This window comes from Patagioenas fasciata, chromosome 2 (assembly GCF_037038585.1).
Source record: "Patagioenas fasciata isolate bPatFas1 chromosome 2, bPatFas1.hap1, whole genome shotgun sequence".
Lineage (NCBI taxonomy): Eukaryota > Metazoa > Chordata > Aves > Columbiformes > Columbidae > Patagioenas > Patagioenas fasciata.
This window is the reverse complement of record NC_092521.1, coordinates 48,972,624-49,114,258: the sequence shown is the minus strand read 5'-3', so window position 1 is coordinate 49,114,258 and position 141,635 is coordinate 48,972,624. Positions and strand designations below refer to the sequence as shown.

Below are 141,635 nucleotides of genomic sequence, written 5' to 3'. Positions count from 1 at the left end.
ACTTTTTGCAGTCCTGCAGTGTCTGACTGTAGCTTGGACCGGGGAAGACGAGGTGACCCTGGGGAAGCGTCCCTCAAGGGAGAAAGGCAGGTAGGCACAGCCCAGCCATTGCAGGGTGGCAGAGGGTAGGGTGCTGCCTCTTTTTGCGATTTCTTTTCCCCCAGAATGTTTGAGAAAGGATTTAAGCCTTGTATAGCTGTCACCTGCCTTGGGTGGCACTTTGACATGTGAAAGTCGAAACGGCGCAGGGTTTGGGCAGGGTGGGTGACACAGGGGCAATGGGTGGCGGGAGCCAGCAGCAACTTGCCCGCAGCTCCTGCCCAGGGACCCCAGTGCCGGGAGGGGCGGTGGGGCTGCGCTGGCGGAGCTGCCCTTGGGAAAGACGCCTGCTTGGCGGAGGGCCCGGAGGAGCCAGCACCGCCCTGCCGCCCCAGGGCCACCAGGCATGCCTGGCCCGGCCCAGCCTGCCGGGGGCCGCAGAGCTGCTGCGGGACTGCCCTGCCCCCCAGCTGTGCCAGACTGGGGTCTGGTGGCTCTCAGCCAGAGGATGAGAAGGGAGGGAGATGGGAGGGAGGCCTGGCTGTGGGGGCTTTGAGCCCTCGTTGTGCCCACCAGTCCCACTGGGTGCTCCTTGATCTGTCATGGCACTGTATGTTCAGCCTCCACAGACATGCCTCATGCTGAGGAGGTGTCCTTGACACAGGGAGGCTCCATGAGTCTCCATCATGGGCAGTAAGCCATACGAAAGGGGCTCCAGCTCCTGACATCAAGATATGGCACAAGCACTCCCTGGCTCTTTGAACAAAGATCCCCAGACGTGCCTGGCTGAGGAGCAGTGGCCCAGCTCATCTTTCCCACTCTTGCCTTTCATCTCCTCCACCTGGTGCTGTTGCATCTCCTTCCCACCTCCCCTCTCCCACCACAGCTGCCTTAGTTTTGCATTTTGCCCCCATGCTCATGCCTTACAGCACAAACCTGCTGTAGCACTGCCCACCTTTGCTTGCTGGTCTCCCTGGCTGCTGCCCTGTCGCAGTGTTTTAATGATGGGAATCATTTCTAAACATGGAATGAACTGTCTGCTTTGTCTGGGCACCCTCCAGCCTGGCTTTAACTTCTGTTCTCAGGTGAAACCCAAGTGAAATGGTCATGACCAAGCAAAGACCAAACTGAGTGCTTCCACCTTTGCACAGCCTTTTGGGCACTTCTGCTCTTCCCAGAAGCTTGCCTTCCTCTTCAGCTTCCATGGCTATGCCAATTCTCTTCCCCATCTCCCAAATAATCTGTTTCCCTTGGATGACTACCATCCCTTCTTAGCTTTCTTCAGGCTCACTGCTTTGGTTGTCTTCCATAGGAAGACGTGCACAAGCAGCTCCTCAGCTACTGCTTGTCAGGGCTAATGGCTCACAGATCTCTATAGCAGACCAATTGTCTTCTGAGCACCTGGAGACCCTCCATCATGCTGAGATGTTAAATCAAATTGAATAGGGCTAAAATAGGGCTCAGTTACTCTCTCTGCCTATGACCTTCGTTAATTACTAACCAATGTCGCTTCCATTGCACTAGCCCTCTCAAGAGCTTCCAAATCTTGGATGTGACTTCTGGAGAGCCTTGAGGAGTGCTGGCTGCAAAGATCTCCACTGTCATCTCCAGCCTCCCAAGGTGCTGGGGAAGCAGGTTGCCTTTTCCAATGGGGAGGACAGCTGGGAGGGAGAGCAGTTTTTCTTTCCTAGACCCCTGTGTGCACTTACAGCAGAAAGGAGGTGGGCTGTCCCACACAGCTGCAGTGCTTTTAGACTATTAAGCTGTTCTCTTTCAGATGTCTCCTTCAAATTGTCCTTTGCTGTGATGCCAACAAAAACTTGCTGCTATTAGGCTTCTGTGGCACCACAGTGAACACTGCAAGAAGGAAGCGCTCCCTTCTCAGCAGCTAAAGCCCTTAGTCGGGGTTTTCCCTCCATCTAGTTTTAGGTAGTTCCCCTTCCTGATGTGGTATCTTCTGGGGATCTCCTTGGCATGTCTCTTGCAGCAGTGGACTCTTAGAGTGGCAGGGGCTGTTTTTAGCTCCCTAATATTTACCATGACAAAGGCCTTTCCTGAAATCAGCCATGAGTCCCAAACCTACCAACAAGAACACACCTCGTAGCACCTCCCATGCCTGTCCCTGTGCACTCAGAACCTGCTGCTGCCCAGTTTGAGGCTGGCACCCTGCAAACCCTCTCCCTCACAGCGGGGATCCCTTTTTCTCCCTCACTGCTGCCCTGTCTTCAAGTGGGCAGGGATCCCTCGCGGGGAATGGAAAACAGTCTCCACTCCCATGGGTGTGGGATTTTGTCTTCTATTGTGGCAGCAGCAGTCTGTGGGAATACAAATGGTGCTTAGCACAGGCTATGGGGAATTAGTACTATTTTATTGAGCTCAGGTAGCACTTGTGCCCCTGATTGGTATGTACGGTGATACACAGTCACTGCCATGACTGGATGAAAAAAACGTTTGAGAGAAAAAAACAATTTTTTTTTGGTAATCTGATTGAATACGGGTCCAAAAGTCTTAAACTTAATCTCCTGAAACAAACCCCTCCTCTTTTTGTGACCACAGGAGAGGCACTTAAATGCTCTCCTAGGGTCTTGTGTGCCCGCATGCACTCAAGACCTCCATCCCCAGAGCAGCCGATGGGGGCAGGAGCTCAGTTTTCCCACAGAACACGTGGGTACAGACAGGTCACATCTACCACAGAGGTCCAGGGCTTGTCCGCTGCCCCAAGCATGGTGCAGTTGAGGGGCAGCTTTTCTCCGCTGCTCTTTGGGGAAAGGAGCCCTTCCCCAGTCTATCCAGCCCGAAGGCAAAGCAGGAGCGGGAAGGAGTTGCTCCAACCCGCCATGGTTATTTTAGACTATAAAGTTGCGGGGGATTTTTTTTGTTGTTGTTGTTTAGTGAGCAGCTCACTGTGAATTTAATAGATGAGTTTTGCTATCGGTAACAACTCCCCTAACCCCCAAGCAGTTTATTTTATATACACAAGAGCAAAAAAAGGGAAAAAAGAACACCTCTGGGGAAAATAAAGGGTTGGGAAATGTCTCTAAGTGCAAGCACAGTATTGCCAAACCCACACGTTCAAAAAGCATGAATCAGATCTCCAGGAATCACAAGACTGGTGGTCTGAATTTCAAATACAAAATCTGGGCAGTTTCTGAAGGGTATTTCCCTCCCTGTTTTCAATGCTCTAGGGGAAGCTGCATTCCCTCCGCTGGGAAGAGAGTGCTGACAGGCTGGAGTTGAGGCTTACAAGTGCTTATAGGAACCCATACTCCCTGTGCTGCAGCCCGATATGGTCAACCCACCCTCCCAGTCCCTTAAGGCTGCCTCATTCCAGTGCTGTCCCTCACCATGGCACATCACTGCTGCTCCCTCACATCCCTGCTGAGCTGCCTGGAGGGACGGACGATCCTCAGTGCCCATCTCCCCACAGGGGGTAAAAACAGCCACTTGCACCAGTGCTGGCCTTCTCCCCCTGGACAAGTGGTGAGGAAGCAGCACCTCCATTTTGTCCCACAGACTTTAGTGAGACAGAGTCACTACGTTGAACAGTTCAAAGCCGTACGTAGCCTGGACCGTAAAACCAAAGCAGTGCTGCCCGAGGTAGGGACATTTGCCCACAATGCCTCTTTTGGAGGGGCATTATTTGCTTTTCACACTATGCAAGAGCATGCTACAGGACAGAGCTGAAGATATTTAATCTGGGGGTACAAATGAGTATCTCCTACTTCAAAGTCACCCAAAAAGCCCCCAACTTGAAAAGAGGAGCGCAGCAGCAAATTTCCCCAGTGCTAGGCTAAGTTGCCCCATTTTTTGGCGCCTGAGCCCCTGGGCAGTGAGCAGCCTTCACCCACAGCTCCAAATATGGATGTGCTGGCAGGAGAGGGAAGCTTCCTCCGACTCCTGCCTCACTTGAGGGCCTCTAGATCTATAGCTGATCTAAACTGCTGTTGCCCAACTCAGCCTTGCGGAGTCAGCTTTGCAGCAAGTCCTTTCTTGTCCCTCCCTCTGGAGTCCCTCAGCCACTGCCAGCACCGTGATGTCGGTCCTTGCAAACTCTCTGGTCATGCTTCAGCTGCTCAGCTACAGCTGTCCACACCAGAGGACCAGCAAGGTGACCTCCATGGGAGAGGACTCCCAAGACTGATTTACTACACAGCATTATGAGATGGTCTTCCCAATCCCACGCACATTACTGTTGTCCCCCTTCACTGAACCAGCATCTCTTTTGCTTCAGCAGAAGCCACTCTCATCCTTGCATGTTGCCTCCTTGTTGCTCTTATGTCCCAGCTCACAGTTACAGGAGTATACCCATCAGGACTCATTGGTGTGAAATTTGGGGAAATCCCAGGCTGCGTGGCTCTTCTTGAGCTCCTGTAAGGTAGGCAAATTACCCGTTTGAGGGAGAGGATTCAGGAATTAGAGGGAATTGCATGCAAATGGGAAGAGCAACCAAAGGGCCCCAATTCTCCCAGACCTGCTGAGACTGAAGTCTGCAGTTGGCAGTGCACCTGCTTCAGTGAGGGGTGGAGCTGCAGCCGTGCAATGGGTAAAAGCCTGTTATCTTCAAAGCTGAGCATTGTATTTTTCTCCAAAGCACTTGTACCCATGTAAGAAGAATCCAGGTGACTTCCAACCCAGTGGGCAGAGAGCACTACCAGTGGGCAGCGAAACCACTCATGTCTAACAGGAGCAGCAGCTCTTGCAATGGTACCTCATGAGCAGGACCTGGTTGGCTTTCAGGGTAGGAGTGACTCACAACAGGTTTATGGTTACCTGTGAGCTGTCATGCCCAGCTCCAGGCTCCCTGGGGCTTGGTGCAGCAATGTCTGTTTCCTGAGTTCCCTGAAAGGGAAAAGGTGCCTTGTTCTCTATTGATGAGTGTGAATTAGTCCACCCCTGCCCTAGGCTGGAGACAATATCAATAGTACCAAGCACTCCCTCCTGCTGCATAAAAAGCAAGTGTGGGAGTATCCTGGCCTGAAGGACCAGGTGTATTAGCCTGACCCTTTTGCTAAGTGGAGTGTCTACTTCAAAGAAGAGGTGAGAATAACACATACATACACAGCCAGTGGCAACAACACCTCCTAAACATGCCTGCTTGCCTTGTTAGAGGCTCTTTATCTAGTAGATGGTCTCATTTGCCAGTGTAAATACACGCTTGCCAGTGTGAAACAAATATGGCACGTGTAGTGTAGGCAAGCCGAAAGGGCAAAGTGTGCCCAGCATATGCAGAGATCCCAGGAAACAAGCACTGTCAGAACCTGGGGAACAGACCCAGACATACCCCAGTGTAGTTCTTGCTTCAATTCCTCTTCTTCCAGTCACTGTTCAACCACAGCTAGCTGAGACGGGGGGCGAAGACCAGGAAAAGTTCCTCCTCATGCTCACTGAGGTCACACATTGTACATCACCTTACACTTGTAGGTTGGATCAAGGTGATGAGACCTTTGGCTGCTCCCAGGCCAAGTCTCTGCAGTATAGTGTCTCCAAAGGAGAAAAGTTAGCTCTCTCTTCACTCTTAGTCCATAGTTGGCCCTTATGACCCTCTCTTGCTGCTACAACAGGAGCAGCCTATGTGGGCTATGCTTCCTAGGAGATCTGCCAAGACAGTATGTGGCCTCCTGGGTGCTCTACACAGGACTGGCTCCAGGGATACAGAACATGGAGCTCCATGGCAAAGCCATCTCTGGCTTCTCCCTGCCACCAAGAGCTGTGCTACACCTACATCTACATCTGAATGCTCCTCTAGGTCAACACAGTGAGCACCCTTCCAGATCTCTATGTGGTTCCCATTTTTCGTTCACGACCAAGAGTGCACAATGCGAAGTGCAAGGCTTAGTCTCACAAGCCTCTTGTCCACATTGAAAGCCTATTGAGTGAATCCTACTTGCTTAGTTTCCTGATACGCCTTTCCATGCCCAGATTCTACCTGTATTCTACCTAGTGAGCCACTCCCCGCAGCCCCCTTGCACACTTCTCTCAATTGCCTCTCCCATGGTACATGCACAGTGGTTATTTTGAGACTCATATCATCAGCCCATGAGTGGGGAGTGAGTGATTTTACTGATCCCAAACTCACTATCATGTTCTTCAATGTGTGCAGACTCTGGAAGTGCTCTCAGGCTGTTTCTATGAAGCGGTACCTGTCTGGTTTTAGCCACGTGTGCTTTTGATCTGCTGGACTCTCCTTGGCCTTTGAAAAAGAGGGATGTCCCACCCTTCACTGTGAAATTTCACTGGTCACAAGGGTACTTTGGTCTGGGCAAGACAGCCTTGAAGGGGACGGCACCATTCTTGATTTCTGAATACCGCTGACTCTTTGAAAGACTGGGTTTCCTGCTGGGTCTTTGCCCTCAGAACAGCAGCCCTTACCCAGCTAAATTCAACTGGGGGAATTCCACCTGTAAGACCTGCAAGTAAGGGCAAAGACATCCTCTGCCCTGTCCCTGTCAAGTTTCTGCTCCCCAAGGCCTTGCTTTCTCTGTTGGTAGTTCCTGCATGCAGCAGCAAGTCTGCTCCCCATGTGTTTCGCTGAAGCCAAGATGCCTACACATTTTTTCCATTGTGAACCTGGCTACATCCCTGCCAGCTCACGCAACCAGCTATTGTTAAGTAATTGTTTGAGTCATCCACTGAGCCCACACCCAAGCAGGCTTTTCAGATTTGACACATGGGAGATTCACTACTGTTGGCATGGCTTTGGGGTACTCTGCCGCCTGCCTCTGCCCCGGAGGATGACAGCAACGGAGACACTCCAGACAGGCTAAATGTGACCATTTTCATGCTCATCCTTGGGTTCCTGGCTCCCAACCACCAGTAACTGAAACTTAATGCGGTACAGAAGAGCCACCAGCTTGTCCCTGTGCAGGAGCTTGCATTTGCCTCCTGATGTTGGTAGAGATCAGAGATCTCTGTTTCTCTCCCTATCTTCACTGTCATTACCACGTAATACAGACTAAATATCAGAGCCTCTTCCCCAGCTGGTGGTGATGCCTCCTCCTGATCCCTACTTGATGTGTGGGATTTATAGTTCAATTTAATTTTGGCACGGTTGCTACTCCCCAACTCCAGCAATTAGAGGATTTGAGAAGTGCATTATGGGGCCCTGATTTTTCATATGGTCACTCTGTCTGACACCACCCTTTTTACCGCCTTTACACATATACAGCCAAAATGCTCGGCACATTTTCAGAAGAGGGAAGATTAAAAACCCAACAATAAAAAACCCAGAAAAAAAAAGCAAACCAAAGTGTATTACTAAAGTTTATAAGGCTAATGCTTTATAGGGCTAGTATGCACAAGCCTGGGGCCTTCAAGATAATATAATCTAATACTTGGAGATCCCCTGATGAAAGGCACTATATATGCAAAGTTCTTTATAAACATTAATTAGTTAATGTTGAAAATTTTGCTCAAGGCAAAAAAAAAAAAAAGGAAAAAAACCTACCAAAAATCCCCCTTCCCTCCCTCCCTCTAGTCCCTAACTATACAAAGTTAATGATTCTGTGTGTGGAAACTTAGAGCATATTTTAATTTCTGTTTACTTCTGGGGAGATGGAAGCACTGGAGGTACTTTCATATACATTATGCTACTGCGAGCATTGGTAACATGACTGCATCTCCTATTGTGTGATTTAAGCTTCATGAATGAGGCCACCTCAACATCTACAGCATAATCTTGACCACATTGTTTGCAATAAAACTACTCAAGCTCTACTATCTCATTCCTTCATACTCTGTAATCACCAACCAACTCAAGTGTGAAGGTCTTTGTGATGATAACTAACTTTCATTCCAAACCTTGGGGAATCTTGAGTACAGGGCAGCTGGTTTCAGTGTTGTCACCACATCATATGTCACCACATAACATATGCACAGAGACCAGTGGACAAAGTAATACACTTGTTAGTTATTGCAAAAGGAGGGAAACTAGGGAGTCTACAGGCTAAAGCAGACCTTGCTTTTGCAGCTGGTTGCATGCAGGATGAGGTTGTGTTTCAAAGCAGCTGGTGTAAAAGGCAGCAAGTTGCACATTCAATAATGTTTTCAGTAAGAAGCATATTTCATTACTCCTTTGTGATCCTTGCAGAGGAAGCATTCAGCTTTTACACAACGCTACAGGGCCTGCTTTCCCCTGAAGCCTGCACCTGCTCTGATCTGTTGGATGCTGTGCAGACCCGCTGGCAGAGAGGGCAGAGCCCACCTTCTGCCACAGTCCTTCCCACTGCTTACCTGCGTGCTTTGTGAAGTTTAGAGTCCCTCACAGGCAACACTTTTCCCAAAAAAAAGAACCTTTGCATCCCCAACAAGGCCCTTTCAAACTCTACTCAGGCCAAGCAAGCCTGCACCATGCACACTGTTAGCATGACACAAACCACTCCACAAGCTTGCCTGGCTCTGGCTACTCAATACCATGTCCATCAGCAAAAGACCAGCAGGCTGCTTGACCCATGGCCAGTTTGGATGACCATGTCCCATTGCTCTCTCCCCAGCTGTGAAGGCAATGGACACCCCAAGGGAAGCAGAGGCACAGGTAAACCACCTCCCTGAAAAGCTGTTGTTATCTTCTGGAGCCCCTTTGCCCCATTCATACTGTTTGAACCTCAAGCTCAAATTCATATGTGTCAGCCTGGACATTGGAGTAACTGTGCTTGATGGGGCAAGAGAAAATGTAACAGTGGAGCGGCACAACACAACCCATTTGCAGCAGTGCAATCTGGCCCTGCAGTGTTTTTCATGGCTGGGTCACCTGGGTGCCCATGGCAGTGCCTGGATGTGGGTCCTGATTCACTCTGCATCACATACCTTCCCTGCCAGCCATGTTTCTGCATGTGCCTGTTCCTTCCCCAGCACCCAAAGCAGCCAGCAGTGCCTCCGTGGCAGTGGACCTGCTTTTCCTCCCCTCTCCTGGATCTTGTGTATCTCCAGGGCTGCTCTCAGCATTTTGGCTTTCCATGATGTCACCCTGTGAGGTGTTGCTGTGCGCCAGCAGCAGGACATCCAGCCAGACATTTCCCATTTGCCTGGACCATCTCCAAGTAGGAAACATGACCAAAGGATGAGACCCCGGTAAGGTACCATTATAGCCCTTAGCCTGAGCCTTGGTAACTACTGTGAGCAAATTCTTAATGTGAAGTAGAGTGGGCAAGTGACCACTGTCTGTGCTGCCAGCAGCTGCCTTCCCTGGCATTCCCTTGCTTCCCCAAGCTGCCGTGCAAAATCTGCATGTGCTGAAGCACCATCCCTGGCCCAGTGCACCCTTAAGGGGTCTTTGAATGTAAACCTGCATCAAGCTTTGCTTCAGTGCTACTACAACTTAAGATCTCCCACCATGCTGCAGTCACTTGTGGACATGCATCTTGCGTGGCCAGACTCTTCCAGCACTGGTGTCCCCTGGGCCACTCATACCACTGGAGAGCAGCGCTCAGTGGCCAGGTAGGTGCATGACTGGAGAACACAACTTCCTCTTCATCAGCCCACAAAGAGGTGAGTTATTGAGCTTTAAGGCTTGTTGGCACAGCACTATGCTCAGCAGGTAAAATGATGAGGCCATGAATTTAATGCATTCACAAGGACCTTAGCCTTAATGACAGCTCCCCTTAGTATCAGTGACAACTATTGATGGCGTCTTTGAAGAATCAAAGGCTGCAAATGTTTGCCCTGGCCTGGTCCAATCATTACCACCTCCGGAAATAGTTACAGTTCTTCTGAACATCTGACTTGGGCGAGCTGTCTCAGGGGACTTTTGCCTGTACACAAACACAAAATCAAGCTACTAGAGAGCAGTCACTTACACACATATCTAATACAGACGTACCTGAATGAGCTAAGCTATAATTTCATCTTGTGCAGTTAAGGATGTTTAATTTTAATCCTGTGTCGATGGGGAGAAAAAAAATGGTATGAAGTTCTAATAAATAAATCATGCCACTGAGTGCTCAGATCAGCACATCCTTGCTAGAAGCGGCACAGAAAAAGCCGCCTTCCAGCACTGCAGACTGCTTTAAAACATCCCTTCAAATAGATTTTGTTGCAAGCCGGTGATATACACTAGTGCTGTTGTGTTGACTTCAGATCATGAAACGTTTGCCATTCTGAGGGCATGCAACACTGAGGAAGGAGAAAAATGTGAAATATTTAGTAGTTTTTAATGTTCAACTTCAGAACTCTTGAAGACCTCTGATTTTCCAAAACCATTGCGGATCCATTCTCAGACAATCTGGCTGCTTTCAGGTGCATCATGCTGGGCACCTGCCAAGGCAGCTGCTGAAATCACAACTCCGCTCAGAAAATCTAGATGGGAGATTGCGATGGAGGAAACTGTCTACGTTGTTATTGCTGAAGTTACTGATTTTTACCTCCTTTGGTTTTAAATTACTTTGTGGCTTTGTTTTCGCTCAAGGAGACAACTGGAAATTTAAAACACGGGAGACATGTTTTGTAATGCAACAGGCAAAAAACTTGATTTTCCTGGGATTTCTTGAGTGCTCAGACCCTGGTTAGGCTCCCACGATAGCAACTAACATAGAGAACTGTTGCATCTCAGTCAGATGCTACCAATTTCACCAAAGCCGTCAGTCTACACCGCAGCAGAATATTTGCAATATGTATTAGGACAAAAGCTGTTTACCACCCACTGATGAGCTTTTATGTGTAAAATGGCCCTTTCACTCTGTGCTGAAGCAGACACTTGCTTTGATAGTTATATGAAAAAAACCTTAACTTTGCTTCGGGATATTTATAACCAAAACATGCAGGATCATTGCAACATAAAGTCTGCTTCACTGGGTCTTGCTGATATAAAAAGGATTAAAAAAAAAAAAAAAGAAGGTTAATATAATAAAGAAAAAACAACAGCTGAGTACACAGAACGTAGTTCAGATGTACAGCACTATATTGTCTCAGCAACGCTACCAATTCAATTTAAATCCTAAGGAAAAATGTTATTGAAGCACTGCAAATTAACAACCCTGGCCTTCTCCACAACAACCAGTGCATCCAACACCTTTGCTGCTCTGTGCTGAGAAAGAGTGGAGGAAAAGTAGCATGGAAGTGAAATGGTTTCTCATCTTTTGCCCTGCCAGAGGCAAATGCCAACTCTTGCTGTTGTAAACTGTAAGGCAAGGCAATCTACAGTGTTATGGAAAGAAAACAAATACCATACTAGCAGGCAGGCAGGCAGAATGAGACAGAGATATTTTTAATTGATGCTAGACGAACATAAATAGATGAAGCTGGCATTAAGCAGCACAGCCCTTTTTCTCTCTCTGCCAGGTACCCATTTACCCGGGCTCATAGCCAAAGGCCAACATGACATCAGAAGCCCTATGGTGTTTTGCCTTTGGGCAACAGCCGGTAAAACTGGTTTCATCTGGCAGATGAGCGTGTGAGCTGAGGTAATTGATGTGTTCTTCACTGCCTCAGATTCCTTATCTCATCCTGAATATTCCCATAACCTCCCTTTTTCCAGCTCTTTTGTTTCTCAACAAAAAAAATATTTACATTGAAATAAACAGTGGGAGCCTCCAGATCGCATCTGAGGGAGACACAGGTGTCGGTAACTTCACAAACAATGAGCAGCGCAATGACAGCTACAGGAAAGATAACTGGAAATGGGGGACTTTTTCTAGTGGGACATCTCCCACTGAACAGAAGGGGTTTGAACAGACACCATTTGATGAAGGATCCCTACTCAAAAACAGCTGCCGCTCCATTTTTCTTTCACTCCTGAGATCATTTTGGATTATTTTTCTGAGGTGTTTTGCAACTGAAGAATTAAAACCATCTGAATACGATGGGAGCACAATGTGGGAGTCTTTCTACAAGGCTGGAAGCAACAAGAGCTGCCTATTTTCACGACTGCATTAGAAAAGCTTTGCCAGGGCTGCCACCCCAGGTTATGCAGAGGTTGAGTGAGCCTCCTGCAGGCATCCCTCCTATCAGTCCCTCCTTTGCTTGCTGAGGAAAGCAACATCATGGTGTAAGTCCTGCCAGCAAAAGCATATTTTCTGGCATATCGCTGAACGTATGTTATGGGTTTTTGTTAGATTAGCTATGTGGATGAATGGCATCACCCATCATAGCTGTTGGTTTGGGATGGCCAGAGCATGTCTCGAGGATACACACACTCAGAAAACTACCGTGGGGCAGCTCCACAGTCATGCAATGCGTGAGTGTGTAAACTGGGTGATGGAACAGATATGTCTGGCTTGCTTGAAAGATGTGAAATTCTATGAGCTGCCCCTGGAAACAAGCTGGAAGGCAAAAAAGATTTTCTCCTTCCTTCCAAATGTACTACTGATAAATATAAATGTAGCAGAAGGACTGGGCATGATGCCTAGCAGAGACTTGCAGGAGATAAGGTCCCTGCTCTGACATGTTGGATCAAACCAGGTATGATGCTGCCTCCATCATCTGTAACCTAAAGAAACATGACATGCTTTTCAGAAATGTTTTTTCTGCCTACAGGTCCCTCTGGAGCTGAGGGTGCTGGAAATGTGGATTACCTTGAGAAATCTGGCCATAGACAAACCCAGATAGTTATAGACTCTTACACTGGAATATTTTGAATGTTTTCCCCCTGCTCCTACGGAGATCACTGGTGAAGCTTCCCACTGAAGCTGAGCTGGATCCCAAGTCTGTCAGCCCTGGACTTTATTAAGAGGGAGAAGAGAATGCAGAACATAAGATAGAAAAGGGAGCCTTCAACCTGCCAAACAAGGCTAAAACACAAATCTAGTGGTTATGTTAAGCAGTTAAAATGAAAATTATCCTAATGTGCAGGATTATAGGAGAAATAAAAAAACAGATGACTCGAAAGAGATGATGAAAAATGGGTTAAGGGAGAAGGAAGATACAGAAGATGGGAAAACGAATGGAAAAATCCGCTCCGGGATGAGGGAGAGGCCAAAGAAGATGTGAAAGCAGGTGACAAATGGAGGAACATCTGTGTGAAACACAGGAGGTGTTGGGTATAGGGATGGACACAGGGACTTTGACATCAAGGTCTGAGCTCCACTAGTGACATGAAGAGACTTCTCTAAAGAACACTTACACCTCCAGAGAGGCGGGAAACTATCTGAGCTGTCTGTGATCTCTGGGAAAAGACATAAGGGTAATGGGGCATGGAAGGAACAGAGTAAGGTCCCCTTGTCCTGCCCACCCTGCTTGGTGTGTCCCAGGGTCCAAGACTGGGCAGGTGCTGCAGGACCCTCTGTTTTTTCCTGAGGGGCTGCAGGGCTTCCCACAGGACCAAGGAACACAGGGCAGAGGCATGTGGCATGCCAGACAGGGCAGACTCAGTTCACTCCTCCACCACAACCCCCGCTACCCTAACAGACACAAGTGCAGCCTTCTTTGCAGCACCCTGCTGCTCCCAGCCTCTCAACCAGCAGCAAGGGTTTCCCCATGTCCTGCTGGGGGCACCTCAAGCACCAAAGGGTACTTCAGGTGGCCAAGGGAATATATGACTGCTGTGGTGTGCCCCTGCTACACGTCAGAGTGCTTTTAAAAAAAAGTCAATCCATGGGTCTGTAGATAAAAGAGTGCTGAAAATTGTTCAGCCTGGAGAGAGAAGAGCCTGGGGAGACTTTATTTCAGCCTTTTAGTACTTAAAAGGGGCCCATACGAGAGATAAGGACAAACTTTTTAGTATTGTCATAGGACTGTTGTGAGAGGACAAAGGGTAATGGTTTTAAACTAAAGGTAAGGAAATTCAGGAGATTCATGAGGAAGAAATTTTTTACACTGAGGGTGGTGAAACACTGGCCCGGGTTGCCCAGCAAAGTGGTAGATGCCCCATCCATGGAGACATTCAAGGCCAGGCTGGACAGGGCTCTGAGCAACCTGATCTAGTTGAAGATGTCCCTGCTCATTACAGTAGATTGGACTAGATGACCTTTGAAGATCCCTTCCAACCCAAACTATTCTGTGATTCTACAGTAGATATCTGGGAGCCAGAGAGCTTGAGAGGTTGCTGAGTTAACTCAGGATGGTGGCTCTCTCCACAGACCCAACCCTGCAACTGCTGGGCAGCTCAGAGATGGCTCTTTGGCCACCAGGTTTTAAAACAGGCCTGTGACTAAGAAGTTTTGACCTCTACTCCTGTTCCTGTCCTTCCCCCTGTGCATGGAAATTTTTGGCCACAGCTTGGCCAGGGTCTCAGCAGCAGAGCAACATGTGCCCCCCACTCCCTGCTTCTCCCTCTCTTTGGTGAAATAGTTGCCAGCACACCATATCATTGAGGAGATGAGTGCCTCAGGTTCAGCAAACACATTTTGGACTTTTAAGAAGAATGAAATGAGGCAGCTCCCCATTGTGGGCAATTTAGCTTTATATGATACTGAATTCAGCTGTTTAATACACCCAGATGCTCCAGCAGTGAGTGTATTAAAAAAATCTTCAATAAATAATGGAGATGTGAATAGGGTTTCTTTTGTTTGTTTCCTTTTTTAATGAAAATGGCAAAACCAGTAATTTGCTACTGTACATCTGCACCAGTTATTTAATGTGACATCTTGCTGTAGTAATAATCCATCAACATCCAGTATTACATATAGATTTGTAAAATGTTTGTGCTTGCGTTGGTGCATTTGCTGTCTGCCAAACCCAATTATGTACATTTTACAATAAATTGTACATATTGAACTGAGAACCTGCTGTGTTAATTGCTCATATTTTTATAGGGGAAAAATGCGGTCATGGAGTGATTTTTTTTAAGCATATTGAGAACATGGCAGAACAAGATGCTATGTCTTCAGGTTTTTTTAGAGCTTGAAAATCAATATCTGTCCCTATAATCAGTAAAACAAATCAAAAAATCAGGAAGAATGAGCTTTGAGGAAGCTTTCTCTGGTGTCTTCTGGCCCTTCTTTCCTTTAGGCATCTGTGTCTTAGCTTAGTGAGGTATGGCAATGTATGTACAATATATGCACAAATACTGTGAGTGTCCCATTGAAATGAAGACTGAAATTCCACTGCACTGATGGCTAAGGACACCCTGAAATGTCTTCCCAAATGGGGGCCCCACAATGGAGCTCTGAGCAGCACTGGTTTTACCTTTCTCGAAGCACTGCTGTTCGTTCTTTTGCTCTTCAGCAACAATGTCATGTAATTATGAGCTGCAGTTTCACTGTTCACAGACTTTCTATGAGTAATACTTTAAATATAGTTTATTACATCAAGCTCAGCCCTGGCATCCGATGGCTTTCAACCCCCATTAGGACTGAATCCCCATTCCATTCCCTACTGGAAAAAAATAAAAGTTGCAAAAGCTCTGTCTTGATTGAAAAAAATGAGAGGACAGAATGAAAACTCCAGATAATACATCAATGGAAGGAAAGTGGAATGAAGTGATGTCTCACTTCTAAGAAAATGCAAGACAATTGTGATGCTTAGAAATAAACAATGCTTCTTAAGAGTGACACTTGGAGGAAGAAATGCATTTGTGGCCTCTCTGGTTCTCTGAGAAGAGCCAGGAAGCATGAAAGCCCTTTCCCTGCTGTTTTTTTTGATTTTTGAGGCAACACATGCAGACTATTCTGTTTCTGATGCTGCTCAAAAGGCTCTGGTTTTATTTACGCTTGTTTAATAAGAGTTCTCAGTTGTTGCTTGGGAGAAGAGCTCTTTCTGCAAGCAAGCATCAACTTTATCCCACTGTGTGGAGTGGAGGAGTTCTCCTTTTCTGCTCTTACCAAAGCGAAACTTTACTCAGTCTCTGCCCTGCCCAGTTAAATGCCAAGGTGGGGGAATGGACAGACACAGAGTGTACATTCATTTTTAAGAAAAACAGTCATGTGTTAGTGTAAATAATGATTGTTTCTGGAAAAAAAAAAAATTACACATTGTTTCTATTTCTTTCGATGAACTTTCTTACAGTCCACAACACAGGTTGAGTGAGACAGAATGAACTGATGCCCAGGCAGAAAGTTGACTTTGTAATTCATGTACAGATGGTGAAAGGAGAAAGTAGTAAGAACATCATCTGTAACAGAACAGGCTTTTTCAGTGTGTCTCTTCTTTTTTGCACAGCATAAGGTAGCTGGCCTGCCTTTTTTGATGCAGTAACAGGTGTAACTGTAGGTTTTCTTCTTTAAAGAATGGAAGTGATCAGGATCACTTTCTACTCTATGTGTTTTCACTGAAATTACCGTCCTTCTCTCACTCTGGCATGCTGAAGAAAAGGTATGTGCTAATCACTTCCTCATGTGCATGTTTTACTTGCCCTCACCGTTTATCATTCCCAAGTTTTGCCATCACTAGCATGAATTAACAAGCAGCATACAAAATACAGACCTAATGCCAGAGTTGCCAGTGATCCTAAATGTTTCTTCTGTGACATTGCTGTTAACGATTTTTGATGACTTACAGCTTTGTTTTCCCACATTAAGACCCTTTCTTGTTTACATAGCGTTCTTCCTTTCATACACTACTTCCCACCGTGCAGAGCTGAGCTGCAGAGCTGCTCTTCCCACAGCAGAGCAGTAGGACTGAGACCCAGGATGCTGAGCTCTTCATCCAGTTAACTACTCAAGCATGCACTAATTGTCACCCAGGGACACAGCTGGCCTGTCCCAGGAATGCCTTGCTCATACCCTTACATGCTTTGCCAGGACCCTCAGCCCCCAGGAGCCCCCAGTGCCTTCCCATATTCCTGGGAACAACAGAAAAACAGAGCAGTCGAGGTTGGAAGGGACCTCTGGAGGTCATCTTGTCCATCCCCCCTGCTCAAGCAGGGCCACCTAGAGCTGGTTGCGGAGAAATGTGTCCAGATGGCTTTTGAGTATCTCCAGGGGACGTGGAGGATCTGTGCCTGGAGGATCTGCGTGGAGGGTGGAGCAGGGAGTGGGCCACCCAGGACACTCTGCTGCCAGCAGCATCCTTCCCACCCCTGCAGCCTGGACAGTCCCCAACAGTGGGTACAGTATCTGCCCCTTACTGCAGCCACTGCAACTTTTGGGTGGTTTCTCGTCACTGGTGCTGCTCTTGCAGCACTCACTCACACAGCAAGGCCCAGAGAGCCAGGGAGGCACCGTTAAAAGGGAGTCCTTGGTTATCTATGTCCATCACTCACCACATCTGCTGCACAGAGCATCAGATGAGATTGGAGCAGCTGAGATTGCTGCAACAAAAACAAAGCCAAGTCAAACACCGAGGACAAGTAAATGCCCTAATTTTTAATGACATGCATCAAAAGAGGTGGTTCATCTTGTGTTGCAGCTGTTATCAGGTCAATGAGAAAGACAGTAACAAAAAGTAACAACCAAGGATGTGGCTAAATCTCTCCAGCTGATAAATAGCTGTATATTTTAAGTGAAGGCATACTAGCTAAAAGATGCTAGAGAAAGACAAAGAGTAGCATTTACTACAAATATACGCAGAAACATCTTTCTTCTCAGCTCCTCATCACAATACGGCCCTACATCATGTCTCTGATAGCTCTCATGGACAAGATTAGAAAAACACCTATACCATGCACAACAGGGCACAGGAAAGAGACATTTCATAAACACTTTGAGAAATGTGGTTTTTTTCCGTACCAAAACAAACTATATGGTACTCTGATTGATTTATTATCTCAGCAGTGCCCTTTGGGCTCAGTGGCTATATTAATATTAAGCAGGTAAAAAGAATAATATAACACAGAGCTTGCAGCAGCATCACAGATTAGACTGATTTCTGCTGTTGTATGGTGGAAACAAACAAACAAACAAACAAAAAACATGCTCTATTAAATTTAGGGGAAAAGACAGTTGTGTTTAAGGGTGTCATTGAGAAGGTGGTGGGACTGTATGTGGCAATTAGCTCACTGTCAAGCCAGAGTACAACCAACATGGTGCAATTGGTTTGGTCTCACAGAGAATGTTCTTCCTCTGAGCCCGATGTTCATTCACTTTCCAAAGAGCTACTGGAGGATTTTTTGCTTTCAGAAAGTGGCAGATCAATCAGGAACAGACTTGAATGCATGAAACATATTAAGCACACCAAGTTACATGCACTGTATTTGATTTTTCTTAAACATTGTTTCTTTGTACTTCCTCGCTAGCCTTCAAAGTACTCCAAGTACTCTGCTCATGCAATATCTGGTTTCAGGCAACCAGCATGGCAGTTTGCCTGAGCTGAGAAAATATGCTTGAAGTCTGCATTCACAGGCGGTTTCAACATCCTAAGGAAAATGCTTTGTTTTTGTAGCCTGAAAGTATGTCACAAACATGGATAGAATTATACGCTCGCTCTCCCTCGCCCTCAATGCTTTCTACCTTAGGAAAAAATTATACACTTCCAATTACAGGGCCAGTTAAAATCAATACAAAGGTGGGAGAAAACAGATCATTTCTCTTATGGAAGTAACTGTTTTCATTAATTTTTCATTAGTCCTGCTTTTGTTGTGCTATCCATCACTGAAGGAGCTGGTATGCAGTAGATTACATTTAGGTTATCTTACATGCTTCCAGGATTTAGTAGATATTGCCTGATAAAGCTGCAAGCTTTATGGCTTTAACTTACATCTATCAATAATGCATCAGAAGAGAATTTTTTCTGTGGAACAGCTGTCCCTGAGCCAAGCAGCTTTCTCCTGGAATAGCAGCATTGGTTATGGTTGAGGCGATAGCACAGCTTTTAAACTACTCATCTAAAGGCTACAACTGCGAGAAAAAGGAGCAGATGCTTAAGGAGGAAGATAATCTGTGAGGCTTTAAGACCTCGTTTCCCACTGTTGTCATTTTTATTTTGGAGGGTTTGAAGCTGGGACCCAGCTGTGCCTTGCCCCATCTCAGCTACCACACCTGAAAAATGTTCCTGCTGTCGACCCTCCTGGAGTGCTTCAGGATTTTGTTGTGACTGCTATATGAATGACCAAAGCTCGTTCACAAATTTCAATGAAGCTTTTTGTTGTGATTTCTCCCCCCGCCACCTCCTGTGATGCCTGAGTTCTATGGTAAGGAACTGAAATATCATAAACTGAAAATTATAGTCTCTACTGAAATTCTGAACCAGACGAAGGAGATGAAGACATTAGCAGATCCTACTTAAAACATGAAAGGTGAAGGGAATTTGATTTCATTTTTCTCTCAGTTGAGAAGGAGTTGAAAGAAAAAAATATCCCCAAAGTATATCAAGCCTAACAGGGTTGTAGCATTCCTTTTTAAGCTTATTCAGATATCTTAGGGGTACCCTGTGTTTGCTTGAATAGCTTGCAAGTCTCACCTTTAAACAACCATGTGTCATAGCACCTGACTGACTCCAGCCTCTTTCTATTCTGCAAGAGGGGTTGTGAAAGATGGTGGCAGCTGAGCATGACTCTTGAAGCGCAGTTTGCCACCCGGGTGGGTGGAAGCCAAACCTCTCCAGCCTCCCCAGTTGCAAGATGAGCTTATTGCTACCTTCTTCCCCTTACAGGTAGAGAGATGTTTAATTGAAGGTTTGTACAATGCTTTGAAGAGACCAAGTACTATGTTAGGGCCAAAACTATTACTCTTGAGCTGCCCAGGCACAGCCCCAAGCAGGAGAAAAACAAGCCTCCTGAACCGGAGAAAGCAAGGGAAAGAAATGCAGAGCTACTTTTGTTACTTATCTGGCAATAAATGTGAGCCACCTGGAGCTGAAGTATTTATTCAGAAGCAGTGGGGATTAGTGAAATCACAGCTACAGAGCTTCAGAACTAGTGTTCATGCTCTGGTTGTTTTATCTTTTGTTTTTGCATTGAGCGTAATTGCTTGCAGGTTAATCAAATGAAGTATCAACCATCCATTGGCGATTCCCGCTAAGCCCCCTGGATTGAACTAAAGCCAGAATGAGTGCAGTAGATGAGATTTGGGGACTTCAGCATGTGTAGTTTTTGTTTCAAGTCAATGCCCAAAATGAGGTACACACTCGAGAGGTCACTGCCCTGCGCTTCAGACTGCATCCTAATGGAGAGCAGGCAAGGCCAGCCAGCCCACACTATACGCTTTCCTCAGGAAAATTAATAACAACACTGACAAGCTACATAATAGAACAGAAGCTAGAAGACAATTTGGAGCTATAGATGAGATCATTTATCAGTCCAGACTCTGGAATACAGAGACAAATCTCTCCCTGGACCAGCAAGCCAGAGCTGTGCTCCAAGGACCAGGGCTTGCTGGGCTGGGTGAGGACACCAACACCCAATGCTCCCCAAGGAGCACAAACCCAGCCTGTTCACCCCAGCAATGGGTTCTCTGGAGAGAATAGCTCATGGACATACAGTTTCAATAGGGCTGTGAGAGAAAAGTCTGATCAAACCACGTTTCCTCTGACCTGCAATGGAAAAAAATGTATTTTTTAGAAGCAACATGCAAGAGACAACGTACAATTGCTGTCAATGCAACAATAACAACAGCCAATCACCATGCTGTGTATTACATTCCGCAAACTACACCAATCTGTAATCAGAATACAGAGGGCAGAAGATAGGATCTGGCCCATAAAATCTGACATCAGTTGCAAAATAGTACACTCTTGATTATTTTAGGGGACTCAGTAACATACTAAGCCTCTAGGCCAACACATATGTGGAAAAATCCACACACTCAAGGAAAAGTGGACTTCTCCCAAACTATTAGAGGCCACCTTCATTTCTGGAGTTTATCCTTGTACAAAGAGAGGATGCTTCGGCAGGTTGGCACGAGGGTTTCCCCCCAGCATGGATGGTAGAAGCCTGGTTTCCAGCTATCAGGGCTAACCCAGTTTAAAAAAGGATGAACTTTTGTGCTATGGGCCTGCATCTTTTTTTCAAAGAGGGATAGGGATGTGATTTTAGAAGTTTCAGTCTGAAATAAAGGATCCCAAATACTATGTGAATTTTGAGGTCTAAAATAACCAGATCAATGAGGTGGCAGCCAAATCCAACACAGGGACCTGATGCAACGTATTGATTTTTGGTGGTGACGATCCCTCCAGACCCTCAAGAAATAATAAACCACTCAAACTGAAGTCTGAGAAAAAGCAACTGGTCTGCAGGCCCTGAGGATGTCTTGGTTTCATTTCCACTGTAAATAAACCTCAGGGAGGAAGAATGCCTACATACAAATACCAGTTGTCCCTAGAAATTATTCATAATATAGAATTCCACAGTCAAGCAATGACAGATGGAAATAAATGTTTTTATTTCTCTGAAAAACTGATCATTGGTCAACAAAATTGATTTTCTCACCCACCAAAATCAAACCCTTCCTCCCCCAAGTCCTCAAAAATGTGAACATTAAAGAAAAACACACTTGACAAGTCATTTGGGTGACAGTAAAAACCCTGTAATTAGTGTAGCAATCAATTTTTAAAGGTTGCTGCAAAAAATTATGCTCATGAACAAAACATTTCTCTTCAAACTCAGTGCCTATTCAGCATTAAAAAAAAATACCTGAATGGGTGGCCCAGCTTTCATATTTTCAAACAGTAGTAGGTTGGCCCCATTGGATTTTGTTATGGATCATATTTGGTGTAAAAAAAAAAAAAAAAAGCCTCAACTATACCTGCTTGTGCCAGTCAAGCACTGAAATGATCAGCTTGCTTCTAGACATGTGGCAACAGAGAGGAAAAACATTTGCCCAATCAGGCTACCTGGCCAATAAGTACTTAAAGAGAGAATAAATTAGCAGCATCTATTTACAAGTAGTGCTTCTGGAAAGAGAGATTAACTTAGTGACTAAGTGGGACTTCACTTTCTTTGGAGCAGAGTAAATTGACTTGGTCTTCAATGGGACACTCACAGTCTAAAGGTTCATCCAAGATCACCAGGACCCATAATTCACATTATGTAGCTGTTTGGTATGTTAAGGAGGCAATAGGGGAAGAACTAAACCCTGGGATCATGGTTATCACAGAAATCCAGCATTTATGTTGCTGAAAAAAAGGGTGAAGACCCTGTTCCTCTGCCTGTGTCTCATGGGAAGGGGTGTTAGGTAGCATCTGCAGTCTCTGCAGTCCGACAGCAGTTCTCCTGGCAGCTGCTGAAGTACAACGTTGGTAGCTACTCTTCACTGCAGCTCTTCCTCTTGTTATTAAATACAGCACCACTGATAGCATGGAGTCATACTTTTAAATAAAAAATTAGATAAATTTAAACTACTGTACATGTCAAAATTACTAACCTCCAGAAGACAGCTGACCATAATCTGGTCCTTCTTGGTTCCCCATACTCTGCCCTTCCTGGATATATTGCTCATTTGTCTGTTGATTAGTTTCTCTAAAGAACCTTCTAAATATATGTGGTTACAAGCCTCAACTGCAAACAGGACTCATCTCATTTGCTCTCTAAAAATCTACATCTAGCTTACTCCTGCATACATTTTTCATTAGTCATCACTTTGTTTATTCATGACCGCATCATAATTACAGCAACAGTTACATTCAGGGTCTCAGACTGGTTTTTGACTCCATCAACAATGAATGTGGGCTTGGTGGGAGGGTGACCAGGTGGATGGGGATTGGGGAGGAGCACAAAGGTATCCTTGCTGTCGTTGAGTTGGACAGGGATGAGCTGAGCAAGCAAAACCACTGGCTGAGCACAACCTGTAGGCTTTGGGAGCAACACAGTGAAAAGCATCAGCGGCAAAGCTCCTCGCCTTCCGCACCCGGCCTGGGAAAAGGCTGTAGGCAATGTGGATGCTGCCATAGCTGGAGCACGCCCTGGGGGACCAACTTCAGGGCTGCTGATGCTCCTGGCCAGGCAGGCTTGGGATACCTCCTTCACCAAGCAGCAGAGGAAGGAGCTACAGCCCACCTGGCTCCAACCTGCACAGGAACATATGCCTGTATGTAAACACAGCAGCCAGCAGGACAGGTCTAGATTTGACAGTACCTTTGGGCTTAGCAGACAGTGTAAACATGTCCCTGGGTACACTACGGAGGCCCCAGAAAGTGATGCTCCACCTGGAGCACAGGGACGGTTTCTGCAGCACGCAGTCTCTGAAACACCACATCATCTTGTACTGGTACCCGTGTACACTCAGCCCATGGGGACTGGCATTTTTTTCAACATCACAAATTTCATACCACCTCCAACAGTTTGAAGATCTGTTAAAAATATTTATTTCCCAGGGTTTTAGCCTTCCAACTTCTATGCAAACTAACAACCAAATTGTGGGCAGTAAGAGCAAGCATTTGTTTATTTTGTAAGAGGACTACTTGCTGCTAATTGAAAACAAACATTTTCAATGAGGCAGCTGTTTCAGTACTGTGAATAGACAAATAAGCATCACATTGAAGATCTAATAACTCATTAAAGAACCTTAATTTTTGGAGTCCCTCCTACCCACCCCCTCCCCCAATTCCACATTTCAATAATTTCAAAACCATTGATATGTGCTGCCAGAGAGTTATTTAAGTGCACCCTCTGACATTTTTTAATAAAAACCAGAAAAATGGTGGCTTTTGAGTTATCAGACTATATTAAAAACCTTGTTACATGTATTTAACAAGCTCTTTTTTTCTTTTCTTAAATAAATAGGAAAGTGTCACCAAAATGAATGGAATGCCGGCAGCATTGCATCAATAGAAACTTCCGTACTAGGATGAATACACAGTCATATTCTGGAATATTGCATAAAAAGATACTTTGGAGGAAAGGTGGTGGTTGCTGGTGCATCTTAGGTGGTGAAAGCATCAACTCATGAACGGTCTTGTGCAGTGGTATCGTGACGTGGCACCTTTGCAAAAATCTCACCGGCCTGAACCAGGTAGCTGCAGAGGTGGCCTCGGTGAGACTCTGCTAGAGAACAACTTGCAGGACATCTAATGCAGGACACGGACTTACCGATGCCATCAAGAGCAATGTAGCCGATGGCATAACATGAGGGACTGACTGTCTCACTCCCTAGGCAGAAGAACACTAGCTTTAAACGAGGGAAATGAACAACATTAAAAAGAAACAGGCTGACTAACACTCAGCAGGGCAAGGGCTTGGAGAGCTGAAGCTGCCAACTCCTTAGTCAAGGGGGAATGATGTAGCTATTCACTGTTATATTGAAGGTTTACAGAACCAGGTATCATTTTTTGACAGTCATTTCTCGGCTGAGCTGGTGTTATTAAATCTGACCAAAAGCCTCTCTTCAAACCAGGACAAAGCTCAAAAGACAGCGCTGATGGAAGACCAGCAGCCCGCAACAGCATCTGCTGCCTTTAGCTCACTCCACCATACACAGGCAGTGCTGCCTGCCCCAGCGGCCACCACTCCACGTGCTAGAGTACAGTGAGCTAAATCCCACCTCTCTGCTTCTGTTGGCTTAAACCAGACCCTTGTTATTTTAAACAGAGTTTATTGTATTTAATACATTATAAAATTTGAAAAAATTGTAGGAAAGCAGCAGATTCAAACCAGAGCATCTCTACCAAATATTAATTATTCTGGCCCCCTTTGGAAAAAACAAAACAAAAACAAAAAAACCACAAAACAAAAACAACAAAAAAACCCCTCATTCAAAAGAAAAGTTAACCTTTCACATCTGTGAGGGCAGACAAAAAGTGTGCGACTTCTGTACAAACTACATTTAAAATTTCAGTCAGCTAGCTTTCCAATGCAATGGATGGTCATCTCCTGAACAACTGCCCATCCACCTCTAAAAAAGACAGACATAAACTTCCATATGCAAATAAAGTTGAGTCAAGGTGTGTACACATGAAAAAGTTGATGGCCGTTTGGCAATGGAAAGTGGGTGCAGAGTAGTCTCTGTATCCCCCAATGGTAATGGCTTGTACACCGTTAAGTGGGCCCGAGTGAGGCCTAGGACACTTAATGGCAGTCACAGCACCAACCTCAGCTACCACTTTTTTTGTTGTTGCATTTCCTACCCTTTAACATATACATACATATATATATGTACATACATACATATACATACATATTTTATATATGTGTGTGTGTTTTCTTTTACACTTTGAGGTTATTATTATTACTACTATTCCAAATGTTCCCATATGAATTCAGGTGTGGTCTCTATATTTGATATAAATGTGTCTTTTATTCAATTTTAGTTCCAGGACTTGTTTGGAGTCCAAACTGCACATGAAACGTCCCCCTTTTTTTTTTTTCTCTCTTTGTCTTTTTCCTTTTTTTTTTTTTTTTTTTTTTGCATAAAGAAACATGTCCATTTTAGTCCAGAGGCTCTTGCTTTATTCGAATGACGGAGGGTGCACGAGATGTCCTTCTGAGTTCTCGTCTCAGTACGTATTCACTGAATTGGGAAGAGTCCACCCCACCTCCACATGAGCCAACAATCTCAAACCCTCTTTGCTGTAACCTCTCAAGTACCTGCAAAAAAAGAGGAAACAAACACTGATATATAAGTAAATAAATAGATTATTTGTTGTCTGAGGATGATAACTGCTGTTTTTAAATGGATCCAGCTAGGAAACAAAAGTGGTTACACAGACCCACTAACTGGTTCCCTAAGCTTCATTGTACTGGATTAATTTCTACTGACTTTGGCCATTGAGCAATAAGAAGAAAAATGAAGAAAAATACATTTTCTAGTACTGTCAACAAATCCAGTATTCTTCTAGCCACAGAAACACATCTGGGAAATCACATTCTCTGCTTAACAAAACTTACACTGCAAAAGGGCAAATACAGGATTTTACAGCAGACACTGGGGGATGCTGAGCAAACATCTCAATTAAGTGGTGACAACACAGATACTGCAGTCATAACTTCAGAAAAGTTACCATCGTATTTTCTGGACACTTAAAAACCAACCATGATCACAAAGATCTGTGGCTACAGTTACCTGTGGTAAAACTTGGGACTTTTTAACTTTAATTATGGGACCAAGGAGTTCTGCCTGTTCACCTTCTTTTCTCCCTTTTCACAACCTGAACGTTGTTTCCAGTGGGAAATACAATGGCAGAAAGAAAAGAAAAAAATGGGAAGAGTCAGGCAGGGCTCCTGGAGCAGCAGAGGGATGTACTCAACGAGCAATGGTGCAAAGACCTCAGCTCCCAGCACCAGCCCCAGGCTGCTACAAGCATGGCCTGCTTCCACATCACTATTCCACTATTTTTTTAAATTGCCCATGTTCCCGATGTTTTACAGTAACTGCAGGGCTGAGGTGTGCTTTCCCTCATTCACACTCTTTGCTACTTTTACCATCTTCTCTATCTGTGCTGCTGCTTGAGCTTCCTTCACCTGACCTGTGAAGACCACCCTTCCAGGGTTTCACCACAGGGTCAGCTGTGATGGCCACCAGTGCCACGAGGGGACTGATGCTCCTGCACCTCACAGGATGTGGCACCTTCTGTCCAGCACGAATGGACTTCACTGGGGCTGTGCTGGCAGCAGATGCCTACCAAGTCTTTCCCAGCTATTTCACTAGTTAGCAAATTGGCTTGAATGTGTGCTGGGACAGCAAAGGCAAGCAGAGCAGCAGAAGGTTGTAGAAGATGAGGATGGGGGGAGAAGTGAGCTGTGGTTTAAAACCACCTACAAGACATGCCGCATCTTTACGTTGGCAAATGTCTTTCCAAAATACCTGAGCATGGCTAATCACACAGCAGACAAATCTCAAAAAGGAGGAGGTGGGAGAAGAGACTCTGAAGCAACCATCAAAATATCTGTGCAATTTTTGTTTATCCTGATCTTTAGCTTGTAACAACATAAGTCAAAATATCTCAGTATGTCTCAGTACAACAGAGAAGGAGAATTTAGGTCCTGAGAAACAATGCGACGGTAGCAACTGGTCAGGAAACTCACCCAGTCCTGGGCAAATCATTAAGTCTCCCCTTCACTCTCTAGGTCTATTGGTTGTCCGTGTCCCACTCCACATGGTTATTAGGACTGGGAGATGCTTATGTCCCCCAAAAATAGAAGATGCAGCATTATCAACACGGGGTCATAATCTCTCTTGAAGCCTGTGCATCTTTTGTCACTCTGACTTGGGCTTTTCACACCAATAAATATGCTTGGTAATTATTATTTGTGTGACAAAAAAAGTAAACATCAGGATAAGAGATTATTATTATTTGTGTGACAAGAAAAGTAAACATCAGGATAAGAGATAAACTGCTAAAGGATACAACTACTTTGACAGCTATCATATAACATGTGGCTAAATAACCGTCCCTGAAATTTCTATCCATTTTCAGTTATAATCTTACATGTAGGGCTGTTCTAAATTTGCATTAGTCATTATGACAAAACAACTTTGATGTTTCAGCATGACGTAAAGGCCAAAAAGACACACAACTGTCCAAGCATAACATGGGTTAATCATATCTTGATGGGTCTAGAAAGGTCTATCTATTCAGACTCCCGTGTGAAGCGCTGGCATATCTGCTCAGCTCCTTTCCTCCAGGGAAGGAGCAGAGCAGAACTTCTCTACCTGGACAGCAGAACCTGGCAGATGGAAAAATGTCAAGCTCAGCGTGCCAGTTTCTGCTGTGTAAGAACTCACTCATGAGTCTGCAGCATTTGGGAGGTGTATCTTAACAGAACAGTATCAATTGTGGTAGTGACAACTCCAGATGTGAAGAAGTGCTCTTGCTCCGAAGTGCTGGCTGAGCGGGACGTGCTAACTAGGTGGAAAAAGGTGTATGAGGTTGTTTTTAAGCCACAAAGGATTAAAAAATTGACACCATAACTTCTAAGTTCATCATGATTCTTTCACAAATTACCTGCATTTGTCTCCCACATTTTTTCTTATCCATTTCATAGCAGCTACTGATTTTAGATATTGCTACATGATTTACTATGCCATAATAAATTAGGAGAAACTGCTGAAAGTTAAAGAGGATGGTCTTCCCTGAGACCACAGAAACAGATGGTTCCCTATTTGCAATAAGTAGGCATGCTTTTTTGTTACCTCAGCAAGGAGGAAGACTGAACACGTCTTCATCCAAAGTATATGGTTATTTATTCTTGAAGTATTAGGGAGGTCTTTATCAAATGCAAGAGACCTCGGTAACACTAGAAAAATGACATGCTACCTTTTAACCACACCTATAACTTCCCCCTACTGCACCCTTCACATTGAGGGTGTCAAAGCCCCTCTAGGACATCCCAGTTTGAGGGACTGCAGAGGAAGCCCAGCCAGAGTTCCCTCTATGAAGGCAAGACTCAACAGATGCCTTCTCCTGTGGCTGCAGGCTGCTCCCTTCCCCAGAAATACCTGGTCTTGTTTCAGCAGGAAGAAGGAGGCAGCTGGCTGTGTTCTGCCTCAGTGCAAGTGTGGCTCTCCTTTCAGCAGCTGGCCAATGCTACTGCCCACTCATCTCACATCAACTCCCCTTTCCCATCAATTCCCCACAATAAGAGACTGGGGCTTCACCTTTTTTCTCCTCTGTTCTTATTTAGTTTCAGAGCTCCTGTAGACTCCGGTAAAAGAGAGCATCTCCACTATCTTTCTCAGGTGAAGCGACAGCCCAATAACCTCAAAACAGTTCTGTGAGGATGTGGCACCTTCCCTCCCTGGCTTGAGATGTCACTGTGCCCTCTCATCAATCCAGAAAAAAATTTATAACAAGCAGTGCAAGGGACTGGAAGCAACCTTGAATGGTTGCTTTACAATTCAAAAGTCAAAAAAATGTTTCTCCAAATATACAATGTCTTTATATTGAGGCAAACATATACCTCCTAAAGCAGGTTTTTAACACTACTGTAGCTTGTTTTGCAAAGAGATTTAGTGATTGTATGTGTGAATTGAGAAAGCAGCCCTCACCCACAGAAGTAAGTAACTAGCTCAAAGTCTCTATCTGATTTTGTTCATCAAAATACTCCAGGGATCAGGGTCAACCCAGTGGTACCTGGCCAGCAGGGTGCCTTCCAAAAAATGCATTTGTGACTTCCTACCTGAACTGAGTTGAGGTGACAGTATCCATTCAGTGGAAATCGGATGACATGCGTCGAGTCGTGATTCCAGCCGGCATTGACAGAATTACACATCACGTCACCGATTTCTGGAAACACTTCTTCTATCAATGACTTATCGCCACTCAGTGTAATCCTCTCTCCAAGATCTGGGGCAACTCGTACCACCAGGCACTCACAAGACTTCGAGAAGCGGCCACTCTCCCGGTCCTGTTTCCACCTTTCCATCTCTCCAAGCATGGGCTGAAGCTGGAAATACTTTGCTTCTTCATATAACAAACTGTAGTCCTGAAAGACACATATATTACTGTGCACAATTAAGAAAGAGGCATTGCTAATGTACTGCTTCATGTATATGGTTATTCAGGCTAACGTTGCTCTAGATCTGGAACCCTTTGGACACAGTTCATAATTACTGTGTAGGAAGGTGTAATAAAATAACAGTGCAAATGAAAAATAACCATCAGCCACTTGAAACAGACTGGGTACAGCACCGTTTGGGAGGGGAGAGTGAAGCTATACTTGCTCAACTCCCTCCTGCTATGGAATAATCCAGGCAAAAATCCCACATTTTCCTGTATTTTACCCCCACAGTGATGTCACAGAATAATGACTTCATTGAACAGATGGAACAGAATTCAATCAGGATTCAGAAAATTCATCACTAGGATCCATCGCGTCTTACAGCAATACTAGCAGGCATTGTAACAGGTATAAGAATGTAAATGAGGGAGCCTGCGATGGTTCTAAGTGTAAAATGATTCAGATATTTGCATAATGAATTGCACATATTACTGCATTTTAAAAATTAAGTATTTTTTAATACCTCCCCATTTTGCTAACAGTATTGTTTACTACAATGCCTCAAATGCCAGAGCAGAGAGAATGCATTTCTAAGTACAGCCAATACAGAAGTAATTTAAAACTGATGATCTGGAGTCTGTCTACTGCCATTTTTTAAATAAAAAAATTTAAAAAAAATTTAAAAAATTTGTTTTTCTAGGTTTAATAGTGTAAGACCATTTTGAAAACATTTATACAGAGAAAAGCAATACATGAGAATCAGGAACAGGATGACAACAAAGGAAGACTGTTAACAGTCAACATGGCCCTGAATTTGAGCTATGGACAGAAAGCTTTATGAGAATGGGACACCTAAATCAGGCTCAAAATACTGCTTACATTTATTATGTAACAAAAAAAGCCACCTAATCTATATATTTCTAAAAAACAAGCACCTCTGTTCATTTTAAGTACCTATCTTTTGGACGCCTTAAAGCATAACTGGAAAAGACAGCCCCTTTGAACATCATGTGGGTTGGGTGAACTTGCCAGGAGTTACATTTTTAATTTCAGCACAGTTACAGTATATTTATGTATTTAAAAGGCTCTGCATATATAACTTCTTAATACTGCATGGAAGGTGGCTTTTCCTTTTTTTCTGTATTTCCGATTACCCTCAGGACAAGTGCCGAGAGCAGCACAAAGCCACGCTAAGGCTTCAAAAGAGGGATGTGATGCTTATCGGCTAGTTTCAAACCCCCACATTACTCAGGTAGGGCTAAACCTTGTCACGCCTGGGAGAAGTAAGGATGCGTCTATGGCATATGATTCAATGGTTGCTGCAATACGGCTCCTGAACTCAACCTCATGCCTATTATGCCCCAAACAGCTGAAAATCTGTCCCACATGTGAGGGATAATATAGATTGCACAGTGCGAACTGCTCCAGCCCTCCCCTCATCACCTCTCCTGCTCAATCTGAGTTGCTCTGTTTCCTATGGCGAACTAATGGCACAGCCAGCTACGCAGCTCTGCATTCATTAGGTAACGATAAAGATCTGTTCTGTTTGCAGCCGCGGTCTCCAGCGCTCTCTTTGCTGACACCACATATAAGCCTACATATCTACAAGTGGATAAACACAGAACATCACAGGGAATCTGAAGCTCTGCCTCTGGAGGCTAGTGTCTAACATGGTGAACTAACACAAATTTAATTTGCTATTAAAAAGAAAAAAAAAAAAGGGCTCTTTATTCAAGTTTAAATAATAAACATAGAACTGTTCATCCCTGACTTCTCTAAAACTCCAAAATTAAACTTTCAGTGTGCATACAAGAGTCTGAGGAAGAAAATATTTTATGACTTAATTCTCAAATATTACCATGTGTGCAGTTTATTTGGTCAATACTGTGATTCCTACACCATTCTCTGAATTTCAGCATGGGAGTGGAAGCTGGAGCTGCTGCAATCAGAGGGGAAGCATAAGAGTGGATAAGGGGACAAGTAATCAGCAAAGCTCATGAGCAGTCAGCTCCAGATAGAAACATCCTTTCTGCTTCTCTCAGCATCCCACCAGACCTAATTTCCCTAGGTCTAACATGGCAAGGTTGCTCCATACCGTTAGAGCCAGGAGGTGAAAATGTAGTTTTGATGCCACTCTAAGAAAGGCTGACAGATGCCGCTTTGGCAAGCCCATGCTTACTTTTGCCACGCACCTGAAATGAAGCAACATGCTCTACAAGCCCCCTTTGTCTAGGGCTCTGTTTTGACTACAGACCAGATACTTACTTTACCAATGTAAAAGAAAAATACCTTGAAATCTCACCTTGAAATCATCAGGAATGAGGAGTTTTGATGTCCTTAAAAAATTCAAGATATATCTGAACATCTGCCCATCTCTGTCGATGAAATAATGCTGCTTGAGACTGTCCAGGACAATGGGCTCCGTGCCATCAAAAAGCCGGCCGATTCTGAAGAGGAAACAAGAGGTGAGTGGCAGGGTCACACCAAGCTCAGCTCAAACAGCCCAAAGCTGCAAAATCACCTCAATGACTTCACCGAAGCAGCTCGGTGGCTTCACTTTGTAAGAAAAGGGCTGGTTTCAAACCACAATTTAAGCTACATGTTTTCCAGCACAGCCTCAGAAACTTCTAAGTAGCACAACTGGGGAGGTGGTGGGGAAGCAGCCAGGGAAGGAGCCCCTCACAGCAGGCCTGCTGCCCAAATCCATGTCTCATGGGATGACAGCCCCTCGATTATTTTGGACATCTCTCTTGATAGTCCACATCAGCAGACGCCATCCCACCAGATGCACCAACCCTCTTCATTGATTTCATTCTGCTTTCCCAGGGACTGCATGATGAACCTGATTAGATTGGAAGTTGCTCTTAGGAAATCGTTGTTGTTTGCTTGTTTTCTGCTTGTTTTCCAAGTCAGCTCATTTTTTGGATGCCATTTACTGCAACCAACACTTGGACAGGCACGGCTCAGGGGGCAGCACATTGTGGGAATAAATAGCTGGGGATACAAAGGTTATAACATTTCAACACAAGATAGCAATTTCATAGTAAAAATTAACTGTTTGTGGCAGGTATTAATTAGCATACTCTAAAATAATCAGGAAAAGTGCCTCAGTTTTTAGAGTCGACCCGTCAGAACCACGCAGACACTGAGCATCTGCTTGCCAACAGTTCTTGTAACATTAACGCTCTGCGCACACAAGTTTTCTAGACATGTGCCCCACAAACCAGCTTTAGTTAGAGCAGTAGGAAGGGCTGAAAACTCCAAACAAAACCCTGGTCAGAGTAACATGAAATATACTTCATGCTTCTGCACTGGGTTTGCAAAATGTTCCTGAGTCACCGGTGGTTTCCCAGTGAAATCAGCAGGAGGGACTGATTTGGTGTATGTGTTTATACTGTAGGTGCAATGTGGAAGTACTTTTTGATTCTTTCCAACATCTGAACTGTAAACAAAATGGTCTGGAAATAGCTCGCTTGCAATACGTCACATGGACACTATGTGAAATACTACCGACAATTTCAGAGCCTTGTCACAACCTGTTACATTCTGCAATATTCTGCAGGCACTGTGTTTTCATTATTTTAATGAAAAGGCTCATTCGTGTGTAGCATTTGCTCCAAAAGAACCAATGTATTTTGGGAACCAGCACAGTAAAGCCTCTGCAGGTTACTAAAGAGTGTATAGTAGTATCGCTGGACATCAGCATGGAGCTAGGGGACTAATAGGCACTTTTATTCTCTGATGAAGGTAAGGTACAAGTCTGTCTTCTCATGAACAGGATAGAATGAACAGTCAAAGGTACATTATTTTTGTTTTAAAAGAAGTGACGAAACGACCATTCATCACCACCAGTAGAAAAATAAAAAGCCCTCAGAGGTGACAAGACCTCTTGGCTGCATGAAGCATCCCAGGCTGAGACACCCCCATCCATCAGCCAGCAGACAGGGATCTACAGAAAAGGTTCAAGAAGCAAATGGCAGAAGCGGTTCCCAAAGAGGGAAAGAGGGCACGGCCTGCAGTGGGGTCTTGGGGAACTGCAAAGAGATGGGGCTCTGGCTGCTCACACATCACAGCCAGACACCCTCTCTTTGAAAAAGGCATGGCCAACCCAAATGGGGTTTGGAGTGATGTCTGTCAGGGACCTCGGTAGCACACCCAGTAACAAGCTGTGAACAGAACCCAAGTCTCACCAGCGGGAAGAGAGGAAGACCAGGAAAGAAATAAAACCCCATTAACCTCAGCTGGTCATTTACAATTCTGTAGGAAATGCCTGAATCAATTCAAGTCACACGATATCTGTAACATGTAAGGAACTAAATATATTTTGCTGCATGATGAGGTACAAAATACTTTTTTTCAAAAACATCCCTTAGAACTACCCAAGCTTTTTTCCTCAGATGCTTGTTACTGCCTGCCCTGCTGCTCCAAATATACGCTGTGACAGGCCATACAATAGAGGTTCCTGTTCACTAGGTGGATGAGCAACACTTACGTCTAATAGGGATGCACTCAGCATTTAGAATTAATTTACCCCTATATTCAAGCATGTCCTCTTGGAATCTATTGTGGAATTCACACACAAAACATATATATTTGGCCAAGTCAGTCATTACTGAAATGTATAATTGTAATTGGTTTCTGCAGCATTTTCCTAGTTCTAAATTACTACTATAATTACATATTTTAAACCTCTAGGCCTTTTGTCTTCATTTTATTAATTGTTTAGGAGAAAAACAAGATAGTATCAGAGGATGGAGCCTTCTGACAAAACCATAATGCTGACAAGAGCACACAACCATCGAGGGGGGCTACCTGGGACCTGAAACTCTTTGGGTCTGGGCTGCAGGAGTTAACAGAAAGCACTGCCTTCATGCAATGCTGCTTTGCAGCAGCAGAAAGAAAGCCTAAACCAAACCAAATAAAACCCCATAAAAATAAAAAAAAAAAAAAAGAAAAAGAAAAAAGCAAACCACCAAACAAACAACAACCAAGGAATTGCAAAGTCCAAATTCCCTTCCCAGGATCACTTTGAAATACACAACTGCACTTTCACATGTTAAAACAGCTTTGGAAGGGTAGACCCCCAGCAGAGAGACTTCTGTAAACAGCATTAAAGCCTTTTTGCCTTTTCATATGGCAAAATGTAGATACCAGCTTCCTTCACACGGCCTCCAGGGAAAGACCTGAAATAATATGTGACCCAAATCCAGCGGCATGGTCCTTCTCCTAAGTTGCATTTGCTACACCCATCGGGAGAGGAGCCTGGGCCATGCCAGGATCTGGGGAGCGACCAACGCCTTCACCCTCCAGCCTTCCCCTGTTCTCTCAGGTTCCTGGAAACACAGCGGCAAGCTCTCTGCCGTGCCTCGCTTGGCAACTTTTCTGTACAATAATATTTGGGTAACCACCCTCCCTATCACCCACAGGTCCACTGTACGTCCCGCTTGGTCTCACACTGTAATTATAAACGCTTAAGAGGCATCAATCCGCTGGCGAGGGAAGGGATGGTTAAGCAATGTTTATTATAGTTTCACTTCCCAAGAAAACCTGAAAGATGTTTTTCTCCATCTCCCTCTTGACAACGTTGGCCGATGATTGGCAAAGACAACTTCTTTTCTTGTTTCTTTTTTGTGGTTTTTTTTTTTTTTTTTAAATCACAAATACATAACAACTGAACGGATTTCCAAACAGGAAAGTGCTTTGAAGGAGGCTTGTGAAATAAGCTGATAATTATATGCAGAATTAGCCAAATACCAAGGGTAAAGAATAAGTAACTGTAGTCCATTTACAAGAAAATGTATGTCTGAAATATTTAATTAAAACTAACAGGCTGGAATTTTCTGTATATCAGGAAAATTAATGTCCCATGGGTTGAAAGTGCAACCTCCAGTGGGTAATAATTAATGTCTATGGCTTTAAGTATCATATTCCACTGTCAGAAATTGAATGCTTCAAGGGTTGAAAATATAACCAGTGGAAAACTCAGCTTCTGTCAGAGAATTTGGTTTTACTTTAAAGACACAAAACAGGTACAGCCACAAGCCTGATTTTAGCAGGGAAAAAACAACAGGACATGGAACAGATCAGTGTTTTAACTCCAAAAAATACTACAGGGATGGACTCTTCTCCCCACAGACGAGCACTCCCACAGCAGCATTTCTAGAACACAAATCTAGCACAGGAAGATGATGTTACTTACAGGATTTTGCAAACTTTTCTAAAACAAGTCCTGTTTGTATAAAAATATACTCAGTCTGCAGCAAAACTGTATATATGGAGGAAGCAGTTATGACCTCGCTCTCTCAGTGTATAAGTATTTATACATATTACTATACACATAAAGAAAAATACTTCCCTTTAATATTTTCTGCCTCAGTTGAGAATTTTGGAAAGCAGCAATAATTAAGAACAAGATGGTCAATATTAATAAGTCAACTATTGCACGACTTAACAGTAAGAAAAAAGACACGGTTCTGTGGATTGTTTTAGCAGATTCAGCAAACAGAACTAAAATTCTTCCCTTTTGTAATCAAAGGTATACAAGGAACACGGAAAAGCCGCAAGCCTTGATGTCTGCAAGCATGCAGAATATTGCAGTACTTTCAATCTAAAGTAGAAACACAACATTTTTCCTGAGGAAACACAGATTCCTTATTATTGCATTTATTCAGTATATTATTTCTCATATTATTATAATTATCAGAGGACAAAAACTCAAAACTGTTTTTTGTTTGTTTTTTTTTCAATATACTATTTTCAAGAGTTGTAAGCTGCCAGCTTTCCCAAAAAGGGAGAACTCTTGGTGTTCAGTAACCCAGCAGAGGGAACTGTGCAGCAGGAGGAGCGCTGGTGATGCCCTGGCACCCGCAATCCCCTGCTAATGCCAGGGCAAGTAACTGCCTGGGACTCCACTGAGGTCAGATATCCAGTGGCTGGCAAAGGGGCAAAGCACTCATGGAAACACATCTCTCTCTCTCCCTCCCTCCAGTAATGAATGACATGGCAAAGTATTTTTGCTGAAATCTTACTCACCTGGTTGCAGCCGCTGTGGCAAAGTGAGTAGGGGGTTGACCCTTAGAAGGACAAGCGAATGCAAGTTTTATTATAACATCATTATATTTTTGTGGCTAATGGGATTGCTTATTTAACACTCTGGGGTGTGCAGAGAGCGAGCTGGAATAAGCTTTTACTTTTTTTTTTTTTTCCTCTGTGACTTTTTAGTCCACGTTGTCCTTATTAATTTCTTTTCATTTTCTTTTACTGAGTGCTCAAAGGCAATTTGCATAAGAGCCCATTATAAATTAGATCTGTTTAATGGTATGCTCATCTCATGGCTATTTAATTTTACTTCCTCGTATGTCTAAATTATATAATTTTGTATTGTCCCCTAGAACGTTTTGAAGAGGTATCCATGTCAGGGAGAAATGCTGTCCTGCCCAAGTGGAGAATGATGAGGTTTCTATTCTGTTTTCAGAGGACCAATCTGCAGTAACAACCTACTCTTCTCTTTTGAATATCTCACATCATTTGAATCCACAGTGACTGAATACATAGCAACCTTTGTAACTCTAAATAACAAAAGTTGGCTCATAAACATGATAGAATACATTTGCAACTTTCAGGAACATATATTATGAAAACCGCATTTTAACCAAATACCCTGTTGTAATCTCTTGCTCTCAGTCCTATTATAATTTGTTCTTATCTCTTCCTCCTTCCATTTAATTTAAGGTTTCATGTCTATGAGTCTCAGGAATTCCTTGGCAGAGACAGTTTCTACATTATCAGAAGAGGCACGAATACAGTGATTATAAAGCTAAGGTAACAGGGGAAAAATGCATTAAAACCTAAAATCTCATTAAACCTTCTACAGAAAAAAGTATTTATATAGAAGTCAAGACGATACAGCAAGAAAGATGTATGGGAGGAGATATTAAAACACTTGTTCTTATGAGATTTAAAAGAAAATGTTATATGGCATTTTAAAGAACAGATAAATCCCAGATACTGAGTAGAAGGATGTCAAACCTTTGTGGAAATATTTGCTAAAGATTAAAGAAGTGAATCACTTACATGGAGATCATTTCAAACATCTTAAGATTGTTATTCAAGCACAGAAGCAAAAGTAAAGGTTTGGGCAAGCTCAGAGGGCTAATAAAACATTTAGAAGAAATCGAGACAGACAAGAAGTGGTGAATAGTCTTAAATGCAGAGTAAACCATGTGAGGAGCAGATGGGAAGGATCTGAAACGATGAGTGAGGTGGTATCAAAAAGGATTTGCTATAACCTGCCTGATCAGAGGCAGCACCAGTAGCAGAGATAAAAGCAAATCAGACATATTACAAAATGAACTCATAGTTGTTGGATCTAACCCATATGGACAAATGGACACATTAACTGGAAAAGAATAAACTGTGCAACAGCACGTAGTCATGTTGTAGGAATGCTACTTACACGAGCGCAAGCTATGGCTTTCTACATTGCGGATGAGCACGGAGATGATGAGACATGTAACTAAATGACAGCTGAACAAAAGAGCAAACATTGGGGTGAACTGAAAAATGGATGGCTACAGCTTCCGATGTCAATAGCAGCATCCTAATCTCTGTTTGCCTGAAAAGGAAGTTTTTCCAAGAAAAGTTATAACTCGTATTCTCCTGCTAAACAGGTGAACTAAAATCCAAGAGATTCACATCAGAAGTAATAATTACACTATGAAATACAGCCAATTCAGGAACTCCCCCATTGTATCTAACATACTGGTTGACAGCCTTATGGTGGGTGTCTGGTGCTTGAATGCCCAACAGAAACAGGCCAAAACCCACAGGCTCTATCACAGCCTTCTCCTGGAATGTCCAAATGCCCATTCCCAAATTCAAGACCATCATTCACCCAGACCCAAATGACACTTGTAGAAACGCTGACATTTTAAAAAAGAAAGGAATAAGTAGTTGGGATGGAATGTCAAGAGCTGGTGACTCATGGCTAGAAAGCCATCTATGTGGGCAGATGGAAACCATTTCCCTCATCGCACGACAGCAACGAGGGTGAGGCCAGGAAAGCACTGTCCCCAAACTGCAGATGATGGGCCAGGGAGTTTCTGCTTACCAGACACCTTCTCCCTCTGCTCTGGTGTACCGAAGAGATGCAGACAGATAAGAAGAACAGGCTGCAACTCAAATCCACATATTTTCACACAATGCTAGGCAGGTAAGCATTTTAAAAGCAATTTCAATATCATGGCAGCCAAACCTCTTGAATGTCTTAAGTCGTTACAGGCGTCAGATGAGGCTGAGAGGGGTCTATCCTCTGCTCTTCAGCTGTTTCCCCACCCCAAACCAGGATCCACCCCTCCACAATCCACATAATTTTTGGCAAAGTGAAGTTCCTCTACCTGACATACACTGAAGATGCTGACACTCCCCAAGACGTCCTGTCTGTCCTTGACCCTCACAGTTTTGCTTGTCTCCAGATACCAAACACTCCCCCCTTAAGCCCTTTTTCTACCATATAGACCCATTTCCACAAAATTTAAGTCTTGCAATCCCAAATCAGGCTGTCCCACCAGCCAAAGCACTATCTACAGAGCACTACCACAGCCCCTAGGGCCCTGAGATACCTTCCTGAGCAGTCACTGTTCCGACTGACCCACCTCACGTGCCAAGTCAATGAGACCCGGAGCAGGGGCTGCAGATACCTGCCACCATCCCTCTCTCATCATGAGAGGTGTTTTGCTTCAGCCAGTTGTCAGGACATCAGGCAAAGAGCAGCGACATGCAGCGTCTCACCTGCACACCCACTGCTCCATAGCCACAGCCTGACCACCAATGTCTTATGCTTTACAATGCCATCTCTCCTTACTATTTTCAGGATCACTCGTGCAATGGATCCACTGAACAGCCTTCTGCAAGCCTTTAAGCCCCACACCTCCTACGGTGTTTGGTATCTTGCAAAATAGGTTCTTAAAAACTCTTTGTTTTCCAGCGCATTTCAAAAGCAGTTTTCCTAAAATCACTTAAACCAATGAAATGTTAAATCAATTTTTCATGGAAATACTTTTGCCATCTCTGTTTTTTGTAACCAACTTTTCTTGGCAATGATAACATTTCACAGAAAAATTAACAAATATTCTCTTTGCTTGCCAAGATAATTTTACTAAGCTCGAATCCGATTTCATTGAGGTACGTTATTTATGTTTTATCTCGAGGGAAGCTGCCTATTAAGTTAGTAGGAACCGTGTCCTTTTGCTTATGATACGGTTATTACTAAGTTATCAGGAGTACCTTTAAGTTATTAGGGTGCAATGGCAAATTAAGTACTTTGCGTCATAATTACCTAATAACTTTTGGATTATATTTTAATCATGTTTAAGATGGTCAGGTTTGCTGTGAGTACAGATAATGGAGGATAGGAGCAGAACTGGAGTGTTTATCTTTCAATACCAAAAGCTGGAAAGTAGCTAAACCAGTGAATGCACAACATCCCAAAGGCCATGATAATCTGTATATTCAGAACACTGAACCCCTTTGCAGGCAGCAACATAATGAAGTAGAACTTGTGTCTTGGGATCATGTTTAAGTAAAAAGCAAAAATATATCAGCTCCTACCCACTCTCCTTTAAGCCTTTCAATTTTTCTTATAAAAGACATGTTAGCAAAACTCATCTTCAAATCCCAATTGATAAACCTGCAAATGCAGATTCCACAATGGCAGAAGCCTGCTAAAGTCACTTTTAAAAGGCTACTAGAGCCATTTCCCTTTCAAAAATCTGGATGCTGAAACAAACAACAACAACAAAAAACCCAATCAACAACAAAAACTTCTCAGAATGGTGGAAATTCTTTGATGTAGTCCTTTGTACAATTTGCCTCTCAGCTTTCATGAATTTCATTCAAGCCAATGTCAGCCCTCAGAATTTTTTCTGTACCCTTGACAAGGCTCAGCATCAAAATTCCACATACAAATCACTGGAAACTAGGAAGCACTCACATTCTCCAGGAAATCCCTTAGAAAAATATGAGCAAAACAAGCTCTGGATCCCAAACCAACAGATATTCCAGTTAAGCACATATATACTGTGTAAGCAGTGCTATGATACCACTAATTCTACCCCGTTCCAGGGTGTTACCATGTGAACCAGGCACCATGCTTCATGTGCCCCTGTAAACAACAATCGCTGCAATGGAACCATGACAAACCAAGCTTTCCAACATCTTCACAACTCTGCCTACTCAGCCAGAAATCCTGCCTATGTTGTTTTGTTAACTGCTGCCTCTTCTAAGAGAAAGGACAACAGGTTTCCATACACAGGACAAGAACACATTTGCCGTTCCCTTCGCAAGAGCTGCACGAACGCCTCCTGCGTTGCAGCCCATAAAGGCAAGAGATTGTATAGCCAACTTCTGCATGCTGTATGGGGGATCCTTCTCAAGAGAGAAAGAGGCCACTTCTACATTGCAGCCTAAGAAAAACCTTCTCATTAATGAATACAATTCCGAGAGAGGAATTTCTTCTAAAACCTTTAGCTGTTACCTATGGTGAGCCTGTATCTCCAGGAAGCACTGTCCTCCAGAGCCCAGAGTGGGATAAAGTATTCCCAAACATCCTCACTCCTCTACTCTCAATAAATATCCATGAAAGTCACTTGCAAAGTTCATAACATCCTTCTCAAGTGCAGTTCACACAGAGGACAACAATGTGCTGCTGCTAGCTTGTGTGGCAGAAACGTGTAACAGATTAACAGGTTTCAGCCCTGCTGCTGAACTTGGGCTCAAACTGCCACAAGACAAGTGTGCCAGGGAAGGTGGAAAGGATGTTCAGCCTGCTTTTCTAAAGCCCTGCGAGAACAGAAAAAAGGAATAAAATACCCACACAAAGAATGTTATTACAGGTAGTCAAAACCAGCTTCAAAAGTTAAGATATGTCAGATATTAGAGATGCTTCTGAAACTTTTCATTTGCAAACTTCCCTCTGAACTTTAGACTTGGTTTTCAATGACCTACTGTTTTCCCACAGCACCCTCCATCCACATGACCTGGGGTGAAGCCAGGGTTGTAAAGCGTATCAGACTGTTGCCCATGGGACCCCAGTTTCACCTGTTGGAGGAGTAAGAGAAGGTCTAATGGATAAGGAAGGAGCTTCAGAAAAGGAACACAGGTAAGGCTGGGGCTGCCCTGGAGAAACAAACTATGCCAAGCATGTGCCAGACTTCCTTCATGATGCTCCCACTAAGCACGCCTGTCTGACTTTTTGAGTTCCTTTCAGTGAAGCAAGAAGGTACTGGACTAAAGAATTCTGCAAAGAAACAATGCAAGAATAACTCTTCAGAACAGAACTTGAATAATGTGCAGAAAATACAGCCCAAGGACACATGCTGAACTGTGTGGAGGAACAGGAGCTGGTGCTGACCTGTTTATTAATTAAGTACCACATTTCTCTGTGCACAGCAGCAGGCAATCATGTATTGGAGATGGTACTACTATAAGATACACCATGAAAATGACAAACTAAGGTTGTCCTAGCTGCCCCAAAGACTTTTTTTCCCCATAAAGCTGACTTCAGTCATAACAAGAAAAGCTGCATGGTCAGCTTATTTATTATTTATTATACTTTCCTTGAACACTTGTGTTTTGCTTTACCACTTAGCTCAACTGGTCCTATGTTCCTCTACCTAGACTGAAAATGGTAATTCCAGGTTAACATCATAGTTTATAAATGCTTTGAGAAAAGCAATCTGGATAACATGAGAGCATATACAACAGAGGCAAACAAGATACAGGTGTCATCATCACAGAATTTAGTATGAGAAACACAAGACCGTACACTGCCCTTGTTTTGATTAACTCTAAATTTTATGCATTACAATTACATCGCTGTGATTCCTAGTGTGGACACAGACATGTGCCTACATAGAGAGACATGTTTATACCTGAATAACTCACTCCCATACATTTACATGTTTAACTGCTTCCATGCTAGAGGTTGAAATGATTAAAGCAGTTCAGTAACTAGGAAAATCACACTATTAGCCAAATCAGTTCATACAAAATCTGTGTGCTAATCAGTTAAGAGGACAGGAAAGTCCACCTAAAACAGCTTAGACAGTGGCTCTGAGCAATAAATAATGCTTAATGCATAGGTTAGAAATGCCGAACCCACACCTGAACATTCTGCTGGTGGTGGAGGTGATAAAAAACACACAGATAACATTATTTCCATTGACAAACTTTACATATACAAAGCAGCGGCTTTATTGTTTATTAAATTAGATGCTGTCATGGTGTAATCATCCCTGCAGCCATACCAAACCCAACAGTGTGTCAGATGTATTTTTGTGGAGGAGGTAGAGAAAGAAGAAAGGAAGAGAACTGAGATAGAGCACAGAAGCAATACAGCCCCATAAATAGTGGCGTAAGCAATAATTAATCCACATACGTGAAAACAGACACTATAATCACCGTCAGTGAAATCCTCAAAAATACCACATGATAAAACTGTTACATCACGGTGCCTTTAATACAACATGGCCAGGATGCAACCCAGTTGCCAAAACACAGGTGTCTGGTGCCACTCGAGATGCTCTACTCCTACATTTATACAGTCCTAAAATTATATTAGTCACTTTTAAGGCAACCACGAGGTTGATGTGGCCCCTGGTGAAAATGAGTTTGACGCCCCTGCTCTAGGGCATCTCTGGGACTTCCAAAGGGCTGGGAGATGGCAGGGGGACACTCTTGTGCCCTCCTGGAGCAGCCACAGGAGTCCAGGCAGGAATCCTGCACAGGCGCTACCTGCCCATGTTAAGGCAAGCATATCCCACTCACAAAATGACCAGAAACTGACTGTACTGAAATCCACATATTAAACACAGTATAAAACTATTCTGCCTAGATACTAATTTCAATAGAAAACCAGGCCTTATTAAATAAAAAATAACTCATTTATATGATATGAAGTTGCGAGCAACAGTTTGCAGTGCTCCTAAAATATGTAGGAATTTGTAACCTTTTAAATCTAAGCACTATTTTACCCTGCAATTCAAGCTACACAGCGGAGTTGACTGTTTTCCAGCTTCATCCAGCTTTACCAGAGGAAACTCGTCTGTAGAGTGCCATCTGAAGTCATATCATACCGCAAGTGTGTTAGGATCCTCATTTCCTAAATGCAGGCAGTCTGACGAGCTCAAGTATTTCGGCAGAGCATTGCAGTGAGCTGACTCTAGGATGGAGCTACAGCTGGCGGACAGACAGACAGACACAGACCGTCCAGCCCAGCCCACCTTCACAGGACTGCGTCTCATTCCATGTACACCTCATGCACCGCTTCACTGGTGATCACACAGCTGAAAAATTATGACAGCTCTGTCACGTAGCAACTAAAATTCTGAATGCAGGCAAACAAGTGGGAAACGAGCTGTGGAGAGACAGTCAAATAAGCATAACTCCATCAGTCTGCAGGATTTACAATAGTGAGGATACAGATCTTACATCTTTTGTGATCTTCCTGGTAGAAACCAGCACAGCCCAACAGCCGAGATTTCCCTGTGGCAATTCCAGGCTGCTAATCAACAAGGTTGCCTACCAAGCTGACCACTGCATTTACACTAGCAGAAAGACGTTGATCAATGAGCAGCCTACTGCTTGAGTTCGTACCTTTTCATTACTTTGTTGACTTAATTTTGAAGCCTTTCTCTAAAAAGACAGAACAAAATTTAACTGCAGTTGGATTAAAAAAAAAAAAAAGAAGAAAAAAAAAGCCATTGCCTAAATATCTTTCTATACTGCATCTGCACCTGTCCTCAGACAACGGTACCACCGCACAACTCTTGTATCAACAGATTTAAATTGCAGCTTGCTCTAACTAATGGCTGATATTGAAAAAATCCCATCAAAAACACAGGTATGTATGCCAAAAGGCTATGACTCCCTTACCAAACAGAAAAAAAACCCAAAACTCTACCAATTCAGTGAGAAAAATCCTGAATTTCAAACCTGTGTTTTTTTCAGAATAATGCAAGTTCCAATACAGGTATGCTCAGGGGGGAAAAAATGTTTCCAACAATTCCCTTCCTCTTTGTGCTTGCTGAAAATGAAATACATTACAACAACCATGCATTATCCCCTCCACTTGTGTAGCTACTTAATGCGAATACTTTTTGCTCTATCTCTGAACGTAATAAAATTTTAATTTAGCAGAAATCCAAGTGTTTTGGTAGATTTCTGATTTTTTTTCTCTTGCATCACCAAAAGGCATATCTATAACTGTTTTCTACTATCTTTACAGGAGATCTACAGAACATCACTGAAAGGTGCAGAAGCCCGAAAAATAGTTTCGGGGTAATCAAGAGCTGCACTGTTTCATCAAAGCCCTCCACCCCCACCTCTCCACAAGCCACCACTGTTGCAATAAACAGTCTGGGGCTATGGGGAGTTGAAGATTATTTTCCATTATCTTCCTAAAAAACCTACTTTTTGAGAGTTTACTGGCAGGTAGAAGCCAATTAACACAATGAAAGGAAGGGATATGGGAAAAGATAATGTCTTAAAACAACCTACCCTGACTATGGCGCCAGACCGTGAAACTATATTCTCTTGCTAACCATCACATGCATGAAAGTCTGTGTTCATTTGCATTAACCAAGCAGTCCTGTGATGGAGATCTATGGTGTGGACCTCAGCCACCCACTTTTGCATAGCTTTTCTTCCCCCAATGTATACCACAAGATGCCTATCAAAAATATCACAGGGGGCAAAATGACCCCGGATGCCTGGTTGTGAAGCAGAAGGCAGAACCTGCTGTTGGGCACCAGCTTCGTGATGGGTTTTAACAGGAGGGAGAAGGTACCTGATGTCAGATCCAGCTCTGTGGTATTACCACTGATACTGCAGCGATGCAGTCAATAGAAAAGCATCAAGAGGACTGAGATTTGCTTGCAGCTGCCCCTGTCAGATCCTTGCCCTGAGCCCGACTGCTCCATCCCTGCATCCAGCAGCCCAAGCAGAGCTCCAGCTGCAGTGGGCAGCAATGGTGCAAGCACACAAGTGATCTGTGCCACCTCTAATTGCCACCAGCCCCTACCCACCTGCTTTGATGTTAAAAGACCTCTGGCAGGGATATGCCCCAAGGATTTACACTGTTGTAAGGAAGGAAGGAGTCTGCCACATCTGCACCGGTAATGCAAAGGCAATTAGCGACAGCTCTGCAGGGATCAGTGAGAGCTGTTGACTAAGACTCGAACCTCGTAACAGGCTGTCAAAAGGAAGGGGTGCTGTGCTTCAAGGGCTGGTTGATCTTTGTGGAAAATCCTCTGCCAAACAATACAAGTACAGAAACAGCTACTCTATGACTGTAAAGAGCAGCTCAGGCTTCTTTGCAGGATCAGAGTCAGACAAGACATGTTTGCTCCTCAGAGTCTGTGAACACGAGCAAAATTCAATTCCACATGTACTCTTGGGAGCACATCACTAGCTTATTATTTATTATCAATGTACACTTAGACAAGACAAAGAAGGGTGTTCATCTCACCCTGTGAAGCAGGGAAAGCCAACAGGAACACATTCCCGCCAGCTGAACCATGCGGAGTCACTTCTTACCAGGAACACCGATTCTGCCCTACCCGCCCTCCCACCCCGCTCCCTTGCCACCCTGCTCCCTCGCCACCCTGCTGGCAAGTGTTTTGTTACTACGGCACAATAATATTAGGACAGTGATGAGGAAAACAAACTCTCTCTGCTATGATGGATGTGCCCTCATTTCAGATGTACATTTAGTCGGCAACATGCCACAACAAACTTGACCTTTATCGGGATTAGATTTCACTGACCCTGTTTTGGTTTTTCGGTTTCGTGTGTGGTTGTTTGGTTTGGTTTGTTGTTTTTGTTTTTGTTTTTTTTTTTTTTATCTTGGGAGGGACACACACATACTTCACCCCATTTATTTTGTTCTGTCTGAAGACTCTGCAGTTTTCAGTTGATAAAGCTTTCACCTTTCCCAGTGGAAGCATGCTGCAAGAAAAATATTCAGGTATGCAAAGCGAAGGGATGGAGTGGTGCTTCATAGCAGCAGAAAGGGCCCTTGAAGAGATGCTCCCAGAGGAGCTGCAGCCAAGCTCTCCTGCTTGGGAATGGCCCAGCATGCCCTAGCAGAGCTTCTGCAGGCTCGAGGACAGGTTTGGAGAACAGCACGACTAATTTTTTCCTCTTTGAATGAGAACTGCGATACCAGTTTTACACTTTTTGTGTGGTACAGAAGCCTGGTATAGGCTCCTCATCACTCCCAGGGCCCTTCACATTTGTTATATTCTCAGGACTTCATTAATAAAGAGAAGGAAGAAGGATTCACACCTCTGATTTAACTACTTAGCATTTTAATAGGAAATAAAGTTACTCACATGGAAGCTAAATGCAACTGAAAGTTGCAGCCATACCACCTGTTTCTATTTTTAAACCAATGCTTTGTGCCTTGTAATGATACCAGACAAGTAGCGACTTTCAATAGCATCCTTTTCACCCTTCCTTTTGTTGAGCCTACCAAAGAGAGGAGCATGAAACGTACTTGATTAGGGCTTTTATTTCTGCTTCACAAGCAGCGAATTAAACGCTCACCTGGAACCAGACCTCTGTGGTCCAGAGAGCAGCATCCATTCAGTTTTGGAGAGCTATGCCATTAATCCAAAGCAGAAGTGGGAAAGTACAATTGTAGCTCTGCTGATGAGTTTATCGGGGTTAGCTACCAAGCAAGAAAAGGCCGATATGAAAGGCATGGCCCAAGGCCCAGCTTTATGAGACAACAATATTAGAAGCCAGGAAAACGAGAATGCCTGATAAAAAGCAGAGCCTCTAAACAGCTACAAAAAAGCAGTAGTTTTTCTCCTCTCCCTTTCTCTATGAGTTAGGTCTTCCATGGGGGAAATATAAGCAGCGAGGCATCTTTCCTGCCACCATTCCCCCAGCTTACACCTTCCAAGAATAACATTTACCACCACTTCCCTCCTGGTGCATATCCTTTGTGCTGAAAAGATGGGCACTGTGACAGGGCTTTCCTCTGCAGCAGCATGCTGGGGCCGACATGACTCCCTGCAGCGGGGCTGGACCCTGCTGTGAGCAGGGGTATGGCAGAACATCTTCATCAGATTTTGGAAGGCCAGAGGAAAGACTGATGTTCAGGGGAGCTTATTCACAAAGTAAAGTCAAATTAAATGTTAATATTCTGCAAAAGATGAGGACACTGTTTTTGAGAACTTAAGCAAGACATGACAAAAATCCATTTAAAAAGACACTGGGATATTGAGAGCCAATCATGATAGGCAGCAGAATGTTTTGAAAACACTGAAGAGGAAAATAAATACAGTCTACATGTTTGAAAAATATACATGCTAGCTGTCCGTTTTACATATGCTTCATGGTGACTTCAGTCATATGTGGCTGTACTCACAGCACTAGGAGAACAAACAAATCATCTCATGGTTTCAAACAGAACATGAGCAGTTTCATGTGACAAGCTCCAAGCACAAAAACCCCCCAAAAATTCTAAACTCTGAAATTATACTGCTAGTAAACCAGAATTTAATAGCAAAAGTGAATAAACAATAGCTTTTGAGGCTGGAGAAATTACCATCGTGCTGTTATCTAATCTCTCCCCAGAAGTCAAGAATTATGACTAAACCCTTCCAACACAGATATAGCCTGGAATTCTATGTCAGAAGTATGTCCAATTGCATTTGGCAACCCTTAGTCAAGAGAGAGGCTGATTATAATGGGATGAATATTTGATGTGCTTCATTATTCATGTAGGAAGGCTAGGTAAAAAGTGTTTTGTAGTCCCAAGACACTGGAGGGTGTGAGTTATTGGGTAATAACCAATTAGGAATGTTGACAGCACTCTGCCTTTAGGATCACCCTGTCCAACAAAGGACCTGGGTGTATGTTGTTGTGCAAAAGCACACACCCACTGCCTACTACTCAGTTTATTTAAGCAAACCTTTCACCAAAGGAAATGGAGGACACCCCAAAGGATGTGAGTTTGACAGCTCAGTTGCATTCTAAAATACTTCTTCATTCTTCCCTTTGCCCTCCAAAAATTTTTTTTTAATAGCACTTTTGATGCTAGTCACTCTTGAAAACAAATCTGATTTCTTATTTGTTTTATTGCACATAAGCTACCAAAGAGCAACATCCTTATTATTTGCAGTAAGGAAACACTAACAGCTAAAAAATCAGCTCCTAACCACATAATCTGGTAAGAAAACACCACTTTGCCATTAGGTAAATACCGCAAACTCAGAACAGCAGAAATCAAAGATCTTTCTTTCATGGTAGTCTAAGAAAAACATACAAGTCATTAATACAGGCATGCAAGAGATGTAAAAAACTTCAGTGTTTAAAAGCTAACAGTTCTGACACACTTGCTCACAAGGACCAGAAATTCAACACCAATTTAGCTCATGATAGCGCTGCCCAGTCCTTTCACAATCTGCCAAACAAGGCTAGAATGCACTGATGGTACAAACACTGATTTTTCTTTCTTTCCTTATTTTATCATTGCAATGCAAAAAGTCCGATAGAAAGTTTGTATTTAGATCGAAACCAAAGCAATCTTTGTAAGAGATGGCTGATAGGACTTTCATACCTACAAAATAAACATTCAAAACTTTTCCTGAACCATTTGTTTCAAACATGTAAAATATGAAATCAATTTGTTACAAGGAACAACCTATCAGCTTTTCTGCAGCTCTCATTTTGTGGCTTGTATCCTATTTAGCCTGTCCTGTGGCACTGAGAGTACTGCAGCATTTTCTCTGAAATTCCCCGAATGCCACCTCACCCTCTCTCCCATGTATCACCAAGATGATGATGTTTTGATGAAGCATCACACACGAGCCCTCGAGATAATGGATTCAATGGGATACACTTAAAAGATCATTTTTCTCTTTTGTATTGACTGCTTGCGCTGCCCTAAGACAGGAAGGGCTTTCATTTTTTATGTAAGCTGGAAGACCCTGAGGGCCCTCTAAACTGTTTAAGAGGGATCAATTTTCAGATGGGTAGAAGGGGCCCAGCAGACCTTCACGGTTTGGAACACCTTCTTCCCCTCAGATCGTCGACAAGTTCGGGCAAACCTAAAACCAGCTCCCAGCAGAGCCGCTCTCTGGCATGGCAGGGTTCCTGCTGTTTAGGATTTGTGGTTAGCATTCGCACAGAACTATAATTTATAGTACGCATATGAGCAACAAAACAAGAAGAAAAAGTTTTGCAGAAGCAAAATAATCACTACTGCTGATGGAGATAAACAGTAATAGAGCTGCTAAGCAAAGCAGTTCTTGGCACTGGGGTAGCGGCAGGAAACCATTATCCTGTAAGCAGGCTTAATACACTGATATTGTTGCAATTACATCCAAGCAACCTAACCAAACAAATTCACTGTAGGCCAAAAAAATATTTCCAATTCAACATTGCAACATTTATTTTTTAATCACAGCACAAAGAACACTTTTGGGGTGTGGAAGGACATAATCCATCATTTGCTCTGAAGTGACACACTTATGGCAAATGCTGTGCATTACAACTTTCTGTGCCACTATAAGTAACTACAAGTGATTTCTCAGGCAAGGAATGCAAAGGGTTTGGGTGTGGACCTGGGAGATGGTGCTTATCCTTCCATCTCCCTCCATGACAGCAGGAGCTGAAGGCGAACCACATGTTGCTGCCCTGGGACTTCAAACACTCCTCCCGTTTCACGAGGTGACACACAGCTTGTGACAGCTCTCTACCTGCAATGCGCCTCATGTGGACAGAGGTTTTGCCATTCAAATATGGCCTGCGTGAGAACACAATTTTTAATTAAAAGGAATGGGATTTCAATAGGTCACTTAAAGAACAATTATGCCTACCATGTGACTGACAGGCATGTCACATTTTACCATGAAAACCCCACTGGGGTCTAAGAGGTAGAATTAATCTTTATAAATTGGCAAACTACTGAATTATACCCCATTGCATATAACAATGCTCTGCTCAACCATCTCACGAACAAAAGCCCTGCATCTTTCTATCACTCTCCCCTTTCACCTTTTTTAATCCTTCACAAACAGATTTTTTTTTTATTTTCATGGAAACCGAACTGTCAGTGCTGTTCACCTTCAGCGAGTGCCTTTTCTGCAAAACGCAGCAGCGTGTAGAAATATAAAAGATAGGTCTGCAGTAATTAGCTTGGGTACCAGACGCGGCACAGCTGAGTTAGCTGGAAGCAGGATAAACGAGTCCAGGTGGAGCATTGTGCTATATTGCTTCGAGCACCTGAGCCAGCCCAAGTGTCTGCACACATGGCACTGCACAGTGGCAGGACTGGGTGGGAAGGTGACCGTCAGCTCACTGCTTTCCTCAAGGCGTGCCCCTACAAAGCATGCCACAAGAAGTAGCTACAAGCTCAGCTTAGGTGCTTTCAAACTGTTGCAGGAGCCCCTTGGTTCTCTGAAGCAGGCACAAAGGGCCTTGAAAGTGCCTAGAAAATTGTCCAAATTAGGTGGAGAAACAACTGTGCTGAAGAGTCCTACAGATGCAAGCTAATGTACACATCACAGCTGGAAATAGTTTATTCGATTATCAATCCAAACACTCAAAAAAAGAGATAGATATCGATGAGCCTCAGAGCACCCTTTCAACTGATGTCACTACCAGTGAAAGTGCCACCTGAGATATCCACAAAATATGCTGGCTGCTTAACTACTCAAAGGAAGCTCAGCATTAACAGAAGCCAGAACACCAAGGATGTGTGGGGAGAAAGGGACAAGTAAGCAAGCAGCGTGCCTTGATCTGGTCAGGTAAAGATCACTTGTGATCTGTGTGATCTCTGACTGCTTCCAATAGAGACAGAAAAATGTAGATGAAAAAGAAATTAAGACAAAGCAATGAGGGAATTCAGATGATAGAAACAAGGTCGATGCTCAGAGCAGAATGGGGACACAACACAGATACTGAAGGGCAGGAGTTAAAGAGACAGCAACATGCAGGGAAAGAAAGACTGAGGATGAATGACAAAGGAGAAATAAAGCTTGTCAGATGACAGTTGTCTCATTAAGATATGACCACATTTGAATAAACTGCAAACCAGTTAAGTTAGAAGACACATTCACGTAACAGGAACTGGTGACATTCCCCAAGTCAACACAGCATTTATGTATTATTTGCACAAAAATGAGTGTAGATGAACACTGAATTCTAAATAGTTTTCACCATTTCCTAGGGAAACTTTGCAAATACATTCCCAAATGGCAAACGGACCTGTACCTGTGAAACCCGGTCAGAAGGCTGATCACTACCAGAAAGAAGTAAGCCAGAAATTGGAATCTATATCCTAAAGCTCCAAACACACCCAAGAGGTAGCCGGGTGTTGACAGTAAAACTGGAAGCCAAATGTTTACTTCTGCAGTTACGTATGTACTAGATGACAATTTGCTTAGCAACTACATTGCAATTTATGAAAGACAAATGAAGTACAAACAGTTCATGGGCGAGCAGGATGAGAACCTAGTGCTAACACACAGAGGTTCCAGAGTGCAAGGACTAAGTATGGCAAGAGGCAAACCAAACCACTGAACCTCAAGACTGGTTCAAACCTGGACCCTATCAGAAGTGATGCGTAAGCAGAAGGCTTCAGTGACACCTCAAGTTTCTAATGGACTTTTCCTTACCAGATCAGCAAGACCCATAGACTCAGCACTCCTTTCTTGCTCCCCAAGTATTTTCTTGGTCAGTTAGAATGAGAAATACTGCTTGGGTGCCTTCACCTTGGTTTAATAAGCCACATGACTGGGTAGAAAAGTGTAAACACTACCACAGCAAACTATTTCTCACTGACAAATTTCCATCCGTGGAGCTGATATCAAGCAGCCTCTGCAGTGAAAGGGTTTCTCAGAGCACAGACCCTTCAACTAGTTATTGACAACCTGTCACTTCACAGGACTACTAGTCTGCGAAACAAGGAGCTGAAGCCTTTAGCTTTGTAACACTCCTGAAAGTAGAAATTTATTCCCCTGAATATTTATTTCCTTGCTGTCATAGCCACACAGTCACAGCTAAGAGTGTCATGAACTCCTGCCACATCAGGTCTGCACAACTGCTTTCCCTGGGTCTGCATATGTGAAAGTACTCTAACAATCCACTATCTTGACCTTGCAGTCATTTTACACATTTGAGTACAAAAGCAGTGAACAAGTACAAACCCCTGCTTTTCATCCTCCAAATAAACAATACACAAAATCACTTTTACTGACACTCAGAAGAGGAAGACATGGACTCCGTGGCTCCTTTCAGTGATGACTCATCACCAGTTACTGACCACATGATGTGAGAACCTGCTAATCTGATCGTGTTATTTCTTTCACCTAGTCATCAGCTACAAGCAACAGCAACGACTTGCTGAGCTTGCAAGTCGGACATATTATAGGACTAAGATTCAGAAAATATTCACTTTTACTGAGGTGACAGTGATGACTGACCAGTGGTGATCATTAATTAACGCAAAATGATGTCAATATGTATCCTACGTTCAATATGCACACCGAGAGATACAATTAATCTTGGTTCAGCCAGGACCAGAAAATACCCCTCTGAGCTGTTTATTGACAGATGTGTGTTACAAAAGATTTCTCTTCACAATATCAGGTGCATAAATTCTCTGAATTTCTTGAAATAGGTATAAAGCATACTATCATTCACGGTTCTGTTTTTCCCGCAAGTTTGTATATGTGGTTACACCAACCAAAACAGCTGTACTGCCTAACTGTACTGGGAGTCTGGTCCTCACAAATCAACATTTCATTTTTTATTAATACACATTACTGATGATACCGACATCATCAACTGTTTATATCTCAGTTACTGGCATCTATAAATATTTACACTTAGAGATAGTAATCTTTTACACTTTCAATCATTCACCCCAAAGCATTTTACAAATTCCTTTTTTCGTTAACCTTGGCAGGAAGCAACCAAAGCTCAAAGTAAAATCAATTATCTTGGGTCACAGAATAGGTCAGCAAGAGAGTCAGTGTAGTTCCCTGTTCCAAGCCCTCCCTTTCCCTTGCTGCAAGACCATGCAGTGATCAAATGATGAAATATAAAAGGTGAATAACCAGATGAGAAAGCCATCGATAGGTAACGAAGATTAAACTGTGCCTCTGCCAACCTCTTCTGCCTAATCCCCCACCTCCAGGAATGTTACAAAATGTTAAAAATCTGCAACCTGGATCATCTACTCTAACACAGCAGATTGAGTTAACATACAGCAACACTGAAAACTCCCAAGGAAGCTTGATCTTTACAATTCAAAACATGATGTTTGTTCTCAAAAAGCACAAGCCTATTGTAGTCTAGCTACTGCAGTGTCACGGTGATTTAAGAACTACCACCTCATCAGACTTTACATGTTGCTACTCCAGAGAGATGACAAAATACCTCCACAGGTAGAGATGTGCCTTTCAGGAAGAAGAATCCAAATGAGGAGAGTAGAAATAAATATATAGCAACACCCACTCTGTCAGTATTTCCTTAAAACAAACAAACAAACAAATCCCAAACAACCAAATTCTGCTTAGTTACAAATATTTGGATTTATTTCTTCAAACAATTAGCATCACTTGGATAGTATCTCTCAAACTCCTCTAAGGTGAGTAGGAAACGTGTGATGGGGCTGCTCTCATGGAGGTGTTGCAGAGGGAGCCCCACCATAACAGATCTCCTGCCAAACCAGAAGTCTCCAGCATGGTGTTACAACCTGCAGAAGTTTAAACTAAGGGCCAGGCTAGTGTCTTATTTTGGAAACAGGCAGAGTCTACAAACAGAAGCTGCCAAAGCTCTGAAGAAGGTGGACAGTGCTAACCTGCCTAATTCATAGCATGTCCTTGGGAGTCCATCTACGTAACTTAGGAAGGATAAGTTTTGTTTGCAAACTGTCAAAAAAGGCCAAGGACAGTCTGGGCATTCTCCTAAGTAATTCTGTGTTCTTGATGTAAAAGAAACCCTTACCAACCCAAAAAATCCCAGTGTCCTAACTGGATCCAAGTGTGTGAAATTTAATTTCCCTGAGGGCTGAGAGTGAAGATTGGGTAAGAAAACTGGGACACGAATGGATTGGCTCATATGAAAACTGAAACAGCCCTGGGCAGAAATTTGGCAGTATTGTGAAATACTATATAAGAATCCATCTTCATACACAGGGAGTAACTCAAGATGGGAGATGTAGCAATGCAAACAGATACCCTGAAAGGTTCTACCAAGAAATATACACAAGGTTTTAAAGGAAATCATCCTATTCTATGGTGAGAATATAGGATGTGGCAATCCAATGCCATGGTGTTATGCAAATATTTGTACCAGGTGACTTGGGCAGAACTAATTAAAACTCCAGATGCTTTGAACTTCTGAGATAGACAACGCTGCTGATATTGCTGATATCATACAGCTGATGCTCATATGATCAAAGTTAAACATCATCTCATGTAGTTCTGATAGTTGAGGTTGTCTTAGCCTGGTGCTTAGTAACTTTTGCTTGATATCATACAGGCAGCATTAAGGCTGAGAGATGTAGAAACGCTGACTCCAAGCAAAGAGTTCAATCCTACTACAAGATGATAATGCACTGAAAGAAGGAGTAGGCTGCTCAGGTTCAAATTTCAGAACTAATGCACTTGTGCTTCCTCTACTCATACTCATAAATCCTAAAACCCCAACCCATTTTCCTCAGACTTTCTGGTGACCATAGGAAACAATGGGAAAGCATGCATGTGCCTCAACTCTCAGAGGAGAAAGGCTCCTTTAGCAGATCCACATCTTGTGTCCATCTTCCCTGGAACAAAAAATATGAGGGTTTTTTTTCCTTGGCAGTGGAAAGCAGACCTATTTTTAAAAAATCTTCACTTGTAAAACCTCATATTTTTTGTCCCTTGGCAGTGGAAAGCAGACCTATTTTTAAAAAATCTTCACTTGTAAAAACAAAATAATAACAAATTTAGTGCACCCAAATCTTTAACAGATAATTTAGTGTTGCCAGATAGAACCCTGCAGATCTGGTAACTTAAGTAAACTGGAGGTTGTTGAGGAGAGCATGTTCTAGTTACAAACAGAACAAATTCCAAAAACATAAGACTCTTCACAGAATAGAAACAATTTGCTTGATCCATTCATATGGACATATGAATAATCACCAGTTATTAACTCAAAAACAGGGCGAATAATCTGTATATGGGTGAATGCATCAAGGTCTACAGTCCTGGTGAATAGAGCTGCAGAAAAGGACACCTTCCCCCTTCTCAGACATTTAAAGAAAATTACTGTTTCATTCAGAAGACTGACTTTATGTTAAGTCTTCTTGATAGATATACTGATTCAAACTGCCTCCTCTTGAAGCTTAAGCCTGGCAAATTGTATTATTCAGTTACATTATTATGTATGAGGCATGGTCTCACTGGTGACTTGGGAGAATCTGAAGCCTGTTGGTGAGATAAAATTACCATATGGGATCTTTCTTGTGAAAACAGTAGGTTCTCCCTGGTCTGGAATATAACTGGACTTCTTTGAATTCTACGCTACTGGATTTTAAAACTAATTTGGGCGTTTTTTTAGCATTATTTCAGTTTCAGAACTTAAAATTCTAGGATTACTCAATTCAAAACATCTGTTAGATAAGCTGCTTGTCTGCTGGATTGCTTATAGTCTCACCTGGGTTTCTTTGGAGGAATTAATGGATACCTGTCAGTAGGTTTTTTATATATCAAGCCACAAACTAGTTTGGAGGATATAACGAAAGAATTATGGAAAATGAACCCCGAGATCTACAAGTCTTTACCTGATATCATTTAAAGAATTCTTTTTAAAACACTCTTTCAAAATCCTACTCTACTGTCCAAGAAGGAAAAAACAGAGGCACAAGCTGAGATGCTACTGAACCCAAAAGGAGAAGGATGAGTACACCTGCTCCAAAGCAGAGACTGCTCTATCAGGATAGGTCTCCTTCACACCAGCAAGTCGCAGTGACTCCCAAGCTGCTGGTTTGGATATCACCCTTTCAGTCGCTCAAAGAAAGATGACTCTGGTACCTGGCCCACAGATGAAAGGTTCATTTTAGGCTTCTGGCCCTTAGACTACATGTAATACGACTCAGAAGTCTAATGACTTTCATGTCTCAACCTGTTAGATGCTGGAGCCTGCAACTGATGCCTTGACTCATCCCTGGAGCAGTGCTCTTTCAGGCAAGATAATCAAGACCTTATTTTTCATAGACAATAGACAGTAGACATACGACAGTAAGCCTCATGAGGCTTCAACTGGTCCAAAGTTATCTATGAGACCCTACCTTAGTTTTGATCTCATTCACACACGTGATATTGTTAGAAAAAGAAAACATACTAGCAATGTTGACCCAAATCTCAGATGAACTAACAAAGTTAGACTGTAGATATAGACTGACCAGGTCAGGCTCCCATGAACGATTTGTATTAAGGTCTAAATATTACTCAATAATTTGTACCCAGCACTCACCATATATATATATGTAGATAGGTATATACACACACACACTATACCCTCCATTGGAAAAAAAGTAAAATCGCACAGACAAAAACCAAACTACTATGTTGCATTTGCCAGTTTATTGCTTCATGCCATTGTCTTTACATCCAAATGAGTTTAGTAATTGCTCTTTTGAAGGTGTTAATGTTTAGAAAAAAAATATATCTCAAGTTCTCGAAGTGGCTGGGAATTCCAGGTTCTAACAGCTAAACTGGAAATATTCACTCATCAAGGGGTTCAAAAGACGTTTGCTGTCAGAACTGAAACACAAACACGTCAGAACGACTTGAAACAGAATGACTGTAACTCAGAGTTTGGGTTTTCTTTAAATTATGTTTGAAGTGCTTTAGAATGTTTAATTTATTAAACTGGCTTTGATAGTACAGCCATAGCTTTCACTTTCAAGTGCTATAATGGCTCAATTGAACACAGAATACATTAAGCTTAAATTCCACTGCCACCATACACTCTTATAAAAGACATTTTAGTGTTTCTTCACTTCAAGTAATATGCCGTCCCTGTGAATTTGACACGGGAAGAGAAGCTGCATGTATTAATAGCAGCAGGCTCTCATACTGCACACACAACAGTTTCAGACACTATCACTACTCCAACTACTGAAAAAAGCTATGTAATCACAACTCTTAATATCTAGATACAAGCAGGTCCTAATAAAAGTTCCCCAAAACAACAGATTTGGTTTTTGAAGAACAGTTCAAGTTTTTCCAAACATTGCTTCAATGTCTCCTGGTGGGCCTGTGCTTTGGCATGGCTTCTATTACCTCCCTCTGCCTGGCCTTCCTTGAGGAGGTTGTCACAAGACAAAAGAAAGGCCATGTGCCCACCTGTTTCTCTTTTGTACACCTTTATTTACTGTTCTCTTCCTCTAGCCCTGTCAGCTTCTAGTGTCAGAAGCACTATTCCAGTCCCACCTAAAATTACGTAGGCAACGCTGCAGGGGCAGTAGCACCAGTGAAACCCACACTTCAAACAAAATCACACCCCATGAAGTATGCTTTGTACCCTTTTGGAAAGGAAAGTCGGAGTTGCGGCACCAAGAAACTCACAAACCCCACCACGAGTGGAAAGACCACGAAGGCAACACCTTCCTCCTCGAGCAGGATCAGGTGGTGAAGGACAAGGTATAGGCTAATGCTGTAGACACAATTAAACACCTGCTAACTAATAACCTACTCTTAGAATTACAATATCACCACAGTGTTTATCTGCCATCAGCACCATGTGATATCGAACACACACACACACACACACCGTGTTCAATGCACTGTTGTTTTCTCAAAGCTTTCTTACTTCATCTACTCTACATACACCACTTGCTCGTGCATGCAGAAGCTTTCCTAACCACTTCGTACCAGTAAGCTACCAGAGTCACAAATGTTTCATTCAGAAGGCATGTGAGAGTTAAGAAGCTATATATTTGAAAAGTCCTAAGATTCTCTAAAAAGTGTTCTGTTAATGCCGTTCTATATTTTGTTACATACAACCTTGCCTTTACCTCAAGTGACACATCCGAGATTACATGTTGATAGTACAGGAGAGTGGTTACTGCTCCAAAAGAAAAACAAATACCACAACACCCCCACCTTTGGACTTAAATGCAGTATTGCTACAGTTTTTGAATGTAATAAACCACAGAACGGGTGCCCTGGCATAAAACCAGAATTCTAGGTGGTAGAAAGTAAGTGCTCTTTACCATTGGCTTGCTTTCAGTACAAACACATAGGGATTTGCAGAAGTGCCATTTGTCTGAAACATAGTAGAACAGGGAAAGAAAAGTCAGTCTCTTGCCTCCTACGAACAAAGAAACCTAATTTAATTTTGAAACAAAAGGAACTAAGTTTATCATTCTAAGACAGCCCCAGGACGTCCAAGCATGAAATGGAAGAAAAGGAGTTGCCAAAGACATGCAGAACAAGCTTTTTAGAGTTACCTGGAATCGGGATATTTTGTAAGCGTGGCCAAGCTGCTGGTATACATGTGCCCACCCACATCAATGTGAACTGGTGCGTTGGATTTTGTGAGCTGTGCTGGAGTGGGGATGCCTTGATTGTTCAATGGAGATGCAGGGGATCTAGTGATCAGAGGTCTTGACATATTGGGCCGACTGTCCTGTGAAGAGATAGACCTGGGTTAATGATCTCCTTAAAAACCTTGCAGAAACCCACAGTCTTGAGTCAATAGCACTGTCTCATAGGCTCAGCTTATGATTTTTATCTTCTTAAAGCACAGACAAATATTTTGTAGTTTTTAAAATCAATCCAGCGCAAAGAGTCTTAACTGGCTATGTTTTAAATAAGTGGGGCAAAATGCAGTGATAAAACCCACAGAGAAGAAACAACGTTCAATAAAACAAGTCCTTCCTGAACACTGCTCATGACAGAAAACCCATACCAAAAATAAAGGTCATTCTCGTATTTAGGAAGTGACAAAGGCTCTGACAGAAAGAGGTACAGACAGAAAGACCAAGAGCAAGTACTGTTTTTCTCAAATAAGATGACCCCAGGTAGACTTTCTGTTGCTTCCCAAGCCCACTGCCATACAGTCAGAACAGAAATACAAACCCTCAACTCCTCCATCCTGCACACTCTTCTCTCGAACTCCCAATTCACATAGCACGGAAACAGAAGCAGAAACACCTGGACTAGTCAAGTGCTCATGGACTGCAGACCACTGGACATCGACAGCCTTTGAGAAAGACATTTTCCATTTAAAAGTTAAACGTATGGCGACAGGTGCCCCCGCGTGCCCCGCATAGGCCGGCAGGTCCGAGCGGCTTTCCCGGGGGAGGCAGGCGGGCTCCGAGAGCCGAGCGGGAGCCGGCACTTTGCTGATGAAACCGAGTTTTAGTCACAAAGGCAGAGATGTTAACGCCGGCGAGGAGCAGCCGCAGCCTGGGTGCGCGGCAGGCGGGGCAGGGCGGGGTAGGCCGATGTGCTGGAGCCAGTAAGGCAGGCGGCATTCAAAGCCGGGGATTAAAATAGACACGTATTCGAGAGCGGTTTTTTGAGACAACCCCGCTTTGGACTGGAGGAAAAAGCTCCATAGGTGGCGGAATCTTGCAGGGATGCCTTGAGAACTAGGAGCCTTTGCAAATTACTAGCTTTACATTTAAAAGGTAAGCAAAGCAGCGAGAAGTCAGGTACACTTCATCACAAAACTCTCTTTGTTTTTTCGACACGTCTTTCAGCCCTGAAAGGTAATGGATTCCTTGTAAACATCTCCGCAGAGCCGGGCAGCAAACCTTGCAGAAGCAGAGCACGGTCATGGGAGAGAGTTACATGGTATCTGGACTAGCGAAGTCCTTCGCTGCCGAAAACGTAATTTCTCAATTTTTCACGGCTGTTAAAAGATTCAAACCATAAAGGCAACATGAGCCAGGTAAATGTCTAACTGAAATGATTTACAGGCCAATGTTGCACAATAAATCCAAGTAATATTTAACAAAAGGCATCTATAAACCACAAGGTACTTAACTAATTTTCTTTCATACGCAAAAGCAAGCTTAGGTCAAATACTGATAAAAATGAATGGGATGGAGAAAAACAACTAGTTTAGATGCTGGGGCGAAGGTTGGGTTTTCTTCTGTTTCTTTAAAAGCAGAAGTTAATATAAATCTGCAGAAATACCATACTTCATGACTACAATTGCTTGAGGAGTTGCCTGCGGCACAATGAAGACAAGTCCAGACAAAATAAGGCACACACGCTATGCAAAACTAATGTCTGCTATAAATGCTACGTGGTACAACCACCACCCAAGATGCTACTGATCTGCACCACGATATTTAGTAAAATAATGAAGAAAAAATTAGAAACAACAACTGGAAAGGTGAAAGTAAGAAGGCAAGGAGTGATACAAACTGGGGGAATAAAAAAAAGCACACACTGGACGATCAGTAGGAGGAAAGCAGTGGATGTGAAGAAGGGAACACATTTCAGTGCTTAAAAGTAGACAAACAGTTTGAAAAAAATACAATCATCAAGGAAGGCTGAAACTAAAATTCTGTAACTTGTATGAGACAGGCACCACTACCTCTCTTGGCAGGATCCTCTCTAGCAGAAAAAAACACAGCCCTGTTGCAATTTAGCACACTGCAGCACCACCGAGCCTGTAATAGTTTTTCAATTGGACACATTCTCCTGTATACCCTGCCTGGGGCTGCTCAGGAGAAAATGAACAGATTTGCAGGGTTAATATTGTAGTTAGGCTGGGACCTCATTCAGCATAGCTGCGACACTGCCGGCTGCATGAAACGGTAGAGGAATGTGTAGTATAAACTTGACTGCCAGGATGGGAGTCGAAGCTCTGTGGACATTTTACATGGCAATAAAAAAAAAAAAAAAAAAGGGAACCAGTTTCCAAAAATGAGACATAACCAAGCTGTCATTTATACAGTTTACCTACTAAAACTTCCAAGAAATAAAACCACTTTATAACAAAACCTTATTCTCTCTTATTTTACCCTCTGCCTTCTCAACACTCTCCCTTCAAGTTACCTGTGCTTATTGTGCCTGAAGAAGCAATGCCCATCTGCTCAGTGTTTAGATATTAAATACAATAATGCTAGCCTTGCTCCAGCCTTAGATCACAAAGCACATTTCCCCAGATAAAACCAGTTCACTGCTGTTTTGGAGACCAGTTTGAAATTAGGCAATGGTATTTCTACTGCAGTTGCCCCAGAGAAATTAAAGCAGAAATGAGATTCAAAGAACCGAGTGCTTAAAACCCAATTTCTTTTATGTAGCACAACCACGGCGCAGAAGATCACCATCCAATAGGTACAGCATTAAGACCACTGATATTTGTTTAACAGATCAACGTTAAATCATTGTATTAGTTAACTCATTGTATTGGTTCAGCTACAGAAAGGATAACACCAGGATAACACCAGGACAGTTTCTCTGAAGAAATACGCTGCTTGCGCTGGATTATTGCTAACATGGAAGTGAACAAGCTTAGGTAAAGAGTGGCTAGAACAAGGCACTGCTGGTAAACTAAGCTTCTCCTACCTAAAGTAATTAGAAATACAGTTCCTTAGAAACGATTAAGGGAGGAAAGAAGGAAGTCAGAGAAACTGAACTCAATGGGATCCAGCAAGCTATCTACAAGAGCTGATGGCAAGAAGGATCACAAAGCTCTTTGGAAGCCTTCCTTGGTGTGCTTGGTGTCAGGCAGGTGAGAGCTGCACCCTGGCAGGGTTTATAGCTCAGCCATGGCTGTTCCCACATGGGACGTCACAGAGGTTGTTGTCTGCCTCAGGATCTGCCCTGACTTTAACCACGAGTGGGACACAGCACACAGCGAGAGGCTGTGCAGGCTGGATGGGCAGCAACCTGCCTGATCTGTCAACAGCCTGTTCGTCACCTCGTACCTTTTCCTGCCAATTATTTGAATATTCGCCCTACAAAACATTAAGCACAGGAAATCCCAAGTTTTACAATGCTTCCCATGGACCAAAATACTTGAAATACCCTGTGAAACATTTGTCATTATTAGTACTCAAAGGTTTCTTCCCTCAACAACTTTTCAAAAGAACAAGTTCTGATTTCAAATCAGAATGAATTTATTACTGAAACTATGCACTCAAAAGTGCTAAGATCTATGTGCTAGTCAGGTTAAAGACATTTATGTCTTATAAAACATTTCAGTTTTGGTTCAGCACACAAACACACTGCTCTACTAGAGCATTTTGGTGCTCCAGCTCTAAACAGCTTGGGGCTTCTCCACTTTCTTGCTGATATTTGAAGGAGTCTTTCAACAAGCAGTTGGTATGCCAGGTCTTTTGAGTACATCTGAACCTGCTTCTCATTTTCTGCCTTAGGCAAGCCTTCCCTTAGGCTCAACAGAAGCAAAAGCAGCCCTGTCTGAACTCCTCCTCCTGGGGATTTACAAAAGACTTCAGGACTTAGAAGTCTTTCTACCAAAGGAGGCCGAGGATCATAGGGGAGAGCTTTCAGATCTGTTCTCCTCCCTGCCATTTTCTTCTATACCACCTTCTCCCCAACTTCATTCAAGCATATTGCTAAAGAGTAAGAATTTACTTCTGGGTTGAAAAAAACACAGTAGCTGTATATCTGAGCTGTGCACCCATACAACTGGTCTACTAAAGATAACACAGGAACCATGTCAATCTTCTGGTAGCAAGTGGAAGAAATAAGAGATATCTGAAGAATGTGAGTTATTACAACATGCTGCAAAGTGTACAAAAATCAAAGAGATAGGAGGCTTCCTCCTCCCCTCAAAACATTTGCTCATTTTAGGCTGCTGTGATGAGCAGTGGTTTCAGAAGTGTTATTTACACTCTGTGGTCTTGAGTAAAGTCATTCCAGTTCCCTTCTTGAGCCAGAAACCTTGACAAGAACTAAACTACTACAAGCCAAGCCAAGCTCACTTACTGGAGGACTAATATTTAAGCACAATACATCTACTTGACTCAGGACTGTGGGGATCATTTTAGGTTGCAGGTCAAGGCATTGCTGGCTAGAGTTACTGTAGCAAATATATTCCCTGTGAGCCAGCCCAGCTCAAGCAGGAATGCATATATGCTACTCAACATAGTACAGTACTTAATGTAGTAGCCTTTGTATCAAATTCTAAAATTACCAGATGCTCCCTGTCACAGCCCAAGCAACTAGCACTGCAGAGAAACTCAAAGTTATATATTTCAAACTCTCCTGGATATTTTGGAGGAAGGTGAGGACAAACTTGCCGTATCTAGTCTAGACAGCAGAAAGTATAATCATACAGTAGTTTATTCTAAAGCATCAAATCAGCCTGTATTCATTATCTCTTTTTTTTCTTCACAACAGCAAACCACAAGGGAGGTGCTGCTCCTCTCAAAAGCTTGGTGCCCAGGAACAGCTGGCAACACCAGTCAGCACACCCACATCAGCCATCTCCAGCAGAAAAGTCTCCTCTGAACACATGCACTGTACAGAGAATGACCCAAGACAGACTTTAGAAGCTTGAGACACAAATCCCTTTTCTTTCAGTACAAAGCAGAAATCACTCAAGTGTCATAGACAGCTATGCACCCAACTCCAAAATAAACAGCAGGCTGATGCTTAGGGGTGCTTGTGGGATGTGGCAAAGCACAGTTTAAGTCCCTCGTCCTGACCAGGAACATTAAGACACCTCTCAGATTTGGCTCCTGTTCAAGTGTCCCCATTTACAGGATGCACTTTTTCAAAACAAACATTTCATTAAAGGTTAAAAAAAAAAAAAATTAATCACGATCATGTCTCACCACAATGCTTAAACAAGTACCCCCCACGTTTTTTCAATTCAGCAAAAACAGTCACCACAACAAAGAGGCTGGAGAAAGCATTTATTCAATATAAACAATATCAGTACAAACAGCACTTCTGGAAGATGTAGCAAGCAGGCAGAGATGCACAGATACATGTCCAGGAAGCCCAGGTGCTCATCTCTGCTGGAAGGGGAAAGCCTGACAGCAGCATGTCTGTGGGCTGGCAACATCCTGACACCAAATTCTCTGGCTATGACGGTGGTACACTGCATCCACAGATGCCACAAGGTTGTGCTGACCCCTCAGACAGAACCCTGCAAGGTGGTCAAAGATGACCACATGCAGAGCACGGAGCTTGCAAGCTGCATTTCAGTTTCCTAAGGTGTACGTGCCATCGTGGTGCCTTCTCTTCACCCTTGCTCTGAAGCACAAAAATGTAGCACAGATCTTTGGCAAAACGTCTTTACACCTGAGCACATCCATGCCATTTCTTCTGCTTCTTCACCCTTAACACCAACGGCTGGTAGCTGTCTGAGGAGATGGTTGGACTGTACTGGTGTTACTGGGCCTACAAAACAAATAAATAGTCCATCATTTCCCCCACAAAAAATATGCCAATTGCGCTGTCATGTTTTGCCTTTCATCAATATAATCTGATTGCTCTTTCTCTCATAGATGTGAGCTTTAGGACTGCTGACTCTGAACTTTATGAATTATGTTTATAAAGCAAAACTCTAAAACAATTGTGTTTGAGTGCTGCATGAGAAACAGACCCAAAACACTATCAGCTGCAATTTAGTGCCACTGTAAGCAGAGATACCAGGTCCCCTAAAACTCAGCAGTATTACCAGAATTATTATTTTAGACATCTGGACGAAAAGTCTCATTTCATATCCTGAATGTCTGTCAACACGTGACAGGAGGTCAGATTTGCCTATACAACAGGATTTGGCTCCTGTTCAAGTACAATGGAGAGCCTGAAAAGTCAGGAAGTGTTTCTTGAGATGCTGAAGCACCCAAGCACAGCAGAAGACCTACTGCTATATCAAGCAGCTTCTCACTCCTCCCCACTGGCAGTGCCATGTTTGCAGCACTCAGCGTTATTTGCAGAAATACAAGCAGCATTGCATTTTAGAAAGGTGGATACCACAAGGCTTCCCGGGAGAGGGGACAGAGATACCCAGAGGGGTCCATCATAGCCAGGGTGTAAGGTATAGGCCACAATGAAACAAAGCCTTGTCTCAAACCTTCCCCTGGAGGTGCCAGGACAGATTTTCAAACTGTGTTAGGCTGTCTTCTGTATCCTGCAACAGCACAAATACAGATCAAGACTACAAAGGCGATGATAGACCTCCTGTGGCAACAGAGTGGCTACAACATTGGTAACTGGAGCACTTACCTGACAGGACAGTTTTAAGTGCTACATCCTCCTCGTCCCAGAGGCACTGGCCCCGGGGTAGAGCATCGATCCTGCCCCTCAAGATGAGGTTCTGTTGCTGCACATCCTGCATGCAGGCTGCTCAGAGCTCAGAGCCTCCTCCTCGAGATGCCGGTGCTGCTGAGCATGTAAGTCCTGGGGAGACTGTGGTTGCCTTTCCTTGGTAAAATGAGTCTTCCGAGGATTTCAGAGCTGATCAGGACCTAGAATAAATGCCACAGGTGCAGAAAACCAAATGTACAGCGAGGGGCGAGGTATCTGTGCTGGATGGAGAGCTGCCTCCCTGGAGACTCAGCACAGGTAAAAATGTCCTTGGACAAGAGCCTGAAGTCACTCTGAGAATCCCAGTGCCCAGCAACCGAGTCTGAAGCACACAACTAATTTCATCAGAACAGCTCTAATCACACCTTCATCAGGAACTGGCCACTGAGAGCTTATGAAAAATCTCTAATTAAGTGGAGAAAAAGGATCCAGGGATGAGGGCAAGAGTTGAATGTGCTTATACCAGTACTGCAGTAAAGGTGAGTCCAAAATCTAGTAAAGGTCAAGTTTACAGAGACAGGATATATCTTCTCAAGTGCTTATAAACTTCTCTGAAGATTCCCCTAAGCCTTGAAACTACAGACAAAAGTTTAGAAGTTTAATACCTCCCTCAAGATATTCTGTAAATTCATATTCTTTATGAAAGATTAACTCAGCCCCTTGCTTGTTTAGGTAAGCACTGCTGAGGCTAGCCCAAGTGTTTTCATTTATTACATTCTTCTGCACTACCTGCCCATTTCTTGCTGTGCACACCCTCTCTGCTTTGGTCAAGCAAGTGGTAAATGTGGCTGACACAGGATTTGACTTAAGCCCGTAATACAAGCAGGATCTTCTGCATATATCCAACCCGCTACACTGTTGAAACTTCACTGTTCCACATATAACTTGGGGGTCCAGCCCAGATTCACTACCCCCAGACACATGTGCTTCTACTAGCCACCTTTGCTTTCATAATGGAAGTAGCTGACTTCTATGGTCTTCAGATGTGCTGCTGATTTGATTCTTACTCAGGAAAAGCAGCAATTTGATTTACAAGCAAAACCGGATTTGAAAGCTGCTCTCAATTACTGCACAGTGCACCATTGCCCACCTGACATTGTATAATCACAGGGTGTTTACCCCAGGATGCAGCAGGCAAAAACACCTCCTAACCATGCTGGAGGATGCAGTTGTTTAGACACAGGAGGACATTTGACCAAAGGTCAATAGACCTGCTGTTCTGCTTCTAATGGCATCCTATAAGAGAAGCAGACTGGATACCTGGCATTTCAAGCCACTTGCTCCACGAGCTTGTCTGTTCTGCAACAGCTTCTACTCAAACCAGCAAAATTTATTTAGGAGTGACCAAAAGGAAGCATAATTCCCCATCCTGAGCCTTCTCTAAATAGAGATGCCCAGCCCGAAATACTTCACAAGGTGCATAGCGAAGCACCTCAGTGACCTTCACTCAGCCTTCTTTATTCTCACAGGCAAAAGGTGGATCATACCAGATACTGCATAAAATATTCCAAGTCAGTAAGTGCCAACAGATCACTCGGTCTCAGCAGAGGAAGGCTGCAGTCACCCTGGACACTTTAAAACAACCAACCAACCCCCAAAACAAACAAAAAAGTAACCCACCCCAATGGTATTAAAAAGATGTGCAGTCCCTGGGAAAGAGGCTGCCAAGTCTGCAGAGCCTTTAGCAGCCTGGCAGCCCTGCCCACACTACAGCTGATACTAAAGTCTCTGCTTCTGCTCCCCTGAGGCCAGTTTCATTTACTTTCCTTTAAACCTGGAAAATAGGTCACCTTTCTTCTCTTACCTCTATCAAACCTCAGGTAGCAGAGACAATGTGAATTTACTTGTACTTCGCAGGAAAGCAAGCACACCAAGGGAGTCTCACCTTTTGGCAAAGGGCAGAGGCTACAGACCAGTTCTCCTCCACACAAGGCGTCATTCATTTCAGTGAGCAGCATTGATCCAAATATCTTGGACCACTTCATCCCTGCTGCAAGAGGTATGGCCTGCCAGTGCCTTTGCAGATAACTTCCCTGTGTACTCCATCCAGTGTTCATATCTCCTCTCTGAAAGAGGCAGCCACTCGGGCAGCTCTCCCCTGCTTCTGGGAACAGCCCAGCATGCAGCAGCCAAGAGCTCCTGCTGTTGCCATGAGGGATGAAGCATCTCCCAGATCATCTCCTGCATCACTGAAGACAGATGTGGAATAGCCACCTCCATCTCGTGCATGTACATGGGGTTTGGACAAGGAACGGACATTGGAGGGGATATGGGAGCTCTGAACACTGGAATCCATCTGCCAGCTGTTCCCAGGTGGATGCCTCGTAGGTCAACATATATTAATAGCATAATTTTTAGTCAGACTTCTCACTCAACTGTCGTTGCCTTTTATCCACTTCTAGGCAGGCACTCTCTGTGCATATTTTGTAAGAGTATTTGCATAAGAAAAGGACAGAAAAAAAAACAACAAAAAACAACCCACAAACAAACCAAACAACAAAACACACTCCCTCCTGGGTTTAGAAGGAAAGGACTTCTGTTTGCCAGAACCATGCTGGTACATTTGAATGCAAAGTTAAACAAATCCTTAAAGACAGTGTCAAAATTTGAGTGGGAAAGAAACCAACTGGTTACATTCTTCTCGGACTGAGTTTGCAATTTGTCCAATAATCTTCTGGTGAGAAGCAACACCAAAAACCAAGCATTGCCAAAATCTGTCTGTTTTGTTTGCAAGTTCAGATACTATCAGTAATACATGAATAAAGATTAACATCTTGAATTGCAGTCATATCTGAAGAGTTTAAAGACCCATAAAAATGCAGACTTTAGTGGGATAACTGGAAGATCATAATGAACTGTCAGAATTTGAGAAATGGGTTTTTCTGCTTTAGATTTGACTCACAAACTGAACAAAAATTAGCCCGTACTGCCTTATTTGAAGTTAATTTACACTCCAGTTTGAATAGCACCTGCCCTTGGGTGTGTTCCAGAAGAACATCTACCTCTCCACAAAGGCAGGTTAACACCCATTGTAAAACTTCCAGAGGCACATTAGATGTCTGTTCCCCCCCCAGCAATTTCACCCTTAGAAGTAGAAGGAACGCTGCCAGTTACAGCCTGTGCTGAGGAAACACAAGGTATAATTTTACCCTGGGAAAATTGCTGAACTAGGAGCTTCTGGTGTGGCATAGGTCTTGCCTTTGCAATCCAATGGTTCTTTTGATTCAGAGAGGCTTTGAAAGGGTGGTGATGAAAAACATAGCCTCTCCCGTTGAATCAGCCAGCTGTCTGCTTTCCTCTGCACTTTTAAAATTTAGTTTATTAATTTGCCTAGGAGCACAAAGAGATAATACGGACCCATCTAGAAAAGATGTGGTTTTGGACATACCAATAGAACATTATCTACTTCAGACTGAACATGAAAACAGCAAAAAACCCACCTTTGGACCATCTGAAGAATTTAATATCTGGAATTACCTTACCAAAATCATATGGATCCAGTAAAACCATGTGTTTGAAATGCTGTAACACACAAGAGCTCTAAGCACTCTCCAGATGTTTCTTGCAGCAGCCAATAATAAAATATTCTCAGAGAATCGTTATTTTGAAGACATTGCATCTACTTAATAATTACAAGCCTAGACAATAAAACAGATGATAGTTTCATCTATAACCTCACTGCAGAAAAAAAAAGGCACAGAAGGGCTTTAAAGCCATACATTCATAATTACCTAATTTACGATGAAGATGTAAACATAACTGCAGTTTTGACAGTTACAGTTCAGGCTGGTAGATAATTCCAAATACTGTGGGAAATTCTAATCTTGAATTATACATCCCTCGCTCCAGCATCAATGCAAGACAACACTACGGGTTAAAAGGACCAACTTTTAGGAGTCCTTGTGTCATTGCTGGGTTTTCCTCCTCTCTCCTGTCCACCTCCCCTCCCAGAAGGTCTCTGAAGCTGAACTTAGCAAAAGCAATGATCCCACCTCTTAAAAAGGATAATCTGCTGAAAGCCCACCAGAGAGTCAGACACTGCCAAGAGGGAGGACAGTGCGAGGAAAGGATAAAAGCTGAACTTACTGAAACAAGAAGATGTTTTGGAAGTCCTTGTTAAGATGGACCGCATTAGGGAACATTTACTCAGCTCTACAACGATCCCATGCATTTCCAGGGCTAGCTGGGACTTTTTACTCTCCTCTATAACTCCCATTAAAATTATCAGCCTACGGATTTCATAACAAGCAGGAGAATGAAAAAGCGCAAACACTATCATGATGGAAATCATATTATCGTTAGTTATTTCAAAACACACGTGGGTTACTTAATACCTCAGGACAGGTGGCACAATTTCACATAGGTGCTCCCGGACAGGAAACAGCCTCCTGCTAAAAATATGTATGTGAGGCAGCATGCAATGATGGGGGCCTTCCCAGAGCTCCCAAAATAGGCTATGCACGTGGCACATAGGACCTGAACTGAAAACCATCAGTGACCCAGATACTTCTCTGCCCCCACCTCATACTAAAATCTGTCCATCTTTGGATACTAAATCCGTCAGGGGAGTAGGTATGCTTTCTGGTGGCTGGTACAAAGGGGCTGACATCCCAAAACAAGCTAAATACAGCTGTGGTTAAATTCAAAAGGCTCCTTCAATGCAGTAGTGCATGAAGGTTTTTAGTTTGTTTTACCTCTTCTCTGGCGTTTGAAGTTTTCTTAAATGCTGGGAAAGCATTTAGGGACAAAGGGAGAAAAGGAATGGTGGGCATAAGACTATGAGCGTCAAGCAGTAATTTCTTTTGGTTGGTGTATGGGGCACGATTTGAGGAAAGGTGAACACAGGAGTTTTCTCTGGAAAGCAAGAAGAGTGCTTGGCAAGACAATGACCATATGGCATAAGAACAAAGCATATTTTAGATTTGGTTCATTTGATTCCATTATGTGTAAAAGATAATTTAGGATCCAAGGCTAAGAAATAGAATTTTTATTATTATTGTTTTTAGACTGTAGGGATTTCTCCAAGTAGTCATGGTAGGTTGTATGACAAAAACATTCATTTGGCAGCCAACTTTAGACCACAAGGATAAATTAACCCCAAATCACTATAACCATGTGCTATATGCTAACAGAAGCTATCATTGCCCCTGCGAACCTCCACTACCTAGTTGTAGACAGAATGACCTCTGCTAACTAGCTCAGCAAACTCTTAATTTTATATTAAAAGCCTTTTACTTGACCTGAGATCACAACAGACCATGCACATAAACTTAGGATATTGAAATCTTATACACTATACATTTCCCTGGATTGCACGGCCTGCTTCAAAGTCTGCTTTTGTGCTTCTCTGGTCATTACCAACACATAAGGTATCAGTGCTTGGACAACAAAAGGATCTGAAAATGTTTAAAGAAGCAGTAAAGACTATGTCTATCAATCAACAAGAAATGCCCTCTCACTTTCTCTAGCTATTGGCTTTTATTGCCTCCAACATACAACACACATTTTAATAAAATTGAAAAGCTAGAAATAAATACACATTAATATAAACTGATAGGACATGCTGCTGTGTTATGATACAGAAGCCAGCACCAGGGAAGAATCACATAATTTGATAATTCTGAGGGACAGCTTGAAATTAAAAAGGCAACCAGCAGCTCCACCAAAAAAATGTAAGCTAAGCAGTTATTTTATTTTTAAAACATAGAGAATTTAAGTGAGACAACTCAGAACACACACTATCACTTGCCACAGCTGGATCAACCACCATGGGGTAAGTATGTAAGTACAAAATTTCTCTTTTGGTAGACTGTTCTGTAATGTGGCTCTACTGATAAGGCAGTAACCTATATGTGAAGTTATTCTCGTTCAAAATAATACTTGAAGAAAACTTTTGTTGGGATGGAGGAAAGATACATCTTGAGTGGTGACAGCCACTACGACCATGTTGATAAGGGGAAACATCCTCTATAGGTCCAAACTGACAACTCTGAACTACACGTGGCTTCTGCAATAGAGAAAAAACAACTCGGAAAACTAAAAGATCTGGAAGTATCTTGAAAAAACAAAAACAGCAACCAAACAAAACCCAAAAAACCTCAAACACACAACCAAAAAACAGCTTTAAAAGGCTAGTTTGAGCATAAAAAGTAGGAGAAGGTGACAGAGACAACCACCAACTATGATGAAATAAAAATTTTTTAAATTGCATGCCAAAACCCCACATTTCAATAGATACCTGAAAAGTGGAAGAAACTATCACAAAGAGTAAGTGGGCAGATAAGGGGATAGTCACACACAGCTACACATCTTTAAAGACACGTCTTTAAAAGACTAATTCAGATAAAGTCTGGGAGATAATGTCTGCGAAAGATTTTATCTGGAAACAGGCAAGTTTGAGGGAAACATCAGAAAGGCCTTACAGCTCATATCTTATGTGATGCTTGCCTCCTGGCCAGAGGACCCGTGCAGGAAACCATCAGCTCCCTTCTCAGCATGGAAAGGGAGGAAAGCAGAGAGGCTGAAGTATCAAAGCATCGCTGTTCCTGCAAGAGGCAAGGAAAAGAGGCAGAGACAAAAGGCACGTGTTGGGAGTGAGGAACCAAAGCATCCCCTGTTGGAACAACAAAGCCCTGCAAGAAAAATATAAGGGCAGGCAGGCAGGCAGAAGAAGGAGGAGGCATTTAATCAGGAAGAGTAGGGAAAAGAGCAATGAAATTAAAAACAAACAAACAAAACACCGCACACAAAAAAATCCCAAACAAACACCCCACACTTTAAATTTGACAGTCTTTCGTCTCCCCTCTGGAACAAATACTCAACAATCCTGCTTTCAGGAACAGATGAACTGTAATGTCAGAAATAAAAGAGCATTTGAAACAAACAGGCAAGGTTCCAGGGGTCTTGTGTGATCATCTAGTAGAGGGTGACAGAAATTCATCAACAATTCCTAAATTATATATTTGTCTCATGGCAGCCATCTTCTGTCCCATTACAGATGCACTTGACCGAGTGTTTGATTTCAGCTGACCATCACCCTGGAGCTGAAGAACGACAGGGGATTAGTTTGGGGAGAGGTTTTTTCTGGGGGAAGAGGGAGTGAAAGGGTGTGTGTGTCAAGATTGTTTTGGTTTTCAGCAGAAACACTGAACCTCATGATTTCCACCCGTGCCACTCTGCACAGCGAACAGAGCTTCAATCCAGAAGACAACAACTGGTGAGAGTATGTATGTGCCTTATTCCACATATTTGACAAGCAGTGTGGAATGAGGTGTGGCAAGTGGAATTCGTAACTCCAGCCTTGGCCTGGAACAGTGGCTGGATGCCAACCACATCATAAAGGTCCCATCATCTACACTTCAAGTAAGGTCCTGAGGATCCCAATGTTTTCTCATATTGAGGTGTGCCACAGTCACAGAAAAAATAATAAAAATACATTGCAGTCATGGGCTTTGATAGCCACAGGAGTCTAACCTGCCACACACTTGCTTTAACAAAACCTCAACGCATCTCCCAGTGATGAGCCTTATGAAGTGCTCAGCACCAAGTAGCTTCACCGAGAATAATACATTCCTGCCAAGAGCAATGTCTCTTGACCACAAGCAAGTCTGGGAGTTTCTAGGAAGTTTCTGTGGGAATTCATGGAAGGCGTCTAGCAATAAGGATGGAGGTTCACCTAGTAGGGGCAAAATGAAGCAAACCAGGAGATTCATCCCTGGGACTACAAAACTCAGAAGAAATCTGAACATATGGCTGAGCTTAAGCAGTAGCAGTTACATTAGAAATGGTTTTAAATACAGAAAGGGAACTAAGACAACCAGAATAACTGTAATACTCACATGCAAATTACAATCAATGATGACAATTGATTTTTATAAAGGGTCTAATGACAGAGTGCAAACTAATTCCTCCCATCCAAAGACTGGCACCATTTGGTATCTTTGATTCACAAAAACCCCGAGTGCCTTTTTTCTTCCTCTCCTTCTTCTGGCCCTTTTGCCACGCTGATGCTTGTTTGCATTACATCTATTTTGAGTTAAATTAAATAGGAGAAGCAGAGTTTGATTCAGTAGTAGCAATAAATGGGGTTAGTCTAGCATTGATCTGTGTAAAGGGGCCAAAGCTAGGCCTGCCCGAAGCAAAACGTGGTCAGTGAACTCTACAGCACCAAGAGTGACCCTGCAGCTGAATTCCTAGCCCTGATTACAACAGAAAGAGACTTGCTTTCCTGAACAAAGAGTATTTCAGGCAGCAGATTAGCAGGAGAAAGTCTACTTTCAACAGCAGACCTAGGAAACAGACCAAAAATAAGAATCACAGCACACTTCAGAGGATTTTAGAAAGCTTCTGAACAGCGCAAAACAAATGCCTTCCCTGCTCTACATTTATTGTAAGACAGCATTACGTTCAATGCTGAAGAAACAGTATTTTTCTTTTGCATTTCAGTTAAATAGCTTCAATAAGTAAGTGTGCAGCAGGAAAGATGACCCAAAACCATGTTAAGGATAGCACACTGAAAAAGTTACCTTGCAGACTAAGAACATTTGTCTCGCAGCCACACAGAAAGGGAAATTATGGTTACTATAAGACCAAAGGTCCCTTTCATAAATCACGCTTAAAATTCAGCCAGCAAATTTATACAGAAGGCAGATTTCACAATCCTTAGGAAACACGGATCAAATTCGCTCGCTGTCTGGGTGTTTGTGCTGTTGTGCAATTCAAAACGGCGAGAGCACAGCAGTAAATCTAGCCTCATAACTACCGAGTTTAATCAGAGTGTATCTACGATGGAGAACAAAGCGCCTCTTATTCCTGCTGCACCACGATCCTACCGGATCTCAGGCCAAGCAGGGTCTGTTTGGGCCAGCGTTTGGCTGGAGGCCAGCGGAGCACTGGAACTGGCCATTCTGAGGCTGAAGCAAGCTCACACCTCACTCCCAGCATGGCCACTTGACACAGAAGGAGCTCAGGAAGTGTTGGGTGCTCACAGACACCTCTATAAGCACCTCCAACCACTGGTCCCACCACTTTGGCAGCTCTGGTGGCTATTCACAAGTCTAGGACACAATGAGAAGCTGTAGAGAAGCGCAGCCCTGCCAAGACATCCAATCTATCTTTGTTTCTTAATCCAGGACATTTAGGCGCCACCAGGCTACGTATCCAGAGCTCAGCCTTGCTGGAAACCCTGAGACAGGCCAGTGGCCCAGCAGTGTGGCCCCGCTCCTCGTACTTGCTTCAGCAGCAACAGTGGGGACTTCAGCCCCTTGGCGCTGAGAGAGAAAAATACGAGAATCATGCATCATCACTACTCGACTTTCAAACTATTTCTTTTCCATATCTTACAATAAATGCTCACTAATGCGTTTCCTTAAAAACAAGGATCACAAAATACTGAGCCAAGTCAAATACTTATGAACAAGCCATTAAAGGTTTTCAGCCTATTTCCTCCTCTGCAAAGTTCCATAATGGATTTTTTGCTTGCTGTTTTACCAAGTAGCAAGGGGCAAGGTAGGGACATGTAGAGGAAAGAGAGGGCAATTTGAAGAATCTGTCAGTGCACTGACAGCCTGCAAAAAATTAAGTCAGAAATCTGCAAGACAGCACCCTTTTTTTTTTTTAATGCCACTCATTTGGCTTGCCACTCTTATTAGGGGTTGATTGCACCCTTCACTTGAGTTTTGCGGTAGATGCAATGTCAGAGCATGGGACATGTGGTTGTCATGACTGGGAACTTGCTGACTGATTTATGGGAACTTACAAACCCACAAAACCAAAAGATATTTGTTATTCACTTACATTCTGAATGCTCCTTTCACCTCTTATTGAATAAATCACAGGCAAGTGAAAGTTTATTTCTAGTTCAGAATTCAGTTTCCCTTCCACAAAAGAGAGCCTATGCATAACATACCTTTGTTACGGAAATCACCCCACAATATCCCTCCTGAACAGCTCGAAGTCAATATACCTACATTGGTAACAGCATCTGGAAATTAAGTTGTCATTTTAACTGGTCAGTGGGCATTAAGACATCTCAAATAGATTGGTTCATTATTAGAAGCAGCAATTATTGTAAATTACACTCTTCACAAGAACAACTGCCTAAGCTTTAAATACATTATGACACCTCCCTGACCGTTTCCTTTAAATGAGGACAGCTAAGGGCTTAGACTCACCATCATGCAGCAAATAGCTACGCAATTTAGGACTACTCTCTTTTAACCTCTCCTCTCCCCAAGGCTACCACCCCCGGGGCAGAGCTGGTAAAACAGACCACATGCCCATTGCTCCCGTGTTCCAGTTCACAGACCAAACACAGCAACTCGAATTGCCGGTGACGATGACAGCACCCAAGAAACAATAATCCCTTGACCAAGGTTTGCTGTAGCCACTGAAGTGCAAGCACACGGTACCTTTTGCTGACTCTGCAAGGGAGCAAAAGCCTCCTGCAAAGGAGGAGGGCAGCCAAGGGCAGTAGCATCAAGCTAAGATTTGCCAGGGCTTGTCTGCCAGAGGACGGAGTCTTGCATTTTAACCATTTTTTGGCACATTTCACAGTCGGTATTTTCAGGAGCTTTCTAGGATGTTTATGAAACAACTGCAAGGTAGGCAACTAAATTGATGGTGGCACAAAGAATGCCTTCCTGCATTCCTCTCCCCTGCTCTACCGTCAAAGTAAATGAAGATGTAGTTTATGTTTCTGTAATTACAGTTTGTTAAAAGGAGAACAGGTTAAGTTATGGTAAGGAGTCCATGAGCCCATAACCTGCTTTAAATACCACAGCGATGTAGATTTTGCTGAACAAAAAGACCAGTCAAAACATTAGTCAGAAGGAATCCATGCTCTGATATCATCTAGCATAACTAGTCACATTAACCAAACCATTCAATTGGAAACTGTTCTTATGAGAGCTAATTTAATATAGGTGACATTCAGAACACTGTCAAGTTTCAGTCATTTAATATTAAATACCAAAAAGGTAATATTACACATTTGGTTTATGACATTTTTGTACCATATATCATCTGCTGTTTGCTTTTAATCCTGCATTTCCCCCATTAAATACTTACAGTACTTATATAGCCTTGTAAAACTCCAGCACAAAAGAATAAGCAACATGAACTTTTCCCCATACATTTCTTACCAACTTGATTATGTAATGTAATGTGAAAGGTTTATGCACACCAGCTGGATCTCATTACGGCTAAGTTTCTGTCTTTTTAAAGTGTACTTTATCTGGAACATTGAAGTCACTAAGAATTTCACTTAAAAATACGCTGAGCTGGCACACACACAAATTTATACTGCAGGACACAAACTCATTAAATAGGTCCACAGTAAGTAAAGTTTGTGGTCACTCTTCTGAAGTTTAAAATGCATTGGCTGAATTCAACCATTTAAATATCTGAAGCCAACTATAGACTATTAACTGAAAACCTCAGCCTAATTCAGTCTTCCCCCTCCTAAGCATCACAGCAATCAGAGAGATGCTACTCTTGGTACAAGAAGAAAACTGGCAAGAAAAGCAAGAAAGAAAAAGTTTGAAGAGATCATTGGTATCACTTCCCTACTAAACAGTACTAAGACTCAGAGGTGCACCAGCTTTATATACCAAGATCCATCTAAAAAGCAGCAGTTTCAGAGCTGTGAAGAATTCAATAGTGAGATCAAAGATGTTATTAAAAACACCCAGCTGAACCAAAGCAAACCTGTTACACACTTCGGTATTACTAGTTGAGAGATTCCTGTTCAATCATGAGGCAAGAATTGTGGTTTAATAAATGCAGAGAACAAAACCAAGCATAAGAAAAAATCATGTGCAGTGATTTTATTTTTGTTGTATATTTGACTGTAATTACTGTCTTAAGTACTTTAATTGCCTGGCATCTCCTCAAGTGCCTTGCCTGTGGGGAGGGAAGGCAGTGCAGTTTATAGTTTGTTATTAATGAATAAAGTACAAACAAGTTTACCTTGTCTGTAATCAACATTCCCATCAAAACAGTGTGAGAAGAAAATACAAAAGGGGTCCAATCCATCTCACAGACTCAACATGCCTGTGTTAATATCTGCTCTCTAATAATTAATGTCCTTCTGTCACATCACTTACACCTCAGAGGAGGACGCAGCAAACACCTTTTTAAGACCTGCATGAGAAGCATCATCTACTCACCCATTCCTGTTCTCTTCTACAGACATCTGCTCTTGGTCATTGATCTGGGGATGAGGTACGGGAACAGACACCCTTCAGGCCTGGCCCCATATGACCTTTCTTGCATGCATTGTAGGTGAGAAAAGGAGGTGTGCACCAAGGGGAAATATGTTCTGCTTTTTCTGAGCGAATCTGTGGGGTCATTTACAATTGCTCTGGAATGACACGCATCCAGCCCCTCTCAGCTGGAAGTAATTTTTGCCTGGAGTGGAAATGGAGTGGAGGGAAACAAGAATAAGTAACAAAAAGAAGCCCATGCAGGATAAAATAAAATATATTCGCCCACTTCATTAAGAAATGATTAAGCATAAAAAGCCATCAGTAAAAGTCAGTGCAGTTATATGAGGAAGATGGTAAAGCGAGGAGTATAGAGAAGCAAACTGCTATTTTTCATGGTTAGCAAAAAACACGGAGAGTACAAATGCAGCCATTAGTCTAAACTGGTACAGGAGCCTACTGCTTTTAGGTAGCATCACATTCACAGTCCAGCAGACCAGCCAGCCAGCAAATGCACCGCTGGCAAAGCGAGCACCCTCACCCGGCCACCAGCCCGTCCTGAGGGCGAGGAGCTCACCCCAGGGATGAGGGCAGCCATTCCTCCACCTCGCCACTGCGGCTGTCAACTGGAGTGACAGTCTGTGTCAGTTCTGATGGCCTCCATTGCAAGGACACTTGTCCACTAGTACCCAGACTAAGACTGCTAATTTTCACACCAAAAAACATGCTCTAAGAACAGCTAACAACTTTCCGTTTGTACAGATGAGGACTTTCTTCCCCACCCCCGTTTTGGGCTAGATTGCTGCTACAACCAGATTAACATCTCTTATCAACTTTCTCAGCCATGTAGCGTGTCTCCTCCTTGGAGCCTCTCATCAGGTGACACACCAGCTCCAACACCTCCATCTCCTACCTCCTGAAGCACAACTTCTCTCTAGGACATCATCCCGCTGGCACACAGACGGAACGCTTCTCGCTCTAGGGAGGTTTTATGTTATGGTGGTCACTTCTCATGTACTTTTTTACACAGTAAAACGCAAAGCTTCAATTTGTAAGTCACAAAAAAGCCAGAACAGTTGACAGTTTCTCCAAAACACAATACTACTGCTTTTGCAACAGTGCTCAAAGCATCCCCTTGCCATTGCCAACAAGTAGATACTGCTGATCACATGAACACTTCTCCTTGAATTAATTTCTTATAAAGTACATAACCATGTACCCTGATACAGCCAAATATATAAAGCAAGGAAGCAGATGCTGTAAATACTAATTTGACATCTCCTACATATAAGATGCATAGGCAGAAACTTGATAGGAGATCTGAAAAGAGCCTGTATAGAAGTTTAAAATATATCTATGAAAAAAGTGGAGTACAGTATGATAGCAGCTTAACTTCTTCTGAAGAACGGGTTGCTGAAAGCTAGCATCCAGCCATCTGCCACCAGAACCAACAAGAAATCCCTGACTTTTCAGAGCTATGATCCTATATCTATTTCCTTGGGGGGGGGAGGGGGAAGTTTTGATAGAGTGTACCAGTAGGGCATTTAAGGTTGCTATATATAACATGAACTGACTACAAAACAATACAGGCATTAACACACACAGAATAAACTACCACACACAAGTCATTTTGGATGCAGACAGCTACTCATGGAAATAATTCAACAATGCCAGTATTCCACTAGGAAACTGCGAAACAGATACACATGAGAAAACAAGACTCTCCCACTGTCTTCTTTCTTCTGGACCCCAACAGCTTCCCGCCTGCCCTCCCATCACATGGTGGAGCTGCTCCCTCTCTCTTCGGCATCCAGGTGGGATGAAGCTGTCTTTGAACACAGGAACCCACCAGGGTTCTTTGGAATTTTATGAAGTAGCTTAAAGAGTAATGGATCAGATGAATAGTTTATACAGCGCTTCGATCAAATACATGTTTTCCCAACTTCCTCACTGAGTTTTAATAAGATGTGAATGAAAAACTGATCCAGACACTTTAGTTTACAAGGAGTATTTGAAGTAGCTTTAGGAAACTAGTTTATTGTCCATTAGGCATGAAAACAAACACACCACTTACAGGCCACTTTGGCACTGGATTTCTTTTGAGATATATGCCCAAGAACTGACACTTACTCTGACACAAAACTTTACAGGAAACCACTGATTTAAATGTCATATTTTTTTGAGGTTAGGAGAAAAATATTTAGATTTTAGACTCAGTAAGAGGCAATAATACAATGTATTAAAATTAAGTCATACTCATTTTAACTAACTTTAAAATTGAGGAAAACCAAGACTTCTCCCCCTCCTTCACTGTTGTTTCACATTTTCCTCTAGCATTACTACTTTAAAGAAAAAAAATGCACAATTCTGCTTTGACATCCCTTTGGGTCTATCTTTTCCTGAAGCAAGATTTGACCAAGTGCACCTACATTTGTTATTTAGCATTAGGAGAGAAGGAATTTTTTTAATTCTACTTTATGCCTCCAATTTTAGCCCCCATCCAAACAGAAGCATTATCTCCCATCCCTTGAATCCATATAAACTAATCCAGCAGAAGCACACTGGTATACAGAAGTTAATCTCGTTTCCACACTGATGTGCTGCAACATGATGAGTGGTAACATTTTCTCACCCTGCTTTTCCTCTTCTCCTTATTTTCCATTTCAGCTTATTTCCAGATCTTTTTCTTCTCAAAAAAAAAATACCACATACTGCCTTCAAAATCTTGCTAGCACAGTTATTTAACCCCTGCTTTCTGACCTACAGACAGGTTGCTAAGCTCACCTCTGCATTCCTCCCCTCCTAAAACAAACTAGTCCCTTTGGATAAAGGAGGTAACATCTATTTCAGACCACTGCTGTTAATGTTAAATAGAATTAAAAAGTTTTCAGGTTGGGGCTGGGTTTGGAGCTTTTTGGTTTTACAAAGAGCTGGGGTGGGGGGGAGGCATTTTAGTTTTTCCCTGTAATATTAGCAGTGCCCAGCATCCCCGTGGCTGTGCTGGTTTGTGCTGGAGCCCAAACCGAGTCCCCGCAGGGAGGACGGGGCCAACCCACAGGCTGGGGAAGGTGCCGCTGCTGCGATGGCTGGGGAGTCACTGTGGTTCTGTCACTGGAAATCTTCACAGAATAATGCCAGAAAATCACCACCCCTGAGCATCTTACAGCATCTAACATTGGTAAGATCACAACCCTGTAGAAAAAAAAAAAAAAAAACACAAAACAAACCACCAAAAAACAACAAAACTGTGCAGTGGAATCAGTCCAGCACTTTATGGAAACGCTTTAACCAGTCAGAGCATTCATCAGCTCATTAACAAGCACAAAAGCAGGACGAGGGTGTTTTGCTTTTTTAGCAAAAGTTTGGACGTGGGCCTTCGTGAAATCTAAAAAGAAATACATTATTTGACAGCTATTTTATCTTTTCCTGGACAGATATGGATTTGGCCTGATGCTTTGGTATCTCGCAACAACTGAAATACCACACATAAACTTCTGAAAGTGTCTGTTGTGTGTTTTACATGACTGCAATGATTGCTACCGTATCATTATCCTGTACTGCAAATCTAGCCTACTATTATATTCATGATCCTGAATATATCTATCAATCAGCAGTTTGGAAATGAATATACCATACTAAGGAAAACTGAATGGTTAAAATTCCACATTAGCACAGGCATGAGGAATCCCTCCCTAATGAATTACCATAGTAAACTTCAAAACAAAAGTGTTGAATTATCCTCTTCTGTACCGTGGGGATACTTTTACCATTTACATTCACATAGTAGTGCAGCACTACTTCCATACAGCAGTACCATGCACTAGCATCTCAATTAATACCACATTTAGTATTATTTGAGTCACTGCACATTTTAAACTCGATACCCATTTTGACACACTTGTACTTGCTAGTTACAATGATCCTGGCTTTTCCTGAGCATTTTTTTTTGCATTCCTTATTTTTGATACTTTTCAATGTCTGAAAGTGAAGGGAACAGCCTGTAGATAATAGTAATTTCAGTGGAAACATTCATATCTGGGCCCTGCTTAAGAAATATCAAAAAGCCTCACAATGTTTTATTTGAGACCAGCTGGCAAATGCAGGTGCATTTCAAAAATAGTACATTTTAACATCTCCCCAAAAAAGGGTAACTTGCAAAGACTTGTAAAGAGAAAAAACCAAACAGAAATAAGGCTACTTTAGAAGTGTGTCAAATAGCCCAAGAAGGTGGCAAAACTACAGAGTTCTAATAGGATATTAAAGTTGTTTCTGCTTTTGAAAAAAAACTACACCATAACTGTGTTAGTCATCCTGCTTTGAATTGGCAGCAGCTTCAGAAAGCCCACTTTGAAGCAGTTTAAGTCTGACACTGAAACCATGTTAGTCCTAACTCTGCCTGTTGTATTTTCAAATGGTACTTGAGCAAAAGAACACGAGTCAAAGGCTGAGGGATTTGCATTGCCACTCCTACTAAAGAACATGAATTTTACAAGTGTTTGTGCTGGAAAGAAATCATATTCCTACTAACATCAATCAGTTTGAGAGAACCTAGTTCTCACATGGCCTGCATTACCTCTTCTGCCACCAAGAATAGCTACTTATCCACTCCCAAGCTTGCCAGTCACTGATTAGTGTGCATTTTCAGAGAGAGTTTGTGGTTTTTGTTCAGATAAACTGTATTTTCAGAGAGAGATCATCAGCAAGATACATACTTCAGCATTATCAAAATAAAATACAAGAGAAAGTGTAAAATGTAATAAAAGGCTAAACTGTTCTTTCTGAGGTGGTTATTTGCCAAAACCCGCAAGCTTAGAGCATCTTTTTTTTTCCTCCTCTAAAAGGCATTTAAAAGAATCAGTAGAAATGTGAACATGGTCTTGCAATGGTCTACTGGGAGCTCCCAGAAACCAATATTATGACAGAAAAAAGACAACATGTTCTCTAAACCCAATAGAGAAACTAGTACTGATAAACTTGATAAAAGCCTACACAAAGCATCATCTCCCAATCACCACTAATGTGATCTGTGATGATTTTATAGCTAACTCCTGTGATAAACAGCTGCAGCCAGTATCACTGCCATATCTGAGATGAAGAGGAAGAGCACACAAACATCCTTTATGTGAGCACTGCTAGTCATAAAATTATCAGAAACACTAGGAAATCCTCAAAAGGGCAACTGATTCAAGCAGGTTCTCTCTTTATGTGACATTCATGCACCGTTCGTCGGTGCATGAACCTACAGCCAATAGGTTTGTCTGTTACAGCATCTTGTGCTCCCATTTATATTCTATAACTTGTCCACCTAACTCTCACACTTCGCTCCCCCTAATTTGGCATCAAAACTATACAGGTTAATTGTAGCACTTGAGATGACTTGCATACTTCTGAATGGAGTGATTTCAATACACGGGAAGGACTTTATCAGGCATGCCACAACTAACAGCCAACCCTTGTAAGAGGGGAGGAAGGAAGGAAGGAAGGTTATTTAAGCCCACTTTACCCTCCTCGTTCCTCCATCTTCCCCAGATTTCAGGCACAAGAAGAAAAGAGTCTTGACACACCCCACGCAGAATTGAGGTGAGGAGGGCAACGCGAACAGATTTCCCTTTCTCTTTCACGCTAAACCCACATACCCCATGTTCCCACCCCCACATCGGCCAGACACGCCACACTGCTTCTTCTCCCGGGGACCTTTAAGCCACAGGACAGTGAGTAACTAACCACTGATTATTTCCTATTGCGCCTCTGAGTTTCAGTGCTGTTCCATCAGATGCAGTGCAGATGCTTCACCCCTGGAACAAGAACACACACCAGCAAGGCCAGCATGGGCTTCACAGCCAGGAACCCCAGATCAGAGTAAGAGCAGACAATCACACTGGACTTTAATAACTCAAAGTCAAAGCATCAGACGCAGTACGCTCTCCTTACTCCAGACCAACCTCTCCCTCCCACTTTTGAAGCTTGCTAGAAACATATGGAGAAAAATCAACAGCAGCAAAAGAAGCAGCTATGTATATTTATATTGCTGTAGACACTGAAAGCTCAGGATTCAGCTGAAGGGTGTTGAAAAATTGCTCTCGAATTTTAAACATACACAAACGGCCACGCTTAAAAAAAAAAAAAAGAAAAAAAAAGAGGAGCTTAAAATACTGTGGTGTTTTAGAGAATTCATTCAACTATGCTTTACGTTTCTGATGGATGCAAAAGTAGTAGCAGCATACACATGCACAGCTTTACAGGGACTCCTTCATTAGAGCTATCAAGCACAGGAATCCCAACTACACAGCTTCCTCTTCCTCCCACTCACCAAACTTAAACAAATGACAGTATCATCAGCCCTGGCTCCTGGACACTTTAAGGAGGAGAGAGTGAAATGAAGCACTGTGCTAGAGATAAAACCAGCTCAGGAATCACCTCAGCATCTCCACAAGATGTCTGGGATAAGAAAACAGAAGGAAAGACAAAATTCATCGTCACACCCTGCCTCCCATAAAGACATTTCTCCCCTCCTCTTTTGCAAGGAAAAGTGCTCCAGCCTGTGTTACCTGAACAGTATCTACCAAACAACCTACCCACCCCCATGAGCTACTCCCACTACCAAAAAAGCTACACGTGTATGTCCTGTCCCACCCACACCCTGGGGAAGCTTCACCAAGGGATTTATAGTCCACTCCTCCTTGCAGATCTCGACAGCTTTGTCTTCCTGGACTCATTTTGTTCCCCAGTAGAAAACCATGAGTGTATTACAGGAGGAGTACTGGTTTCACACTGCTGGTGCCACTGTTCGAAAAAAAGCGATGACTCCTTGACAAAAGATACACGCATTATCCAGGCTACACTACCCAGTTGGAGTACCAGAAACATGGCAAACCACATCAGCACAGTGCATCACTCTGACCAATACAGGAAGCAAGTCAGAAGTCCCAAGGAAGTGCTGGTATCTATGCACAGGACTGTGTTATCTGCAGCAAATATGCCATAATCATACAGTGGGGGGAAAGTGTTCTAATACGCTGGTAAAGTGGACAGGGCTTTAAAATTTCACCCAGTTTCCATGTAAGTAAAATGATCTATCCTAGCTACAGAAGAGCACAGATGCATACAATAGGTAAGCATATCAATTAACTAAGAATTTACTGGAGATGTATGTACTGCATCTGTGCACTATAACTTCTATTATTTTCCAAACTAAAAAAGGCATTAGGAATACATCAAAGCCACATGTCATCACTAGGAATTAAGTTCTTAGCAAGTTTGAAGGTTTTCAGATGAACTAACTAAAACTGGCTCAGTGCACAAGCATGTGAATTTTTAAAAGCCCAGAAGAGCCATTTTTCATTGTGTATAATCCCCCCCCAAACAACCAGAACATAATTCAATCATACATCTTCCAATGTTACTTTTAGATCAAGGTATTATGAGAAGTTCCAATCCGTTCCTTACTCCCTCCTCAAATGCCCAGAAGAGACTTAGAAAGCAATCCCTGGAAACACGATTATATATTTTTACTATCACAACACTAATAAATCTCTTCTACATCAGATAAAATGCAGTTACCAACACTTGTCCCTTGAATCCAAAATATGATAAAATTATCTTGCACATACATATTTGGCTACATGCCCTCAACAATTTTCTCCTGAAAAGAAGGGTGCGCTTATTGGTTCAGAAACAGAAAAGTAAAATAATAAGAAAAAAAGGACATGCGGAAAAAAGATGAACAGAAGGGCTTCGAAAGTGACTGAAAATCCACAACATCGCTAATTAGGTTCCAGCTTCTAACACAATAGTGGGTGTACCATGGTCTGTTATCAAGTTTATAGCCAAGGGCACAAGACAATACAACCCCACATTCAATTTAATTACAGCCTATGGCTTTTGCAGTAGTGGTGTGTTTCAAAGGGTTTAAGCACTCATTTATTTCTACACTGCACATGAAATAAGGCAGCTCACTGTCATACAGACTCACCAATTAGACTGAATAGTTTCTGATCTCTTGCACTCTAGAAGAAGAGCAGTGGGCAATGGGAAATCTTTGCTGCCTTTAAGTTTGTGCATTTTATCTTTGATGTGCACAGATGAAGAGCACCAATGTAGTTGTTTCAGATTCTATAGAATTTTTTTAAGTGTCAAAATACAGCAGCACTTCAGTGATACTGTCTTCCTCCTAATTGTATTAAAAATATCATCTTCACTTGGGTTATACAAAACAGACCACCTCTTGCATTCCTACTAGTACTGAAGGCTGGACCAGGCAAATTCTCCAACTAGCTCACATGAGGCAACTAAATAAAAGGAGTCTAATTTCTAAAAAGTAAAAATATTTTTAAAATTAAAGTGTTAGTGGAAGAAATCACCATCTGAAATAGTTTCAAAATAATATATCCAATATTATATACTGGATATGTATTTATTATAATATTTGTTGCATTGTTGCATGTAACATTGCATTTGTTGCATGTACCTAATAAGTTAGTCCAGCTCTTTTTAGTCTTTGGGTTTGTTAGTTTGAGTTTTTTCTGTGGTTTTTTTTTTGGTTGGTTGGTTGTTTTTGTTTTTGAGGTGGATAAGAATCTTCCTCCATGATCTTTGGTCTGAGAACACCATACATTTCTGCAAAATGGCCACAAAAACAAGCTTTCCGTACAAATGTTTGTAGTACTCTGACCAGAGTCATCACTAGGTCTACAAAGAGAGTGTGACAACAGTATCGGCCTTTAAACTCCAAATCCACAATTCTAGATACATGTGTCAAAACATCATTCTCAGATCTTCTGTGAAATACTCTCCCCAGTCACCTTAAATCAACTCCCTCCCCAACATCTGATCCAAAATGGACCAACTCCAGTCTAGAAAAAAAAAAAAAAAAAAAAACACACAGTTCTCTTCATTCCTTTCAGTGCATATATAGCCAACCAATTTGTATAGATCACTAAGCCTAAACTCTGTTCTGCTTTTCTTGTACACATCTCAGGAAACATTCACATGCCTACCAAGCCTCACATTAGTTACAAGGAACACAGCCTGGGACATGCTACAGTCTTCAAAAAAACCTTAATCTCTGTTCAATTATATTTAGAAGCATTCAGTTACAAACAGCACTGATTTCTACCAAAAAGAGCAACAGCCAGGATTCATGTGTTTTGGTGAGGAGATTGAGAAGAAAACTGACTCTAGGGACCATATTAGAGACCCCTGCTGCCCTATCCTTTATCTCTCAAGGATTTCAGAGGCATTTTGATGACTACCAGGTATAATAGGTCCCTTCTACGGCTAATCACTTCCGACATCTGTAACTTACCAGAAGATGAAAATCTTCTCCATTAAAAACAAAAAACAAACCAAACAAAACCAACCAAACAAAAAACACATCAAAAAAACCCACAAAACCAAAACCAACCAAACAAAACCAAAACAACAAACAAACCAAAACAAACCCACAAAAACAAACCAAGCAACAATCAAGAAACAGTAGGTTTTGAGGCAGGTGCAGTTTACACAGTTCCTTTAATCCTCACACTTTTAAGATTTTAACCTTTCTTTTTAAAAAGACACCACGCAAAGCCTAGATTTTTCTGCAACCGGAGACAATCCATTAGTCAAAGAGGCTGGCACTAACTAGGCAGTAGAGCAGCCAGTACTAAACCTCTGAAACCAGATCAACAGAAATGCTGCCACAAGAACTAACAAGGTATTTAACAGTCATCAGTCTTAATAGCTGCTGTACTCTAAGCCTTTAAGATAGGGATATTGCCCCATCTATTATCTGTGTAGAACAAAGCCTAGCATCCTAACACCACCATCCTAAGCATCCTTCCCAGAAGCTGTCTGATAAGTTCTCCTACCCTGAATAGTCAGAAAGCACCTAGTGATGACTCTGGCCAGAGCACTACAAACATTTGTACGGAAGGCTTTTTTACAGAAATTTAGGATGTTCCCAGTCCAAAGATCACGCAGAAGGACTCTTATCCACATCCAAAAAAAAAAAAAAAACCCCACAAAGACTATAAAGAGATGGACTAACTTATTAGGTACTTTGATTTGTTCCCAGTTGTGCCTGTTGCCTACTTGTATTTGTCATGTGCTTTGCCAACTTCTCCAAAACCTGCAGTCAGAACCAGATTTCTGGTTCTGGTCAAAGCAAGCCCTTCGAAGAAAGCATAAGGCAATGAAAAGACGTGTCAGATCAAAAGAAAACAAAAACCCAGCTCTAGATGTAAAGCGGGGAAAAAAAAAAAATGTTTAAAGATTCCCCAGAACAGCCAAGAGAAAATGCACATGGCTCACATTTTAATGATCAAGTGGTTGGTAGATAGCCTAATAACTGATAAAGCTCTTCACAAGCAGCCCAGAGAATCCCGACCAAGCTGGGGAAGCAATGTAACAGAAGCATTTTCAAGTGACACAAAACTCTCCTCGCCCATGGCAGAAGCCAATCTATCTTCCTAGGCCTATTTTTGGGTGTTAATACTGTAGTAAGTTCAGTGTGCACCAGATCTATAAATCTCAGCGGCTACCACCGCATTGTAGCATCAAAAGCTTAAACTTCAGCTATTGTTCATCTTTCAGTAACACGAGAGATGAACAAGAGGCAAATTACATCCCTCTGTCATCAACTTGAAGTTCTGCTGTCAGTGGCAGGAAAATTGCTACGCTTCAGATCAAATAAGGACTGAAGAAAAAGTTGTGCCATGATGGCACAATGTTGTACGCTTAAAATATACTCTGTATAAATGCTGCTCTCAAGTCTGCAACCTCAAGCAATAGTTGGATCAAGAATAACATTTGTAGTACCCTTCCCTAGCTCTGGAGGAGGCTCCTCCAAACCCAGCATTAAAAAGACATCTTAGGGCTAAAACAGAATATGGGAACAACCACAATAGGAAAGTATAAAATTAGCATCCTTGCTCAGATTCTTATATTACAAGTTTGTAGCCAGTGCAAATTGAAGACATGCCATTTAGTGCCTTTGTTTAGCCCTTTCCATACCTTGCTTAATGCTATCAATTATATATATATTTATATATATTCACATATTTATATATATAAATATATATATTTTTATAGATATATATGTATATATATAAAGCACGTGTGCACACAGTATAGGGATGCTAAGAAACCCACTCATCACACCACCATTTTTTCACCAGGTTATTGCACAAGTCCATGAGGACAGCAGAATCTGTCCCCTGGAAGAATAATTACAAAGACAACCAATAAACCACAAACTTACGACCTTCATGTTTTCAAGGAATCAGTAATATTTGTCAACAGCGGAATTTAGTGTCACATTACTTGATTAAATGTATTCAGTAAAAAAAGCCTGAAAAGTCTTTGTTTATAATTAAGCAATAACGATTGAGGGCCAGGGCATTTCCTGGGGATTAATGACCGGCTGGGAGAGCCGATGGCTTGAGGCAATGCCTTGGGCGATTAACCCCAACCAGTCACTAATTTCCCCAGGAAATGCCCTGGACCTCTATTAGCGTGACTATTATAAAAGGTAGCTAGGCAAAAAAAGTTCAGCATTAACATTCTCGCAGGGAGATCTATTCTACAGCTAGTGTTTTTTCATCTGTCGCATTCCAAAAGAAGTGCATAAGTTAAAACCAACGCGAGAAAAAATGGTGATTTAAAAAAAAAAAAGACACTTTTCCTTTTCCTAAAAACTTAAATTAATGAGTTTTGTAGCAGAGTCAAGATTCAGCTACAAAAGTGGCTGGGCAGCTTGTTTAGCTCATTAAATTGTGAATGGAGATGCACGTTTCCATATCATTACTAAAAAACCCCACACTGTCTAGTACCCTTGCCGATTGCTCATTTTCCCTCTTGATACACTTAAGAAAACAGCACATGCCTGTGTACTCTATCATCTATTTCAGATACTTCTCCCTTTCTCCCCATAGCCCACCATTAATGAGAATCACAGCTCCGAATGCTTCCCGTAGGAAGCGCCGCTCTGCAACAAACAGTACGACAGCTGGATTTCTCCTCGCCTAAGCACTATGCAAGTGTGAGGAGATTTGTTGGCTGGGGCAGAGATCAAGCTCACCAGCCTGATGACTGAAGGTACTAAGACACTTCGTTTAACAGGTTAAACACATGCATACTCTGCTACCCTTAACTGGATCGGAACTGCTCTGCCCGGTTCCCTCTTCTCGTACTCACGTGCGCTGTTGCTCAAAAAAAGCTAAACTGAAGTTTCAAAATTACTTACAAGGTCATTAAAAGCGAGGGAAAGAGGAGTCTAGGGTTAAATACAGCAAAGAGCATTAGCTTATACCTGAAATAATGAGCTAGAACAAAAACCTTATCTGCACATAATCAAGTCTCTAAGCCATTCGGAGACACCAGATACACACAGCAGGAGATCAAACGACAGTACTCAACTGAAGTGGTCAAAAAACCCAAAACAAAACAAAAACAAAAAACCACCCAACCCTGCTGGAAAAGAGAGGTCACAGGTATTTTAAAGCACATAGATACTTATGCAGGCATTCAGTGGAAGCCCCCTCTCCATCCCTCTCCTCCCCACGCTCCCCAATTAGCCTTCAGGCTGGTTGATTAGCTGGCAAACTCTTTGAAAGGGTCAGTCTGTCCAGAACTGGTATTTCCACTTGGGAAACGGCTCAGGCATGTCATATACCTGCGCTCACCCGGCGCTCCGGCCGACGGCTGCGAGCCCTGTTATTACTTGAAACAAGAATGTAAGGGGAGTTTTGTAATCACGCAGGGCAGCCAACAGCGAAGTTCTTGCCCGAAACGCGGTATTTTATGGGGCACAACGTAACTGCATACACTTTATAAATTCAGTTAGAACGATTTCCAAACTTCAAGCCAATTGCAGAGCTACAGTGAGTCTTTAATTGGAGTAATTTAGCTCCAGCGCTCAAACACCTGAAAGGAAAGTACTTTTGGGGGGGCCGGGTAGCAGGCACCGGCACACAGAGGAGGGGGCTCCAAAGAACGCGGTACGGGACGGATCGACAGCGGTTTTGACAAGACCGCTTCACCTCAACGAAACACATCTAATGAACCTGGGCTCGTTCCACAATTAAGCTGCACCTAAAGCCGTTTAGTTGTGCTCTTACTGTATATTTTGCCACTATGGTAACTAACACAACTAAAGCCAATTTGCCTCATAAAAAAAAAAAAAAAAAAAACAAAAAAGGAAAAAAAACGAAGAGGATCACTGCCAAGAAACAGAGCTATTTTAAATAAACAAATACAAGATGAATGCAATTGCCATATTAACCCTCTTGTTAACTTCTGAAGTTTGAAATTACACTCTCATTACTAGTGTGTAATTGAGTATTCTCCCGGCTGTTTCCTGCATTTGAGGTTATTCAAATAGTTCATTAGCACATCAAGAACACCACACACACACACTAATGATACCTGATGCCCTTATCTACTATTCTGGCCCAACTTTTCATAACTTGCATCTCCCGCAAAAAGAAAGAAAAAAAGGGGGAAAGAAAGAAAAAGGAGGGAAAGAGGGAGCCCGCGGGGCTGAGCCATCAGTGCTGCTGCCAAGCGGGGAGCATGGCAGCACCCGGGCACCTCTCGAATCCAACCCACAGGCACACAGCAAGTGGCCACCAGACCAGTGCTGGGGGCTGATGAAATTGGGGGCAAGGAAGTTGCATAACTCGCATCCAGGATCATTGGGTGCCTGAACAGGGAGAGTCACTCCAGAAGCCACCCTGGGGCTGGCAGTGTGCATCAGTGCCCAGCCTTGGGGGAAATAAGGAAAAAAAAGAGAGGTGCAGTGGGGGCTATGTGGGACAGGGTGCAGGGTTGCCACCTTTTTTTTCTTTTTTTTTTTTTTTTCCTTTTTCCGGTTACCTGTGTGGGGGAAACAATAGCAGGTGAAACTACTGTGGGTGAGGTGGTGCTTCTGTGCCCATTGGCTTCGGGGAGGAGGTGAGGCAGGGGGTCGTGTTTCACTGAGACCACCACCACGGCGGGTGAGGCAGCATCCAGGGGCTCAGCGGGGCGGCGGCACAGTCTTTTGGGGGAGGCGGAAGGCCCACAGGCATCGCCGCCAGCCGCGCCCCCCGATGGGAACACTGCCTCGTAGAGGGCCCGCTTGGCGGGGGCCACTGCAGCTGCTTCTGCTTTCACTGGCACAGCATCATTGTCTTTGGGCAGGACGTAGGGGTTGGCAGCAGGCGGCCGGGGCCGTGGCCCACCATTGAGGGCGGTAGGGGTGTAGCAGCCCCCGCCAGCAGGGTGGTGGAGGAGGTGGTGGTGGTGGGGAGGCGGGTGGTGGTGTGGTGGCTGCGGCCCCCCCAGTTTGGTGCCAATGCCAGCGATGCTGTTGAGGGTGGCAATGGAGACAGCGCCAATGCAGTGGTTGGTGTAGGTCTTGGAGAGCTTGGCCGCTTTGGAGAGCATCTGCATGCGGGTGCCCAGGAGGTTCTTGCCAATGGCCTTGTTCTCATACCAGGTGATGTCACCCTCGCTGCAGTGGTCCCGCGGGCGCTGGAAGAAGGCCTTGCAGAGGGGGTTGCGCTTGGAGAGGTACTTGACGAAGCTGGCATAGGGGCAGAACTCTGTGCCAGTCTCATACATGCGGGGCAGGTTCTCCTCATCACTGGTCTCTGCCCGCTTCTTGCTCCAGGAGGATGAGCGTGACTTGTGGTAGGGCCCCAACGCCTTGAAGTAGACAAACTTGCGTCCGTCCTCGTCCACAGCCAGCCCAAAGGAGTCCTCCTCCAGCTCCCGCTGGTTCTCCCTGCCACGGGTGCAGAAGTACATGCAGGTCTCGAACCAGACCTTGTTGAGGAGCCCAAAGGGGCTCTGGGTGCTGAAGACACTGCAGGTGTAGAGCTTGCGGAGGTCAGCACGGGTGATGGCCTGCTTCTGCACCACTGGCCCAGCACCCTGCTCCTCTAGCTTGCGGATGACAGCGGCCAGGGTGAGGTTTGCGGCGCGGAGCTCAGGGTCCTTGGTGAGGTCGAGGGTGCGGCAGTAGGGTGGCTCGTTGAGGTAGCGGTTGAGGGAGCTGCGGATGCTGATGAGGGAGGACTTGGAGTAGAGCTGCCCGCTCTTGGAGCGCGCCTCGGCGTAGAAGGAGCGCAGGACCCGGCAGAGCGCCCCCTTGTCCATCGTCTCGAAGTCGGGGCTCTGCGCCTTCTCGCTCAGGTACTCGCGGAAGATGCGCACAGCGTAGCGGGTGGCCAGCCGCGTGTTCTCGCTCAACCGCGCCCGCTCCGGCCGCTGCAGCAGCAGGGCCGCCTCCAGCTCTGCGTCCTCCGCCGCCCCCCCGGGGCCACCGCCGCCCCCCGGGGCAGTCGCCGCGGCGCCCCCCGGGGCAGCCCCGACGCCGCTGCTGCCGCCGCCACCCGGCGTACGGCCCGGGGCGGGCGGCAGCGGCTCCGTCTCCTCCTCGCCGTCCCACTCCAGACCCATCTCCTCTTCCTCCTCCTCCTCCTCCTCGTCCAGCAGCAGCCCCCCATCGGCTCCGTCCTCCTCCTCGTCCCCCGTTATCTGCACCTCCTGGATCTCATCCTCCTCCTCGCCCTCCTCCTCTTCGCCGGCGCTGCAGTAGCGGTGCGGGCGGGGGGCGACGCCGCGGCCGCGGGCGGGCGGCCGGTCCCTCGCATTGTTCCCGCCGCCGCCTCCGCCTCCCCCGCCGCCGCCGCTCCACTCTCCGCCGCCGCCGCTGCCAGGCATTCTCGCCATATTGCCGTCTCCCTGCCAGTCCTCGGGCAGGGCGCATGCGCTATATTGGACCGCAGCGCTGGAGCGCTTTTGTGTTTTAATGACCTTCAGCTACCGGGAGGCAAAGCCGGGCTCTTAAAGGGGCCGCGCTCCCAGTGGTGGCGGCAGGGAAGGGGCGGGAGGGGTTGGTATGGATGGGGAGGAGGCTGAGCCGCGCTAACGGGATACCGCGGGGAAGGCAGCGCTACTTACCGCGCCCGTCGCTCACCTCGGGTCCGTCCCGTCGGGCAACGGAGACGGGCTCCGGGGGTGGGGGGAACGCGGGATGCCCGGGTCCGGCGGTTCCCCCTACACTCCTGGAACCCGTCCCGCTTCCCCATCCCCGAGAATAACCCACTCCGTCTGTGGAGCAGCTTTTTCGGTAGCGCAAAGACCGCCACTAAGCAGCAGGGACCGAGGTCTGCGCGCCTCGCACCTCGTCAACTATCGCACGTCCTCATTTCACAGTAACTCAAAAAAAAAAAAAAAACCACAGAAAAAAAAAAAAGAAAAACCACACACACACACAACCCAAAACGAAAAAAAAAAAATCCACCCAAAAAACTCGGGCTGTGCTTGCGCGGCAGAACGGTTCTGCCGTCGACGGGATGCTGGCGGGATGCGGACCGACCCGAACCCCGCGGCATCACCCGCCGCCAGCCTCGCACCTTTAGCCGGGCTCCTGGATGTCGGTCGAGGGGCTCGGGAGGAGATGGACGCTCAGGGCTTTGCATCCGTGCGGCTCGGAGTCCGCCCGGGAAAAGCCGGCTGGTAGCCGCGGCGCTCGCTTAGCTTGCGGGAGCCCTGGTGAGGCTGGTTGCAGAGAGGGAGAAATAAGGACTCGGAGGCTGACAGGCGCCCCGGGCAACCCTCTAGCGCGCTGGGGCTGCAGACTTCAGGGCAGCCCTTGTCCCTCCACCCCCACCCCGTGCCATCTAGGAAGCCCGGATCATTCCTCAGGTGCCCCTTTCAGCGACGGGGCAAAAACCGAGGGAACTCCCGCAACCCACGCTACTGAGCACAGGGGTGCGGAGCGGCGGACCCAACGAGGCCGATTTTGCGGGGACTTTCACAGAGGGGAGCCCCTGGGCACCCCAGCGCGGGCGAGGAGCGGAGCCTCTGCCCTCCACCACCTCGGCGTCCCCCTGTCCTTGTCAGCCGGCGGGGAGCTGCTGTCCCTCTCTTCCCGGGGACGCCGCAGCCAGCCGCCTCGCTGTACACTCCTTACCCTTCCTTTCCCGGGAAGGGTCCTTTGCCGGGCTAGGCTTAGGCAGAAGGGCACAAGCCCTCGGCCGTGGGAGGCCGTCCCACCGGGACGGGACGGGACGGGACGGGACGGGACGCCCGTGCCTCACCCGCTCCCCGCTGGTTCTACCTACACAACCCTGCCCATACCGCCTAACCGGGCAATTTCTTCTATTTGGTACCTTGAAATAAATATTCATTACGACTACTGGCTATACCTGAAATGATAGTCTTAATTGCAGAGCTGCTGGTCTGAGTTACCACATTTGCTGCTTACTCATCCGTAGGTAATTGCCCAGCGCCCGGTCCCAGCGGTGGTGGTTACCTGGCGGGGAGGGGGGGTCGGTGCCGGGCAGCGCCGAGCCCAAGGGCAGAGGCTGGCGGATACGGATGGGGCGTACGGGGCAACCCCAGCCCTCGCTGTCCGGGCAAACGTGGGATCCCAAAGAAGGGATGCGCAAATTGTTGAACAAATTAGGCCAATTCGAAAGAAATAAGCACTCCAGGAAGAGAGCCTGCCACTCCCAGAAAATAATTGAAAAGAAAGCCAGCACTGTTATATTGATGTAAGCCCGGAGTAATTACACGGAGGTCAGAACTGTTGCATGCACTAAGGAAGCTGTGCTCACTCTGTAGTTTGAGAGTGGATTATGTTCCCTCTTAGGTCAATAACATATATATATATATATATATGCTAGAGAATTTTTTCCTGTGCACATAAAGAGGATATAAATAACTTTTTTTTTTTTCCCACGTCATATGCTGTTTGCAACCTAATCCTAAACCAAAGTCTCAAAGACCTTTCAATGAGATTGACCAGATGCTGAAACAGACAGCTAAAAGCAGCAAGACCTTGTGGTTAAAATCAAAATGCCTCAGACAAGCACATTTTTTGAGCTATGGCAACCCCCCTGAAAGACAAAGAACTGCGAGACCTGCAAGACTTGCAGCATGCACTTTTTCTACAGGTTTTTTTTTAAGCCTGTATTGTTCCCACAGATGCTAAAAATGACAGGATTGGCATTGACCTTCAAACTCGATTCTGTCTTCAGATCATAGAAGAGATGAAGCCACTTCTTCTTTTTTTTAATTTTTTTTAAGAGCAGCTTTTCAGAGCCACATGAATGCAAAAGGTAATTGAACATTTGTTTTGTTTTTTTTTTTACATTTAAAAAAGATGAACACCAGGTTGACAGCTTCTGTACTTGGATGTTCATTTAATCACCATTTCTTGATTACAGGAGGTGAACTATGTTGACAGACTTGGAGATGAATATGGAGCCCAGTATACCAATAGTAAGTATAAAGGACACGAAGAACTTGCAGTGAGGTTGGAGGGTAAAAATATATATGGAGCATCCATATTACACACAACAATTGGAAGCACCTCAGCAGCCAGGGAGAATTCAGAGAGTATCAAGTGAGGGCTTTAGAGTACTGCAGGCACCCACAACTGGAAAGACACCTGCATAAGGTATATAGCTGTCTAACCTATATGTGTTTGTATGTGTATATATACATATAAGTTAATCACATATATATTTTAACTTACCTATCTGCCTGCCTTCCTAAAGATAAGATTTAGCCTAGTCAGTTATATTCCAGAAGTTTAAATCCTATTGTTCAAGCTCTCAAATTAGACAAGGTAATCGAACTACATTCCAAAACTGCCCGAGTTGCACAAGGTTGTCTAATGCAAGTTGGCATAATAACATTAAACTTGCTTCCACTCCACCCTTCATGCCACTACTCAGATTTTTATCCTGCCGAGAGCTCCACACAGGCACAGACAGCATTTTCCTCCAGGACTCAAGATTTGACACTGATTCTCATACAGGTCCTGTCCACACTTGGAAAATACATTTCATTACTGCTGTCAGTAAAGAAGGTGTACAACCCACAGAACACTAAAAATGCACCTGTCCCTCTAGGATTGCAACCCCAGACTGGATTACCCTTCCTTATGTATACTTGGAGATCACTCCAAATGCCACAGAATTAACATGCCCGGTTAAAAACCAAACCCAAAAAACCTTCTCCATGAGTCAGTTGGTTTACAATCAAGGTAATGCTTGTAACATGTTACCAAACAGTTTCAGGGCTTTCCTCAGGTCTGTTTTAAGCTACTCTTCACCCTGGCCCCTCATCTCACTCCTGGCAATCACAGAGCTTGCTAGAGCCATGCTCTTTGGCAATCCAACTATTGTGCTCTTCACAGCCTTATTCTCCTTCAGACTATCACAGGCTGCTTCTTCTGTAGCCTCCGTAAGGGATTATTTCACTTACAGCCACCTAAGTCTTCCTCATTCAATGTTTCTTGGCAGGTGTTTCATCATGAAGCCTCACTAGGAACTGAACCAGAATATCTCCCCAAAGCCAAAGAGCAAAGAAAATCCATTGGACTCATTTGATCCCTGGGATCTAGAAAATATTTAAAAAACATCAGTGCTTAAACAAACTTGTTGGTTAACCCTACGGCTGACTGCATAGCATCATTTTAAGAAAACAACTTTTTCTCCATGTACACTTTGACTGTTATTTAAATGCAATAAACATGGTCCTAAAATGTGTTAGTATGTTTTCTAAACACAAGATATTTTCGCTGTAGAGGCAGGCTACATGGAAATTGGTTTCAGAAATCCATATTGACACTACAGAACTGGAAGGCAAATGACACTTGGGACTCTTGGAAAATTCACTTAGGGAAAAAACATGTCCCAGAAATCCTCCTCCCACTCAGAAACATGCAGTTTTGAGGTAAGCTTTTCTAGCATTTCAGAACAGTCACTTACAAACGCTATTTCCATTTTTTATTTTATTCTTTTATTACTGTGTATGATATTTCTGTTTTTTTCATTACTTCTTGATACTAGGGAGAGCTGATGCTGACATAACGTGCTACAATAGATTTTACTTCTCTTTTATGTTAAATTTTTCTTTTTGAGATTATGGTCTCCAGTCTGCGTGGCAATGAAATGGCTTTATATAACTCAACAAAGGTGACATTGATTTAGGAAAGTAATGGTGTATCCATCAGCACCAAGTAGCCGCTGTTCTTAATGAATTTTAAAATACAAAAGCTATTTCACCTCTTAGATTGAAATGTTAGTGGTAGTTGTGCACATCAAAGCACCAGCTACTACTGACACACTCTGAAACGTGAAGGCCGCATCAAACCAGCCCCGTCATGAAGTTCCATGGAGCCAATTGAAAGCGTATTTCTGAAGTACGCTCGTATTTTTTTCCCACAGGTATTTGCCATTATTCACTTGATTTATTTTTGTTTCTTTTATAAAAGCAATATTTTTGTTGCTGAGACCACGATTTGTTTCCCAATTGCTCCTCTTTCCAAACAGGAGAAAACCTGAGTCATCATCTTTGTAAGAAAGCACACGTTTAGTGCTTGGCAAATTAAAAGTCAAGACTTTGTGAATCATCGTTATTTTCAGTGTCAAGCAGCTGGAGCATTTTTGCTTCCAAAAATATAGAAGAGCTACGTCGTCAGACAGCTTGGAGAGAGGCAGGTAATAAATTGCATTGCACTGCATCAAGGTTTTAAAGGTCTTTTAAAATGTGCTGGAGGTAAATTGCCAGGAGATATATTAATGTTTTATTTCACCGTGTTTCATTTTATGTTTGTCTTTGCTTCTGTGGTGATGAGGGCACTTGAAACAAATTGGCTGGTCTGTGAGGCACAGCAGTAGCTGGCGATAGTCGCTCTGGCAGTTGTCTCGTCATTTCTATGAACTGCTGACACCAAGCAACCCGGCATGTTACTGGAAGAATGTTTATCCTCCATGGAAAGAGGTCTTTCCACCCAGTTTGATAATTTAAGTTAGTTTTTAGTCCTTCTCAACTGGATCATAAAATCTGTGCAGAGGGGAGAGAAATTTAGAAAAACTCAAGAAAGGAACCTCAAAAGATAAGTTCTCCGTGAAACCACGAAGCCTTGTTTATAGGTCTTGTAGGTCTGTGTAAGTACAAGTTTTCACTTTATACAGTGCTTCCAGTACTATATAATAGAGTATAAATTAATGCTGCATTGGATATGGGGTTCCATTCATCATCTTCCAATAAAAATTTATTTTGAACTACAGGTTCAGGTTGGACGTCACACTGGCCTGGATGAAGTCTAGAAATGCAGCGAGGGATGACTGGTTATATGAAAACAGGGTCTGGCTGAGAAGGCTTCTTAAACATTCCTTTAAGAAAAAAGGAAGGAAAAAAGAAAGAGCCCTTACAATATAAGAAAGAAAAAACGTAATGTAATAAGACTCCAAAGAAATGCACTTCCCACCTTGTTTCTGTACTGTATGGATTCTATCTTGCTTACTTTTTCTATCCCCATTGCATGACCCAGAGTTTCTGCACTGCCACAAGGTGTGCTGAGGGCTGTGATTCCTGAGCAGGGCCTGAAATAGGGCTTCAAACACCAAAAAAGTTTTGCCAGGCTTTTCTCAGAGCTGCGAGTCCTCAAGGGACAAGGCAACAGCTGGCCTTCGGCACAGCCTGGAAAAGGGAATCTTCCTCTGACTGTCAGATGGTGGCTTTATTGCCTCTTTATACCATGAATTCACTGTCAATATACTTTTGTTTTGATTTAGTGACTGAAATAAACTGATTATTCCCCTTTTCCACCAGTATTATGTCTGCGTCATAGCGAATTTGGAAATTCCTTTTCAGGTATTTATGTAGCAAGAATCCCAGCACCAATGGCCTGTCTACTTGGATTTTCGTTTCTCAATTGAGTTATCTCAGCTGGGTTGACACAAACCCAGTTTAAGCAACTTTAAAACTGGGTGAGTTCAATCAAAGCCCACTGAGAGTGTAACCATAATGTTAAATGGTGTCAGAGCCCACTCAGGTTGCCACCCAGACCCACCTTTCTGTTGCTGAAACAGTAACTTACAATTAAAAACAGCTGTTGAATTTTTGTATGCCCCACTTTCATATGCCCTCATTTTATTTGGTACAATGCTGGCAAATTTTGCACCTAATTTCTTTTAGACTATTATCTGGTCAAAATTTTTTCTGGCCCTAATAATAGAATGCCACATTCCCTTCTTAATGGGTAAAATGCTAAAGCATCTCTAGTTATCCTGTGAGATCTAAACACAAAGGAACTTTCTAAATAAGGTCTGCATCACAGATTACACTAACTGGTAAATCAGGATTTGAATAGAGGGGAACAAATTCAAAGATCATACGGATAAAAAAAGTACAGCATGTTCATCTCCAGCCCCTGTCATGTCCTTTATCAGACTACGATTTGATTCATATACAGAAAAAGGTTGTAGATCATGCGGCAGAATATTAATAAATAAAGAACATTTGCATGCTTATTTTGATTTGACTAGTCCTTCATGCAAAAGCCCTTTCACAAACTAAATGTCGCTAATGTATGCCACTTCAGGTAAAAACTAGGAGAAAATCTTCAGAATATTGTCAGGACTTTCATTTGAGGCTTAAAGCCAGAGGCCATAAAGTAAAAGGGATCCAAAGGTGCAGACTAAAACAGAGTTCTGTATTTTAAGTTGGAAAAGTGAAAAAAATGAATTGATTCAGAGATAAGATAAAGTTTACAAAGTTTGGTGAAAAAGACTGGATGCATTGGATGTACCTCTCGTGGTTTTTTAGTATCAGGTAATACTAAGATGAAAAATACCTTCTAACAGCTGATTAGAATCAATATTTTCTTAGAGTTTGGCATTTAAAAAAATTACTTCTGCAACTGTTGAGAATGTTTAAGTGGAACATTTTTTGTCCATCCCTGAGCTGTACCTTGCTTTGAATAGCCTTGCCTTTTTATGTCCTTGAAAGATTAAGCTGTGCCTGATTCAGAGTTTCCTTATCTGAGGATCACGGCTAAAATTTAGTTTCTCTTCACAGAACTAAAGATGTAATCAAATAAATTAAAATAATTTAAAAAACCCTCAGACCCAACACTTTACACATTAATGGACTGAATTACTTAATTACAAGCAGGTAGTTATTTGCTAATGAAGACACTGTTTAGCATTGTTAAAATAAGCAAGAAAAAAAAATTAAGCTTTTCTTTTGCCTTGGACAAAACAAGGTCACATTTGCAATTTGCAGTGCATGATGTCTCCATTAGCAGTCTTGGCAAAGGTTTACTAAGTTATTCTGAATAATTTCCTCCAAGTTATGAGTGTGTCACTTGTCCTGTTACAGACCTGTCCCTGCAGTTTACTCTGCTGTTTACCTGTGTATTGTCAGACTTGTTCTTGCTGATTGGTGTCAAAGGTAAAAAAAGCAGTTTTTAGAATCAAAGCTTTGTTGTGGAAGGATATAAAGTGTGAAATCGAGACCCATTGCTTTCATTCTGGCTTTAGCAATCATAGAAACCTGCTGTAGGGCAGGACTAATCTGCCAGAAAATTATTATTGAGCCCTGGAACTCAGATATATGTGCAGACTTGAAAATGTTGTTCTTTGTGCCAAGTCCAGGTCCTACAAGAACCTCACATGGTATCATCCACCTGGCTCAGAAATACGCCGCATTCTACCATAAAGAGGAGGAAGTTTGTTAATTCCCAGGCAGCTGTGAACAATTTAATCTCTTTCCAAACAGCCCGGCATCCTATTCCAATTGCGAAGTTTCTTGGGGGATGGATAGTTTGAAGAGCTGGTGAGAGATAATATGGCCTTTATTTTAAGATCATTCCTGTGGATTTGCCCTTGACGGTAACATCTTGACAACAGGGTTGCCATATCTCACAGCCTCATGATACTTACTGGGTTTGGAGTTTTCTCCTCCATATGATGGAATGAAGGGGTTGAAAATGACTGTTTGGAAGACAAGTTTGAAACCTTGAGTTCTGCTCTGTACAATCTTGGCAATGAGGTGGAGAACCACAGTTTTGTAATTTTCAGAAGAAGAAATCCCTGTGATTTTTAAGATAGACTTCTTATTCTTAAGACTGGTGGTTGGTACTACTGGAATTTCCCAGATAAACTTGCCTATGAGAACTAAGCTGGTAACTTGACTTGGTTTTCTTGACAGTCTCTTCTAAAGATTTCTTTATCAAACAAATAACCATCCAAATCCCACGCAAGCCATCTTTGGCAATATGCTTAGAAGAGTCAAAGAATCACGAGGAACTACTTCAAGAAATTCATATCCAGATTTCTTCAAGTTCTAAGAATCAATAACTTTGTTCTGATTATTAGAATGTCTCGGCATTCAAAACCTGTTGTTTAGGTATTTGAGCCAGCTGTGCTTTTAAACAGGCTTGCACCTGATATGGTTTCCATGGGAGCTGCTTGGTGCTCAGCCATTTGCAAACATGGCTGCTTATGTAGATAATTACTTCAGAGCTAGTGAACACAGCATTCTTCTGAAAACCTGACCTTTGGTCTATCTGGCATACTGGTAGAACAGTGAAGAAAATACATCCTTTCTGTGCTTTACATATTCTGTACCACATTTATTTTTCCCTTGAAAACTAGCTTCACTCTAAAGCTGACTTTCAGGTTACTTCTACCAAAAACTCGTGCTGTTTCACTGCATTTTCAGTAGTTACAGTTGGATTGTTCCGCACAACTCTAGATATAGCATTTAATCAGCTTGGTTCTTCTACTTTCACTGGGGTTCCCAAATTTTAAAGCTTTTCTTTTGTTCACAAGATATATTGGGCTTTGCTTACACTGAAATGTTTAGTAATATTCTCTAAGAAATAATTTTATTCCATCAGAAAGTACTGTTGTTTAAGTACTTGGGAATCTCAGTCATATGTGGAGAGGCAGAATTACAGGAGCTTTGTTTGTGAAGCTAAAGGGATCAAAGTATCTGGATTAATTTGTAATGTTTTTGGGATGGGCACTGTATTTGAAAGGAAGCTCTAGGTTCAATTTGTTAACCCATCATTTCAAATGAGCTTCTCAGATCCCAAACAAGGAGGGACAGAATTCTGTCTTCTGAATTCCAGTTTGGCCTCTATTGCATGGGCTAATTAGGGCCAGGTAGACACAACCCCCCACACTGCTGAATAAACTAGAAAAATCCCAATGTCCCACTGAGGTCAGCAGCACTAATTAGCATCCACTGACAGCAAATCTGCTTGAACTGCCTGCTGTACTTCCTGGCTTTGGACACATCCAAAATCTTATTATATAATCTTATGCTTCTGATGCTATATCATGGCAGAAACTTATGGTGGGTCGCTCACAGGCTAACCTGTCCTCTGTGGACCTTCATGACCATTTTCACCTACTGAGGTTGCTGAAATATTGTTGTATGGAGGGTATAATCCCAGAATCTTTTTGGTTGTCTAACAGGACAACAAGTTTGCCCCTTGCAGGGTACCTCTCTGCCCCTCTCTTAAGTTCTGTGAGGTCCAAGAAGCCTGGTACCATCTTGGGAAATCATGGTGAGAGTTTGAGCTCTCAGCAGTAGGATCAGTAACACAGAGAAGCTGCACAACCACCCCCATACTTCTGAAATGTTAGGTCTCCATTTCTCCACGCTTTCCGGCCACAAACTCTGAGTTTTCATGACAGTTCTCCCTAATGCCACAGATCAATGCCACTATCTCTCTTCCCTGTCCTGCTCAGAAGCCCACCCAAAGGACAGGCTGTGCAATTCTGGTTTTGTGCATGCCCTCTGAAGGGCTGGCCCGTCTCCCAGGCTTTATCTAGAGCTGGGTGGCTGTTGTTAAAACAATGAATATACCTAAACCCAATACTTCTGCAGTATTTTTGTATATGCTAGTGCAGTAACACCTGCAAGTTTATAGTATTTTTACTTTTTTATCTGCTGGTCAATAGGAGTATTTTGAAATAAAAAAGTAAGAAGAATTTTCACCCTCTGAAAGCTTCAGGAAAGTCAAACAGTATTTTTCATCGTTGAACATAAGCACTGTGATATTTGTATTAGGCAAGTCTCCTCCACACAGTACTTCAGTAATAATACATTTCTAAATAAAAGGTGGTAAATACTATCTATAGAGTAGTTTTTCAAAGTATTATGAATAAAGGAGTATTTTAATAGGCAGTAGGCAAGCTAGCACTTGCCTGTATGAAAGTTTTACCCTTCATTTTAACCTCAGAGAACCATTCCTCTCAATTTCTTCTGCTTTGTAGAAAGGACATGAAAAAACAAACAACCCCAAAACCAAAACAAAAGCCAACTACAAAACCAAAACCAACCAACAACAACAAAAAAAACCACCTAAGCTGAAATGTAAATAAAGAAACAAACAAAACCAGGTAATAAAACTTCTGGCTTGGCTGACACAAGAGTATTACACAGTGCTCAAAGAGGATCTTTTTCCTCAAGTGTATCTAAAATGTCACTGAGTCAACAGTGCGGTAAGCAGAAATGGGAAGTAATTGTATTGTGTTGGCACAATAGTTTTGAAGACAGCTGGATAATGAAGAGGACACACTTGTCATGTGGAAATTACCCGTTACTACAAAGCACCTATTACCTACTATTTCAAAGCAAAGGACTTCAAGAGGAACCCCAAAAGCAAGAAAAGATAAAACTTCGAATGTGAGACCACTGGTCACACCTCTTGTTTTACATCCTACCATGAAGAGTAAGTACACTTGTGTTCTGGGCTGATGCGGTCTGAGTTGATTCTGTTGAATCTGCCAACGTGGTATGGCTTAGCAAATACAGTGGGGAAAGGAGAATTGAGGTTCAGCTGTTTGCAGTCATCTGAAAGCTAGTGGCGATTCATACCATGCTGTCTGTGCTTGCTGCAAAATGTATACACCTTGGGGGAAAATGTCAGTAATCTGGGCACAAGAGCTAAAGACTTTCTGGTAGAATAATCTGCATCACACATTTGGCTTAGTTTCCTCATGGAAGAAATAGGAAGCTCCCTTGCTCTGTGTAGTCAACCATCATTCAACTTACTATTGTATTTTTAAAGGACACTCTCATTAAAGAGGAAGGTTACCAAGACTGCTCCTGTTCCCTAATAATACATGTGAGACCTTAATGTTCTCCTGTTAATACAGAGCTCAGAGTCATGAAGTTCTTCTGGGAGAGAGCAGGAACTCTAGAAAATCTCCTATCGTGTTTGCAAAACCAGTCATATCAGGGGGACCTCATCTTGGCCTCATGAAAACCAGTCTGACACATGATGACTTGCAAAGGCTTAACAGATAGAAGTACAGTGTTGCCATGGACATTCGTCTTGAATAAAGAAACACACACACACACAAAAATCCAAAAACCCAGAAGTCCAGACCAAACAGATGGATATTTCCCCCAATAGCATACTGTTTTGTTCCTTTTGAACCACTGCCACAGCTGTATCAGAGAAGATCTGATACGAGGATGCCAGGGCCGGGGTGGGCTAATCAAGGAAAATAAGCTGGAACAACAGTGAATGACAGGAAAAGGTGGGGGGGCTGGAGCTGGGCTATAAAAGAATATGAAGTGGTTCTGAAATTAATCTCGCTCAGGTTGTGCTGTCCTCCAACAATCCCTGCGTGTGCCGTAAGTCTGTTGGCAATTATCTGAACCCTCTGTACCATCTGCACCATCTATGATCCTTGGGCACATAAAGGCATATTAATGAGCTCTATATCCAGAACAGGTGAATGCTTCTCAGTAGCACAGCTAAATTTGAACTCTGGTCTCCCAGTGAAGGTGCAGTGGTGAGCAGGGTTTAAGGCCATAGCACCTTTGATGCAGAAAAAGGAGCAGACAGATGTGACAGTGCAAGAAAAAGGGCCCTGTAGAGCCAGGCTTCCTTCATCCCACAGCTGACAAGAGGTTGGGATCTGACTCTTTTCCCTCCCAGAAGTGACTTTCCCTTGGTGAAGGCAGGAGTGGGAGCAAGTCTCATTTTCTCGGGCTCCAGCACAGGTGATGTAGAACTGGGGCTGGTTTGTTCCTCAAGGCAATCTGCTGTCCTCAGCAGCTTCTGTGTTGCTAGAGCCTCAGGTCAGCTTTGCTCAAAACCTCCAGCAACTTTCTCTCAAGTCAAACTGCTGGTGTCACAAACAAAGCTTAAGTAAATTTGCTGTGCCTGCAGAAGCAAGAGAGGATTTCTCCTGGGACACTGAGAAGGTCTCTAGACAGGGGTGCCAAGTAGTACATGTCTTGCACAGGTCATACAAGTGCCATTGTCAGGCAGAGTCATTTCACCCTGAAAGTGTCTGAAAGTGAACAAGAAGTCTGGCTTTAAAGTACACCAAGGCTTCCTGCATTTGCCTTTCTTGCAACCTTCAAAGGGATATAAAACCTACTAGTTTATCACTCTAATTAGAAGCAACTGTGGCGAAATTTCTCGTAGACCCCTTCTCTTGCTTCTCCTCTTTTGATGGCACTCTAAGCAGTCCAGTCTCATGCTGGTAAAATTGGCTGATAAATGTCCTGGATCTGGTGCTCTTCTTTCTGCTGTTATTCTTCCATGAGAAGCTCCCTGTTTTTTCCCCGTCTCCCTTGTGCATCACATCCAGGTAATGGAAATGCTGCACATCAGTCCGAGCTTGGACAATGCTTCCTCTTTCTATCTGTTCTCCTCTGTCTTCAAATAACTTTGCTCTTTCTCCCATATTCTCTCCACTACCTGTTCTTCCTTCAGGAATGAGCAGAGGTACGTCCCCAGCTGCCTGAACTGCTTCCTAGATTTCTGTTAGTGGGCATTGGAAAGATGAAGGACAGGGAAAGGTGGGGCAGAAAATACACTGAGCTGATATGCAAAGCTACCCTGAACATTTCTTCTGTCTCCTCCTTCTGCTTTATCTCTTCTCCTTTGCAATCCCTTGAAAACTGTCAAGAAAAAAACTGCATGCTTGTCAGCTTCAAACAGGAGAAAAGCCCTCTCCCCTCTGAACTGTGATTTTATCTCAGGATGGATGACTTCCCACACTTGTCTGGGAGAATCCCTGCTTGCTCTGTTGGTCCTATGGGGGCACACAAACAGCTGAACAGACAATACTAATATCTATGTGAATGACAAGATGACCCTACCCCTCTTTTTCCATGTTCCTCCATTTTTGCATAACCTTGCCTGCCTCCTGAGGAGGTTCCAACTCCTCACCTTGGCACACGACACAAAACAACTGTGATGTGCAACTCCAGGTAGCACTAGGCACTCCAGCAGTCTGCTAGTACTGACCTCCTGAGACGTGTGCAGGGGAATCTCTGTGCTTTCAACCACATGCCCTTGCAGATGTTTTGGTACAGCAGTGGTCAGTCCTTGCCAATCTCAAGTATTTGTGACCACAAGATGTACTCAAACAAAGCAAGAAGAAAGTGAAAAAGCGTTGCTTATTTTTTAAACACCGTGTTTGGGAGTATTCGCTTAACTTCTGGTTTTGAGTTTTGATTGCATTTGTTTTCAAGCCCTGTTCTGCCACCTTCTTCTCCCACTGCCCTGTCCATTCACCCTCTATCCCAAACACAAGAGCTAAGGATGATTGTTTCTGTCTATGAAATCTGAGAATCTCTTCATTCTTGGATATGAGGCACTGGGAAATATACTGGGAGGTCAGGTGAGGCAAAAGGCTTGGCAATCCAAGTAAGAATGCAATAAACCAGTCATTTTCTTTCAAAGCATTGAACTCCACACCCTAGAGTTAGAGGTCCCTATAAAAGCCTAGTCAAATAGAAAAGACTCAGAAAAGCAGAGCAGAAAGGTCCTATGTTTCCAAACTGATGCATGGACAAGGTGCCAAATGATTGCATTTCTTTCATTTGCCACAAACTGGGTTAGCTTTGAGCTTGTAGGAGAGAGAATAGCAGGTTTTTAAGTATTGCTTCTGGGCCTGGCATCAACGCTTCTGTTGCCATAATGAGTCAGACATCAGAGGCAATACACACGAAAGGATGCAGGCCAATGCCTAGGCAAATAAAAGTGGGAAAGAAGGACTGAAAAATAAGTGCACATGGCAGGGAAGGACTCCATCCCCACAAATGTTTTGAAATTATAACATCAATTTCCTGCATTTCAGCAAATAAAGTCACTTCAAAACAAAACCAATGAAAAAAAAACCCTCTAGAATTCTGTGCAAGGTTGATTTGCCAGAGGCAGATTTTGTTCTGTTAACTGCCATTTGCCATGTACCAAAGCCACAGTCCCCAAATGCACATTTCCCATCAGGCAAGCACACACATGACTATGAACATTTCAGCAGTCACTCTTAGAACTGTGAAAAGGTAAACCCTTAAATGAAGGGAAATCAGTATTCTCAGCCACAGAAACCACAGCCTCAAATGCTCTTCCTGCTTGCCATCTACCAGGGCTCCTGAATGGCTCATGGATGACTGGAAGTAGATAACTGGCTCTCGGGACAAACTACAGGATAGAAAGTGCATTGATGGAAAACATATAAAACTTTGATTTGCACCCTTACTTGGTGGCTCCACTGGGAACCTGGAGCAGTCTAGAGACATGTATTAGGCACTTCTCACCTACCTCAGCTGTCACAGAACTCCCTGATTTGTTATCTTCTGCCTCAAACTTCCAGTGTTTTTTCTTCCTCCTGTTTATTTTCACACCATCCCATCTTCTCTGTCCCTCTTTCAACTTATATCATCATGACCTGGGAAACTGATATGCACTGCCTGGTGTGCTCTTCTTTACTTTCCTTTGTTCTCTCCAATACTTCACCAAACATAACTGTCACACAAAAAAATATTTACTACAAGAAGTTACAGCAATCAACTAATCAACTAATACAAAATGATCAACTTCAGAACTCTAAAAGACCTCCCAAATCCCTTCCATTCTCTGTTACTAGACTTTCCTTACCACTTCAGGACTTGTCTACCCTTGACAGTTTTACTCATGTGACTGATTAATGGAAGAGTTCTCATTTTCTTTTGACCAACAATTGTACTGATAGAGTCTCATCACTGTTATCACAGTTGCATTGCTGTGAAGATGATCTACACATTCCTGATGAAAACAGCACCACTCAAGTACTGTGCAACTACAAGTGGCCATTACTTCTTTGATCTTGGATACATCATGGAGACTGCCTTCTATCTTAGGAATTAGAATGACACACTACAGACTTTTAGCTTACAAAACTGCATGACATAGAAAGCCTCCACTAAAGCACACAGAATTCAATAACCATGTTTAAAAACCTCTGGTACCTCAAATTCCATAGCGTTAGAAAGTGCTAGCACAATACAAGCCAAAATCATCATAGAATCGTAGAATGGTTTGGGTTGGAAGGGACATTAAAGATCATCTAGATCAAACTCCCCTACCCCGGGCAGGGACAGCTTCCACTAGACGGTGTTGCTTAAAGCCCCATCCAAACCGACCTGGAACACTTCCAGGAATGGGGCATCCACAGTTTCTCTGGGCAACCTGTTCCAGTGCCTCACCACCTTCATATTGCTGAGGTCACTGCTCCAACAGGAACATGGTAATGAGGTCCAATATCCACAAAGAATTTGCATTCAGATGCTGTTGTTCTAGTGATTAACACGGATTAACTCCTGTGCCTCATAGACATAATATCAGGGTTTTTCTAAAACACAAGGATATGCAGATATACTGTAGGGATTTTGAAATGGATTCTATTCTTTAAGACTACATAGTGATAAAAAGCAAAAACCTTACAGAGTATTTAAAATGTGTATAATTCCTGACTTCGCTGCCAAGGACCAGCCATTTTTTTACATGTAGTGCCTTGGTATTTCAGGTCATGCCTGCCTCGTGATCCCACGCACATGCTGCAAATAAAGAGAATGTGATAAGGCAGTAGGAACATGACTAAGCTTTGATCTGAGGATGGATCCTGACTCTCTTGTGTTGCTGAGAGTTTGTGGGCGCCAAAGAGAACATGGTAAGTTTGCTCAGCAAACTAAGGGTGTGATATTCATGCAAGTCACTCTACACTGGAGTGTTCCATATAGCCACATCTACAATAAAACCATTTCCCTGTTAGTTGGATTAAAGCCAGCACAGCTATGCTGCTTCTCCTACTGCCACATTTTCTTTTGCAGTTAATGATCTAATCACATTCTCCTTTTATTTTTTTATCTTTTTAAAATTTATTTATTTATTTTTTTAAAAAATTTTATTTTTTAAATTTTTTTTTTAATTCTACAGGGCCTTTGCCTCATTCAGTGCCCAGGATGGATGGGACTCATTGAATAGTCATCTGTAGTCTGACAGTTTGTCTGCAAATTTGCCTGGAGCAGAAGATACATCCTTTGATTTAATCCCTGGCTCTGCCACAAAGTTCCTATGTTAAGATACTGGACCAGTCACTTAAACCAAGCCAAAATGGGCACCAAGAACCTCTTTTTTATGCTATGGGCGCCTCACCCAAATCACTTGAGATCTCATTTGTGAAAGAGCTAAGTACACATTGCATGCAACTGGGGCAGAATGCTACAAAAATGTTAAATATTCTGAAAAAGATAGACACTCAGCAGCTCAAACTTAAAATTAGTAGATAGTTTTAGCCATGATCTCCCTGGACTTACTTTCCTGTATGCAAAATACTTCTTCCAGAATGGGACAGTGTGACAGCTACAAGTATGTCTTTGGGAAATGTTATTTTTCAGGTTTCAAATCCCCATTAGGAGAAAAAGAAAACCACTCACAGTTCTGAGAGGAGGACATCTCATGCAGCTTCCTGGTGTTCAGGTTGTCCTAAGTAGCTGCTCAAATCAGCAGACTTTGGGCATTTCTAGGTCATTTGCACACTCGGTTTAACTGAGAAACCATTACCCGTCAGGATTCCATCAAAACTGAAAAATTCCAGCAAAAGGCCTCAGTTTTGACAGAACTTTTATTGTTAGACAACTGCTTTGTACATGTTTCCTATCTGGACTGCTCAGACCATGGCAGGACTCTCTGGGAAGGGCAAACAAGTCACAGTATCACAGTATGTTTGGGATTGGAAGGGACCTCGAAAGATCATCTAGTCCAATCCCCCTGCTGGAGCAGGAACGCCTAGGTGAGGTCGCACAGGAAGGTGTCCTGGCGGGTTTTGAATGTCTCCAGGGAAGGAGAATCCACAACCTCCCTGGGTAGCCTGTTCCAGTGCTCTGTCACCCTCACTGAGAAGTTTTTTCTCAAATTTAAGTGGAACCTCTTGTGTTCCAGCTTGATCCCATTACCCCTTGTCCTATCATTGTTTGCCACTGAGAAGAGCCTGGCTCCATTCTCATGGCACTCACCCTTTATATATTTATAAATATTAATAAGGTCACCCCTCAGTCTCCTCTTCTCCAAACTAAAGAGCCCCAGCTCCCTCAGCCTTTCTTCATAAGGGAGGTGCTCCACTCCCTTAATCATCTTTGCTGCCCTACGCTGGACCCTCTCCAGCAGTTCCCTGTCCTTCTTGAACTGAGGGGCCCAGAACTGGACACAATATTCCAGATGGGGTCTCACCAGGGCGGAGTAGAGGGGAAGGAGGACCTCTCTTGATCTACTGACCACCCCCCTTGTAATACACCCGAGGATGCCATTGGCCTTCCCGGCCACAAGGGCACAGTGCTGGCTCATGGTCATCCTGCTGTCCACCAGGACCCCCAGGTCCCTTTCCCCTACACTGCTCTCTAATATGTAATTTCCCAACCTATACTGGAACCTGGGGTTGTTCCTGCCCAGATGCAGGACTCTACACTTTCTCGTTAAATTTCATCAGGTTATTCCCCACCCAACTCCCCAGCCTGTCCAGGTCCCGCTGGATGGCAGCACAGCCTTCTGATCTGTCAGCCACTCCTCCCAGCTTAGTGTCATCAGCAAACTTGCTGATAGTACACTCAATTCCCTCGTTCAAATCATTAATGAATATATTGAATAATATTGGCCCCAGTACTGACCCGAGGTACTCCACTAGATACTGGCCTCCAACTGGACTCCGCACCATTGACCACCACTCTCTGGCTTCTCTCTTTAAGCCAGTTTGCAACCCACCTCACTACTCTATTGTCTAGACCACACCTCCTCAATTTAGCTGTGAGCATGCTGTGAGGGACTGTTCAAGTTTCCGTTCCAAAATGTTGTTGCTCCGGCAGAAATCAAACTGGGCTTGCAAAGGCACCTCTTTCATCTGAACTCCGCAGTAACAACTACAGATGCTCCGCAGCTCCAGGGGAGCTGACCTAGCTCAGGTCATCATGCCATGCTACAGACACACAAGGTGACCAATGTCCTCAGAAAGCCCAGTAACTCTGGGCCACCTATTCAACCCGCAGGGCCTTCAGATTTGCTCGGGAGGGTACACTGCTTCAGACTTAAAGTAGTCAATTGGTAGAGTATTATACAAACCATTCAAATGAAGCTGCCACCTATGTAAATGTCTTCACACTCCACGTACTCTTCACATACGCATGTCCCGGTCCATGCTACATCTGAATCTCTTTCAGGAATAGACAATCTCTTAGAAGAGAGATCACCTGTCCTTCAAGGCCAATGTCCAAGGGCAGCAAGGAGCACCTTGAGTGACCCTATTTACTAGACGCTACAAAAGCAGGTGTAATCAAAGCTGTTCCAAGAAGAGGAGACAGTCATCCCATCCCTCTTGGACTCCAGCCAGGTATTTCTATATCCTTTTTCAGCAAAGCTTCCCACCTTTGGAAGATAATAAAATTTAGGCAAGACTATTAGAAGAGATGGAGAGATTTCAGGAGGTTGTGGCAGCAATTACAGTCTTCGCTGTCTGGGTTCTGTGCATATCACTTCTAACAGGGATCAGTGCAATCTGGCATTTAAATAATGTTACCGTGGGAGCAGTTCTTTTCTGCAGCGTGCTACACCTTCTTGTGCAGTGTCAAATTTGGTATCGTGTTGACATCTGGTCTGTGGCATTCATCCATCTGTTGTAACTGAGTAGGTGTAGGTGTTGGGTGGGGTTGGCAGGAGAGGTTTGTTTAAGTGTTTGTTTTCATCCTGTAAAGGAACCGCAGAGCCAGCTCAGTAATTAATTAAATACTCAAAAGTCTGTGCTAATATTCTTTAAAAAAATGGTGAACTAGGCAGATGGTGCTTCTCATTGCTGAAATGTGGAGACTTTGCTCCTTTTTCTCCTTGGTTCCATGTTGTTTTAGGAAACCTTCCCCATTGGGCTGGCACTCTAGTTTCTGTTCCTGACTCAGCAAAATGCCTCCTGGGTGAATTTCGATAGGTCACTCCATCTTCTGCACGGTAGTTTCCCTCTCTGTAAAATGCGTCCATAGTTAAACACTTCTTTTGTGATAAATTTTGAAATCTGCTGATAAAAAATGCAACAAAAGAGGTGGCCATTAGCATTACTTGTTTTGTGGTTATTCTATTCAAACAATCCTTTGGTGTCATCTGCTCATAGCAACAGAGATTCTCCTGAGCAGAGGGGAAACATGTCCACAGCTTCACTGGATGCCTCTCCAGGTAAATCTGTGTCTTTTAGGAACTTGTTTCTCTCTTTTTCACTCAGAATAGAGCACAAAAACACTTCTCTCGGTTTAACTGTCTACCCATAACCTTTCATAAATGCATGGTGTACCAAGCAACCTCTTCCTCCTCCGTGTATGACTAGGGAATGCTCCGTCAACTCGGTTTTAACTTCTGGACAGGCTTGTGTATTCAGTTCTTTGCCTTAGGAAAGTGACTCCTGCTGTTCTGTTCTCCAGTCTATTGGGACATAGCTGCACTTTCTAACTAGCAATCTGTTTTACCTTGCTCTGTGATCAGTTTACAGATTGAAGAAGTTACTGATAGCACTTATTAATGCTTTCAGCAGCACATTTATTTGCAAATGTAGTAGATAACCAAGGAAACAGGGGAACTCCCTATGCATAGCTAAATATAGCAGGTTTTGCCCAGTGTGTCTAATCCTGTGAGGTTCTGATCACCTCCACAGAAACCCTGGCACAGTGTGGGATGCTCGGAGCAGCTTGCAGATTGCTATTTTGTGGCTGGCAGACACAGATGCCAAATTCATTAATATTCAGAATATATTTAAAGATGTGCACCCACCTATGGAGATTACACAATCTGCCCTTGAGTACAGAAGAGAAAACTGTGATCTGACTGTTCTCCTTCCCCTTCTTACATACAGACTGCAATATGTGTTACCCTAGGAGTCTGTAAAAGAGTTTGTGGGAAATTCATAGTGTATTTAATACTTCTTATTTTCTGGTGGCCCCTGGCTTGGTATCTTAGCAGTCTCACAGGCTAGCAATTTTGCACCCAAGCATCTAAGTCTTGTTAGTCAAAACCAGAAGTCAAATACTGGGCTTTCAAATGCAGATTCTTATAAAATAACTCTGTAAGAATGAGAACAGAAGTATCCACTGGGGACACTGATTAAAAAAGACACAATGTGACCTTCATTTGTTTTTTGTTTGGTTTTTTTAGCTAAAAACCAAAAACATTCAGCGTTGGCAATACCACCGTGTAGTTGCCTACATTTCACCTATTCCATCGCTCTTTACTGCCAAACAAAGGTGGAGTAATTAAATTGATTTGATTTGTATATCAGGTTAAGCAGAGAGGTTTTGTACTATTATTTCTTAGCTTGTAGACTAAAGCATGTACTGTATGATGGAACAAAATTCATCTTCCGTTTCTCCACTGTGATTTGTGTCATAATAACATTTTAGTTTCTTCTCTAAATTATTTCCCTCTCTGTTATTTCCTCTGGTAACTCTTGGACCCTGAAGTGCCACTAGCCACAAAATTACAAATAGGAGTATTTTGAACTCTAGTCATTCACAAGAAACTCATAATCCTGACATCCCACAAATACTGTATTTGCTGTGAGATGAAAGGAGCTTATTCTGTGCTTTAAACATGTCCTATTCATTTCCATAAACTAGAATTTCTCCTTATTCAACCATCTTTCCATTTCTTTCTTGCCCACCCCAGGACTGACAAAATTTCAAATAACCCATACCAAACTGAACATTTTTCACCAGTAATTTTGCAGCAGAATATCATCACTGCAGGAGTAAGGGAAGAAAAATATACAGGAACAGTGAAAGGAACTTTTGGATTACAATATTTTGTAATTTTTGTAGACAAATAATATGAAGGGTCCAGTACAGTTCTACTTAAAAACGGATCACAGCTTTGTTGTATTGCACAAAGTCCAGTCTTTACACAGCCTTGTCTCCTGCCTCTCTCCCAAGGACAAGCCCAGGAGAACCTTGATATGCCAGTCCAGGCTGAGCTGATACTTGCTGGCAATTGTAGAACCATAGAACAGTTTGGGTTGGAAGGAGCCTTTAAAGGCCATCTAGTCCATTCTGCATCAGAGAATTTCCATTTGGTATGAAAATATAATTCCTCTTATCCGCTTTAGACTTGCTGGTTTTATGTTTTATTGCATTTCTGATCTTTGTGAGAACATTGCCCCTGCCATCTCAGTTTGTAATGGTAGCAAAACACACATGGAAAAAGGCAGGAGTGATGCTGCAGCCAGTTCTGGGCAAAAATTTAGAAAAGTTGAGTCTATCAGGAATAACAGCAGTTTCTTTTTTACAAACTAACACTGCCACACAAACCTTTTTCTAATATTATGAAAGAGTAAAATGAAGCTTATAATTTCTTTTCTCAGCTGTATTCATTGTTATCATCTACCTTTATCATATTCTCAGTCTTCTCTCTAAACAAACCAGCTCTCGCACAGCCACCCAGTCACTTTCCATGCCTCTGTGTTTTTGTGCATTTTGGGTCCCTTCTGTGTTTACCCTGACTTTTGTACGCCAGGGTAACCAGATCAGTTCACTCAGTCAGCGGCTCTCTCCTTGCAGGCCAGGCTTTGTACCCCTCTGGCCCTGGGCAGCCCCCCCAGCATAGGGAGAGGAGCCTGGCTGTGTTTTGGGAGCCCCCTCTCCCTGCTCTCCCACTCCCAGTGCTGCTTGGAGCTGCTAGAGCTTTGCCTTTGGCAACTGGGCACCACGGGCTGCCCCTTTCACTGCTTCTCTGCTCTCATGTGACATGTAAGATCAGGTTTTAAGACATTCTTCATAACCTGGGAGTGTATGTGAAGAACTCAAAATATTTCTTCTCACATTTGTCACTTTTGGTGTTGGCAAAGCAACAAAATTAATGCCATCTTCCTCTTCACATCCGTATTTGGGTCCCCAAGTTTTTCAGTCTTGTCTTGCCCTGGGTGACCAAGGAGCCAGACAATTTTGACAACGTTGTTACCTCCAAATGTCCCAGCTTATTGTTCTGATAATTCATCAAAGTTTTAAACATCACCCCTGGGGTCTATCTGTGTCAGGGTTTACTGCCATCCTTGCTAACCTTTCATTCTTCATCCTTGCAACACTTGCTTTCTTTCGTAAAAGAGACTGTAGGGCAGAATTTTGCATCTCACCTCATGACTCCTAGGTTTTCTTACAAGCATCTTGTGAGAAAAGTTATCAAAGACTTTCTGAAATTTCCTCTAAAAGCTATATTAAGTGATTCTGTGTAATCTATGGCTTCGTTGAGACACTTCAAAGTTTTTTTAGAAAGTTAAAAAGGTATGCTTTTCTGTTACTGGATCAGTCATGCTTAGCATCAAGCTTGTGTGTAGCTCTTTTAATCCACTAACTTAAATTTCATCCTTTTTCATGTGGCTGAGCTGATCTTTATTTTCAAGCAAAATACATGCTATATTCCATTGATTTGGTATAGCAGAACAGTCTATTTTTAAGAGAAACATGCATGATTTTGTTAACAGCTATCAGCCTTGATTGATGCCATCTGCTCTGGGAGGTTTGTTACTTTAGCATGTCAATCTTGCAGTTTCTTTTCTGATATCTCAATGTTTGACAGGCCCCCATCTTTAGTAATTAAATAAAATACGTAGAGAGTGAATGTATTTCCAATCAGTAAAAGACTGACAGAAGGATATAATGTAGTCTCTGACACTTGTCATTTTCTAATTGCCCCTTTGATACAGCAAATCCACTAATTCTCTTTCAGATATTTACATTGCCCATGTGTTTGCAGAAATGCATCTGTTTGCACTTGAAATTTCCTCTCAGTCCTCCTGTTCCCCATCTTCATTTTTCCTTGCCAGTTTATGTTCCTTTGTTTCGGGTTAGCCAGGGCTAGATTTCTGCTTCCCGAAGGTTACCTGTTTGGTTCATCATACTGTGTTTGTTTTTTCTTGCCTTCCTGCTTCCTTTTTGGTTTCGGGGTATGCATACCTTCTGTGATGCAATTATGGCATGCTTAAGTAGTTCCATGTTGAGGCTAAGGATTGTAATGTCTTCACTGTTGACTGGTCTCCTCCTCTGTACCTCGCTCCAACCCTCTCCTCCCTCCAAATACATGAAATTTAAAGGATTAAATTGCAGTGCATTTTAAGTGTTAGCTAGCTATTAGATTTCTATCTCCATTCTAGAACGCTTTGTATCATGTTTGGGGTTTCTTGTGTTTTATTGGGGTGGGGGGGTATTTGCATTAGCTGCTTTACTTCAGACTGGCCCAGACCCAAGTCTCTACACTTCTAGATACTGCATGAAATGCAGTTATGACACAAACAAGCAGCAAATGCAATTTCAAATAGAAGTCATGCCAAGGCATTTTGAAGGGAAATGACAAATTCAGATTGGTCGGACCATTTGATGCTGTAGCATGCTTCAGTAAGTTCAAGGGCACTAGCAGGGTTTTGGAAAAAAGCTGGATGTGGACTGAGACTGGGACTGAGGCTGGGACTCTCCAAGAAGGGAGAAGTCGCTTTGATTTTTTTACACCATGATCCTATTTAACCATGTTTGCTAAACAAGAAACTGAGAAAAGAGTGAGAAAAATCCTGGTTTGAAACCAACAGACACACATGCTTCGTTTTAGCATCTCCCTGCCGTGGTTGGACAAATTGCTTTAACCATTTTCAAAACCCACACGCAGCTCTGGAACCTAGAGAAAGAGGAAATGCCAGGAGCACTGAGAAGGGGAGAAATCGAGAGAATAAGGGAGGAAAGAAGTGACCTCTTGCCTTCTGCTCACACACTGAAAGCAGGAGTATGATCCATACAGGAGGTGAAAAGGGGGAAAAATGAGGGAAGGGTCAGGCAGGACTCTGAATACGAACAAAGGGTTTGCATACAGAGGCTGACCATAAAGGACATCACATCACTAGGCTGCAAAGTTGCAACCAAATCTGCATGGGTCCAATTTAGAGGAGGGGACTTGGGAGTGTTTCAGATCTGGATGCCTGATCCAGTCCCATCCCAGCTCTGCTCTGGGCAAGAACCTGCTTCTCTGCCCTGCGAGCCAGCGTGGTAGCCAGGTGGGAAGCTGTGCACCCTTCAAGCCGCATCCATGTTTTGGACATCTCGGGAGCACAGAAGGCAGGAGTGCCACCATACACAGCAGAGGTCACTTCAGAAAGAGCATCATTGACTTCAGCACAGGAGTATGGGGACTATCTGGCTGTAGCTAACTGAAGTCAGTGGGAAAAGTGTCCTTCCTGATGTATGCGCAAGACTGAGAACTTCATGGGGCTCAGGACTAAGACCTTCATGGGAGAGGAAGAAGCAACCTCCAGTTTAATATAAAGTTTTCTGTGGCATTGGCAGTAAGGCAACATTACTTTCACTTGACTTCAGCTTTAAAAGGAGATGCATAAAAGAGAAGAACAGCATCAACGTATTTTTAGGGCACAGAAAATTAAAAAAAAAAAAAAACACCACAACAAACCAAAACACAACACAAATATATTTTGAAACTGACCCTTGGCAGCCTGTTTAAGAGAGCTTGAAACTATCTGAACTACACAAGGAAAAAAAAAAAAAGAAAAACATGCCCACAAGGGCTGAAAAATCACTTCAGTAATAGATGACTTTTAACTTTACATCAGAAAATGTTTGGCAGGCATAATTTTAAAGTGTTAGGGAAACGTGTGTGATAACTGCTTCAGTGAAAGAGCAAACGTAGTCCACAGTGAGATTTATCAAATGTTCACATAAGCAATCAGAATCTGGCAGGGCCAGCTGCCCGTAGAGAGGGGCAATGAGGATCACAGCTCTAACTTTGAAAATTTAATGAAGCCCACTGATTTCTCACAAGAAATTTTTCTTTGAGCATGTTCATGTGTCATGGGAATGCTCGTGAGCAGAAGGCTCTGACAAAATGCCAGCTATAAGGCATAAGGGAAACAAAACCCTCCGAGCCCCACCAAAGGCCAAACCACCCCTTTCCTCTTTTGAAGCTGCAAAGATTCTTGATGCCCCAACACCCCTGAGCATCCTCACATGTTATCCTTAACCACACAAACAGGCCTATTGACATGATGGGGTTATCAGGAGAGTCTTGTAGGGCTGGTCTCTTTTTAAAGAGACCAGAAGAGGACTGAATTTCCTGGGGCTTGTGCAGGAATGTGCGCAGAGTTTTGAGACAGCCAGCAAAAGGAGCAGGCAGTGCCGCCTGGTGTGTTCATGGGAACAGTAGCTGACTATCTGCCTGCAAAAGGGAAGAGGGACATCAAGGCAGAAAAGGAGGTACAGGGCTAGGAGGATAACAATAAGACAAAACAATGCTGTTTCAACTAGAATTTAGTTAGTTTTATGCTATAAATATCTAAGCAACTTGCTTTTGCTGTTCTGCTGGAGTAGCATCCTATCAAAGAAGTGTATTCTTTCAGCACCTTTTGTGACACGAGATAATTCTAGAAATTAGGTTTTATAGTTCAGACACCTCAATGATCTCCTATCCCAGTGCTTGAGACACAACATGCCCATTTAGCAGCAAGCAGAGACATTTGGGAAGCATTGCTTGTGAGATCCATTGGAGCATAGGGCTGTGACAGCAGCACTCACCCAGCTGCAGTGTGCCACAGGTGTGCCAGAAACGATGAGACACCAAATGACTCATCAAGGCAGTCCCGTAACTGAAGTGGGCTTTTGGAGAGCAATATAGGTGCTAGATATATATAGCAGTCAGGCCCGGCTGAAAACATCAGAGAAGAGAACCAGATGGGTGAGTCTTATATCCTTTGTGAGAGTCTTGACAGGTTGCGGATAATTAGTTCATTTAGACTGGAGACAAGCCAGCAGCACCTTAGTCTTGATCCCACTTGTGGGAAGTATGAGTGGGAGTGAGGGGTACTCAGTGCCTCCCAGCAATGGGCCACGTCCTACATGTAAAAGGTCAGAATTTGATTCTGTTTTTCACTTTCAGCAGAACTACACTGGCTTTCCGAGACCCCAAGGACGCATGAAAGCCATGTGTCTGTTTGGCCCAAATTGTTTGTAACTCATACTTTCCACATGAAGCTCACAAAAAATAACAAAGAGAAATGACTTAATTGAATTTGTTTGGAACCCAATATCAGTGTAACAAACAGAAAACAGCCAAGCGCCATACAGTTAGGGAGAAGTTACAAATTTCAGTGCACATGCAGCTGCCTTGTGGAAAAACAATCGAAACTACTACATTTAATATGGCTGTGCTTCTATAATAATTTCCATCCAGGCATAGAGAAGTACTCGATATATCTTGCTTGAAATTTCACTATATCGTTTCCTGGGAGTGAAAGGGAAACTGTGGATCTCCACTGCTGAATGATTAGCCCAAGGTCATAGGGCAGGAGATCTGGAAGCAGAACTTTTGGACTCTTGGTGATGTACTTTAACCGCAAGACCATCCTTCAGTCTCCTTCACGCTGATGACTTTGGAACTAGCTTTAAAAGATCCAGTGAGACGCAATGATGGGAGTGCTAGATAGCTACAATAGATAGCCAGAGGCAACAAAAATGATTAGAGACATGTGGGGGTATTTCTAAACAAAAAGATTAAGACCAGAACTATTTCATTTAGAAAAGAAAACAGTAAAAGATGATAGAATTGAGGTATATAAAATAATGAATGATGTGAAGGAGAAATCAGATGCCCTTCATAAAACAAGAGGGCACCTAATGGAATTTAAAAAGACATTAGCTTATAAACGGATAAGGATATCACTCTCCAGCTTATCTCTAAGCAACCCATGGAACTCTCAGTTGCAGGAAGTGTATGTAAATAGTTCAAGAAGACTAAGAAAAATAGGTAGGATTGCATGTAGCCAGTAATAAATACAGATTTTTGAGCTAAAGAAAATACTTCAAAACTACAGTTTTCCCTTGAAAGGACTACCTCTTTCCCTGAGAAAGAGCTAACATTTTTGTTCCTGACTGAGTCTCACCTGCCTGAGTGCAGCAAAAACCACAGCTGCTTTCTTGTATGTCCCCAAACCAGTAACACTCCCGCCTACATTTTTTTTTTTCAGGAAGCCTCTTCCTCAAAACAGCATCAACAGCCTTAGAAATTCAGTTTTCTGCTAACAGCAAAAATCATGTCCTCATTTTGCCTCCAGGAATCCCAAGCTGTCTTCGTACCACAGAAGCCACTGTAAGGGAAAGCTGGAGGATAAGGAAGGTTGCACCATCCTGTTCTTTTCCCCTCAGCTCACATTTGCAGCCACCTCCAAACTCCACTGTTTCTTTCCCTCCCTATCTCACTTTCTCCAAAGCCAAGCTGCAGATCCATGTAAGATATCACCTGGATCTCATCAGTGACCATCTCTTGGATGCCTAGGGTAAATCCATCAGCCTTTTGTTTGTCTACACAGGATGGAGCCTTAACTGTCCAGCTCTCCCTTTTGACTCTAAATCCCTCCGTTGGTGCTGTGCTTGTCGATTTTCACCATTCTTCAAGGCTCTCCCTAAGTTCCCCCCATCTGTGAGCTCCCTTTGATAATCAAGGTGTTAACCTTCCTCTGTTCACCCACTCCACTCATTTCTCCTTTTCTCCTATTAAATAGTCTTCATGCTTTCACCTACAGTCACCAGCTGGTAGCTGCCTTGACATCACCCGTGAAGCCCCCTCTGATACAGGTGTAAAATAACCTCTAACCTCTTTTCGCTTTTGCCACACTACTTTAGGTTAAAGAGGCTGCTACAGATAGGTGGTGTCAAATTTGCCTGTTAATGGCAAGCTAGAAAGGTCTGTTTACCTTGTGTGAGTGGTTCATAGTGCACAGATTATCTCTCTTCAGTGTTTAGAAGTGTGTGGTATAATGGGTATATCATGGGCTACAGAAATGATAATGATTAATTGAATTATTCAAGACTGGTCAATGGACCATCAATCTCTTTTAGGACAACTTAACCTCTAGGTGAGTCTTGGTATATTTAAAAAGCAGTACACCTTGGGGAGCCAGGAATCAGTATTTTAGTTAGGGACCCCAGTTTCATTCCTTCCCCTGGGGCTGGGGACCACAGCAATCCCCCGTCCCTCCCTCCCTGGATGGCTGTGTGATGGTGCAGATGGGCTTGTGCCCCCTTTGTATGACATGGTATGCAGAGCTCCTCTTCCATCTAATACTGCTGCAAGCTTCTGTTCACACAGGGAAATAAAACTGCTTTTATTTCATAACAGCACTTTACCTTTACGTTGAGCTACTTTGGAAGCCACTGAATACTTTGGCTTCCAACAGTTATTTAGATGCTCTCGATGTCTGCCACTACTCTCTTTTTCCTGCTCCTCTGGCAACACTGAGCAGGAGCTGTTATTAATTAGTTGTTGAATACCTGCAGTGCTCTGCTGCAGCAGGAGAGACGGTCCTTCCCCACCAGGACCTATAAGCTGGGTATATGAGTAAACTAGCATGCAGAAAGATTGCCATGTAGTGATGAAGAGGATGTTCTTAAGTTAATGTTTGTAAGGTGAGGAAAAGGGAAAAGAGTTCTTTGGTCATCTTTCCTTATTAAATCTCTCCTCTCCTTGTTACAAAATATGATGAAAGTAAAGCAGATGCCACTAAATAAATCAGAAGAAAACTGTAGGCATTAAAGGTCTAACTGGGAAAAAATTAAGACCGATAGAAATAGCTTTGCAGTTGGAACTGAGAAGAAATGATAGATCCTATCTAAAGGGCAAATTAGAAATTCCTCCCACTGACAAAAATTTATGCAACATTTTCACCGATCATAAAAACAGACATCGAGGATTTTTTTTCCTGTGGAAAAATTCAGGCTATTCTTTTCATTTTTCTGCCACATGGTCTTTTTCAAATTTCTATCTAATGAAAATTCAAAATAAAAAGTGGTTTTCAGGTGTGAGAAAAGTCTGGTTTCAGTTTTGAAAAAGAATCTCAAATTGCTTTTTGACAGATTTTTTTAATATATATTAAAATGCCTTTTTTTTTTTTTTTTTTTAAATAAACCTTTTCTCCACTGACAGAAATGTTGATGAAAAAACTTAGTCAACCATAGCCTATTGGGACTGTGCAGGTAAGGTCAGTGAGGTAAAGGGTTGGCCATGCTTTTTTTTGGAAATATTCTCTGAGTAGCCCAGGTTTTAAAGACACGTCCAAAGCAGAGTATTACCAAATTCAAAGTCTCACTTTCAATGATGAATTTTCTAGATATTACATCAGAAAGCATCCTTGAAAACTATTGCCCAAACATGTTTATTGACATTTACCTTGAACAGTTACTTCTCGCTCAGATCTACTACCTGTGTGTATTTATGTAGAGTAGTCAGATCCAGACTAGACTTTGCTAACATGGACATTCAAGCCTCTTTGCATGTCCTTTCACAAGACAGATACTCCATTCCCTGATCACCCTTCTAGCTGCAGTTCCAGCTTAAGTTCACGTTTCTCAAGGATGGATGCTCAGAGCTGCACCCCGTGCTCTAGAGTAAGTTTTGCCCATGCCTTGCCCAAAAGTGTCAACATTTCCTCCTGTCTGCTGGAAATAACCTTGCCTGCGACAGCTTCCCTTCATTTCTGCCTGGCCAAATCACAATGTGGCTTCACAGTTCTTGGGTGAGAACTGAAAGCTATGACAGGTGAGATCTGGCAAATCTTACTGCAGCGGTCGGAGATAGTTTTGTCCCCACACCAGGTGCCTGTTTGGTAGAGACAACCACACTGCCACAGTGTCAGGAGTGGGGTGCACATGCCTGAGCACTAACAGTTACAGTCCCATCTGTCAGTTATCCTGCAAATCATCCCGAATTACAGCAGTGAAAATAAAGGAAAACACATAGAAAACCCATAGATGGCTATACTGAGCCTGAGGTTTGAGGCAGAACTGAGTCACAAATGCGGGCTGAGGGGGAATGACCACAATTGTGAAGGTCTCATTCGAGAATCAGAAGCAGAAAATGCCATTAATCTAGGTGAGTTGGAACTCATTTCCCTGTCATCTTGGGGCAAACCTTGCTGCACAGTGTCTTGGTTTGGGCTTTTTTGTCTTGTTTTGTTTGGTTGGGTTTTTTTTGTTTTTTTTTGTTTTAAAGGGTGTTTCTTATTCATGAGTGCATTGGGCAAGGAAAATCAGTCGCATAAAAGCCACTAAATGATTTGTCAGGATGAGCTGTCCTTTGCCCCAGCAAGCACTTCTAAGGCCTGTATCCCTCACCCATAGACTTTGGCTGCACACAAACCACCTGCAAAGCCTCATTTGCGCTCACCTGCCAACCACATCAAACCAGTAACTTCCATTGCCAGTGGGGCAGCCAGTCAGATAAAATGCTACCAGGGAAAGGTTATCAGGTGAGCTGCTCACTTCATAAACATGAGCTTAACCCAACTGAACGTGCAACAGTATCAACTTGCGTTCAGCTGGATATGGGATGTTGTTTACTTGATTTCTGGATCAAAAGTGTGATTAAAATGCACTTTAGAAAACCCAAGATTATTAAAGCTACAACATACATCATCAATATGGAATGTGCTAATGGCTTTCACATACATTAAATTCTTTTTGAAGGTATTATCAGCTAGGAAGATAGTAGTTACTCCCTCCTCCCGCCTATAGACACCCTCTAAATATATACACATGTTGAACTTAATTTACAACAGAAGTAGTGAAAGAAGAGATACCTCTGCCTGCACAAGTAGTAAAGTTGGATGACTTTGAAATTAAGATGTGCATTTTGTATTTTTCTCCTTCAAACTGAAAAAACCTGACACTGTATTCTGTGGAAAGTAGGACAACAGAAATCTGTATTTTAACAAAGGAAGGCAAATTAATTCTTTGTGAAACAACACAGAAGTCAATGGCACTATACCAGAGATTAATTCTACCCAGGCTGTAAAAAGAAAACATGAGTGCAATGCAGACCAACAGAAGAGATTCCATTTAAAGTCAGAATTATGCTTGTCAGAAAAAAAAAAAAAACAAAACCAAAACCAACAACAAACCCAAACAAAAAACCCCACCACACCAACCAACAACTAACTAAATTTGTTTCCTGGAAGAAGATCCAACTTGGCTCTCCTGCAGCTGTGTAAAAGGATCCAAAATAAGTAACAGCAGGCATCTCTGCTAAAATTTGCTTCTGATGAACATTATTTTTTCTCTGGTACCAGAGAAGAGTTGAACACACATTGCAAGTGAGGCACAGCAGTTTACTGCACAGAACATGAGAAAGGGGGATAAAATTCTGGCATTTAGAACTCGGCTCAGCCAGTGGGTTAGTACACGGTCTTAAACAAACCACACACACTCTGTGGGGCTAATTCCCCTCTGAATGCTTTCTATTTCAGAGACATATAAGCTAAAATTGAGGCGGGGAGAATATTCTTAATTACACCCATGTCCTATGTCTTACCCACACATTACAATAAGAGTTGGACCCTTGTTGCAGGGATCTAGGCAACATGGATGGACCATCAGCTCCCTGAAGAATCAGCATTTTACTAAATCCAGCTGATGACTAGTTACACAAAAGCAGGAACTTTATACATCATGGTTTAGTGGTGACCGTGTGTATATACCAGCACACATTAATAAATGAACAGTAAAGCACCATAATGACAATCTGTGCATCTGTGTCTGCTTTATGGTACCCTGAAAATATTTCTAAAGTAGTTGGAATACAGAAAGCAGAAATTATCGTTCCTTCCCAGCTGGGCTCATGTGAAATGCTGTCTGACTGTGACGGGCAGATTGGATATTTTGTTAATTGTGAAAGACCCCACTTTGAATAATATATTCACATTTGTTATGATCAGTGAATATTTCCTTTCACATCACATTTTCGCCATACATAAACTTATAATCCAATAAAAAGCCTATGTGAGGAAGTCATCTACGTGCAGCCCTTCCTCTATGCATGGGAAAGGCTGGCTTTTTTGTGTATGATAGTCATGCAATTTTTCACTTCTGCCTGAGTGAGATCCACAGTGAATGGAAATCTTCTTCATGCAAAATCATTTGCTCTCAGGTTGTTCCAACCTGTAACTGAAGGCTTCATTCAGAGACATCTAGTAAAAAGCACTTCTCAGAAATCAGTAACAAAAGCTGCACTACACGAGGAAATTGTTCATTTAAAAAAGCAATACCAAAATCCAACTACGGAACAACACTGATGTGACACATGAAATTGTAAGGGGAAAAAAAAAATCGAGAAAAAACATAGTCCTAAAGTTTCACAGTAATTTGTCTTTTAAAAATTAGATGTACAGCAAATACATCCCCCCCTCAAATCTCGCATCTGATTCAGTCATGTTAAAAATGGAATTAAGGTGAAGGCAGTGTTTCTAAGGGACAGAGCAAAACCCAAGGTCCAAATCTGACTTAAATCCAGATGAATTCTACTGAAATCAGTGGTTACAGCAGTGCAAATCAGCAAGAGATCTAAATCTGTCCTAGCTGATTCCAGATCTATCTTTTATTTGCTATATGGCTTCAGGCAAGTCAGTGACCTTCTTTTTATTTCTCAGTTTCTCGATCCGTAAAATGGTGATAATACTGCTTGTAATACATGGAGATTGGAGGGACTAGTTAGTTCTGTAACATGGACTGGATATGAAAATTGCTGGGGATCAATTACTTTTAGTTGCCCTCATCTGTTTCATTGATTCCTTATAATCTTAATACTTGGCTTTTTATCAAGCTTTAATATTTCTCTTAAAAAAAAAAAAAAAAGAGCTTTATCCTGTAATCAGTATTCAAGTTTTACACTGTTTACTTGCATTGCAGGATTCATATGAGAAAACTAAGTAAGAAATTGTCCCCAACAACAAAATACTGTGAGGATATTTCAAACAGAACTCAAAAATTACTCCATGAAATCAACCCCATTTACATTCGTTCTTTAGAATGCAGTGGAATGTTTGTATTAACTGACCCACTGATGTCCAAACAAGGGCACAAACAAAAACATCGCAAATCCTTCTTCACCCTTATATTAAACTTTGCCCTGATATTTGCATTAAAAGTCAATGTTCAAACAGTGAAACCGGAAAAAAAAAAAAAGGAAAAAAAGGAATAACACAACCTGAAAACACCCTATCATCTAACAGCTCTGAGAGGGACCTCTAGTGTGTGCTAGAACATTTTGTGCTGTGCTGCTTCGGGCGTAATTAACACACCAAAATCACCGCAGTCATTTTGAATAGGCGAGGGGAAGTTTCACCAAGTGCCTCCGACCTGCGGGTCGAGCATCCTTCCACGGGCGCTGCTGAAACCAACCGGCACCAATTAAACTGCTTTTTGTTTTCTTTTTCCGGACTCGGCCTGTACAAGGCACCAAGTTCCTGGGATCAACCCAGAGTTTTCCCGGTGCGCTCGCCCGCCCCAAGTCCCCCTTGCGGTCCCGGCCGCCTCCGCTAAGCCGCCCCCGGCTCTCGGTGGAAGATTAAGATGGAAAGTTGCGTTTCAGGCGAAGCCTTCTACCACCGCGCTTGTGACAGAGAACAAAAATAATCACTTAAGCCACCAGCCCCAAAGCGCCCGCACTTGGCCTGGTGCCGTCCCCCCGCCCCCGCCCGCACACCGAGCGATGCCTGAGCTGCACCGGCCGCTTTCTGCCACTTCCCTCCCCCGCCGCCAGGCGGGAAGAGCGGGAGGTCTCCGAGCAGCCCCCGCCGCTGAGAAGGGAGAAGCGTTTCGCCCATTTTTAATTTGCCCGAACAATCCGAGCACGCTCGGTGCCCGCAGGGCATGCTCCAATAAACTTGTATCTCGCTGATTGGAAGCAGGCAGCGAACGGCTGTTTTTTTTTTCTTTTGGGTTTTTGAGACGGCGGACGCGACTCTCTCTTCCGGGACGTCGTCGGGACATCGGGGGACGGGGCAGCGGGGGACGGGGCAGCGCCAGCCGGTCCAGCGGCGGCCGGTCCCGGGGGGACGGGGAGCAACCGCCGTCCCGCCGCCGTCGGCGCCCCGGGAGCAGCGGGCAGACAGGCGGCGCGGAGGAAGGGCGGCCGCTGCCCCGCGGCCCCCACGCCGCGCCCCACGGGCCGTGATGGGGGAAGGGCCGCGGGACCGCCCTTCCCTCCGCCGCCCCGGCAACAAAGGGCGCCCCGGGAGGCTCCGGAGGGGGTGCGCCGCGGAGGGACGGTGGCGCGGGAGTGGGGGGGAAGGTGCCTCCCGGTCCCTCGATCTGACACACACACAATGGCGGACCCCTCCTGCAGCCCGGCGCAGAACAATGAGAGCCGCGCACCCCCCACGCGAAAATACATTTGAATTAAATCCCCCCCACGCACACGCCACCCTTAAGTCCCCCCCGCTTGGAGAGGCGGTGGGGAAAGGAGGCGCTCAACCCCCCGTCCAGACCCCCCGCCCGCTGCGCGGCCCCCTCCCTCCCGACTTCCCCGCCTCCCCGCGGCGCTGCGCGGGTTGCGCGGGGGAGCGCGGCGGGCGAGGCGGCCGCGCCGCGTCCCCGCGCGGGGTGCGAGCGCCCGGCACATGCGTGGAAGCGAGCGGCGCCCGAGTCCCTCCGCACCCTCCACTGCAAACAACAACAATCCCGAGCAGCCCTTACCTGGAACATCGGAGCCGCAAAAAAGTGTCGCTATTTTTTTTTTCCCCCTTTTTTTCTCCCCTGTCCCCCCCCCAACTCACACTTCCGATATTTCTCTCTCCCGGCAGCGGTCTGCTCTCCTCGCTACACCAGAGAGAAATGCAATAGCTTGGCTAAGGTAGACAGAGCAAAATACAGAGAATAGTTGCTCCAGGGCTTTGAAACCCCTCAAGGCAAGGATCAGGATACAATTAGCTCATGTCTCTACCTCCAGTCTGAATCAATCTCCGAAATAAAAGTTAAATTAAATTAACTGATCACACGGGCATAAAATTGATCTCCTTCGAAACGTGCATATAGATAGATATATATATGTAGCGTGTATATTTTTTTCGGATTTTTTTGGTGGAAAAAACAGTCTCATTCCAGCCTCCAACTTGCTTTTTACTCTCCTCTTGCACAGAAAAGCTGATTTTAATCGTTGTGATTAGTTTTGATGTAACGTTTCCGCGGGCGATTTCTGCAAATGGATGGAGTGTTTCTTTGCCAGAAGAGGGAAAAGCAGCAGATGATGATAATTATAAGGATTGTTGTTTCTTTCTTTCTTTCTTTCTGTCTCTCTCTTTCTTTTTATTTGTATTTAGATCTGTCTCTTCACTTTCCCGAGTTGACCTGACATTACCATTGCACTAAGGTCGCACAACTTGTTGATTAGGATCATCTCCCGTTTTCATCGAGGGATATGTGATAATTTGGCAGTGGAGCAACACATTTTCTGTTCCCTTGGCTATATAACTTCCCAAATGACGTGTATAAAAATAAGCACATGGAGTCTGCTTTGCCCCAATCAACTCTGAATCAATGCCTGGGGGTGATACGCAAACTCATTTCAAATGTTCAACCATGCAGAATTGCAAAAAGATTGAAGGAGTTGCACTGCATTTTTTTTTTTAAAGTAGCAAAATTAAAAGAAAACAAAATCATGTAAGCAAATACAGTCATTTACCACTTAGGTTCATGAGACATTGCTCACAAATGCTACTAACTTTCCTTCTCCAATTATCCAATTGAAATGGAGCTTTGCATTTTTCCTTTTCTTCAGCCGGGAGTTTGCAGCTCCGTTCTCTTGAGGAAAACAAAACCGGGGATAACCAAATAATTGACAAATCGTAATCTTGATCAATGTTCCCTTATTCCACTATCCTGCACCTCCCACTCCACCGTATATTGCTTTGTTGGAAGCTACTGTGTGTAGAAGCTGTATTAATTTGTTGTAGCTGTTGTTAGAGTGGGCTATTTTGTCATAAACCCATGGGTCACCTCCCATTAGTGTCACATCGTCGCAGTATACTTTTGTGAAGCGGTACGTTTCTAAACACTTCACAGTCCATTAATTCTGAGGCTTTGCTGACATTTCTGTGGAAAAGACCAGTCTGTGAGGCCAAAACTGCCTGATAAAGCCCTTGAATAGAACCAGACGTGTCCAGCGAATACCTACAATTAGCTTGTCATGATATGTTTTTGGTATTTTAAAGAAAGTAATACAAAATATAACAATCGCGTTTTTCTCCTAAGGCAGTTGCTGCAGCCTCAGGAATGACTAATTCTCTTGTTTAAAAATACATCCAACCCGATACGCTCTTTTTGTCCTTTCCTTTTCTCTTTATCTGATAAGCATAGCAACGTGGTAGGACTTCTCACGTAGGAATCGCACCATTTGCGAATGCGTTGTCATTGAGATATAACGGGCATAAATATGTTGGATTAATTAACCGGAATGGCTGACAGAAATTAAAAGGAAAAACCACGCACTTACATGTGTCAGGAAACACTCAACATGGCTTCATCTTCCAATTTTATTTTTAATATTCTCCCAAAACCTAGTAGCACACAAGAGGAAAAACACCCCTCAATCTTCTCCAGCTTGGCTTTGTGTGGAACGGGGTCATTGCAACCCTTACTAATGTTATGCAGCTTTAGCAACAGAGTCTTTTTTTAAGCGCTTAGATCTGGTTTAATAACATAAAGATTCTCATTGCTAATTAATTAAAACGCAGTAAAGAAAATTTTCAAAGTTTTCCGTCCAGGTGAAATTAACAGTTCATAAGTTCAGTAGACTTGTGTCTTGACCTAATTTTCTTTCTGCCCTATAGTGTGTCACTACGAAAGTTTTTATGGCTCTTTGTGACTCTGTTAAATGCTTTACTGCTCTTCTCTTTCTAATACATAAATAAAGCAATACCAGCAACCTGGCACTCATTAGTGACCTGCATAATACAGGGGAAAAAATCAGTAAATGGATACATTTTAATTTCAAACTTGCAGGTGGCTATTACGGAGAAAGGTGAAGAAAAATAGCAATGTAGCATCTTTTGAAAATGTGAAAAATATCCTTGTGCTGTTATTTTACCTGCAGCAAAGAGTTTATCAAATGATGTCGGCACTACATAATAAAAGGTGTATTTTCTTAAGAAGTAAGAAAATGTATTTTTTACCTCAAGAAGATTCATTTGGTAAAATTTTCTGAGTCACGAAATCTTGGGCTGATTTCTCAGTTCACATTCACAGGATAGGGCAAATGCCCACTGGGGTAGCTGTAAACCATTTTGGGTTGATACTGTTGCCTCCATTTGTCCACTGTCGTATCATGATGGGACTGCAGCGTTTTCGTTACCTCTGCATGGTGGGCTTAAAATATAAATGCACATAAATAAAATGGAGGTATTCTCGAAGAAGTTGATGTTAACTGCTACTCTGAAGCACAATCTGCACCTCTTTTTACATGCAAATGAAATCTTTGTAGTACTTCCCCAGGAGTGGAGAGGGGAGACCCTGGGTTTGCTTGTTCTGCCTTCTCAAGGCTTTCAGCATCTCGGCCGTAACTCTTTGACTCCACTGCCTTATCTCAGGCCTGGATTTCCTACTCGTGTGACTGTACTCGGAAGAGTTAACAAGAGGTCAATATAACCCGTAAGGGTTGTCGCATATATCTAAATAAGTTAGCAAGTTTACCTGTATTAACTGCTCGGAGGTAATTTGCATACAAGAACACATTAAACCAAATTCTGTTCTGTTTTACTTGGCGTTATCTTTTTTTCAAACAGGTTTACATAAAACTACATTGTGTTTGCGCATGAATATTTTACCAATGCTGAGTAGCAACCTTAATGAGCTCAAACCGAGCTCAATATTTGATTTCTGAATTTTTCCTCCAATTATCACCTGTTCATAATTAGCCTCTGGAAAACTATAGTGGCTTTGCCATATCATTGTCAGTGTTAACAGTTTGGAAAACTGGAGCTTTTGAAGAGGCAGGTTTTCCAGTGGCTGCAGATCATATGTGTCCACTTGCTAAAGGACATTATTTCTGATTTAGCTGTAATCCTGTCTGGAAACAAGTAGGAGGACTTTTCTCGGGAGGGCCCTCACATCAGCTTGACCTTTTTTTGAAAGTTCCCTCTTGCAGTTCCATAAGTTTCATGTGTATTGGAATCTTGTTTCAAAAATACTAAGAAGAGCTAGCAAAAGCTAGCAACAGTTGCCTGCACTAGATATTTTTTAAGTGTCTCTTTTTTTCTTTTTTTGAAAAATACGAAGGATTTTACATTGCATTTGAAGGAGGAGATTTCTGAACATGTTTTCTCCAGATTTATTTTCCCCAAGGAGTGTTAAAAATAGTGTATTTTATTACCAATTCTTTATTACCAGTAAAATTTTGATACACTGTTTGAAGAAATAGATTTTGTTATTTAACTGTGAAATGGATTGAACAGTGCGAACCACACGAAACAGTGAAGTAGCCCAAGCAATAGCATCCCTTCTGCATTTGTGAGAATAAAAGGAGGTCAAGTCACGTCTGCTATAGGAAGGTTGCTGAACTAATGCAGCAACAAGTACTTCTGCCCTGTTGCTATGTAGCCCTTATGTACCGCTTGCAATTTGTGGCGGGTCCACTCCTCCGCAACATGCTTACACCACTTATATCCTTTTGCTCTTAGTTAAAAGACAGGAGCTGAATAAACGTATTTCCATGTCCCACTGTAGTTCCCGGTTGTGAGGTTGTCTCTGTCTTAGGCAATGCAAATGCATCCAGAAACAAACGTAGTGATGGATTTCCATGTGGATCCCGTAGCTCTGCCCTCAACTGCCCATATACGACAGTTCTGCCTGCCAGTCACTGTAGGAGGAGGTGATGTCTCTCTCTGCATCACGGCACCAAAATCTGTTGAACTCCAAGCTCACACAGTTGCTTGCTTCAGAGAATAAAACTAGAGTCTGTGGGTAGCTGATTTAAAGAAAAGCAGCATCACTGGAGTGGGAGATGAAGGTCATTTATGTAATTTCATCATTGCTATGAAAACTCCCAGAGGAACTAAGTTATTTTCTGGAAACATCAATTTTTGGTGTACCAGAATCTCCTGGAAGTTTCTGGGTCCCTTGTGAAGATATGGATAAGCTTGCAGAGTGTAAGGGGAATCAAGGCACCACAGAGTAGTTTCGCAGAAAGACTCCTCAGGTTTTGGAGGTTGTTCCATGGGTGTCTTTCAGAAGCCTTTGGAGCCCCTAAATTTCTCTGCCAGCAAGAGAACTGGAGATGCTAAAATCTCCAGCAAATCATGACACTTGTGTAAACGTAAAAATAAGAAGGACTTAGAAGATTGCCTTTGAGCATGCAGGATTGTAACTGTGAATCCTGGTGTCATTGCCTCATATGTGTATATGCATTTATAATGAACTTTGGGAAATTCTCTGCATTTCCCCAAAGTTCTCTGCTTCCTTCTTCCCTCCCCAGTTATTCCCTCCACTGAGAAGGAGCCCCTCTGCTTGCTCAGTGATTGCAGAGGCTTTCTGAGGGGTACAACAGGATAGTACCACACCAAGTTTTTTTCTTACCTTCAGACATTTGTTGCACAGAAAAGTCTGTCTGTCTTGTCTGCTGCGAAACAAGTGGGAAAGGACTAATTCTGTACAACCCGTGAAGGCAGAGAGCTCCTGCTACCTACTACTTTGACTGGATTTCCCCTATGCACATTTGAAACCTCTCCTCTATTGCAAGCCAGATGTTTTATTCGGATTAGTCAATATGGTTTACAAAAAGATTAATGCACCCTTATGATCACTGTAAGCTTTTCTGGGCTGGAGCATGTGAAATACCAGCAGGGTTGAAAATGGAAGGAACTTCAGTTGGTCTAACTGTTCAGACAAAGCGTGGGGAATTCATAATTGATAATGTATCTCATGAGATTTTACAGATTGCTCTAAGATCGTTGCAATTTAACTGCTCAGCTCATTCTACAATAACTAAAGACTACACTGAGGAAGAGAGTAGAGTGTGCCTGTATGTGTGTGTATGTTGATGGGGGCAGAATTGGTAAGGAGAAAAATAAGCATTTGATTAGCTTCGTTTTGCTATTTTATATTCCAATACCCTATAACAAAAAATATGGTCTCTAGAGGTAGTATAATCTGCTTTATTCTTAGTTCATCTAGTCCAGAACCACTCAGCTTTTCTTCACAGTCCTATTGCCTGAACCAAAACTGCTCATGAGAAACCCTATTATACAATGGAAGAACAACCTTCAGGGCACCTTAGAAATTTATGTTAGTGTATCTCTTGGGTGTCAGAATCTTTCAGGTTTCCTATCTAAAAAAAATACTCCCTGAGCACACTTACATACATAGAGAAAATAAACAGAGGTATTTGATGTTGTTAAATAACAAAATGCACAAACACCCTTCCTTCACAGATTTTTAACATTAAAAGCACCATTCTCGGAAGCGTTACTCAACTCCCAGTTTTCAGAGAGGAAATTGACATTGATGGTACAGTACTCTCTTTCAATATAGCTGTATTTCTAAACACACTCTTCCAGAAAGTGTGAGATACTAGCATAATATGGAAATACGTTGACATAGTTATTTGAAGTATGAATTTCTACCCAATGAACTATCCTGTTCAATTGAGAAAATATTTCTGGGGGATACAATACACAGCTGAAAGAGAAACTCAGGCTGTGAAACTTGGATTTGTATCTGTATATTGAATAGCCCAAAGGCTGGGAGTGCATATATTGGTCTGGAATTGTCAGACAGGTGGTCTGGATAAAGAAGGGGCAGATTGTAGAATTTGAACAGGGCTGTTATTACATCCACCATTCAGAAACAGAGCATTCCAAAGGTTTAGACCTGCGAATACTGATTGTGATGAATGATCCACAGATTTTGGAACCAGACTAATTTTCTTGACTCATTTTCTAGACTCCTTGTAGACCAAGTGTATCTTTTCTAAAAGATATTTGAAAGACTTAACGACCCTTTTGCTAAAGAAGCTGCAACCGTCTGGAACACTCCCTTCCCAAAACAAAAGCGTATTACAGTTTGTGTTACATTTCTGTGTGACAGAAATTACCCTGTTATTTCAATTCTATTCATGAGCTTTGAAAAACTGATGTTGCTAGCATCTCCTTGCTCTCTCTTTGCAGAAACTGGAATCTGCAGAAAGCAGCTGTACTTTTCTGTTTGGAATATTTTGAAGAAATCTGCTTTTAAATCAATGTTTTTCTGCTAGTCACCTCCTGAAAAGCAGCAGTTTTTCACCTCATACTGATTCTATATCATTGTCATTTTCCAGGTTTGCAAGGAACTTTAGGAACTGGGCTACTCTGGCCAGACTTGATGGATGAGTTTATGCAAAGGAGGAAAGGTGCACAAATGTTAAGTGACTATGTGCTTCTTTCTTGGTTCGACATGTAGTGTATATATCACAGTTGCAGTTATAAGGATAATTTTCATGTTTTGGTTGTGTCCTGGTACCTTGTTTTGCACAAGAAGCTTGTGAACACTGAGCAGAAACAGACAGCAGTGGCATTTTGGGTAGCGATAAGCAATCAGGAGTATGGTCAAGGTATGAACCTTGCAGCCACATCACTATTCTTGTTTTTTCATTTCTTGGTCGAAAACAGTGACTTGCCAGAACCTCATCGATATTTTAATCCATGACCTGCTGGTTCTGTCACAGCTGCTAGGGGGATATGAAGAGACCTACAAGTGTAAAGAGGATTTTACTTAACTGCTTGTGTAAATAAACACAGACATCTCTCAAAGCAAAGAATGAAAATGTCTCCTAGGGAAAAAACACCCATCTGGCAAAACTCTCCCTCTAATGCCATAGTCACTGAAAATGGCTGTGCTAGTTCATGCAAAGGCAGTATTCCCATATATACCTCCAGGAAACCATTTGACATCCCGACCAGCATAAGACAGTTGTTGAGAGAAGTCCTACATTGTCAGCCAATGTTGTTCTGCTAACCTGCTTTGGGTTTTGTTGTTGTGTTTCTTCCAGCCTTCAGTCTTCTTGTGAGCAACTGAACCATGGAGTGTAAATGCTAAAGGGGAACCCCTAGAAAAGAAAGGACAGGATGATAATCAAATATAAATCCAAAGACAGTTCAAGTAAGGTGGCATGAAAGAAGCATCTCACAAGGACACATAGGCAAGTGACTGTTGCTGCCAAGGCCGCATCTATGCTGGGAACACTCCTCTGACAGATATAAAAGCAAACAGTGCTGGCAAAGAGTCAGTGGCTTGAAGTAGCTGACATAGCTGCTGGTGCGAAGAAAGAAATAGGGCTCTGTATCAAAGCAAGTGACTGCCTTCTCCTCTATCTGCACCTACTCTACCTGTGCACACAGATAGCTATTCCAAAGTGAAAAATAACTACTGCAGATGCACTCACACTGGCAAAACTGGCTTATCCCTCTGTGTCCTGCACTTCTCTTCTGCAGCAGAAAATGCAGACTTTTACTAATGCAGCGGCAGCCACCCTTGCTCTCCTGACATCAGCCAACAGAAAAAAGCAGTATCCAAAATGATCAGAAGAGGTCACAAATACTGAGAAAACATTATTTTCCCTTTGCCTGGTGATTTTCCGACACTTATCAGTGGCTTGGTCATGGTACTGTTTCTCATGATTTCTCTTGATGTTTTAGAGGAAGATATTCTGAATTTGCCTTTTAAACTCAATGGTCAGCTAAACCACACACATGGATGTCTAGCACAGAAGCGATCCTCTCACAGTTATTTCCCTATGTCCACATACAGATAGATATGGAAACATTAAGGTTGTGACTGTGCAGCAAATTCAAGACAAACTTAAAAAAAATCAATGAGATCACAGAGAGAACATTGTCAATGTTTGTTACCTTATGCTTGTCCAAGATAAATTTCATTTGATCATCAATCATCCCCAAATTCAGGATACACCAATATTCTTTATTCATCTCAGGCTTCTCACAATCCTTTTCAACTGCATAGGACAATGAGTATCATCAGCAAGTGTCACTCATTCACTGTTTATTTTCCTCCGCCAGCTCACTAGTGCAAACATTTGTTGAGGGTGGTTTTGGTGTCCCCTTTGGAAGTGCTCCATTCTACCTTCTTTCTCACGAACAGCTACAGCCCTAAACCTGAAGGATGCCAATCACCCCTGGGAGGCCCTGGGCTCCTTTGACAGCAATGGCAGGCGAGTTGGTGTGTGCAACCTTTTTCATGAACAAGCTGAACTAAACCGGGTTTAGTCGATGTTAAGGTTGGGCTCATTTTTCTTCAGGTATTTGTTTTCTGTAACACGCCTTAGAATTTATTGGTCGTGACTTTCCGAGAAGCTGAGTGTCCCTGCCTCGCTGGGAGAATCCAGTCAATACTCTTTCAGCTGCTTTACAAACATTGACTAACTAATCCATGCAATACCCCCCAAGATAAGAAAATGAGGCAGAGAGATTATATGACTTGCCCAAAGCCACAGAAGGAATAAGTGTCAGGCTTATTATGAACAGGGCGTATAGATCAAAGGAAATACAATGAGAACTCAGGAGTTCCTGTCTCCCAGTGCGCTTTTTGCAACAGAGAACAACACTACTTTTCTACTGTACAGCTTTTACAGGATATTTTTTTAGTAAGAGGTCTTGTCAAAAGCTTGAAGGAAATCCAAATAAATCATCTTAACTATCCTATATTGGTGCAGATGACTTAACGTTTGTGAAAGGACTTGCACACTTGCCAGCTTTCAGTGAGAAATGGTGTCATAAGATTGCAAAGGCACAGTCTTTTTCTCAAGTAAAGTTAATACAACAACTTCCTTCTATGGCCTTAGCTATACAACTGCAGGATTTTATATATATGTCTGTCTGTGTTTTACATCTTCCATTCTTAACTAATTTAGTTGCGAAACACTACTAACTGCAAGATTTAAATTGCAAACTTCCTTGTAATGAATACTTGACTTTTTTAATCATAGCATTTCAGGGAATAAGGAACTTGCAAATAGATGCGTACCACACACCATCCTTCTGGATTTTTCAGGGAGTTACTTGGTGCACTTCAATGATCTGTATGTCCTAAGAAAAAATCGTTTTCATGCCAGCTGTACTCCTTGTCAAACTGAAGTGAATAGCAAAGTTCTGTCAAGATCCCAGATTTGTAGTTTTCATTTCTATTTTGATCTCTAAATTCATTTTACTGTGGAGATCATATCACAGATCCAAAGTATAAGCTTGTGGAAACAAACATACTGCAATTCCATATGACTTTTAGTACTGGTAACAAATGCATTGTGTTACTTTTTTTTCAGGTCTTAAACATTACCCGGTTTTACAGGAACTCCTTTACAGGAGTAGCAGTACAGAATACTCTTTCGTGTGTATCTATATGTGTGTATATACACATACCTATCTCTGTGAGCAACAGAGTCAAAGCTGTGCATAAACCCCTTACTTCTGCACTTCCTAATTTTTAAATTATGAGCTATACAATCAGTGCTGTTATACACAATGGCTTTGGCCTACTGGGTTTCCTAAAATAATTTATTTTTTAGAGAAAAAAGGGAAAATAGGGAAGATTGCTGGGCACACTGTGAATTGCAGGACAGTATCAAAATGCCATGCTCTGAAATGGCTGGGTTGGGTCACAGACTGCCCAAGGGCTGTCTTCAGGTCCAGATGCCTGTCCCCCTGCTCAGCCGTCAGGTGTTTCTGGGTGACTGCAGCCATCCCTGTATGCAGTGGGATCGCCAGTGACAGAAAGTGACCTGTTTCCTGATTACAATTTGTAGAGGTTTTCATCTTCTCAAAGGGTGTTTTCTTAATTTGACTTGCTGGATTCTGCCATGTTACTGTGTTTGATTACTTTTTACCATTTCTGTTTTGTCTGGGAGTATGCCAATCAGCTCCTCCTTTGAGTGACTGCTCTAGTAGTGACAAGTTGATTCATTTTCGTAGAATAGACATTCATAGAATGTCCTGAGTTGGAAGGGACCCTCAAGGATCCTTGAGTCCACCTCCTGTCCCCGCATATGACAACCCCACAGTTCACACCATGTGTCTGAGGGTGTTATCTAGTCTCTTCTTGAACACTGTCAGGCTTGTGCCTGTGACACCTCCCTGGGGACCCTGTTCCATTTTTGAGAGTTTTATTTTGCCTTTCCCCGTGTTAATTCCCCTGCACTCCCAAACTTTACACTCAGAAGTTTCTATTCAGAAAATACTTTCTGAAATCGTATTATCAGTGGTCTGACTTGAGCAGTGGACATTTACTCCTCAGTTCCTGTATCAAGTCACTCAACTAGCTAAACACTTAGGCAGAGACTTAAGTCTCATTAAGTACAATGATACTTAAGCACATGTTTAAATGCTTTGATGAACTAAGGCCTAAAGCCTCCGTATTGTTATTACACTAGATTAAACTGGCAATTAAAACTTGCCGTTTGGAAAAATGAGTTATTTCTGACATTATTGTTAGGATGAGCATTCCTTTGAGCATACTTGCTACCATATGACTTGACAGAAATGTATGTTATGTTCCCCTGACGTAAAGTGAAAATAAACAGCAGCAAAAGGGAAAGCTCTTGCTTGTGGGCATGCTGGTGTTTCCAGAATGTCTGGATCACAAGGTTTTGGAAAAATATCTCTGCCAACCTCTCGTGTATGAATGGGCAAAATAGGCTGTGAGTAGGTAAAACAGTTGCTGATGCTGCCATATTGAATGTCCTAGGTCATTCTGTACCAGATTACCTTTGACTGTATAGAAAGCAAAAGCATTTCTCCTAATGTCACTTACTACATCATTTGAGTGCAGGGCTTGTAACACACCTAGATTAATAAATGTCTAAGCTGTGGCATTTAAATAAAGTCACTACCTGTTTTGTGTGTTTTCTCTTTTTTTTTTTTTCCAGTTTCTTAGTGCCTGGTTATACCTTGTGCATTCAGAGGACAAATGCCTAAACCCTCTGGTTTTATTTAGTTTTGGTTCAGCTGAGCTTCACTTCAGATTTGAGAGGAATCCAAAAGGCAGGCAATGCTGTGCTGCCCCAGGCACGTTTTGGAAGGTGTTGGCACAATTTCAAGGACTTGGGGGCCCTCAGATCCCCCACAGACCTGGGCAGACCTTTCAATCCCTCCTACCTCCCTGGGATCAGAGGTTAGTTGGCTCACCCTTTCACCTACGCTAATGTAATTCTTTGCTTTTCTGCTGTGCTTCCTATCTGGAGAGTGCTGTTTTTTCATTATTTGATTGAGTGTCCTGAGTGGCAGTCATTGCCTGCTTATGTTTACCTTCCCCTCTGCTTACAAATGACATGAGCTGAAAACAGCTGAAAGGTGGACAAACAGATCCGAACCATGTGGATACAGAGAGTCAGAGAGAAAAGAAAGAAAAACTTGCTCATCTCGAATGAATTTGATCAATATCTCTTGGCGTGCTTTTGGATTTGTTACCCTGACACCAAAGACCCTAAGAGAGAAAAGAAGTCTCATCTGATTACATCCACCTGACTTCAACAGCAATTTGTTTACTAAGTCAACAATATTTTTATACTTTGGATAATGTTTTTCATGTAAGTGAGATTAATGCACCCAATACGAATGTCTAAGTGTTGCCTGATTCCTCACTTCCTCTCTGTCACAACTGTTCTCTGATGACATCTTCGGGGGGTCACCAAAATCATCGTGAACTCACTGTGAAGATTTATATGGCAGAGAGCTAACGCAGTGAAAGGGACAGCAGCATTAGTTGAACTCAAAGCCAGTGTATGTCCACAGACACTTGGCTCCCATGGAAATGTATAAATAATGGTAAGATGATTTTATTTTTCAGGATGCCAAAAATAACACTAAGATGTAGCTACCTGGTAAATGCTCCAGGGTAATGCTGAGAGCAGGATACAGCCCTGCAGAATGGAATAACCTCATGCCTGGCTCATGTCAATGACAGCACAAGGTTATCAGCACCATCAGCTGTCACTCAGCACCGGCATGATCAAGCTGAAAAAGAAGGGATTCTTCTCCTGGTGTAAGAAAACAGCTCAGTGTGCATCATAGAACCTTGTCCCTGTCAGATGCCTGCCACTTTTGATTGTCCATTTGCCTCTTTGCAGAGATTAAGGTTCAGATATTTCTCATTTGAGAGTAACCGTGTGAAATGACCAGGAGAAACTCCCAGTGTCACAGTTATCTCACTGAACAGGGACTACAGCATCAGAAATGCAGGTTTATGATTCGCTTTGGAACAGAGTGGCAAGAGAAACCAGACGGGAAGTGAAAATCTTGTAAACACAGAAAAACGCATGGAGTGCAAACATTGGTTTGAGTTGAGCTGAAATCTTCGTTCCAAAGGTTTAAAATCTTTTAATCTAGTCCTGTTTGAATTTGTAGTCCTGAATCGTCTTTTGTGTTTTTAGCATTGGACTGGATGACATAGCTCACAACAAATGAAATCCAAAGTGTTATAAACCAAAGGAGTTTCCATAATTTGCTCCTGCTCTTCTGGGGCACAACCTCAGGAGGCATCAGGCACCCTCTGTAAATGAATCATTCATCGTGGAGCTTGCTCTTACTTTTATTCTTGGCATCCTAATAAATAAAATCAATTTATCATAATTTACACAGGTACACTGGAAATGAAATGGTCTGGGCTTTTTCATTCAATCTGAAGATCTGGTGCATTATTTTTTTGTTAAAAAAATCAATGTGGAAAGAATCTTTACAGTTCCTGTAATTTTCCCAAATGAATTTAAATTATGAAGTGCATGTGTGACAGGAATTACAGAAAAAAAGGAAGAATGAGAATCCTGATAATTAGTCTTGTCCCCCTCCCTCCATCTGGATTATTCTTAACATTATTTCTTTTAGAAGATGCAATATTAAAAATCCCCCAAACCAGCCTGCCCTAATCATTCAGTGGAATTTACTGTACTGAAACTGTATAGTTTTATAGTGGAATCTACAGCGTGATCATAAACCAGCCTTGTTGTGTCCTAAATTTTACGGCACAAAAATTGCTTGAAGGAATAACCCCTTTTGTTTGGCACATTGGAGCCCAGATTGCCATGACTGT

General features: G+C 43.0%; 1 protein-coding gene across 6 annotated transcripts; it reads right to left on the bottom strand.

The window, feature by feature from the left end:
* Positions 1-23,058: 23,058 nt before the first annotated feature.
* Positions 23,059-128,346, bottom strand: KCTD1 (potassium channel tetramerization domain containing 1). 6 transcript variants are annotated; one of them, XM_065832539.2, is made up of 5 exons: positions 128,271-128,346; positions 58,668-58,846; positions 31,455-31,599; positions 28,832-29,137; positions 23,059-25,300 (listed from the first exon to the last, which is right to left on the bottom strand). In XM_065832539.2, the coding sequence occupies exons 1-5, from the start codon at positions 128,277-128,279 to the stop codon at positions 25,142-25,144; spliced, it is 798 nt and encodes a 265-aa protein (XP_065688611.1). In that variant the 5' UTR covers positions 128,280-128,346; the 3' UTR covers positions 23,059-25,141. The 6 variants fall into 6 exon arrangements, with proteins under 6 accessions (XP_065688611.1, XP_071660271.1, XP_071660272.1 ...); XM_071804170.1 differs by lacking the exon at positions 128,271-128,346 and adding an exon at positions 94,052-94,180; XM_071804171.1 differs by lacking the exon at positions 128,271-128,346 and adding an exon at positions 93,597-93,765.
* Positions 128,347-141,635: the final 13,289 nt, after the last annotated feature.

Coding starts and splice junctions, on each gene's coding strand:
- KCTD1 (XM_065832537.2), bottom strand. CDS start 93,365: ATGGCGAGAATGCCTGGCAGCGGCGGCGGCGGAGAGTGGAGCGGCGGC. Junction 58,847..91,523: donor CTATTGTTTCCCCCACACAG/GTAACCGGAAAA, acceptor ATCTCTTCACAG/GACAGTCGGCCCAATATGTC. Junction 31,600..58,667: donor ACAAAATATCCCGATTCCAG/GTAACTCTAAAA, acceptor TTTCCTCTTCAG/AATCGGCCGGCTTTTTGATG.